The 144,179-nt window shown below is 41.2% G+C and overlaps 5 protein-coding genes across 13 annotated transcripts; 1 reads left to right on the forward strand and 4 right to left on the reverse strand.

The window, feature by feature from the left end:
- Positions 1–20,219: 20,219 nt before the first annotated feature.
- On the reverse strand, positions 20,220–51,829 carry phf2 (PHD finger protein 2). 3 transcript variants are annotated; one of them, XM_053429673.1, is made up of 22 exons: positions 51,406–51,827; positions 37,544–37,629; positions 37,279–37,393; positions 36,727–36,887; positions 35,116–35,257; positions 34,808–34,994; positions 34,403–34,565; positions 34,038–34,125; positions 33,611–33,717; positions 31,851–31,942; positions 31,673–31,762; positions 30,649–30,993; positions 30,388–30,504; positions 28,568–28,683; positions 28,172–28,350; positions 27,537–27,604; positions 26,308–26,474; positions 25,094–25,386; positions 24,288–24,383; positions 24,094–24,203; positions 23,697–24,012; positions 20,220–22,842 (listed from the first exon to the last, which is right to left on the reverse strand). In XM_053429673.1, exons 1-22 carry the CDS (start codon positions 51,501–51,503, stop codon positions 22,754–22,756), a joined length of 3,225 nt encoding a protein of 1,074 aa, XP_053285648.1. In that variant the 5' UTR covers positions 51,504–51,827; the 3' UTR covers positions 20,220–22,753. The 3 variants fall into 3 exon arrangements, with proteins under 3 accessions (XP_053285648.1, XP_053285647.1, XP_053285649.1); XM_053429672.1 differs by having other exon boundaries at positions 25,094–25,407; XM_053429674.1 differs by lacking the exon at positions 20,220–22,842 and adding an exon at positions 22,862–23,567 and having other exon boundaries at positions 25,094–25,407; positions 51,406–51,829.
- A 1,815-nt stretch (positions 51,830–53,644) lies between these two features.
- Positions 53,645–78,811, reverse strand: LOC128447101 (constitutive coactivator of PPAR-gamma-like protein 1 homolog). 2 transcript variants are annotated; one of them, XM_053429676.1, is made up of 17 exons: positions 78,056–78,811; positions 76,176–76,422; positions 76,007–76,089; positions 71,095–71,223; positions 69,659–69,749; positions 67,140–67,228; positions 66,795–67,045; positions 66,266–66,359; positions 65,946–66,167; positions 65,628–65,799; positions 64,825–65,074; positions 64,532–64,646; positions 62,802–63,011; positions 60,973–61,156; positions 58,120–58,258; positions 57,924–58,020; positions 53,645–55,269 (listed from the first exon to the last, which is right to left on the reverse strand). In XM_053429676.1, the coding sequence occupies exons 1-17, from the start codon at positions 78,527–78,529 to the stop codon at positions 54,958–54,960; spliced, it is 3,159 nt and encodes a 1,052-aa protein (XP_053285651.1). In that variant the 5' UTR covers positions 78,530–78,811; the 3' UTR covers positions 53,645–54,957. The 2 variants fall into 2 exon arrangements, with proteins under 2 accessions (XP_053285651.1, XP_053285650.1); XM_053429675.1 differs by having other exon boundaries at positions 60,958–61,156.
- A 6,187-nt stretch (positions 78,812–84,998) lies between these two features.
- Positions 84,999–97,508, reverse strand: cass4 (Cas scaffold protein family member 4). Its single transcript, XM_053429679.1, has 7 exons — positions 97,323–97,508; positions 89,685–90,101; positions 88,932–89,015; positions 88,704–88,814; positions 86,385–87,698; positions 86,204–86,287; positions 84,999–86,030 (listed from the first exon to the last, which is right to left on the reverse strand). The coding sequence occupies exons 1-7, from the start codon at positions 97,371–97,373 to the stop codon at positions 85,614–85,616; spliced, it is 2,478 nt and encodes an 825-aa protein (XP_053285654.1). The 5' UTR covers positions 97,374–97,508; the 3' UTR covers positions 84,999–85,613.
- Positions 97,509–98,259: 751 nt separating this feature from the next.
- Positions 98,260–109,052, reverse strand: cstf1 (cleavage stimulation factor, 3' pre-RNA, subunit 1). 4 transcript variants are annotated; one of them, XM_053429683.1, is made up of 8 exons: positions 108,956–109,052; positions 106,681–106,729; positions 106,237–106,288; positions 103,754–103,972; positions 102,771–103,048; positions 102,491–102,688; positions 101,948–102,338; positions 98,260–99,939 (listed from the first exon to the last, which is right to left on the reverse strand). In XM_053429683.1, exons 4-8 carry the CDS (start codon positions 103,920–103,922, stop codon positions 99,680–99,682), a joined length of 1,296 nt encoding a protein of 431 aa, XP_053285658.1. In that variant the 5' UTR covers positions 103,923–103,972; positions 106,237–106,288; positions 106,681–106,729; positions 108,956–109,052; the 3' UTR covers positions 98,260–99,679. The 4 variants fall into 4 exon arrangements, with proteins under 4 accessions (XP_053285658.1, XP_053285660.1, XP_053285656.1 ...); XM_053429685.1 differs by lacking the exons at positions 106,237–106,288; positions 106,681–106,729; XM_053429681.1 differs by lacking the exons at positions 106,237–106,288; positions 106,681–106,729; positions 108,956–109,052 and adding an exon at positions 104,328–104,457.
- On the forward strand, positions 107,953–124,923 carry znf831 (zinc finger protein 831). 3 transcript variants are annotated; one of them, XR_008339637.1, is made up of 6 exons: positions 107,953–108,112; positions 108,422–108,597; positions 110,091–114,342; positions 115,711–115,994; positions 116,507–116,712; positions 121,354–121,487. XR_008339637.1 is itself a non-coding variant. In XM_053429669.1 (5 exons), the coding sequence occupies exons 3-5, from the start codon at positions 110,139–110,141 to the stop codon at positions 122,239–122,241; spliced, it is 5,376 nt and encodes a 1,791-aa protein (XP_053285644.1). In that variant the 5' UTR covers positions 107,953–108,112; positions 108,422–108,597; positions 110,091–110,138; the 3' UTR covers positions 122,242–124,923. The 3 variants fall into 3 exon arrangements, 2 of the variants coding, with proteins under 2 accessions (XP_053285644.1, XP_053285645.1); XM_053429669.1 differs by lacking the exon at positions 116,507–116,712 and having other exon boundaries at positions 121,354–124,923; XM_053429670.1 differs by lacking the exon at positions 121,354–121,487 and having other exon boundaries at positions 116,507–117,075.
- Positions 124,924–144,179: the final 19,256 nt, after the last annotated feature.

Below are 144,179 nucleotides of genomic sequence, written 5' to 3' on the forward strand. Positions count from 1 at the left end.
GTGTGCACACACATATCTTCCTGTTTATATCAGCACGCCCATAACCAGTTAACATAATTGATATGTGATATGTGTTTTCAGACTTGTTATGGACAGGGATTAAAACTGATATGGAGCCAAAACACTTGTGTGGACGGATCGATGCAGATGTCAAATGTTAAAAACATAGCAGCATGGATGTAGCCTGAGAAGGTGTGCTGGAAGACAGATTGCTCAGCGTGTCAACAGGAAAGCAGAGAGACAAAGAGGGCCATGCCATCGAGAGTGGACCAGAGGGAAAAAATAGTTTGGCTAGTGGGTGGTTGGTAGTGGATGGGTTGGGGGAGCGTGGTGGGTGAGTGGGGGCGGGGGTAAGCATCTGAGAGCAATCGCAGTGTGTGACAAAATGCAGACATAACAGTCTGCTCTGACACTTGTTACCAGCACATAAACACTTGCCTCGGCAAGATAGAGGGCTACGGCGGCGGAGGGCTTGTGTCGATCTGACATTTATCAACTGCTAATTAACTGTTAATTTGCCAACCTTTGGGTTCAAGCATGCAGTCAATTTATCACGCCAGACAAACAGCGGGGTCCAGAGGGGTGGTCCTGCTGTCGGCTCACAACATCCATCTGACGCCTTCATCAAGCCCGGCTCTGTCTGCATGAATCATCCGCTCCCTTTGTTCCACCGGGATCTTTCTAAAGATGGAGGTGACCCTTCTAACCGTCGGACGTAAAGCCTGTTATTCTCGTGTTTGTTGATTGTTGCTACTCAACACATATAGTGCACTGACATTTTTCTTCAAAGCATTTAGGATAAAACATAACATAAAGTATATACAAGAGGTTAGACTGATGTATGACTTTGCTGATGTATAGCGAAATAGGTTTATACCATTTAGATTCAATTGATTGTTAATGTTTGTATGGCTGCATAGTAGTAGTAGTAGTAGTATTGGTAGTAGTAGTGTCTTTAATCATATCTGCACTGTTCACTAGGTAGACATAAATATTCATTGATATAAACACTGACTAAAATCTACATTAAAAGTTTTGCACGTTGCAATTCAGACATAATTAATGGCTGGAAACTGAGTTTTTGGCAAAACCTAATCCCATTAGTTTGGAATTATAGAATTATTGAGTGGGAAATGTTGGTTTTAATAAAAGCTGCCATGATAGAAACTGAATATATACAGTATGTTAAGAGGCTAACAGTTGTCTTGTTAATCGATCTACATGCTAATATGCAGATGTTTAGTGTGCAACTTTTAAACAGGCAAATAATCACGTTAAATGTATATTCATCATCATTAGCTTGTTTGGATAATTAATTGTAATTCTGTTACTATATAAGTAATTATACTTAAATGTGAAATTACCATCATGGTTGAATGCACTTATTTTATGCCGCTGGGTACAAAAGCCTCAGCTAATTGATATGTAATGTAATGTAATAAAATGATATACAGTTAGTATTATACGCTATTAAGTGGTCATGTTTATTTGAATGTTTTTAACATACATGGTTTTAAGCTGTTTTGTCTTTACGCTTTTCTTCTGACTTTTTGTCGGATTTATTCGCTTTTTTTCATTGAAATGACAAATGAACTCTTAACTTGGCATGTTGAACTGTGTTAGCTCATATTCAACATGTTTGCTGGCTATCTTTGCATTAACCTCTTCGAATCCTTTATTAGGAGTTCACTTCTAGAGATTGTTGTTTGGATATGTTGGAACACTGTGGGTGTTTCAATGCATATCTTATGAGCATGTGATTATAACATTGAAGGTCATATTCTTGCTATGCCTGACATTCAAGTGGTTATAACATACTGCAGGGAGTACAAAGCCACAACCTCAGAAAGAAAAGCTGAGGCTGTCTGGAATATCAACATTTTTCTCTGGCGAATTATTAAATCACAAAGTCCTTACAATGAAAAGGATCTATTGGCAGAAATTGAATATAAAAAAATCCTAGTGATGTTTTCACTACTGTTTTTCATCTAGATTGTATAAATGGTGTTTTCTTTAACATTAAATGGGTCCTTTATATTTAAATACTTCATATTTACACAGGGAGCGGGTCCTCTCTGTGGAGGCCGCCATGTTTTTTATAGTCGTCCAAACTGGACAAACTAAACACCTTTTGAGTTTTTATGACAGATGAAGCTTACCACAGATTCTCTTTCATGTTATGAAGGGGACGGTGAGGTGAGGGGTATTCAGCTGCAACGTGAAACTCCACCACTAGATGTCACTTAATTCTACACAGTGAACCTTTAAGCCATTTTTTGAAAACCTGCACACAAGTCACATCTAAACGACAGGGTGATCATATGGACTCTTCTTGAAAACATGTCTCCATTTGAAGTTGTCAAACCTACAGCCACCATGCTAACACAGCTAATATTATTATTATACTTTGTTTTCAGACAAGGATATTGTGTCCCATAATGACCAAGGGCTGCTTTTGTATTTTCCTATTTTAAAATGAACAGAAGTAATCAAGAAAACTTGTCTACTTGGATTTTCACGGTGTACATCCTCATGTATAAAGACATTGGAAGATCAGCGAATAGCAACTTTGCTCAAATCGCACTGCACGGCCCACAGATACCTCATTCAGCAGACGCCAAATATACTGTGCATGGTAAAGTAATGATAACACATACTGTACCTAACAATCGTATGTGTTGAAAAATGCCTCAGACTTCAGAGACAAGTTTTCAAGTTATTCTGATGAAAAGCTGTCAGCAGCTGAAATATTTCTAATCCAGAGCATCCTGATCGTTTTCCTGGCAGGAAACAGGGGTGTGTGTCTGGGATATCTGATAGTGTGTGAATGTGTGAGCGTGTGTGTGTGACAGAGTTGAACAAACATGCATATGCCTGAGTGTGTGTTCTAACTACAACGGCTGTTAGCGGGCAGATGGAAGTGTCTACCACTCTGAGGTGACAGCACATGTCAGGGCAGCGGAGGAAATGCCCCCATAAAGCATCGCTGTTGACAGCTACGGCTCGGTCCGCATGACACCTGAAGGAAAGCTCTGTGGCTGGCCGGGTCACGTCTGCTAGCGCACACACACACAAACAGAGACGCCTCTCACAGATCAAACCCCTCCACAGTCACAAGAGCTGCCAGCCGTACCAACACATTGCAAAGTGGTAACACAAAGGCTTGGGGCTCGCTGTGTGTACAGTGAGGTTGGTATTATCTGCAGCTCATACATCATACTTGACAGCGGGCCAATGGTAACATCCTCATTTTCTCCTGTGACAACAAGAAGAGGGAGATTACACTCCTGCTTGTTGTGCAAATGGCAAATAATTCCAATAATGAAACCAATTTTCCGAGCCAATCTGTTGCCCTGTATTCTCCACTTAAGCACAATTGCTCTGAAACCGAATGCGTGGGGCTAATCCTTTTAAAATGAAACACTTAAAAAATGTAATGATAGATCTCAAGCTGACGTAAATAGCGCAGCTCAATTAGGGCTGTTTGAAATCCTAACTTCTCCGGGCTAATCACCTCTCGGTGAAAACATAGAGGGGGTTTGATTTCACTGGCACTTGTTATTAGGGTAAGGTATGCCCAGAGATAGCAACCCCCCCACACCCACCCACCTCTTCACCAATTGCGCTCACTCAAGCATACGAGCCGGAGTCCGGTGCCAAATGAGGCTGCTTTGCAGCAATTTGACTTCCTTGAGGAAATCTCTGAGGCACTTTTGAGAAAGGACAGACTGTTTACTAACAGTCTCTGATTGCATGTGTTAGTCTATGGGGGGAGAGGAGCGGCACACCTGTCACGCAGCTCTCTCTCTCTCTCTCTTTCTCTCTCTCACACACACACACACATTGATCTTAAATGAGTTTAATAAATTCTCTTTTATCATCTGGATGACAGGAACTCTACCTGTGTGAGAGGGACTCAAAAGCAGCCACAGAGAACTTCCAAGAAACTCATAAATAGTCAACTTTATCCACTCTGTCAGCTCCTGGATGAAGGCGCTCAGTCTTTTCCGCACCTTATTTTCTCCTGCCTCACATTGCTTTTTGATGATTAACGTCTGCATATTAAATTGAATTTTGCACACTTTATATGACCGAGGATTAATCAATCCTCATGACTCAGAGTATTTTTGAAATAGGTAAACAAGGCCCTTTTTCCAATTTGGCTAACATATTTATATTAGGCTTTAAGCGGCAGCGTTTAGCGGCAGCTGAAATACTGCCTCAGTGTGCTCTGCCTGCAGCTGTGTGTGCCAGGGCCGGGGCCTGCTCAGTCTAATGTGCTCTGATAGTCCCACCAGAGGATTTCCTTACACCAACTCCCGGCCGCCGCTCGCTTGATCAGGCCCAGGCCTCAGTGCACTCATTCATCCTGCGGCCCCCCGAGCATGTGTGTGTTTCAGTGTGTGTGTGGGTCAGCGTGTGAGAGCTCACCTCGGCGGTAATGACAGCCCACTGAAAGGAGACCTGTGGTGAGCCTGAGCTCGCCAGATCTTTTCAAGATGCCTGCAATCAGGCGCTCAGGACCGTGTCATTGCTCTGCCCTTCGCGCTTGCACACACACAGTTTGAGGAAGAACGAGGTTTCCTAAGAGTCGAGCTGTGGCACGGTGAAAATACATGAGAGTGTGTTGCCTCGCTGATCAGGATTCAAAGTGAAAATGTCCTTATTCTACTCCTGGATGTGTTTTGGCCTCAGAACTCCCACTCTGCATACCGGTCACATTCAGTTTGCTCATAACTGAGAGCTCCAGGATATTACAACTTTTGAGGGTTTCAAATGCTAACAGTGGTAAACACCGAACCCATTAAACCTGCTTTACATAATCCAACTCAGCGCAACAGAGAGGCGTAGCTCTCTGAAGTTTGTTTCCTGTAGCACATCATTTAGGACCCAGCAGGTCATTACAATCCCTATAAAAGGATAAAACTGAAAATGTTTGTGTTGCCGGCTGGAAAAATAGCATTCAATCAAAGCACTTTAATTTAATCATACTTGTTCCCTCTGCAGTTTGGTGCCCACAGTTTGAAACCGAAGAAACAAAAAATAAACACGGTACTCCTGGTAAAGAAAACATGGATGAATTTACCCCGCTTTGTCTTTCTGTCTGGGTTTGTCCCACGGTTTTCCCCTGCAGGAACACACCACTCACCCACCCACGCGCACAAGTCAGGTATGGGGAGAAAACAGCCAACTGTGTGAACATGTGTTTTACCAAATTTGCTTATGTAGAAAATGTCACATAAAAGTGAAGACATACATAATGTAGCCACTCTTTTCTCTCCATATTCAGGTCTGCCATGTGAGGTGTTGCTGTGAGACTCTGGCCATGTGTGGACACTCTGCAGGCCAGCCTGCAGCCCGGCCACTCTGCAGCCCTCTCTCTATTATTACAGCTGTAAGTGTGCCAGCCAGGGGAAATTTGTTTGCAATTCACCTGAATTAGAAGCGCTAACCCAGCTCCCCACGGCAAGCGTAATGGTTTGTTTATTTTCCTTATCTGTCATTTGCTTATTGTCCCATTGAGTCGCTTCAAAAAGAGTCTGTGGAGAGGAGGTCACCGCCACACGGCTCTGGAAAGTCCCACTTTTACACTCTTTAGTTAAACAGTCCAGCTTTGTGCCGCAGCTAACGCATCTCTCCAAGGGCCTGCGTGATGAGGAGTTCTCCACCCGGCTCACTTTGGCCTTTTGTTTATCTCTCTTGTCTAAAATTTCCAGTGAAGAGAGACTTTGAATAAATGCCACAGTCACTCCAAATGAAAAGATGCAAACAGACTAAAAATAGATAAAGAGTGTGTCTCTGCCCAGGCTGACTGTGACTTGCGTTGTTTCAGGAGCACAAGTCTGTAATCAGCGAGGGCCGATCTGCAAGTCGTCCTCAGTCAGCCACAAGAATGAGGCCATCAAGATGTGAATGATCGTCTATAAACCATGTCATATGGTGAACAAATATGGTAATGTGGTGAACATCTTGAGTCTCCCAAATAAAACATTTTCTCCAGACCTCTGAGGAGAATAACCATGGGATTAGGGTATGCTTATCAATTTTCCATTACGCGTTTTATTTTTTTTCTTGTCAATGAGAATTTGCGTGTTTCTGTAAACAACTTACAGCTTCTCGAAGAATTCAGCGGAGATGAAGACGAAGACAAATCGGGCTGACAATGTTTAAAACCACCCAGTGGGGAAGAGATAATTAACAGACAAACAAAAAGCCATTTGGAAGAAGTTTAACAGGAGTGGCACAGCGGCCAAGTGCTCCTTGGTGTGCGGCTAAGTGTGTGTAATGGCCCCACAGATGTCTGTAGTGTTCTTCCTCATTGAGATGTGGTCAGTGTGGGACGTGGAGCAGGCTTTGTTGTTGCTGGGGTTGAGGGTTTACACAGAGCCGGGCAGCCTCAGCGTTCTAAATCAGCCCGTCACACACCACTGCCTCCCTGTCAGAGACCTATCTGCTACCACTTACTCAGAAATGCAACAAATTTACTTATAATTACTTAGAATTTTGTCGTGCTTGTAAATACTTGCGCTCTGACAGTTCATTTATTTTGTTTGATTGCTGCCGACTATTTATAGAGGAAGCCGGCCTGAATGCAGATTCCATGTGTCATCTAGATTCTGCAGCGGGACAAAAGTGGCTGGGATGATTATCGACTGGTTTCAGGGTGTTTATGTACTCACTGAGGTCAAGGAGAATATGGCTGTAATTGACATGCATTCGATCTTAGGGTGGCATTCCTCCAGCTCCGCATGGGAGTGTCTGACAGCAGCAAACACGACTCATTATCTCAGAAACCTGTGTTCTGTGCAGAGTAATTGCTTACCATTGTTCTCTGTTGTAGACTGATGTCTAATGTGCGCAGATTTTCTAGGTGCTGTTGCATGTACTCACACCAATGGAACATTTCAGACATGAACACAGTCAAGACGAATTAACTCAAATAACAGGCAATAGGATGTTGACCCTTTAAAGTGGTGTTTGTACTTGTAAATCAACATATGTAAAGCCTGTCAAATAAATCTGCATGAGAAGTTTTTACAAATTATATCTTGTGTGACGTTACACAAAGACAGAGGAAAAGGAAGTCAATAGATCATTTAAATTGTACTTGTATAGCCCTTATTCACGAATCCTAATTTGTCTCATAGGTCTTAAGAAGGTGTGACATCCTCTGCCATTAACCTTCAAAAAGAGTGAGGAAAAACTAGCCAAAAATCTTAAACATAGAAACCTCGGCAAGCACATCAATAGATGCAATAGAACATCAACAAAATAGCACTATTCACAACATTCATGAGAAAAGGCCGTGTCTAACATAAATGGAGTGGTGTATCAAAGTTTAAGGTATATAAACATAAGAAAAGTCTGACAGAGATGAAGGGAACAGCAACAAAAGTGTAATCTCTGCAGATCTGACTGCTGCACATTCATGCTGTCAATCTCCTGCTGTACCACATCACAAAGATGTTCTACTGGATTCACACCTGGTGACTGGAGGTCACTGAGGCTCACTGAACTCACTGTCGTGTTCATGAAACCAGTTTGAGCCTGCTGGAAGAATCCATTACAAGATTGTAAACTGTGGCCATAACATGGTGAGCAACGATACTAGATAGACTGTGACATTTAAACTATGAATGATTGCTCAAATCGAGCAATCAATTAAAAGTCCAATGTGTAAAATTTAGGTGAAAGCGATCTATTGGCAGAAATTGAACATAAAATAATCCTACTAATGTTTTAACTAGTGTGTTTCATCTAAACGTCATTAAATGTTGTTCTCTGCGCAAGAATGAGCCCTTCATATTTAAATACTTTATATTTACATCAGAGGGGTCCTCTCTACGCCCATATTCACAAATCACTATTTGCGTCACATTAAGAAGGTGTGACTTCCTCTGTCCTTAACCCTCAGTAATAGTAAGGAAAAACGACCACAAAAAAACGTTCAGCAAAGTGAAAAGAAAAATATCTCCACACCGTCACACCAAAAGCAGCGTGGACTGTTGAGCATTGCAGCCTCAGCAGAAATCCAGATTCATGTTTGTGGAGCCTGAATGATCTTCTGCTGTTGTGCACCATTCACCTTAAGGTCGGACATGAGAGATCACTTTTCACAGCGCTCATCAACCTCATATCCAGCCACAGCTGTTTTGCATGAAAAGGTTTGAATATACCGACTGTACATTACCTACCCAGGATCAAACAACTGGGGCGGCTGTGGCTGAGGGGTAGAGTGGTCGTCCTCCCACCTGACGGTTGGCAGTTCGATCCCTAGTCTTCCCCATCTGCATGCCGAGGTGTCCTTGGGCAAGATGCTGAACCCTGAATTTCCCCTCACAGAACAGCAAAGTGCTGCTAATAGATGCACTATATGAATGTGTGTGTGAATGAGTGAATGTAAAATGGTAATGTAAAGAGCTTTGAGTTGTAATCAAGACTAGAAAAGTGCTATATAAATATAAATCCAACAAAATCAACTACTGTAGTGGAGCATTTAACAGGTCAATAGCCAATGTCTCACTCATGAGTTGGTGGAGACCAAAAACAGAGCTAAAAGCAGAAAATAACATTTACAAGGTGACCAGAAATATGACTCCAAGCTGCTTTAGAATCAGAATCAGAAAGTATTTATTAACCAGTAGGTTTACACCTACCAGGAATTTGCTCTGGTTATTGGTGCATACAATGAACATAGAATCATAAAAACACAATAAATACAACACACATAAAAAAAGCAATAAAAAAGAAAAAATATATATATTTACTCACTATTTATTTCTTATTTACTCACTTTAAATAATATAATATAATTAGTGCTGTCAAACGATTAAAATATTTAATCGCGATTAATCGCATTTATTTCATAGTTAACTCGCGATTAATTGCAATTAATCGCAAATTTGTATCTATTCTAAATGTTCCTTCATTTTTTTTTTTTCCATCATTTTTTTTTTCGTTTTAATGCTCTTATGAACATGGAAAAGTGAATTGGCTTCCTTTATGCAAATGGTTTATTTTATTGAAAAACAACATTGCCAAACAGGGCGATACAAAACAAAATTATGAAGTGCACATTTCAGGTAAACAAGGACTCAGCCTATAGTATAAAACCATGGCTTAATATTTTCTTTTTTTCAAGTTTGCTGTGAATATAGCAGTCAGCCCTCTTATTTCATTTTTGAGTCCTCCCCATATTTGTGGAAAATGTATGAAATAAGAAGTCCAGAGACCAGAGAAACACTGTGTTTTCACTGTTTCCATAGTTAAGAGGCAGTCAGTCAATGAGCGTGACCGACTACACGTGAACGAGCTCTGATCTCACTGTGTCTCTCTGAGCGAGTGCGTGGTGGCGGTGGGCGGAGCCGCCGGACCGGTGCGCTATCTGGGAGGACACACACACACACACACGTGTGAGAGTTGGCAGCTCTGCCTTAATCTCGCGATAAAAAAATTAACGGCGTTAAAATGGGTTTGACTGACAGCACTAAATATAATATAATGTGTTGATTTAACACATCCTTGAGGTGTGGGGGCGGAATAAAGTCAGGTGGGGGTCCCGGGCCTTGTTGATAAGGCCAACTGCAGCCGGGAAGAAGCTGGTCTTGTGGCGGGCGGTTTTGGTCCTGATGGACCGCAGCCTCCTGCCCGAGGGAAGAACCTCAAAGAGTGACCCGGGTGGGAGGGATCAGACACAATCTTACCTGCCCGCCTCAGGGTCCTAGAGGCAAACAGGTCCTGTAGAGATGGCAGATATTAGCCGATCACCTTCTCAGCAGAACGGATGATCCGCTGCAGCCTCCTTTTGTCGTTTGCGGTGGCAGCAGCGAACCAGATGGTGATGGAGGAGGTGAGGATGGACTCGATGATGCAGGTGTAGAAGTGCACCATCATTGTCTTTGGCAGGTTGAACTTCTTCAGCTGCTGCAGGAAGTACATACTCTGTTGACCTCTTTTGGTGATGGAGCTGATGTTCAGCTCCCATTTGAGGTCCTGGCAGATGATGGTGCCCAGGAAGCGGAAGGACTCCGCAGTGACGACTGGGGCGTCTCTCAGGGTGATGGGGGTGGGTGGGGCTGGGTTCCTTCTGAAGTCCACGACCATCTCCACTGTTTTCAGAGCGTTGAGCTCCAGGTTGTTCCGGTCACACCAGGTCACTAGATGGTCAATCTCCCACCTGTAGGCGGACTCATCCCCACCAGAGATGAGCCCAATGAGGGTGGAGTCATCCGCAAACTTAAGGAGTTTGACGGACTGGTGACTTTAGGTGCAGCTGTTGGTATACAGAAACATACACTGAACCCTGCAGTTTCCACCAGAGTAGGTGCGTATATGACACAAATGTCCAAGTGAGATGCTTCACAGTTCCTGTGGACTTTGTTCTCCTAGTATAAAGTCAGTATAAATCCAGAAGTCGATTTGAGAACACAGCAGGGGATCCCAGCTTCCCAGATTCACCGCGAGCGAGTAAAGGCCAATGTATGCTTCTGCGTTTTGACGGACACGGACAGATAGGACCGCCCTCTCCAACGTGGAACGCCCTCTCCGTGCCTCTCCGAGGCTCCTCGGGGAGCTTTTCGTGCCGCGCTCATTTTTCTAACTATACGTCGAAATGACGGACAGCCCACGGATAGCACTTGGCTGTGATTGGTCCGCTAACGCCAGCATTTCGGAATGGAAACTTCCTGTTCCATTCCCTACATCACAATAAACCAAAATCACAACTACGACTCTATGATTAATGTGACAAGTGTGTTAAGCCAGCGGCGTTGTCCGGCTGACGGTGGCTGGTTAGAGCACTTACAGCATGTGTGTACGGTCACATACGGTTATAACGAACTTTGATAACGGGGCTAGCGGGCTAGCCACCATGCTAACTGCGGTGGGAACAGCGCACAAACCCGCTGACTTTAATCCCACGGCTGTCATGACACTGTTTCTCAAACACCGTCAGGTTAGAAGCAAACACTTGGTAGTAGCTAGTATCGGGTGTCCGTGCTGACTGTGTGTGGAAGCTGGGGGGAAGCTAGCTGCCTCCGTGTAGCTTCAAGCTGTTGCAGCTGTTGAATTAGCAACGCAGTTTGGAAACAAGACCGGGGAACCGCTGCGCTAAGACACGATAACAAAAGCCTTTTGACCCGCTGGGTGTCACTTTATTCAGCAAAAACTGTCGCGTCATCAACAGCCTTTTTCTGTTAGTTGCCATCGTTCACTGTGTGTGAGGAGCCGGGAGGACGTAAATAAACCAGCGTGGACTTCTTCTTTATACCTCATGAGGTAGGCTTGTCTAAGCTCGACTTCCGTTTCGCCATCTACTGTTCTGGCGGTGAATTGTTTTCACAAGAAAAAGGCTCGTAGAACTATAAATCAAAAAGGGTCCGTCCGATCCGTCCGTCCGTCATTCCGAAACGGACTCGGAGAAGCATACTGAGGCCTTAAGGGGGGGTTTGATGATGTTTATAATGTGCGACAAATGGGAACATTTAAAAAATATATCTCCAACAACGTCCAGCAGTCCCCTTAAATTCAATCAAGCTGCACCAAATCACACAGACTCATAGATATTAGTTCCCTAAATGTGTCTGATTCTTAATCAAGATCCATGAATTATTTCCTGAGAAAATGTTGATATAGAAAGTGAAAACAATTCCTGAATCCACCTCCTGGATAGTTTCAGTATCCAAACTAAAATGTATTGGATTCTTCCCTGACCCCCATCATATCCTTTCACTAAGTTTCCTGGTAATCTGTCCTGGAGTTTCATGTGAAATCTTGCTTGTAAACAAACAAACATACAAATCATTCAACAAATGAAAGGACTGAGGTGAAAACAGAACCTCCTTGGTGGCGGTCTTTCAAACTACTATCAACTCAGAGTTAAAAAAAAGAAGAAAAAAAGTGGCATAATTCTGTTTTCCTGTGTATACTTTCATTTTGATCATGACCCCTGATAAGGTCAGATGCACACACACACACACACACACGTATGTGTACGTATAGGTAACACAAGTCTTTTCACTCTCTATAATATATAAAATATATAAAACAGCAGGAACTCCACTGGAACCACCTTTGACATTTTTTAAATCCACAGCCACTGATCATGATTAACTTCAGCAAAGCAATTCTAAGGTGTTGCATACTTTAAAAGAAGAAACTCTTGACTCTTTGTCCGCCCTCTCATGCTGTTTGCACAGCAGTAGGCTGCACCCCCATCCCTGACACCTATGCTCCTCCAGTACACGGACAATTCAGCACAAAGGGGTGACAATGTGGCTGCCGTCCATCTCCTGAGAGCCGCCAGCATCTGCCACGCTCCGTTTCAGATCCACAAACACTGACTGAAGACCTGATAACGTGGCTGCGGATGAACAGTGTCAGCTTGGCAGCCTAACTGCGTCACTGACACTGTCATACGGCGAGATGAGGCCAAACGATCCTCCAGCTAAATAACTTCCAGAGTAATTGCCAGAATCAAGTATAATCATGGACTCTTCAGTGATTTCTTTTTACTGCGATTTCAAAGATGCAGTTTTCTTTTTGTCAAAGAGATTCAACAGCAGGATAGTTGTGAGTAGTGATGAGGGATTTTGGTACGTACCCCAGTTTGGATCATTGCAGCTCAAGGCTCACATGGGACCAATACACAATGGCTACAAAATTTGAGGATGATAAAATACACAGATTTGAAGTAAGGCAGAGTCTCACACCACAATCTAATCATTTCCAGGTCCAAGTCAGTGGGTTCGTGCAAACCTTCCTTGACAGCCATTTGAATATTTTATCACTGATGATTCAGATCACCATCATGAGCAGAGGATGTATGGTAAATGTTTCTCTTACCATGGCCTTTCAACTCTCCCCTGTATTCAAGTTTAGTGTCTGCAAGATAACTGCAAAACTTTTATTTTCATAATCGAGCCTGGTTGGATTTGTCCCCCATAAGGAGCCCAACTTAGCTGGGTTAAAGGAAAGCATTACAGCCAGCAGGCATGTGACCGCGTAATTTCAGCCAGAGGCCTACGCTTCCTCTGCTAGCTGTCATTATGCCCTCAGTAAGCCACAAAAAGGCCCCAGCCATCCTGTGGAGATCACTGCACTCCTCGCCGCTCCGCCTGATTGGCTATTATCTAAATGAACCAATGTTCTATATCAGGGCTTTTGACTACATAACTACCCTGTTAATATTCGGAGGAAGTGCTGGAGGTCAGGGAGCTCTTAGCCGCTTGACCTCAGGGTCGCAGGAACCTGAGCCGCAGAGTGGCACATGGCAATGAATGAGCCCTAATGATTTAGATGGTATCTGTTACACAGCCCGGAGAAAGCCAATCTCTCTGGGCAATCTGGCTGTGGAGAAAAAGCAGAGGTTCGAAAATAAACCCCACTTGTTTCAGAGAGGGGCAAAGCCGCCTCACCAGCGCAGCACGTCATCGGAATCTACAACGATGAATAATTACACACAGATGACCACACGGACACTCTGGATGCGCTGCCGCTGGACGCATGTTGTGCATGGAGCTGTGTGGAGAGCCGAGTCCAGGAAATGCAGCGAGTGATTGGAATTGTTTGTTTGCTCTGCGCTTAAGTGACTTCAGCACCTTGTTAAAGAGGCCCCACACAGTCTTTGACGGCGGGGCCCGTCACAGGGGCCTCTTCGGAGGATTAGCTGAGCAATTGCTTTAGTTGGGCTAAAAACAGGCCCTTTGTGCAGCCATTTAAGACGCTTGTTGATGCGTGGCGTGGCTCTGAGTTTCCTCCAAATACTCTGGTAAACATTGGCCTTATGCACAGCAGCAAAACCATGACCTTAAAGAACGCTTTCAAGAGCAATTCTCCTCCTCTAGCGCTGCATGTAAACAGTGTAATTGCACTTGGGAGACTCCCAGTGCCAGCTGAGTGTACTTTATTTCCATGTCATCCACAATGAAATCAGAGCCAGTGTGATATGAGCTGAAAACAAAGCTACATTTCTCCATAGTAATTTATTACTACCAAGACATCGCATCATGCTGTTATCATCCCAGCTCAGCTAATACTGCCTGTATGAGGCTAATGACCATCAATCAATCAAATTTTTATTGTTTAGCCCATATTCACAATCACACTTGGACTCATAGGTCTTAACAATCTGTACAAGGTGGGACATCATCTTTCTTTATCCATCGACTACAGTGAGGAAAAACTACCGCTCCCCCCCCCCCCCCCCCCAAAAAAAAAACCTTTACAGGGGAGAAGAGGCAGAAACCTGACAGATACTTGTAAGTGTGGGATCCATCTTTCAGGACAGAGAGAAGTTAAAAGTCTATAAAACTAAGATTATAATACATTTTTATAAACACTTTTGATAAGAATGTATATAATTTGTCAATTTATTCATGGCATGTTGGAGACAAAAATGGATAATGGAATCCTCTCTCCAGAGGGTCACGACAAATATATATATATTAAAAAAACTAGTTAAACATATTTAAACATACTCATATTCAAATTGGTTCGGATCTATTTTGTTTGTGTGGTAACAATCATAACATACATTGTCTCAAGGCACTTTAAATCAGAAAATACAGTGTGCCTTAATAAAATAAATGCAATGTTTAACTACAGTACTTTAAAGCTACACATACATTAATGCACCAGCACAATAATACATTACAGTAAAACACTGGCAAAAGTAATTTTTTAATATTATGGTAAATTTCACTTTCAATAGGCGTCCACACTAATCCAGCGTTTTCCATCCCATAAAACTGAGAAGTTTGGCAAAGCTGCTGGTCCCATTATAGTTTAAACATTCAGGGGTTGTGTTTTAGTCTGGATGGGCAGGAAGTGACAGTTTTAGAAACATCCACATTCACCTCCTGATTGGGTGTTATCAGTCACGACTCAAGTGTGCTAACACTTACTGTCAGTAGCAGTTCCAACTCGTTGTTGGTCCGAGAAAAGAAATCCCTGCTCTTACTTTTCACCATTGCTATTTGTAGTTTGTAGAATTTTCTGTAACTAAGCCACCAACTGTATAGTGGACAGTCTTCTTCCTCTTTACATGACACATGTGTGACCAGTATGTCGCTGCTTTCAGACATGCACTTATCTCCTGACATTATCCGGTGGGGCTGCATGTGAGAGCAGAAATGCCCCAGTCAGTTGCTGCGGACACTCTCCGGAGTTTCTCCTGCCAGCCACCAAGTAAAAACTCCAGATAAGGAGTGTGAAAGAAAAGGTTATGAAGCATTGCTGGATCCAAGCCTTTTTCTGGATCCATTCTAAAATAGTTTTTGAGTTACACACAGTAATGGAAGCATTACTTCCTTGGCAGGGCAATAACGACCTCAACTGGATAACTCACCTACGTTATGTTAGTGGGCACGATAATCACTAGACAAGAGGCATCCTTGAAAGCCAGTGGTGACTTTTCTACTTCTCCACCCAACATTTAACAATTAAATCATCTGAAAAATGATTCAAGAATCAAAATTAATATAAATTATGCTGCCAAAAAAAACAACGCTTAAAAAAAAGAAAATTATATACAAAGTATTTATTTGGTCATCGCTTGTCGTAATTTAGTAAAGCGGCCTTGGGTACTAAAGTCCACCACTGAGGAGGAGGATAATGTCAGTATTAATGAATGTTCTGTTACCAGTCTAACGTATGCAGCTACGTCCTCTACAAACAAAAGTCCTCTAAAAATAACTTCTCAGCTATGTGAACAGATGTTTGCCTGTGGGTTTGCAGCGTGGCTGAATATGTTGCATCTGTTGTTTGGCTTCTCTGTTTACAAGGACCAATCACACAGTACACATCCTAGATGTTTAGAAGTTAAAAGGCATTGATGAAATGACAGTGTTCAACACTTCACTCCCTTATTTCCTCCCTCTCTGTGTAATACTCTCAGAAACTGTGTTCACCTCTGAAACTATTGGATTCATTTAGCACCTGCAGCTTTGTGTTTCCTGAGGATGAGTCAGCGGTTAAAGGTGGAAACTAAGAAATTAAATAGAAAAGAAAATGATGTAGGAGGTCTGCTCATTATAAAGTCAAGTGATAAGAAAACCACAGAAAGACTCATTTATCCAAGTTTCTGTGCAACTATAAAAAATGTGTAACAAAACATACCGGAAAATCTGACTGTCTAATGCCACAATGTTGTTAATATTGATTGAGTCTATCTCTGTCTCTCCCATTTCTAATAACTATGTTGAATTAGATAAATTATTACCTAAGTTAATATATTTATCATGTGACTTTCATTTTTAAATAAAAATGAGAGCACAGCTGTAATGTTACTGCTTCTGCTACTTGCTAACGAGAAGGAGCTGGGTTTATTCTCTTCCTCATGATTCATTTTAATCTCTCTTTTAACGTCAATTCAAACACAAAGAAACAAGCTTAAAAAAATATGGTAACTAACTTCAGTTGAAGTTAGTTGTATATATTTTATCTTGCTGACCAGTTGGCTGCCTCTTAATTGGTGGGGTTTATATTTGTACAATCTGACGGATGTGTTTCCAAGTAATCAGGAATGCAACAGCTGAAGTGTTAATAAATAAAGATACAACATTAATTGCTCCATTAACTCTACTTCAGTCAGTTCAGCAACTGCAGCTAATTGACAATTTAAGTTGTTGCTATGAAAATATGTGAATGAGTGTTAAAAATAAAAGCACTCTAATGGAGATTGCCTATGAGAGCAGTCCTGTTGTGTGTCTGATGTTGTGTGAGTGATAGCAGTAATTTAGGTGGGACCGTCTCTGCTCTTAACCTTCGACCAGTGAGCATTCTTTCCTAAATACAAATCATTTAGGCCAATATGGTGACTTAAGGGTGTTTGTCATGTGTTGTTTCTAATGCTGAAAGAAATCTTCTATGTTATTGCTTGTTGTCTATGTCTGTAGGAAATAGAAAAGTATAATACAACTCTTTTTTATAATGTAGTATAATGTTAAATGTATTTTTTTTATTTGCCTAATGTCTTTTTTTAATGGATGAATATTTTTTCGGAGCAGTTTGGTGAGTGTTTTTCAATTTTGTCAATTAGGTATATTTTTGGGTCATGTTTTGCATTTGGTAGTGCATTATTATTTTTGTGTTTATTTTATTTCATCATATTTTCAAATGATGATAATACAGCTAATTTAGTGATGTATGCAGAGCAGCAGTTGGTGTAATCATGGAATAATGTTAAGTGCATGTGGGAATAACATTACAGAGCCCGAATGCACTATTTTCCATAGTGTATTTATGGAAATGATACATCTCTAAAGTATAATAATATTTATATGGTAAAACTAATATCAATGAGTCAGATCTAGTATTTAACTTGAGGAGATATATAGAGTGTGTTTGGGTAAAATGGTATTTTTCTTCATCATGGTGAACTTTAAACTTTTAATAATTACAAAACAAAACTTGAATGTGCTTACAAATGAAGCAAAACATGTAAAGAAAACAACCAAGTGAAAGCAACCTGAACACATGCACGTCTGTCCTGCTGTGACTGTCACTGAGACAGGCAGCAGGTAGTGAATGAAACAAGCTTTCCACCAGGCCTTGATCACGCTCACATTAATAACACTCTCATTTGGGTGGGCTCTCCCTTCACTCGTGACAGTCATTTCCTTGATGGGTGTCAGAAATTAACGATGAAGTGTTGTCTTCCAGTTCCAACATTTTAAGCCTGCCAAAGGTTAAGGAAACACGGCACCATAACACAGAGGCTCGGTGTTTGTCTTGAAACCAGGCAGCGCTCGCATCTGCACTCCTACTCTGAGCTGTCGGACACTCGTTCCTACGCTGAGCGAACACTGTGTTTTGTCTCACAACTGTTCATACTTCATTAGTGAAGGATCTTTAAAACCGCAAATAGAAATCTAGAAGAATATGAACTCTTTTTACATTTGGCAGAGCATTCGTCCTGAAAGTTAAACAGATGTGGCCAAAATGACTCAGTCAATAGCGACAGTGAAATGCTATTTATAACAACAACCATAATAATAATGATAATAATAATAATAATAATAATAATAATAATAATAATAATAATAATAATAATGATACAAATAATAATAATAATACATCTTTTAAAAAATAAGTACATTAAAACTGTGTGGGAAGCAAAATAAGAAACATTAAGAAAGTGTGTGTGTGTGTGTGTGTGTGTGTGTGTGTGTGTGTGTGTGTGTGTGTGTGTCAAAAATCACTCTGCACTTGTGTGTGAGACACCAGCAGATAGTTCCTGTTGTCTGACAGAACACTTAATCCACACAGTGGGGAGCGATGGCGAAATGCAGAGAAACACAGGTCTAGGAGTCGTCAGCCCCTTTTCATCACCGCCACAAAAACAGGCAACTTAGGACTCTTTGTGAGGAGATGGCTGCAGGGCCCGGACACAGTTGCTGCTCCCCATAGCTTTACCAATCTGTTGGCAGGGGAATCACTGCTTACGATCACTAATGACAGGCCTGAACTCAGAGGAATGGGAAGAATAAAAGGCAGAGTAATGGGGGGGCAGGGGGGGTATTTTAACAACTTGCATCATTGCACAGCCACACAAAGGCAAAGCTTAACCTGACATTCCTGCGTAATTAAGACATCTCTCACATGGCACGTTTCTCCTGACCACTGGGGACTCCCATACAGAACGGGAGGGCTTTCAAAGCAGGCGAGGGTGGCCCATTCACATCTGTGATCACTAAGCATGTGCAGCGTGGCCATGAATGCAGTTAGACTGTAACACTCTGCAGGCGATGTTTTTAATACACTGACATTTAAATTGTGATCCCACTTGCCCTTTAGTGGGGACCAACAGCACCGGTGAAACGACCAGAGAAAATGTTCAGCCAGTGAAACTTTGATAAGGAAATTAAATTATGTAGAGCAGTTTTTTTTTTATTATTATAATAGGATGATATTTTATTTTATTTTAGTTTCCTATGCAATCCATTTTCACAATGTGACTCATTAACATTTATTCTGGACAAACTAATTTTTTATATTTACTACTCTTACTGCACTGAGCTTATTAAAAAAAACAGATTTTAGGCCTCAGTTATAGATAAAAGAAATATGACATGATTGATGATTTGCACTAAATTGACTTTGATTGTAAATGTCACATTCACACTTATATTAGGATAACAAATATACAAAAGCAGGTTGAACATTTAAATGTAATTTTTTTAATGTTTTGCCTGTAGTTTATCTGCAGCCACATTTCAGTTTTTTATTCAACTGCAAACAATGCAGCAGTGAATCTCTGAGTCTGTGTGTGTGTGTGTGTGTGTGTAAGCCTCCACTTTCATCCCAGTGTAAACCTTCTTTCATGTCAGTGTGTGAAAATGATCCTGAGCGGACAAATTATGTGATTGCTTCGTGCGCTGATGTCGGCACACTTCACAATCTTGTGTTAACAATTAGCCAACAATAACAACTCACTTTGATGCTTGCCAGGGTGGAAACGGGGCCACGACCTCAATGCAGCCCCTCCCCCACCACCACCCGGATCTCATTCACACACTCGCACATCTGATTGAGAAATTTAATAAAACACTGGTGCAGGAGGAAATGCAAGTTCCCATGAAGCCCACTGCTCACGTTTTATTCTTGTGTGAAATCAATTGTGTCCAGATGTGTTATTAGGCCTGGATTGACACAGTGGAGCAGAACGTATGAAGGCATCACATCATTTATCAGTTGATGTAATCAGGCTTTAATTGCACAGAGTGAGACTTGTTTTTGTTGGAGACGCTGATTTGAAACGTCCGGTAAATAAAAATGTGTTGATCTCGTTCTTTCCCCAAAAATTAGTTTCCCTTTCTTTTCTCTAGTTATAATAGTACAGCTGGGAAAATTTTATAAAATCAGATAGAATAGAAAGCATCAGAATGTGTATTAAAATCAAAAAATTCAGCTCAACAAGGCATCCTGCATTTTCACTCTACTCCAACAGCACTGTGTGTACTTAAAAACATGCACATACACTTTATGACTCCATCTAGTGGCGTAGACTAATAATAATACTGGCTGCCACAGACTGGAGAACACAATCAAACCTTGTGAAGATATTAATGTGAAAATCGGTATTTATTTCTATGAATTGTTTTGAACTGATAGATCCTGTATGGATTTCTGTGTAGCTACATGATATTTAAACTTTGCAACACCTGCTCAGGACAGTGAAAGTCCCTGAATAAAAAAAGAGTCTGACTACTGGAGAGCACTTTCACGTTAATACAGTTTTAATGGTGTTGACTTTGGCTTGGTTTTAATTAATGACTTGGCTAAAATAGCTGCTACAGCTTTGGGAGACAAGATCCCGAACCGAGACCAGGGGCTGAAGCTCGGCCTGAAAAAAAACAAGGGAGCCGGATCAGTGTGTGATCAGTGTGCACTGGTGCAGGGTATGATGCAACTTGAAATATGACAATGTGAAGCAGGAAAAACATTTTTAGTCGACACCACAGAAGCCGTCACATTGCAAGTGGGAGAGGAACACATTACAAAGGAGGTTTTCCACAGTAACTGTATTGCAAAAGTAAACAAGGCGGACAATCATATCATTCAACAACAATATGTTTGCTCCTCGGAGTTTGCCATTTCTCTATGTCTTAAAAAAGTGAGCCATGATCTCAAACAGAATTGTCTAAATACAGAAAAATATAGATTCAGGTCAAAAAGGATTGTAAATACTTACTAGTACTGTAAATAACAGTGAGGGAAGACAGCTACAACAGGTATCATTCACTGTCCTGGCACAGTGGATGCATTTAATAGGTCGGACATAAAAAAATAAACCACATCAACGCAACACACAAATTATACAAATGAAAACCTGAAAATATGTCCCACTGGCAGAGTTTGATCGGAGCGCATCTCATGTGTGAGGAGTGGACTTGTGGTTTACATCTGTGACTAAAACACTGCTGCTATAGAGTGCAGCACATGAAACCAGGTTTAAATATGTCCTGACCCAAATGAAACGGCGTGACGGAGGCGAGGACGCGTCTGCTCGGACCTAGAATATTAACAATAATAACATGTCACATTGGAAATGGTTACCATGGCATCATGATAACATCGACAATGAGTGAAGATGGGATGGGGATGGGGAAAAAAGTTTTCTTAAGAAGATTCTGGTGTGTTAAATGTCTGCGATGCGCCAAAACACACACAAACACACCCACACGCACACACACACACACACACACGTCCAAAACAAAAAAGGAAAAAAGAAAAACTCAAATTTTCTGCTGGGGGAAATTTCACAAGTTGATGAAATATTCAAAACAATAACTCTTAAGAATTGTACAGGTATAAAAAAGCTACAAACATTAATAAATTACATCACTGACACATAAACACTTCACAAGGTGCTAGTAAAATAATTCCGAAACCCTTCAGGATACTAGAACTCGAACAAGAGGCTGGTCATAGAAACTTTAAGTATTTTTTTTTTTTTTTTTTATATCATTTTTCCTCAAAGCTTCGTGTCTTGTTCAAACAGAATAACAATACAATTAGCTTTGTGTATGTAAGGCCATATGACAATAAAATGTATTATTTCTTCAGTTGTTTTCCAGGCAACACCTTTCAATCTAAGGGGAGGGGGGGGAACAAGGTTAAAATGAATCTCTGCTGATTGAAAGAAAAAGCAAAATAACAAAATAAAGTTCAAATATTAGGACTATTATGTATATCCATATATATATATTTGTATTCATTATTCATAATTAGCAAAACCGGTAAAAATGTAGGATAAGCCTTAAGGAGAAAAGATAAAAAAAAGTAGTAATTTAAAAGGCTATGTACAAGCTACATTCTATATACTGTACTGTGTGAAGCCGTATAAATGCAGAGAGGAGCCTAAGTTGTCGGTGCTGCCTGCGAAAGCAAAAGAAGAGAGAAAGTATCCCCATGCAACTGCAGACCTGACATGGATGAGGCTTATCATTAGCCACAGGTCCCGCGTGGTGTGAGCAGTCCTATGCTTCTCATGTCCAAACACACAAATCCTCAGAGGCCTCCATGGCCATTTAGTCGTACGCTTTTCCTATGTTTAACTGCAGGAAACATCCGGATGCCGCCGCCTCCTGGTGCACAGTGCTACTCGTGATTCACTTTGTGCTTTACAGGTGTTCCGTGAACTCTCATTTCCTATCTACGACACGAATAAATAAATATCAGGGCTGATAGTGCTCTGCAAACGTCAGTGTTAACATAAAGGGATAAATGCTCGAGTTGACTCCAATCAAAACTGTGCTCGACAGCAACACACGGGGAATCCGCGCTCCTGGGAGAGGCCGATCCATCCATCATCAGTGTTGCAATGATAAGCTGCATCCATACAGAAGGAATTAACAAGTCCAATCCCCAGACCCTGGCCAAAGCACACATGCAACTGAATACATGCAAGGGATACTTTCAAAATCTTGGAATGACTGCAATGTAATTCTACTTCATGTTTTAGCAACCCCTGATAAACTAACAGCTGTAGTAAAATGACATGTTCTCTTAAAAAATATTTATAGTAGGTTCTGTACACTTTAATATCTGAAAGTTATAAAGTATAAGTAGAGGCAAAAACCTATTTGAGTGATGTTCTTCTTAGAAATTGAAAAATGCATGATTTTCTTCTTCTCCCATCTTGTTGCAGTTATTGTTTTTTTCCATTGTTGGCTTTAATCAGTGAACAGGGAGGGAGGTTGGGATGGGACCCAGCTCATGAGTTCCCAGTCCTACAACAGTCCGCTGCATACTACAGGAGGAGCTTTCCATTTCGATGGATCTTTAAAATCTTTCCAAGTCTTTGTTTGGCTGTTGCCATGCCTTTCTTTAGCCGCTTCGCTGTAAAAAGAACAAGAGGAGACAGGAGGTAAGACAGGGTGTCCAGCTACAGTGTGAGCGCTAATAACACAAGATATACTCTGTCTTCATCCATGTTTGCGAGCTGGGAGTCTTCTTCTTCCCCTTTACGCTGGAGCATTGATATGCTGCTTCCTAGTAGAAGGGACGTGTATTGTTCCTCTCTCCTCCATCGCAGCAGGAGATTCCCCGCTTAGACACGTTCACAACAACACAGACATCTCTGGCATGTTCCGGTGAGGGACGGAGCAGCAGGTAGAGGCATGTGTAGTTTACAGGACATGGATATAGCGTCAGCCCTTATCACCAAAAACTCTCTTGACATCTTCGTCTGTGTCTTCTATGCTTAAGGGCCTGCTTTTTCATCCTGAGATATTTGTATTCTCAGGATTCATTTTTGCACCCATCACGTGTTATAAACGTCACCAACACGCCCACTCGCTTGTGTTCTATCATGGGTTCAATCAGGCATTCGGACACTCTCCAGAGGTTTTACCACGAGCTGGCAGGAGAAACTCTGGAGAAAGTGTGCAGCCTCTCACTTCTCACTCAGACATTTGTATTCTCTCATGCAGCCCCTCCAGAGATTCTCTGGAGTTCAATGCATGTCTGAAAGCAGCTTCATTTACTTATTTGAGGAGGTCAGAGGTCATCCATCTCCAGTTTATAGACCCTTTCCTCATAAGAATATTAACTCAGAGAGTTTCCTGGAAAGATGTTTGATGATAACACATGTTACGTGTCATGCTGCTAGCGTGGCTAAAAAATACTACACACAGGAATCTTTAGACATGACTCTGTAACATGGTGAATAAGGGTCTCTGATTACAGCCCACCTTTGGCATCTGCTGCTCCCACACGATCCCCCTTCGCCGTGCTGCTGCTGTTGGTGCTCGTGGAGTTGGTGCTGTTGTTGGGAGAAGACATGGACGGTCGCCTCTGACTGAGGAAGACCCCAGGAGCCATGGGCTGCGGCCCCCCCGGCGACTTGACCGTTCCAGTGTTGAACTCGTGGTCTGTCAGGCTGCCATCTTGGGAGTCTGGATTGTGCTCTGGCGAGCTACTGTCCTGAGAGATTTTTGGGGGCTCCTCAATTACTATTGCCTTCTTTTTGGTGCTTTTCTTCTTCTTCTTGGTTTTTTGTTGCTCCTCCTGTTGACACATATAGGTTTTTGAGCACCAATTTCATCAATACCTATTAATATTGTGTAAAAGTATTGTTAATTAACAAACCTGATGAGAAAGCTTTGCTGCGGCTGCGGCCAGCCCTGTCTCTATGGACGCCACTCGGGCTCCTTCTCTTGCCGGCCTCTCTTGTCGGGGAACTGAGGGTCCTACACGGGCTGCAATCAGATTGGTTTAGAGGTTAAACCCCACTCAATCCATAAAATACAGTTAACGTCCTTCAATAATATGCCTGTAATTACCTGTCGGGCTGTATGGCGTGTCATCACTGCTTTTCCGTTTTTTCGATCTCGATTTGAAAACAGGGTTATCCTCTTCGGACTCCAACGAGGGGTAAACTACACAAGTTGTAAAAGATTACTAACATGTGCTTCGTTGTCGAAGAGAATATAATATACTGGACAAGAATTGTCATATATAAAAGAACAGAGGAATAAATGTGTGTACTTGTCTCTGCTTCCCAACCAACTAGAATGGTGGAAGTTGCAGGACAGCTGTGAGACAGCTGCTGAACGCTTCCTGCTCAGCACAACCATCACAATCTAGATCTTTAATAACTGATAATTGGATGATCAAGATAAAAAATGACCTGTTTACAAAAGAGGAAAACGAGAGCCAGCATGTGAGAAACACTTCACGCTGTACAGAGGATTTCAGAAGAGAACGTTCGTGCTTTGAAAAACTAATTAGACCATAATTAGAAGTTGAAAAAGGATGTAAAATAACAATTGATAATGCGTGTTAATGGCTTATTAAAGAGAATCTGGGCTTTTTTTCACAAATTGGAGCAACACGAAAGGGAGGCATTGGAAAGAATGCATGAAAAATAAACATTCAAACGTTCAAATGAAAAGGCCAAATCTAGAGTTAAAGAGCCACATGTTGATCCACTGGGGTCAAACAGTTTTTAACAGCACCTGTTGTGGAGCACTGAGAATCATGGCAGATCATTATTTTCTCATTCATTGCTTACAAAATAACCGTGTGACACTGGGCCGACCCCCGTGAGGGGATCAAATGGCACAGGAACAAGAGAAATTAGTCTCACCATAATCGGAGTCCTTGAAACACGCGTCTATGTGATCCCGGTCGTCATCGTAATCCAGACTCTCAATGCTGCTGCTTTTCCTGGGTTTCTTGGGGAGCCGTTTGGTGGGCCGCTTGCTGCTGTTGCTGCCTCCGCCGGTGCCTCCGCCGCCCTTCTTGCTGGCCTGCGAGCTGTGTGAGTTGCTCTTCGACTGGCTATTGTTTTTGGACTGGCTGTTGCTCCACGGCTGCTGCAAGCTGTCGGAAGACGACAGGTTGGCCATGGACAGCATGCCCTGAATGGCCTCCTGTGTGCTGGGAGATGCAGGTGGCTGACTGTAAGTACGTCAATAAGAAATACACAACAACGCAGCCATTACACAGCGGTCAACATGCAGGAAGAGGAGAAGAGCGACTGAGAAAATAAATTGAAGTCGGCTTTGAAGTCCACGTCAATGTCACCAGGTGTGCTATTAAGCATCATATCGTTTGACATCTGCAAAATGTTTTTAAAAAACCTCACAGAATCTGGAAAAGCAAAGTAAAACTGTCAAATCTAAATATTCTACACAGACGTGCGATTGCTTTTAGAAGCAGCAATGAAAATAATTTCCCACACTTATTAGGGTTATTAGCTGCAGCAGTGAGCAAAGTGACCATCAAACTCCCACAACGAGCTGTAGGTGGGCTGCTTTCCATGCTTTCACAAAGTTTCCTCCTCAAAGAATTTAGATGAATTGAGAAATTAACATATTTCAGTCGACGTTTGGCTCATTTGTAGCTTTCAGTGCGGTGGAAACAGACCATCAAGGGCTGAACAAAACAGCAAACAACAAAAGGCGAAACGGAAGAGCCTGGAGCCACGCAGCGCTTGATAGATTAACACAGGATGAAACAAACATCGACTTAACGCTAACTGCTGACAGATTCTGTGTAAATTGTTGCCCCAGTCACTAGTTGATTTTTCAACTCCGAGCAAAGTTATAAAATTCAGCTTTTTCATCCACTTATATCCGCGCTGACTGTGCCGTCAGTTTGTCAGCGTGTCACCCCATTAAGTGGAGTAAGACCTACATTTCATTTACGCAGGGGAGAATGGTCCATTGGGAGCCATTTACAGGGTAAGACCGTCCACGTGCTGCAACTTGAGTGTGTTTAGACGTGAGCGTTTCATTGGTGTTGAAGGAAATGGAGTGAAAAAGTAGAAAGTAATGATGCGAGGAGAAGTCAGTCTACCTGTTGGTGCTGTAGTCAATCCCTCCCACTTGTTTGCTCGCCTGCAGCAGGTCAAGAATCCCTGCGGCGCTGCCAGCCTTTTTCTTGACCTTAGAGTTGCGACCTTTGACCTCAGGCTTGGTCTCTGTGTCTATGTGCAGAGTCTCCTCATCTGAAGAGTCGGCGCTCTGATTTTGGAGAAAGCGGACAGAGTGGAAACAGACATGAGAGACAAAGAAACAGTTTAAGGCTCGGACATTCTGCAGGACATTTTCTTGATTTGAATGTGATTTATAGGAGATATTTTATTGGAGCTGTTTTGTTTCCTGAGTCTTAACCATTTATTTCTAGTTTAGTTTAGAGGGTATGTTTTCAACCAAGTTCATTAGTTGGTTGGTCGGTTGTTTGTTTGTTTGTTTGTAAGCAACATTACACAAAAACTACTTGAGTGATGAAACTTGATGGAGGCATCAGGTATTAGTCAGGAAATAACATATTCTTAAACATTTTGAGATTCACTATAACTATGTGAAATTTGGTGCAGCTTGACTGAAGTTAAGGGAACTCTTGGGCCTTGGCGGAGGTATGCACTCTATTGAGTGAAATTCTAGTTTATTAAGGATTTCTGCCAGAATAACCCACTAGGGGGCACTGTAAAAATGAGCTCTTTTTTTTTATTATTCATATGCCTATTTTGTAAACAATTTTTTTTATAATACAGGACCAGTTTATTTGGTGTGGAATTTGATTTTTATAGTTTGGAACATGTGCTTATATGGATGGGGCTTGGTTTATGGGTTTGACTGCAGCCAGCCAGCAGGGAGAGATTCAGATGTTTTGGTTTACCTTTTGGGGGCTGTCCTAAAGTCCATCTTTATTATACAAATTTTGCTTTGAACATAATCGTAAAGTAACTTGAAAGGAAATTCCCACAAACTAAGTGACACAAAGTAAATCTGGTATTTCTGCCACCTCTGAGGATGTGGATCCACTGGGAGAGTTTCCTGTTTTTGAAATTAATTATGAGTCTTCTGCCTGGTTGGAAGTGGAGAGGAAGCTTAGTGAAAATCAAGGTTAGGATATGGTTTGCATTCATGTGAAGTTTCAGTGTAAATGATACTGTAGGTACAAGTTACAGCATACTGTACAAAGTGTATAATGAAATCACAAACTGGTGAACAGCAGCTACTTTAGAGGAAAGGCACAACGTTTGGTTAATGTTTAGAACATTAGTCACATTTGACACGTACCTTAGTCACCAAGGGTTGCAACTTTGTTTTTTTGGCTGCCTGAATGGGCTCTCTGATATCTGACAGAACTGGAAAATACAGGAATTATAAATTGTGAGAATTACAAAAACAACTTTCCAGAATGAAAAAACACAACGTATAGCTAAATAATTTCTCATATTTACACCTAAAAATAATGCAACAAAAGAAGCCTTTTATATATGAACTCTGGAGGATGTCTGGACAGATGGGTCCGGACTTGCTCCAGAGTTTACCTTCACACCTGAACAACGCAATAGATTCTCCACTCGAGCACATTCACAGCAACACACTTATCGCTAGATTTTGAATTTTTTTTCTTTTTAGTTTTATACGAGGGTGCAAGGAGAAGAAACTCCGGAAAAAGTCCAGAGTCTCTCACTCGGTCAATTGCGTTGTCACATGCAGCCGCTCCAAAGAATGTCCGGATATTATTCAGAGTTCAGTACATGTAAGTAACCAAAAGTAATAATATGACCCAGCATTCAATGCCATATTTCACACTTAACAATACTCAATGCTGTGTATACTGAGACTTTAGAAGTGTTGAGGTTTGATAGTTGATTGTCCAAATCAACTGAAACCCAACAGTTTCCAATAAGTCCAAAAATACTCACAGGAAAGATCTCTCTTAACGGTGTTCTTTTTCCGTCTGATGGGGAATTCATCAATCTTCAGCTCTCCCTCATCTGAGACGTACTCATACTCGTCTCTCACTGGCTTGCTTTTGTCCTCTTTTAGGTTTTGTAATGAACCAAAAACACTTGAGTTGGTCTGAGGTTTCAGCGTCTTGGAGCTGGAGAGGAAACCACAGGACAATAAAGGGGTGATGTGAGGCTCAGCCAGGCAACTGGCAGCGAGAAGTCCTTGAATTAGCTCTAATGGACATAGTGCTGATAGCCACATAGCTCTGTAATCACTGTTATATGCCACATGAGAAGGTTGACATGCTCTTCCCTCAAAAGACCTTTTATGAAACATTTATGTGGCAATCACAGATATTCCATACATACCCAAGCATTTTCTTGTGAGACACAGTAAAGCTGAATTTGTCTTTATTGCTTGACAGTGGTGTTCTGTCGAATTTGCCCTCCTCTTCCATTTTCAGCAGGGAGTCAGGTTTACTGTTCTGTAAAGTTCAAAAGAAATCAAGTTTAGGACATGATGTTATATGACAGACAGTGATCAGCAACTGTAACTTAGAACAGTGTTTACATTTGAGGTGAAAAATATCACACTTTGAAAATTGATTTACAGCTGCACTGATCACTATTCTTAATATTAGACAAACTGAAATGATTATGTCTAATAATAATGAAAACGTGTTGATGAATGACAGAGAATTGTCATCCAGCTGCCTTCAGGTCTCCAGAGCTTTTCAGCCTCTTTTAGCTCATTGTTTTGTCTTTTCAGTCAACAAACCAATCCACATCATAAATCTTTCAACCCGCTGCACACCTCATTACCGACTAGCTGCTGAACAGAGAGGAGCCTGTAGCTACTTCATTTTTCTCAAGCGTTGGTGGAGACCAAAATCTGAGCTAAAAGCACAGAGAATATTGAACTTCCATTAGTCAAACTTCAGATTAATGCTTATATTGCTCTGGTTCTGTTATTTGTCTTTAATGAGGTGAAATCCCGTTAATGTTAATCTGCTGCTGCAGCAAATAGCCAATAACTAAATAAAATAAATGGATGAATTAATAAAACTAATACAGGCATGTCTTTTAATACATTTTCATTCATCCATCTTTATTAAAGCTAGGTTACATATTTATAAAAAAAAGGTTGTAGCCCATTTCAACTTTGACTGAAGTGTACTTTAATTACTACTCAATCAAGTAGCGTCCCATCTTAAGTGCCATACGTGAGTAACACAAAACTGTTCTGTATAAAGTAGCAGGGAGTCGTTCTTTGATAATGAAAACATTAGCGTTTAAAATCCTGAAATCATCACGGTGTTTATCTCCATGGATCATTTTCAGTTTAAACTGAACCAAGACAAATGGCAAACAGCTGCCGTAAACTGCAATTAAGTGAAATCCAAGAATATACATTTTCAAATATTCACTCCTTAGCCATTTTGTCTCCTAAATTAAAGGCACATGAAAACACGTGTGTAACGTGAAACTTAGACGTCACATTGTCTCATTCATGTTTCAACCTGACACTAACATGCGCACTGTACACGGAGGAGCTGTGATAATGAGTGAAGATGAGGTCCACAGTGACCTTGGTAAACATCTAACAGCGTCTCTGCTCCATCTGCAAGTGTTTGGCCTGATGTGACGGAGCAGTGGGCCGGGGATCGTTGGAGGGACTACAAACATTCAGCACAAGTTTGACATTGAATTTTCCACTAAACTAAAGCACTTTAATATTTTCCTCTTGACAAAATTACAATTTACCTGTGAAAAAGCTGCCCCGTGTTGGTAAGTAATAAGGATACACAAAGCTTTTATAAAAGATGAGTGCGTGTTTGATGGTGGATATGGAAATAATGTAGTTTTCCTCTATAAACTCTGGGCTGGTGAAGGTCCCTGGAGCAGCTGTGATGAGCTGCAGACCTAAAATGTGCGACTAAGGCCACATCATTATTTCTGCTGATTGCTTTGAAGTGAAGTGTGCAAATCTCTTTTGGACAATCACACTTTTAAAAAATGTTCTCTTCAGCCGCTCAGCTTGTAACCTTCAAAAGTGCTACAAAATTTTTTTCCCTAAATGACAACAAAACTTCACTTTGTTTTAACTTTTAAAAGATTTTAATACTATTTACTTTGGCCTGTAACAGGCAGCCATTAGTTTTGAATGATGACGGCTGAAACGATCTTACCTTATACTTCCATTTTGCTTCAGTCTTGTTTTTATTCTGCTCTCTGATTTCAAACTTCTCCACGTTGTTCTGCTTCGATATTTCCTTCTCTGACATACTCAGGACATTTTTAACAGCCTGAGAAAATGGAAATATTTGAAAAGGCCCACGATTAATAACAGAAACATATTTAAGAATCCTATTAATTTACAAAAGGATAAGAACCAAAATTTCACAACAAAACTTCAGTTTTACTTTATGCTAACATTACCAACTGCTCACCTTCATCTTTTTCGGCTGGTCCATTTTACTCAATATGTCCTTTGCATGGGACTCGAGAGCTGCGAAGCTGGAGGGTTTAGGAGGCGGCGACGGCTCTTTTGCCTTCTTCGCTTTCTTCTTTCCTCCTTCCTTGACCTTCGGCACCTTCGGAGGTTTGGGGGCCTTGGGTACCTTTGGGGGTTTGGGAGGCTTGGGAGGTTTGGAAGCCTTCTTTCTAGCCTTCTCTCTGCTGGGTGAGGGGACATGTGCCGGTGACACAGGCTCCTCAGGCTCAGAGTGGGTGGATGGCGACTCCTCCACTGGCACCTTAATGGTGGGCTCACTCTTAATGGCTTTTGTTGCATTCTACAAGTGGAGGCGGGGAATGGAGAAAGGCCAATATAATTTTGCAATAAGTAATAAAGTGTCACCCTGACGACTGAAGATGTATTGAATATGATATAAGTCAAACATATTAAAATAAATAGTAAAAAGTTGATGATCAAGTATAGGGCTGAGCCACATGCTTCAAAGCTTCAACCCTAGCAAAATCATAATAACAATAGTAAGATGTTAGAAAAGCCACGACTCTGCAATGACTAACTAACTAACAAACTTAGGAATTTGGCAAAGCAGTTGAAGTGTGAATTTTGAAAAATAACCTTAAAAAAGTTGGAAGTTACATTTGCCTTAGTAAGTCTTGAATGTTCTGCTTCTATTACTACAATACAGGATTTGTATCATACTTAATTTTATTTTCAGAAGTTACTGTTTCAAAGTGAGTCTCTTGAGTTCAAATCAGCTGCAAAGGAAGTAGTTCGCCTTAACACATCCTTTCTTCCCACTGAACAGAGCCAAGGCCATCAATTGACTTTGCAAATTCAAATATAAAAAACTTAAGTTAAAGTCTGTGGGGGGCAGTAGAGGAAGGTTAAGTGTCATCAAATTAAAAAAGCTTCATCCTACAGAGCTCATTAATGCTCTTGTAAATGTAACTCTATATATCACATCATATTGTATTTAAACTTAAATCAATTGAAAATACCTCTGACAGTCTGATCTCTTTGGCAAGATCCTTTATGAGCTGGGATGGCTTCATGTTCTCTGGAAGCTCATCTTCATGTTCTAAGAGCGCCTGTCAGAAGGTAAACAGACCACAGCGTCAATCCTGTGACAACATCAGACACTTACTGTACAGTAAATCCTCTTAAGTAAATCTGTACCTGTTTCTTTGTCCAAGCTCTGAAAGCTCCATTGATGATTTTGGCACCATGTATCAGATATGGAGCTGGTTGTTTATTTGCTTTATGTAAACCTACGGGAGAAGAAGCCCAGATGTTATCTTTAAATCGACTGTGACCTTTAAAACTTGAGAAGTCGAGGCCATTAACTTAAAAGAGAAAGTCAAACTATAGCGTACAGCTGAGATTTACAGGATGTAACCGAACAGACGATTATTGCTCTCGTCAGTGAACAGGAGAAGAACTCTGTCAACAGTGTAACTGTGTGTTTAGACGAACCAGAGATCAGTCCCAAAACAGTGGAGTGGCGAGTTTGAGTCGTTGAGGAACAAAATCAACATCATCCTGCTCTCTCAGGGCATCAGCCACACTCTCACACGATTTATAACAAAAAGTTCCTTTTCAGTTTTAGCTGTGACCAGTATAATTTAATAAAGCACAGTCAAATGACTGTACAGTAAATTCTATACACAGCTACTGGGTTTAATCATATTTACTACAAAGAACATTTACTTTCTATCACAGGAAAACTATTCTGAAAGTGTGTTTGATTCATTTAATTTTTTTCTACAGTTCCTGATAAGTTTCAATTTACGTTTGGTCAAATTTAAAGTATCTTTATCTGAACGAACTTCATTTCCCATGTCTACTTGCAGCACCATAGGTTGGTTTAAAAAATCTTTTCATATGACCTCTAAATAGAATTTTAACAGTGTATGAAAATATAATGTAGATCAAATTAATTTGTTACCTGGAAAAATATATATAGAAAAACAGCCAAAGTTTTTGTCAGATGAGTATCCTGAATATTTAACATACATTTTTTTTTTCAGTTTAGTCTGAATTTTGTTGTGGTATTGTGTGTTTTTAATGTATATTTGACTTGTGCCAAGCGAAAAGTGTTTAGATCATCTTTTACAGTTTATTTGTTTTATTCTTCTGTATTGTTGTGAGCTCCTGCAGTGTGAGTTCACCAAGGTGAAGACTTGTTCAAGAAAACTGGCATTAATGTTTCTAAGTGACCTTAAACATATGCACCGTGATATTTTGTTATTTTCTAGTTGACATGAGCAGATACTGATACATCTACAAAAAGCTATTGCTGTCTCACTGATTTGGTCTTTTAAATAAACTAAAAACAAACTCATTGAATTAGCGTTAGTGATTAGGTTTAGGATAAAATAGATAATTATTAGGAGGACAAAATATCAGCAGCAACGAACTGAATCACTTTCCTGCTCTGACCATGAAGTTAAAAAGAATAATGGTATATTAATGGCAAAGCCTGGTGAGTTAGAAATAGTCTGCACAGCCCACAATACACACACACACACACACACACACACACACACGCACACACACACACACACACATAGAAAATGGTGGAAACATAAACAATTGGCCCAGGCCAGCTGAGTGGAGTTTAAACACAGGCTTGTAATGGAGCAAATGATTCTAGCTGGGCCAAATCTTTTGAAGCTAATCATCTGTGAACTCAGCGATTCACCGATTTAATGACTGAAACAATATTAGAGCATCCAGCTCCTCATCTGTGCTGCAGACCTGCAGCGTTACGCCTGTGCCGCTTGGAAAAAAGACATTTCTGACAGTGTTTGTATATTCTCTCGTGCATTCTTCTGGAGAGATGGCCAGTTGAACAAGGATGCAATTTTACATGAGAAAACTGCACGTGAGAGCGCAAGCTTGGTCTATAAATACATGAAAGTGATTTAAGAGTTCACCTTTGAATCGCTCCAGGAGATGTCGTCCGACATACCAGCACGCTGTCTCAAAGTTGGGGAAGGGGTTGAGAGTTTTGACATTGAGCCGCTTCTCAATTTCATACGCTCTGAGGAGAATAAACCAAGAATGCTCAGCTAAACACTGTCATGTATTAACAACATTAACAAGTTTATTGCATCAAACTATGTAATTCTCAAGGTTTTTCCAAACGTGGAGAGTTCATAAACACACACATAATATTTAGAGCTAACAACAAGTCTTGAATGATGGAAACTAATGAGTCAGATCAGCCAAGACCTTAGAGTCACATTAAATCCCTCAAAAGTAGGACATGGTCATGAAAATAACAACAAGCCAGTTACCAAACACAACAACAACAACACAGCATAAAGAATGAATGTGTGTGTGATGAATCCGTGAACAAACCTCATCTGCATCTCCACACTCAGGTTGTGGACAAAGTGTCCAGAGAACGCCAGGCAGTCGACTGGGGTCAGTACTGCATTGATCCAACCTGCGGTGACATCATATATCATAAAATAGAAAAGTCAGTATATGTAATTAAAACATTCTATTATTAGCAATCAAGTATTTTGATGACTTTGAATCTCTGTAATGAAGCACTTTAGATTTGTCATTCATTTGCTGTATAAAGAGTAATAAAAATGTATTTCATTCATGTCTGATTTTTGGGAATAATTGTTCCCAAGTAAAAGTACAAAACCCCAAGTTATTTAATGAGGGCAAAAACACACACACACACACACACACACACACACACACACACTGACCTGACGGGATGAACAGAGTCTGGCCTTGCTTCAGAGTGCATTTGTAACACTTGTCCACTTGGTCAGCGAAGAACATTTCGCTGTGATTGGACGATGATCTCCAACGCTCGTACAGAGACAGGTTGGCAGACATGGGTTTGATGAGGAAGAAGATCTTCTCCCCCTGCAAATACAAATGCAATCAGAATTTCTGGCATCATCTCCATCATCAGCATCATCATAATCATGTGAGAGACATAATGTCTTCCACATTGTCTTCCGACGGCCTCCTAAGAATCCTTTCAGAATAGAAGGAAATCAGTGCAGTGTAAACACTGATCTCCTCATATTAGAGGCAGATGACACTGTCTGTGTGATACATGCGTTTTATTGCAGCATCCTGCTCTAAGCAAAAGAGTGACAGACCTTGAGGATATGGTACCAGACTGAGGCGCCGCCGCACTCGATGTGGAAGTCTGTGTAGCTGTCTTTGACACAGATCAGACAGTATTTGGTGACTTTTGGCTTCCCAAGCAGAGCATCGTCAGGCCAGTAGTTTTCTACCCAAGACAACCGTCGCACAATCTGCGGACTCTCCACTATACTGTCCATCCTGTCCCAGGAAAACAGAGAGAGAAATCAACACCAGGATTTTTCCAGACTTTGGCCCCCTTCACCAGTCAGATTTCATTTTAGAAACGTGACCGTCAGACATACAGAGCCACAGTATGTACCTTGTGTCCGAGAACTCCAAGTTGATGACGTTTAACACTTTCTTTCGGTTTGTGCTATAGTAATAGTCGACAAACTCTTTGAGCTTCATCTTGCTGTCCGTCTGTTTGGGGACGTCAACGACGTCCACGCCAACATCGGGACCTGAGAGGGGACACAAACGACACAATAAGACAATCTGCAGAAACACTAACCTTTAGGCTTTACACCTTCTTTAGGCTGGAAACATGTCTGCTGCAGTGGACTGTTGAAATCTAACAAGTGATCTCATCACTGAGCACCAGGAGACAAGGGGAACAAAGAGCAGCAGCGCCCCCTACTGAAAAGCAAAATGGTACATTGGTCTTGTGATTCATGTGAGGGTGGATATTATTATTGTTTGCATCTTACTATATATTATTGTTCCCTCACAAATTTAGGAGAGTTAGTTCTTACTACTCTTACTCTTAGTACTTTTTACAACACAAAATATATTTTATGTATAAAATCTTAATTTGAAAGGTTAAAAGTAACTACAGCTGTCACACAAATGTGTGTTGAAAAAGACATTTCCCTGAGAAAAGATGTATAACGTGTTAATAAATGGAAATAATCAAGTAAAATACCTCATATTCCTACTTTACTATAATTCCATAGGCAAATGTACTTAGTTACATTTCAACATTGCTGGAGTGGTAGTGAAAGTCATACAGGTTATTGTAGTGATACAAGGGTAATATTATTACTACTGCATGTAACACTATTGGTGCAGTAGAAATAACAGTCATATTTTTTTCTAGTGATATTAAAGGTATCATTAGTCATCCTAAATCAAACCACTAACACCAGTAAAATGTACAGTTACAGCCACAAAAGCTTTGATAGTGTTAGTGAAAGTATTAAAATGGGAGGTTGCTTGTAGTATTAAAACTGTAGTTAAATACAACCAGTAGCACCAGCACTACTACTATTGTATATGATATTATTATTGGTATAGTAACATAAATTACAGTAGTATTTATAGCAATAGTAGTAATAGCAATTTAAAACTGTTGTAGTCATAATTGCAGTAATAGTAGTAGTGTTAGTAGTGGAAACAGTAGTTTATTCTATCTATTAGATGAGTGAATGCAATAGTAATTACTGCATTGATATATTAATAGTTGGTTGTAGTTGAAGAGATAGTTGCAACAACAATAACAACAGCAGCACTGATATTGGTAGCAGCAGTGGTAATAATTATAATATTAAAACTAGTAGCAATGGTAATACAAATTATTAGTAGTATTAACTGTGGTTGTAATAGGAGTAGTAAGTTCAGTAGTAGTATAACTAAAGTGTTAACTGCAGTAGGGTTTCAACAATTGTACCTCAATTAGTAGGAATAGTTGTACAAGTACTACTATGGGTGCAGAAGTGTAGAAGCTGTAGAAACAGCTCTTGAAGTAGCACAAGAAGTACTGGTAGTAACAGAGAGTATCAGATGAACTATCAGCTGCAGTGGGAGTAGTTTTAGTAGTAAAACTAGTGGCAGAGTGATTGAGGTAGTAGCAGTAGTACTAATAGTATTAGCAGACAGTATCAGATGAACTGTCAGCAGCAGCGGCAGTAGTTACAGTCAGTGCCAGCCTTACCAACATAGTTCTCCACATCACTGATGTAGAAGGTGGGAGCAGGCATGGATATGCCCAGACCGTCTTTCTTCTGAACCAGGATTGGTTCATTGAAGCCGTTCTCCTCCAGGTAATCCATGTTGAGCTGACTGCCGCTCAGCTTCACCACCACATCCTCAGCACTGCAAACCACAAGCAAGCAGCATGAAGCAGAGAGCAACATGACAGATGTGTGATGGAGGGTTCCACTGACTTTGAAGAAATTCAATGAGATGTGAAAACTATGTCAACAACATGTGAAACTATCTGAGGGCAGATATCTTAAAAGTTGTGAAACAGTGCCCCCTTTTGGGGTAATTAGTAAAAGACAAGAGGAGAATATTTACATAAAATGAATGAAATTGAAGGAGGGATAATCATTGTGAGGAATCATTTTATTTTACTGTATTTTTATTTCATCTAATCCCAATATCCCTTTGCTTACTTGAATATTTCAAGTAAACACCACAGTTTGTTGTGATGAGTTCATGAGGAGGGGAGGAAAAAAATCGAATGTGTCTAAATTGTCTTTACCTTGGGAAAGTCCGACTGCGAAGCTCCTTGATGAAAACCTGACTGCCGTTCTGAACAGCCTTGATATCTGTGTTTTGCCCCGTGTCATGTTTGCTCCAGTTCTTTTTCTTTTTCACTGAAGAGCAGAGAAAAAAGAAGAAAGAAAAGTGTATTACACAAGAAAATAATACGGCAATTGATTGAATATAAATCTGATGAGTGAAATAGTCACATCAGCTGCTAAGGACAGGACATTTAGTGACGCCACCTGAAGGTTGCCACTTACATGTGGATTTACCAAGGGCCTTCGCGCAGTTTGGACAGTGATATATATCAATATCGGGAGCGTCATCTTCATCCACTCCAACACAGCTGAAACAAGAAAAGAATACATTTTACTGTCAAGTTAATGTGACCTTAAAGGACCAGTTTCTATTTCTTTCTTTTACCGCTGTACCGATTAAGTCAACTTGATGGAAACTTGAAACATTCAGAATTAGTGTCTGTGAAATCACGTCTGCTCTTATTTTTGTTCATTCCTTAGACAGCAGTACTGCAACTAGCTGCTATTTTAAGAGGACAAAACACTGGAATGGTCCTTCACAATGACTCCTAGTTTAAAGTGAAAGACAGTGAGAGGACGATGAGTCTCACATACAGTCCAGTCCCATGCAGGACAGAGAGGCAGGACAGGCGAGGACAGTACAATAGACAGGGGGCTATAAATATCTGTCTACACTCTGCATATGAGCATTGTATATCACTGTGGCTGCTGAGCAAAAGGACACAATTATCACGAGGCAGTTTGTCTTTGATGCAATGATCATTTCTTTATTTCATAATTTTCCAGAAATGAGAAATATTTAAAAAATACTTTACTGCTGTTTATATCCAATGATACTTTAGTAACTTGTGTTTAATTATCACAAATAAAAACGGTAATTGAGTGAGCTATGTAAGCTCAAACTCAAAATTTTGTAATAAAATCCTCAGCAGTGATGAAAATAAGCCATCACCAATGTAGATAAATGATAAAAAGACAAAAAGATGCCCAGACAATTGAAGCCGATGCATTTGTCTGGTTTGATAACAGTGAAACACGTCCTCCCACTATTTCAAGCAGCAGCGGTCACTGTGTCTTATGCAAGCACATTCCTCTCATTTGCCGCCGCTGCTCCAAAACTCATTGAGCTGGGAGTTTCCCAGAATGCTTTCCGTTTTCCCCAGGGAACTCCACAGCTTTACTGTAAGGCCTGCTCACTTTCAAAGAAGGCAGTGGATTTGGTGGCAGTGCAGACATGGTGGAACAGCCTGTTTATGACATCCTTGACTTGGTGGCTTGTAGGAGAACTCCTAAACTAAAATAGTGCAAGCAAACTCAGATGTTCAGACACTCTTGCTCAAGAATGTATTTAATGCAGTCAGTCTGGCAGTGTGTTGACTTCAGTTTGAGATTTATATAAACTAGTGCTGTCAGTTAAACGCGTTATTAAAGGCGTTAAACGCAAACCCATTTTAACAACGTCAATTTTTTTCTCGCAAGGTTAACGCAGAGCTGCCAACTCTCTTTCGCCATGTGACATACGCTTTTGGTTGGTGGTTGACTAAGTCACAATCATTTTTAAAACATCATCCTATCAGGCCGTCATTAAGTACCAGCTGCGGGGCAAGTCTGCGAGTCTGTGTGTCTGTGTCTGTGTGTGTGTGTGTCCTCCCAGATAGCGCACCGGTCCGGGGGCTCTGCCCACCGCCCCCGCTCACTCGCTCAGACAGACACAGTGAGATCAGAGCTCGTTCACGTGAAGCAGCCGCTCAGTGACTGACTGCTTCTTAACTATTGAAACAGTGAAAACACAGAGTTTCTCTGGTCTCAGCTGATCAGAGATCAGCGCCTTAGCTTCTTGATCAGAGTGGAAGCTGCAGTCGGTTTCTGTCGAGCTTCAGCATCTGTGTTCGCGTTATATTACATTATATATGTTTTATTTTTAATGTCATAAACATTAAAGTGCAGACGCTGAGGTCAAGCAAGGAAAGAAGTGCTTAAGAAAAGCTGGAAGGGATAGAAATATTGACAAGACAACCCTCAAAAGATTCATAAAGAAAAAAGAGAAAGGAAAGTAAAATCAGTAGCCTGGGGTGCAGTAGCTGAGGCAAAGAGAATATTCACAGATGAGATGGAGGAGGAGCTTGCCAAACACTTGAAACAACTAGCTGACCAGTTCCATGGCCTTGCTCCAGTTAAGTGCCGTGAACTGGCATTTGAATACGCAGAGAAAAACAATATCCCTGTCCCTGCCAATTGGACAGAGAAACAATGTGCAGGTAAGCTATGGTGTGCAAGAGATCACATTAATCATGTGCTTAATTGACCAATCCCCATGATTCTGTTACTAGTCCTGTATTAGTGGTTGTCAATCTAGCTGTCGGGATTTTAACTATTACAACATGTGTTGTTATGGTAGTTTTAAAGTGGAAAAAGTAAGTGGACCACTTTACCCCGTAACTGGGGTAAAGTGGGACACAAGACCAATTTTTTTAAAACAATCATATTTTCACTGCCCTTTGTCCTGAAGACATTCTGATCATTTCCATTGCTAGAAAACATCCTGAATTAATGGGAAATGTGTAAATTGTACTGATATATCATTTAAGCTCGCCTAGAGGGGAGCAAATGTAAAAAATGTCCCACATTATCCCACTCTCCCCTACTTCTTATTTCATACATTTTCCACAAATATGGGGAGAGGTCAAATAGCCCTACAAAGTTCTGTGTTTAATTTGTTTCAAAGTAGGCACTTGCCTGTGTATTTTGTATGTTTGTTATTTTGTTGCTTGTCTGTTTGAGTAGCTGGCTGAAAGCAAAGAAGTATTAGGCTTACCTTTTATTGGTAACCTAACTGTTACATTCATGGTTTCTGAAATAAGAGATCTGAATGCTATGTTCACAGCAAACTTGAAAAAAATAAAATATTAAGCCATGGTTTAACTACATTATGGTCCTGAAATGTGCACTTTATAATTTTATTTTCTACCGCCCTGTTTGGCAATGTTGTTTTTCAATAAAATAAAACATTTGCATAAAGAAAGCCAATCCACTTTTCCATGTTGATAAGAGCATTAAAACGAAAAAAAAATTATGAAAAAAAATAAATAAATGAAGGGACATTTAGAATAGATAAAAATTTGCGATAACTATGAACTAAATGCGCTTAATTTGGATTAAATATTTAAATAGTTTGACAACATTTCCCCTTGACTCCAGGCTGCTGATAAGCTAAAACGCACAACATGGGGTCAGATTACCTCGACTTTACCTTCTCTGCTTCAGTTTCGAAATTGATTTTATGAGAACAGGATTTATTTTTAAACCTGGACCAGGTCTGAACTACATCTGAATCTGTCATCACCTAATGAGTTGCAGAGCAGCGTCGACTTTGAACGCTTCAGAAACTGACTGAGACCATTTACCTTCCTGTGTGGGGCACAAGAGAAATGACTGCTTCTCTACAAAGACTGACGTATCATACAACATGTCAGAACTTTTACGTTTTTATGTTAACGTTTTCAAAGATCAAATACACGTAATGAAACCTAGGTAATCTAGAGTACACTCTTCAATTTATGTTTATGAGCGTTTAAGACAATATTACTTAGAGGTAGGAGGCCAGTACAGAGTGAATTTATGCTGCTCAATCCAAAATCCTTCCCTACATTATTCAGGGTTTTCTTGTTATGGTTGTTTATTCAACAACACTCTTTGGTTTTCTAATGTTATTTTGCATGTTCTGCTTTCAAGAACATATGAAAACAGTGGGTTGGATGACAAGTGGACAAACTTTTTAGAGATACACCCAGTGGAATAAATGCACTTACAGTTTTGGTTTTCGACTAATGTTTACAAATACTATGCAACATTATTTTAGGTTTCCACTGAAGTGTTGATTTCAAATAATAAATTGTAGTTTTGTTCAATATTATTACAGCAGCTATGACAGTGTACTAAGCATCTGGCATAGTGACTGTAAATAAAGATGGACGACATAGCTCTGCTTTCTCTCACTGTTCAAAAGTGATGCTTCATATCTCGTATAATGTCATGTTGCACTGCTGACGTCATGAGGAGCTAGAGTCTGCACAGAAGTGATCGGGAGTGAAGACGTTGTATCGAGCTGCCAATCATTTCACCCTGTTTTAATAGCATTATATAATTATTGTACAGCTACCGACATAGCTTGAATTACTTTTGTTTGAAACACTGCAAGGAAAGTGAAAAAAAATCTGTGATCTGTCAATGTATCCCCTCCAAAATTCAATGGTGTTTTCCTTGTGTATGTCCCACCCCCTTCACAACATTTCATGGAAATTGGTTCTCAAGTAGTTTTGCAGAATCCATGTAACTAACAAACTAGCAAAACACAGACAAAAACAAAATCTCCCTGGCAGAGGCCATCGAAGCCAAACTTCTAAGAAACTTGAACATATATCAATGTTTTAATGACAGAGACGATCTTTGGAAAGAGAATTTGGCGAGTACATTGACCTTTTAGTTTGGCCCTTGTACCATCTTCTAACATGGTGGTGGCGATGATTAGGGGGCAGCCAGCCACCAGGGGGCAATTCAGAGTTGCATGCCTCACTGGTCATTCTGGTCTCACTGAAGATTAAGAGTATCAAACTGCCCCCATTCTGTCTAAATAACAAAATGTTGATTACATTTTTATAAATATATTATTTTCATTTTAACCCTTCAACTGTGGGGTGTTCCACAAACTACTTTTCTAAGTTTTTATAATGTTTTTGCTGCTACTAACCTGGTGTGTGCAGGAGTCTTAATTTATTTTAAAGGGATATTGCATACAAGTTTTAACAGGTAATTTTGTAATTTCCAGTTGGACCTGAGGGTGGCACAGTAGTCCCATAGTTATTATAAATAGAGATAGACACAATGATGTCACAGAAACATGCTGGCACAGAACCTGGGTTACGCAAATCAGCACTTTCCTGATATCAGAGGGTTTAGATGACAGCGACTCTGCCAATTCAAAAGCCTAAACATGAGGCTTTAGGAAAATCATCATTTTTTTCAGATGTATTTATAAATTACAAATAAAAAACTCAATACAACAAAAATGTCAATACATAAACTGGCCACCCAAGGAAGAAGGAATATCCGTATGGCTTCAGGCATTTCCTAAAATGTCAGCAAACACATAGCAAGTCGGAAACTCTGAGCTTTCAGAAGCTTTCAGAAAGACATGAGGTGGTGAATACAGAGGGGGGGGGGGGGGGGGGGGGGGCGCGTTCATATGTCCACTCCATTTAAAGGCAGCACAGCTTCAGCCCACCAGTGCTACAGTATCCTCGGTCAGCCGCATAACCTTCGACACAAAGTATCCTACACCAGCTAAGTACCAGGGGGTTCTCTAAGTGCCATTTTGGAGGTTGATTGCTGGTGTTGGCTAAATGCTTACTTAAAGCGCTTAACATAAAATAAAATACTTAAAAAGATAAGTGTCCTGGTTGCATATCCGTTTAGTTATGTTTTACTTAATTTCGTAGTGAATGAAGCAATGAAGGAGTTTTTGTTTCAAATGAACAATCTCAGGAGTCAGCTATTAGTGCTAGCAAGTAGCTGGTTCATTCATTAGCGAGCAATATATACAAAATAAGTGAAAGAAGCTTTTATTTGAGTCACACCAGATCAACTGCTATGCAAACTAATGCAAACTGACTTACAAACATTAGCTGACATGGAACAAGCCATGGTCTGAACATGATATAATTTAGGGATGTCAGGCAGGTCATTTGATTTTGATGATAAAAAAACATCCATTACTCAATACAAGGTTAGGATCAATACTATTAGTTAAATCCTCAATACTCCTCTCTTCAGTCACTAGGTCCTGTGATGTGCAATATGGCTAAGGTGGAGCATGTTACATCTACTGACACATTTCTTTCATTCTGGAAGTGGTGGGGAGGCGCAGGCACTTGCACTAAGTTCGCTCTCAGGCACCCAGACTACAGTGAGAGAGATGTTCTAACTAGAGAGAGAGATCGAAGCTAAAACTATGAGGTCTGACTGACTGTGTGGATAGAAAGAAATGTATGGATAATAGCGCGGCCAGTTGGGCTGCATACAAGAATGGGGCTTACTATTACACCTGTGATACCTGGGCTATCGAAGCTAACATGGACAACTGAAATTAAACAGATTTACAATTGTTAGGCTTTGAAATTCATGTGAACTACAGTAAATGGTACATAACTGATATTATACATAATAAATTTCACTTTTTTATATTATATTATATTATTGATCAGTTAAATCTGAATTTCACAGACACAAGTTGTTTAAATTGCATGAGGAAAGAATTGCAGGAACAGAGAACCTCTTTTATAGGTTCCAAAAGCCTGTTATTGCAGTATTTCCTGAATTTTTTTGTTTTTGAGGAATTCTTTGTAGAGTTGTAAAACAACTGGCAACTTTTGTATGCAATCAGGAGCTACAATTTAAAAACATGAAAAATTAGTTAAACTTTGCAATAGTAGCCTAGAAAGACATAGGAAATTGTACGTAAAGTCACACTTTAGGTCTCCTTGAGCAGAGTGCTGTTACAGTACTTAACAAACCTGAGCAAACTCAAGGTGCATTAATCTATTCCATCGAACCAAAATCAGGAGAAGAATAACGCCAATTGGTTTGAATAACATATATATTTTGATGGATCAAACTATGATAAAAAAAAAAAAAAATCAAAAGAATCTTATTAGTGAGATTCAATTTGAATGTGTTTTTTTTTATTTTCAGGGCCAACTTTATATTGGTTCTTCCTGGACTTATGGATGATACCACTCATCCGTGGAGAGTTGTTCTGTCATTTTTCAGATTCACATTTTCAGCTGCTCTTTAGAGGAGGGTTTTTCTATCTGATTCATTTCCATGGATGTACTCATCCAGGTCATTCATTTAAATTTTTCTTCTTTACAAACTATTTTTGCTGTATGTAATCAAAAATCGATGAAAAACAATTGTCGCCGACGATTTTACTCGTCGATGATTCGTTAGTTACGTCATAGCGCGTGTTTTTCGTGCCGTGCAGCTGAACTTAACGTCGTTTTACCGTAGGTGCTGATGGAAATAGCTGAGGAGTGAGTCATCTCGCTTCCTTCCTATCTCTGAAAGTCAGGCATATGCAAAAGCAACAAAACATAGACCAATGGCGAGGTCCGTTGCAACCGCATAGCGTACCAAGAAGTCAATAGTTCGGGAGAATTTCACCCTTAACATGGCCCGATAAAAAACTACGTGCAATATCTGTACGGCGGATCCGCTGTACGCTGGTCTGCTCGCATTTGAGGAGGAGGCACGTTTGACATCGTAACGTAAACGATGCAGAATCGCCTCGGTAAGATAGCCTGTTAGCTAGCTTGCTATATAAACATATATACCTGTGCGCAGGATTCTAGAATCAATTACAAAAATATGGTTTAAACTTTTTGAACGAGTTTAAAAGCGTAATGTTATCCTATTGCCTGATAAATGTCTTTTTTGATTACAATTATGCAGTCCGAAGAAGACTGTAGTTTCGTTTGTTGATGTTTTTATTGCTGATACTTTTCCCGTTCTTGGTTCACAGGAAAAAGAGAAACTTGAATTTAAATAATTTTTTTATATATTAGGACTTTGCCTGTTTTTGGTTGTAAATGGACAAAAACTAGATTTTTCGTTTCTTTAGTATTAATAGTACGGGAGAGCGGGGTAATGTGTGAAATTTTTTACATTTGCTCCCCTCTAGGCGAGCTAAAATGATATATCAGTAAAATTTACACATTTCCCATTAATTCAGGATGTTTTCTAGCAATGGAAATGATCAGAATGTCTTCAGGACAAAGGGCAGTGAAAATAAGATTATTTAAAAAAAAGTGGTCTTGTGTCCCACTTTACCCCGGCTACGGGGTAAAGTGATCCACTTACTATTTCCACTTTAAAACTACCATAACAACACATGTTGTAATAGTTAAAATCCAGACAGCTAGATTGACAACCACTAATATCGGACTAGTAACAGAATCATGGGGATTGGTCAATTAAGCACATTTATGATTATTATGATTCATGTGATCTCTTGCACACCCTAGCTTACCTGCTCATTGTTTCTCTGTCCAATTGACAGGGACAGGGATATTGTTTTCTCTGCGTATTCAAATGCCAGTTCACGGCACTTAACTGGAGCAAGGCCATGGAACTGGTCAGCTAGTTGTTTCAAGTGTTTGGCAAGCTCCTCCTCCATCTCATCTGTGAATATTCTCTTTACCTCAGCTACTGCACCCCAGGCTACTGATTTTACTTTCCCTTTCTCTTTTTTCTTTATGAATCTTTTGAGTGTTGTCTTATCAATATTTCTATCCCTAGCCTTTCTTAAGGACTTCTTTCCTTACATGACCTCAGCGGCTGCACTCTCCATCTCTGCGAGGGGTGCTTGGCCCCAGGTTGTCTTCCTGGTGTAGTTTCTTGGCATGATGGCTTTTCTACAATGCTTATGACATTAAAAATAAAACATATATAATGTAATATAACACAAAAATATGTTTAAGACTAAACTTAACTTGTGCTTCATTCGTCTCACTTTACCCCACAGCATTTGTCTCACTTTACCCCACAGCCATCTTTTTAGAAAAAACATCTCTTAGCAATTCAGGCTAATCTTCAGCTAGCATCATTCACATGGATTTATATGTTTGAAGTTCACCAACATGTATGATATAAGTTTTTCTACCTGATTCAATTTGTTTTGACACAACAGTTGATTAAGTTCAAAGCAAGAAAATTTACTTTTACATGCAAAAAACACATTTTTGAGAAAAAACATACTTTCCACAGCACCAGCACCAACTTCTCCTTCATGGCAAGGGGGGAATGGGAGGGGCTTGGAAACATAATGGCCACATGACCACAAATGTGTTCCGTTGCCTAGATACAGGGGGTATCTCACATTACCCGATGTCCCACATTACCCCGCTCTCCCCTACCCTAATACGCAGCCAAGTTGATTAAAAAAAATTTTTTTTTTAAATGAAGTATCGACCTTTATTGTCTTTATTTTCATTCATCACATGCCTCGAACAACCTCAAGCTAAATTTAAAAGCTGTTGGCTAAATAAGAGAAATTGATAATTTGTTCATAATCAGATTAGTCAATTAATCGTTTAAATAGTCGATGACTAATCGACTATCAGAATAGTCGTTAGTTGCAGCCCTAATGTTTGGATGATTGCCCTGGTGGAAAATTCTCTCCTGCCAAACTTCTTAAGACTGGGAGTCATTTTCTCTTTCAGTATTGGAAACTAACTTATGTCCATAGTGCTGCCTATAAATGTCACCTCACATGTCAGCTCTGCAGTCACTGTGGTGGCCCTGGCCTGGTCCACAAAAAAACAGGCTGGACCCCATATGATCCAAATACATTTATTTTAATATATTTCATGACCAAAGAATATGGTGCCAATATTAATCAGGTTTCTTTGGCAAAGTATAGTCTTCTAATTTCTCACATTTTCTTGAGCAATGATTTTCTTCTTGGACAGGTGACATAGAGTCTGACTGCATGCAATGTCCTTCTCACTCCCTGATCAGTCACTGAAACAACAATTTCTACAGATAATCCTTCTGCCAAATCAGAAGCACTTATCCGTCTGTTTTTCTATCCAAGGTTGCTTTAATAGTGAATTGTGTGTAGCGTAATTTGTCAAGGGCGAGCCACTGTGCCTGTGTGTTATTGATAGTATGACTCTTCCTGTACATCCTACCACCGCTGTGCTTCAGCTCATGTTCAGTAATCTACCGATGCTTTCCTATCCTCTCCATCTTAATGAACTGCCTCCCAGTTTGGTTTCTTACTTGGTCAAGCACAGTTCCTCACAGTGTGGAGCCATGATGCAGTAGACACAACGCAGGCCAAAACTGAACCTGTTGTTTCATAACCTTGTTGATACAGTTATGCCTCAAGAGACATTAAAGGTGTACTCATGTTTGCTGCATTGAGGTTGTACTTTAGATTCAGGGCCTGTATTGTCAAGGTAGGAACCTGTTTTTTTAACTATACAAAGAATTAACTAAATACAACAAATCAAATCAAAAAGCACTTCAACTTATAAAAATAGGCCTATGATTGTTGGAGGAAAGTACACATTTTAGTCATTTAACATTTTAGTGATACTTTACAAAGGTGAACTCTTTTTTGTTGTATAGTGTAATTAATGTGATTTTGATTATGAACAAGTTATAAGGAATGACTGGTCCTGCATTCAGCCACTGTTTGTGGATCAGCTCCTCTATTCTGTGCCAGCAGGGCTGCGATGACGTCTCAACGTCTAACCTCTGCAAACCCAGCCTCTCCGGGAGTTCCTTCCCAAGTCAACCACTGGAAGGCTTTTGTTGTGAATGAGCTGCAGGAGATACTAGACTTAGATTATGGTGTGTAGCTAAACACTAAACACAAATTATTCCCTATAATAGTGAAAGCTGCCTCACAGAGAGCAGGCTGCTGTAGGACAGGAAACATTTTTAAAGAAGATATATCTTAAGGGGTTGTTAGACCCTCTTTAACTCCAGGTTTGAAGGTGGTCTGTGACGTGTCAGGTGTGTTATAGTGGAGGTGAAATGATTTGTTATGTAGTCAGAAATTATGTAAAGTAATTATCAGGTACTTGCATGGAGGTGTTTAGTGGGCGCCTTCCTCAGCCAAGGCTAACACACTATCCAGCCATGTTAAAGAAGTGAAAAAAGATCCTGGATCCTTCCACTAATCTGGGTCCACTCCAAAATTGAATGTTTTTATCCTAGAAGGTCATGCACCACGCCTCCACACAATTTTAGTAGTGTGGAGTAGTTTTGGAGTAATCCAAACAAGCAAACACTGACATCAATTCCTTGGCAGAGTTAATAAGGTTACACGTACTGACATCATCAAAGGTGCGACTGACCCTCTCCACTGCAGTAGTGTTCACTGGTTCAATATGTGTATATGTCTGCACAATAATGGTAAATAATAACATTCATATATAAACTGTGCAGGAACTGAGCTCGCTGCAGTGACTGGCAAAAAGGAGCTACTCCAGTCAGTTCGGAATTTTAACTGCCATGAAAATATTTGTTGTGGTTCCTCTATTTCAGAAACGATGCGCTAGACTGCGCATCAAAACAGGTCAATCTGAGGAGGGCTGTTTTAGACAGGGTAAAAATGTGCTTTTTTAAATGATCATCGTGGTATTTTGACAAAAGTATGTTACAGACATTTCATTAAGACCCCAGGGAACCATATCAACTTGTGGTAAAATGGGCATACGATGAGTCCTTTAAGTAAAAAGCTGAGTGAGGCTGCAGAGTGAGAGAACAACCCTCAGGGTTTGTCCTTATGAGCGACCCTTTTCACAATAAACACATTAATTTAATGCTATATTGATGTTTAAAAAAAGCTATTTTAGAATTCCAGCCATTCCATAACGGTCTCATGAAAACACTGGGCCTCGCTCATTTAACATGGGAAACAGAAATGTACAGTAAAAACCAGACACTGTGGTTTTTTGAGCGGTTAGAGTTGGAACTATTTCCTGATCAACAACAGCTGGGCCCAATAAATGCATGCAGCATCTTAGAGGAACCTCCTCTGAACACAGATGTGACTCAAACGTGGACAAAGACGAATGTAAAAACAAGTGTCGTTTTTCAGTTTGACTGGAGGTGGGCTCCTCGGTGCTTCCTGCTGTGGGTGTCTGTGAAGCTGAGCTGATCACACCTCTGTACTGATGCACAGAGACTGACCCCAGTCTCCTCATCTGAGAAATGTGACTGCAAATAGACATACAGCTTTTCTTTGAATGAAATCAACATCACTACTACATTGTTACTGCTACATACATGCGATGTTATTACATCTTCTTGCAACTAGTGTAATCATACTCCCAAGACACATGTAATACTGTAGTTTTAGTTTGACAATGTAATTACCGGTAATTACTTCCTCTCGCCACGCAAACGTGAGCATGTCAGATAACAGCACACAATAAACTGCTCCCCCATGCCACCTCCAATGTAAACACTGAATCTGGTCCCCGTCATAAACAGACTATTTAGATGTGTGAGGATGGCTCAGCTGAGAGATCCCCTGTGGTTCCTGGTTCACTGCTTTTTCATTTTGTGCCTGCTTCCACTCGGCCACGTCACCTGGTGTCAGCACCTATCATATAATTATGGTGGTGACACACAGGACAAATTCTACAAATCACATAAATGTACCTCTGCTATGAGTTGCCACAGATCCACACCATGGAACGTCGGCACGTTCAACTTTGGATGTTTCACTCGGAAATTGCACAGCTGTTATAATATTGTAACTCATCCGCTCCATGTCGAACTAATCTGACCCTGCGGCCACATAGGGGATCGTGGTGGATTATGATACAACTAGATTGCTGAGATGTACAATATGACTACTCACATATACTACTACAACTGGCCATTGCACTATCATTACTGTTGTCAATACTTTTGTATAAATACTTTGATACGCTTCTCCGTGAATGTTGTAAGTATGTGCTCTGTTACATGTGGATCTATTGCACTTCCGTCCACCCTGGGAGAGGGATCCCTCACATGTGACTCTCTGAGGTCACTACATGTTGTTTTGTCCCTGTTAAGAGTCAGTTTTCCTCACTCTTATTGAGGATCAAGGGCAGAGGATGTCGCTGATGCATGTGCATATAGGCTAACAAATACTATTTGATTGATTGAAGTCACACGTATCTTAACACTTGGTCCAGTAATGAGTGGAAATCATTGTTTTGAGTTTTGTGGCCGGGTTTAGTCATAAACTGGTATGTACACTAGTTATTAAACATTATGTTTGCAAGATACAGCTTCTCATTTTCAACATAAGACATTTACGAAGCATTGTAACTGTATTTCTGATTCTGTCTGTTCACTGATCTGGTGTAAGTTATACGAGCATGTGAAGAGTATTTAAACATGATGCTTTACTATCATAAACATGAATCAGTGGTCGTGTGGGTGGTAGTCTGGAGGTCAGAGGCTGATGTCCAGTGTTTAAGTCCAGGACATGATGTGTAGCAGACGGGTTGCAGAGCTCCATGCTGGCAGAGGCAGCCAGGGGGAGCAGCAAAGGGTTAACGTTCAGGCGCGTAAATACTGTCCCTGGCTCCAAAGCCTTGTTCGCCCAACGAAACACGGTTAACAAACGACCCACTCCCCTCGCGGACTCCCGGAGAGCGGCCAAACGGCCTGCAGCGAGCCAAGAGAAAGGACGGCAGCGGGGACGGGGTTGTGTAACAAGGCGAGCAGCGGCAGGAGGGAAAGGAGACATGATGAGCACAGGGATTTGTGCAGCGTATGTTCCGCGGTATGGACAGCGATGATCCGCCACTGTACGACACGTCTAATCACACTGAAATCGAACAGAAGCCCCCACACTCATGAACCAGCTCGCTGGGGGTCACACATTTAGTCCATTTCCCCCGCCACAGCCGAGAGAAGACATCCACCACGGGCTATTGTCAGCCATCGCTGCTGCCGCCTGCTGCCAGGAAGGCTGCGCGGGGCTGAGCTGCCCTCTCTCCGGTCGTGATTTCCAGCCGCGCTCCGTCTCTGGAGCCGGTGAAAGCCCGGGGAGCGGTTTCAATATGGCAGCGTTAATGTGTAATAACGGGCGTAGCGTCAGCCCGAGAGAAGCCGGGGAGTCGGAGGCGAACACACGGCGAGTGGAGCCGAGGCTTCCCCCGCTGCCTCCGCTCGGTACGGCTGCTCAGTCCTGGGCGAAGCGGGGAGGTTGAAAACCCATCAAGAGTGATCAATACACCCAGCCCGCACCGAAATATCTCCATTAACCCCCGTATTCAATGTATAACATTCATTTACTTTGTGTTATTTGCGATAAAATGTCACAACCCTGCTCGGCTACATGAAACTCCGCCTTCTTCTTCTCCGAGCGGCCTGTCCTCAGATGCAGACGGGCGCCTCGGAGCCACAAAGCTGTCAAACGCACCGAGCAGCTCGCCATTTTTGTTTGTTTTCCACAAATGCAAAGCGCCAGAAACACACAACACGGCACGGCGAACAAAGTGGGCCCTTACCTGCCGTGGAACCAGTCCTTGCAGCCGTCGCACTCGATCATAAACTGGGTCACGTCGTAAGGCAATCTGCAGACGCAATACACTGGTACAGTCGCCATGTTCAATTCACAGCTACGTCGGGATAGACTTGGGGGGCTGCGGGAGGAACCGCGTCCTGCAAACAATATGATCCAGTATGATCTTCCCCAGAAAAAAAAGCCAGGGGCAGTCCCGCCGGACACATGCGGCTACACGCACGTCTCCACCACGCCGCGGCCGTGTTCGCGATCGTGCGGAGCGCTGGGAATGATGGAGCCCCGTCGTGGCGAAGCTATCCTGAAACGCATCATTATTATTATCACTATTATTGTTGTTATTACTGTGTGCGTGCCCCCTGGTGCCCGCGCGCCACCGTCATGTCAGCAGCCGGAGCCAAAGCGTCGATGTCGCTGCGAAATGAGAAAATAAATAAATAAGCAACGTGAAAGTTACGTCAGGGAGCAGGTTAATCGGCGGAGCTCAAATCAGATGAATGAACGTCCGGGGATCAATCAGCATTAAGCGCTTTCATTCGGAGGCAGAAACCTGCTTATTGACAGCCATACAAAGGAAGATGTCACATGTTGAGGACACAAAATCACCATTTACTTATTATTTCAAGTCGGATACGCGCGATGAAAACAATATAATCATTTATTAATAATAAATTTGTTTAATGTTAAATTTAATTATTTTACACATTGTACCTCGGGGCAAGCTTTTCAGGTCGATGATTACATCTGATACTATACATAAGCGTTAATAGATTCTGAAGATAAGGATATTAGATTCAATTAAATAAATAAATGCAACATCAAGAATAACAATGCATTTTAGTACATGGATTATTCTCCACCCATATATAGCATTGGCCGAGAGACGAAGGCTTTGAAATGTTGACCCTGAGACAAATCATAAAAAAAATATAGCTCATTTTAAATATTTTATATTATATTTTACTTACTTAGTTAAATTTAATGATTTATATAACTATTATTGGTATTTTGCATTTCATTTACAAGAAAGATCCACTGAAGATAGAAACTTGAATGCATTAAAGGTTAAAAGCCTGTTCAAATAAGTTGAGTATTGCAAGTGATTATTCAAATTGTAAAATAAAATTTAACACTTTGATATCATTTTAATCAATGAAAGCTTGCCAACATGGTTTAGCATTTAATAAGAACTAGAGCTTGATTGTTCATTCAAAGTCCCCTCTAATTGCTGCATTTACTTAGAGGCACAAGCATATTATAAAAATAATTTGACTGTCAATTCATAAATGGAAGTGTATAATTGGTCACGCTCTCAAAAACTATCCTTGAAATAATAACAAAACTAAATATTGAAGTATGAGCTGGGTTTAAAGAACCATCAGCCAACGGTTGCACAGAAGTATATTTATTTATCGATCACAGGTCATAGCTCATAATGCTGCTGAAGGCCAAAGTAAAGTTTTATTATTTAATATGATCTTTTATAGGATGGTGAACTGCTTTATCAGAGAGCAATCGCTGTGTGATGTATAACTCAACAATTATTCATGTCATAAAATAGTTAGATAATGTGCCTGATTACCATGTACAGTATACAGCATATTTACTAGACACATGACTTATTATTTTATTCATTACTTTCACCTACAATTAACATCTTTAAGTTGTAAACTACTTTTCCCTTGGTATAAATGTCATATTTGGTTGAATGTTGCAATTACCGTTAATTACGCACTACTATATAAGCTGAATACGTCTGTAATAGATTTGTATTAGGAATTGAAACACTTTATTTGCCTCTGTAATCTTTCATTGTCACTTCATCAGCAGATCAAGTTTATTCAGTCATCATAGGGAGGAGCTGTTGCCAAGTGATGTCAGGGACCTTTGTGATGTCATCCCTGGCGACCAAACCCCACCAAATCAAACTCCACCCACTAAAGAAGACTGTCAATCAGTTGAAAGGCTCCCAACAAACCAGTATTAGCTACATTTGTAGAACATTTGTATTAGTCTGAAAAATATATGATAAAATCATAGGAATTAAATGTTGACCTTGGTGTATTTTTACATCTTCATTTTTGTGTGTATTTTAAGATCAGATGTTAATATTGGGAGCAGATTTGCTCACTGTCCTGCATTAGAAAATGGAAGAAGTATAAAGAATCATTGTGTTCCTTCTGCTTCAGTATGAAGAGCAATAAATAAATCAAACAAACAACAGCTTGTACTAAAAGAATATAGTTTTATTAAGCACTGTAGCTAAGTTTCCTTCAAATACACCATCCCCATGATCCAACATCCAATCCAATCTTTCACAATCCATGAGTTAGGAAGAAACTGTGATCAGCTCACATAGAAGGTAACCTATTCAGCTCTTGCAGAGGGACTTGGGGGGGGGGTACAGTACACCATCTCTGTGATCACTAATGGACAATGAGAAGCTTTAGGAGAATGAAGTGGACATGATAAATGATGATCCTGGTGTAGAGGTGGTGTGAGGGTAAAAACAACACTAAATCAATTACTGGCTGATGGCTAAAGTTTTCATTAGAAGGTCGAGTACGTTGCTTTGAGCTACAAAAGGGTTGATTTTGATCCAAGCTATGAATAAATTTTCTTAGTTATTTGACTAATGCAGAACAGCAACAGAGAACAATACAGTATGAATACACTAGTTCAAAGTAGCTACATAATATTGTTTTTTAGTTTTTTAACTAAATGCAACAGAGGTCAGTATCACAGGGGAAATAAACAAGGTCAGAACAAATCTGTTACTAACAGTTAACATCATTTATGGGATATCAGTATTTATGGGATATCAGTGTTATTAGTCGTTTCTTCAATTTGCAAATGGGCACGGTGCTTGTAAAGATGGAAGAAAAAGGTAGACATGCATAATAACTACACACCTCTTTGATGTGTGAACCATGCAAAAGGTTTGTGTTAAAGCGGAGCTGCTACAGCTCCACTCGTGAGGAAACCTAGCAGGGTATGAAGACATCTTTTGTGTCTGATTTTTGAAAAAAAAACAAAAAAAAACGTTACAGCTAAGTGGCAGAAACCTCAGAGAGCTGCTGCTTCAGTGGGAATCAAACACAAAAGGGGTTGACCAAAGGGGGACATGTTGCATTTTGCTTTTCTGTTACTACGTGTAGTTTTCAACGTGCAGTTATCATGACAACACAAAACTGATTAAACTGTACTGTCACATGTACATGGTGCCAAGTACTGGTAGATTATTAACCTATAAGAACAAAAATATTCCCAATCAAAGCTTCTTAAAGCTTTTAGTATTAAAAGAAAAGGAAAAGCGTAATTCTCTTAAACATGTTGAAACGATGGTGACGCTGGGATGTCACCAGGGACTCCTTCATATCGCGGTGTGTCATATATTGTGTGTTTACTGAGAGGGATCTGAAATTCATCTCTATTCTTTGAGAGGAAACATGTACATTTGACTGTAGGCTTTTCAAATTATCAGGTATTCCTAACGCTGCTCCATCTTTCATCCATCACCCTCTCTAGAAAAATAGGCTTACACTTCTCTTTTTGAGACGGCGGCCTCCAGGCCGTCATCTCTATGGCAGCCCCCATCTACATTTAGTGCATTTAAGTGAGGATTAGTATTGCACGTCTTGGAGTCATTGCTAAAGGCACTTTCGACGATGAGCGCCCTGCAATCCTCTTTATCTCCATTCATCTGCTCCTGCTCTTTGTCTGTACCGTTCTCCGTGGCCGAGCAGTCGCACGGTGCAGAGGAAGATGCCTTCTCCTCCGGCTTGGGATCCTTCTTCTCCTTCACTGCATCGTGTCCGGATGTATGAGGCGGCTTATAAGCAGACTTACTCTGGTACAGATGTCATACAATAAAGGATGTTAGAAAATGATGCAGTTACAAAGCAGCAGTGACTGTGAAAGATCATGTTAGACCCAGAACAAACAAAACACAGACGTGGGCTGACGGTTCTGGTTAAACAGAAAGACTGGAGAGTAAGAAGTAGAAGTCAATTAAGGATAAAATCAAGGGGGTTTAAACAGCACAAAGACCTGCAGAGAGGCTCTTTAGTTCCCACACATCACATCCTGAAAGCCCACACAATGGTTGTTTACTTTGTTGTTGCACTGTAATTAAAATGTGAAAAGCGAAACAGTGTTTTGATCTTTGTGAATCAACTATGGTGAAGCTTAACAACTGGCAGAATTATACTTCATTATTGAAAAACAGATCGTAGAGGCCGTTCTTCCAGGTTTTCAGTAATATTTATTTGACCTGCCGTATGGTGCCCCGACCCATCACCATAGCTGCCTTCAGAAATGCACTGAACTCCAGATATTCTCCTGAAATGACGTGGAGGGACTGTATGCGAGTGTAAATGTGTAAGTCAGAGACTCTCCAGAGTTTTTCCAGCCACTGCCCAGGTAAATATTCTGAATAAGCCCATTTGAGAAAGCAGTAGATTCCTCTGAGGAAATTGGGTGTGAAGATGAAGTGTCTGGATGGACACAAAATAGAAAAATAATAAGGATGAATCAGGATGAGAAGACTAAAAGAGGTGTCACGCCAACTTGGAAAGATGAGGTTAAACAGTTTTTGGTGATTAGGGCTGATGCTGGTGTAGATGTGGTGTAAACAAAACACATGATCTCAGTAGCGTTATTTAGACATTACATCGTGACTCTGCATCACCCCGCACTCGAACTCCTGAGATTTCTGTGTCATGGATGCGTTTGAGCGGAGATTCTCCTGCTACATTTGGTCCAGACACTTTAACTCCTACTGGTGGGACTACCATGAATTCTGAATTAAACATTCACCATTTGCATAAGATTCAGAAGATTTCCTCCACAAAAGCCAAAATTCAGATACCCACGAACTTTGCAATGGATATTCATAGTCGGTAGAGCCTTATGTTTTATTTTATTTATTCATTTTGACCCACATTAAAAAGAATTATATTGGTATTAGAAATGCCGAGCACATTCCTTCTTTTCAGAAGATGGTTCCTTTCTTTAGTGGACACTTCCATGAGCTTTTCAAACAAACACTGAGGCATAAATACACCACTTACAGTAGCACTAGACTAACATGTTACAAATGTCTTGAATTGTTTTAGAAGCCACTTTCCAACATGGAATCTGAATTATTTCTGTTGTACAGCAGAAAGAGCTGCAATGCTTGAGTAACATTAGATCCCTGGTACACTAGAGTGGTACTGCCTAATACCAGGGGTTAAGCATATATGACATGTTCTAAGGTCAATCTGCATTTAGTTTTGCTATTGACTTCTTGAAGAATCCTATGAAGAACCATAGTGAGAGAATGGGATGCTTGATTCCTTTCTCATGGTGAATCCCCTCATACAGTGGATCAGTTTTAGTTGGGACTTCCATGCTGTATATTCAGCATTTCACCGGACATTGACATTTATTTCCACCAGGAGGTTTTGTTTTTCCCCCTGTTAGTTTGTTTGCTGGTTGGTTACAAAACTACAAAAAGGATTTCCATGAAACTTGAAGGAAAGATGGGACATGGGCAGAGAAAGAACCGATTCAATTCAGGCTGATCCAGACAAAGGGGCAGATGCAGGACTTTTATTCACTTACTTTAAAATTTCAAAAAAGGACATTTTACATTTGAACAATTTCAAACAGAAATAATATATACAAAAGAGTAATTGGTATATTTAGAGGAATGATATCATTGATGTGTCCAATTATGTGCAACCATTCTAGTTCATCCATGCAATTATGAATATCAATTTCACACTTTCAAAATTTATAATTTCTCTCCCGTACTTTGATCCTGTTAGTTTAAATGTCAAGGTAACGACAGTTGCTCTGACTTCGATATCAAAGGAGGACTTGCAAGTTCAATATGAGGAACAGGCAACAAAATCCGAAGAGCTCTTCTATCATTTTACTAATATTAAGTGTCCCTTTGGGTTTCCTTTATGAGCTGCAGTGGAAGGACTGTGAAAAAGTGGCGACAAACACAGAAGACACAGACAAAGATGTCAAGAGAGTTTGTGGTGATAAGAGATGACGACGGTGTTGGCGCTATAAAAAACAGATTCACGTTATCGCAGCAGCAGAGTGAATAGTCACTTCCTACCTCTGTCTGCTGCACCCGACGGCTCCATCTCTCGCCTGAATAACACACAGGATTGGTTGCTGATGCGAATGCGTCTGTGCAGAAAACCTCCTGCTGTGTTGTGCATGTGTGAAAAGGAGACTCTGGCAATTCTCCGGATATTACCCGGACGTCATGTCTGAAAACTGCTCTGCTGAGTTCACACATAAGCTCATTCAGAGATTCTTTAGAGTTTATACTAGGGTGCCAGCCAGAGAAACTCAGGAGAAAGTCTAGAGGCTCTCACTCCGACATTTGAGTTCTCACATACAGCCCCTCCAGAGGATGTCCAGAGATTATCCGGTGGTCAGTGCATGTCTGAAAGCAGCTGTACTCTTGTGTGTGTGAATAATGATACATCACTGACTTACCAGGTACGCTCCATGACTCTGTAAGGCTTGAGTGTGGTACCTGCCTCCTCGACCAAATGCCCTTATGACAGGTGTGGAAATCACACCTCGCAGACGACTACAGAAGACAGACGGATGAAAGAATCAACGTAGTTTACAATTAATGAAAATTTGCAAAAATACATGAGGCTGCATCTTAACTTCCTTCTGCTCTTACCCTCTGTTTGCTCCCCCAACAGACACCACCTGAATAGGGAAGCCCCCTCTTCCTCTGCTGCGTCGACTTCCGGCCCACTGACCCACAACAGTACCAGCGATCTCCAGCTTCCCACCCTGAGACGCAATTCCTTGAAGGCCTGATTAGAAAAGGAAAAGCAAGTTATTGAATAGCAGACAGATGCAAATATCAAAAAATAAGAAGAAAACAAATATTTCCTGGTGAAAAAGCATTGTCATACACATAGAAGACACAAACGAAGATGTCAGGAGAGTTTGTGGGGATAAGAGCAGACGATGGTGTCGGGGTGTTGTAGACAAAATCTCAATCTCTGCAGCAGAGTTAAATCTTGCTTCCTGTCTCTGTCTGCTGCACCCGGCTGCTCCTCTTGCCTGAATAATACGGAGGATTTGTTGCTGTTGTTAACGTGTCTGTGCAGAGAACCTCCTGCTGTGCTGTGCATCTGTGAAAGGCAGACTCGGAGGTCAGGCCTGAAAACGGCTAGTGATAAGAAAAGTTGGTTTTAAGAGGGAATATTCTAAGATTTACCGTATTTTCCGCACTATTAGGCGCACTTAAAAGCCTTTAATTTTCTCAAAAAACAACAGTGCGCTTTATAATCCGGAGCGCCTTACATATGGATTAATTCTGGTTGTGCATACTGACCTCTAAGTGATTTTGTGGGGTACACGGCGCTCTGTCAAAATGTTTTAGTACGACTTTGGTAAACTACAAAGCCACACCGCTTGCAGCATTACGGCTACCGTAGTCAGGAGCGTCGCGGAGTAATACATACTGTGCTTCACCATAATATTACAGTGCAGTGTTAATTTTGGTAGCTATTTTTGATTTAGTCTTAGTCTTTTGTCGAAAATGAAAATTAGTTTGTCACATTTAGTCATTTTTATCCTTCTTAGTTTTAGTCGACGAAAACGAATTACATTTTGGTCTAGTTTTAGTCACATTTAATAGCCACATTAAACTCCTTTTCTATAAAAACATATAGCTGCAGCCTAATAGCTTAAAAATATATATTTAGTTTTAAATGTGAAAACAAAAAGTGAGAGCAGGTCAGGCTGGAGGCGAACACAGAAACTGCAGCTCGGTTCAAACCAACTTCAGCTTCTGCTCTGATCAAGAAGCTGCGGCGCTGATCTCTGAGCAGCTGAGACCAGAGAAACTCTGTGTTTTCACTGTTTCCATTGTTAAGAAGCAGTCAGTCACTGAGCGGCTGCTCCACGAGAACGAGCTCTGCTTTCACTGTGTCTCCCTGAGCGAGTGCGAGGGGCGGGGGGCGGAGCTACAGACTGGTGCGCTATCTGGGAGCGCACAGGCACACACACACACACACACACACACACACACACACACACACACACACACACACACACACACACACACACACACACACACACACACACACACACACACACACACACACACACACACACACACACACACACACACACACACACACAGACTCACTCGCCCGCTACTAATACTTCATGACGACCTGATACGATGATGTTTTAAAAATTATTGTGACTTAGTCAACCACCAACATTTTCGTCTCGTCTCGTCAACGAAAGTTAAGATAGATTTAGTCATAGTTTTTATTTTCAAAGATCCGTTTTCCTTACGTCTTCGTCTCGTCTTCGTCATGGGAAAAGGGTCGTTAACGAATATTTTTCGTTATAGTTTTCGTCAACGAAATTAACACTGTTACAGTGTGTCTGTATAAGGACCCCAAAATGGCACCTGTCAAGAGACACGCTTACGACGCAGACTTCAAACTCAAGGCTATCAGTCACGAAGTAGAACATGGGAATAGAGCAGCTGCGAGAGAATTCAACATTAATGAATAAATGGTACGGAAGTGGAGGAAGCAAGAAGATGACCTGCGCCAAGTAAAGAAGACCACACAGAGTTTCCGAGGGAACAAAGCGAGATGGCCACAGTTAGAGGACAAAATTGAACAGTAGGTTATTGAACAGAGAGCAGCAGGTAGAAGCGTCTCTACAGTCTCTATTCCACTGAAGGCAACAGCGTTAGCACGGGACATGAATATCAATGACTTTCGAGGCGTTCCTTCTTGGTGCTTTCGTTTTATGAAAAGACGTAATCTCTCCATCCGCACACGAACTACCGTCTCGCAGCAACTGCCAAAAGATTGGATCGTGGATGCCTGGGCTAAGGTATCAGTCTCAACTGTGGTCCGAGCTTTCACGAAGGCCGGTATCATCACTGGACTGTCAGGTAACAGCAACGACACTGACTCTGACTCAGATAATGACGAGAGGGATCCTGGAATGCTGGATGCCGTAATCGCCCAACTGTTAAACTCGGACACTGAAGATGAAGAATTTGAGGGATTTGTGGACGAGGAATTAACTGAAAAAGTGAGTGTATTGTGTTGGGTTTTACGTGTTATAACTGAACAATTTTGAGAGTTATTGTGAATACGCTAACTTGATTTAGTGGTACCAGACTGTTTTTTTACGTGTTACAACTGAACAAGGTTGGGAGTTATTGTGAATACGCTCATTAACGTTTGAACAATGTTGAGTTATTGTGAACACGTTTAATAAAGTTTGACTGACTGACTGTTTTGTTTCGCTTAATGCGCCTTATAGTCTGGTGCGCTTTATATATGAAAAAAGATAGAAAATAGACCATTCATTGACAGTGCGCCTTATAATCCAGTGCGCCCTATAGTGCGGAAAATACGGTACTTTAAATCTTAGAAAAATGACTGATACATGAAATAACTTCAGGATCAACACTTTTAGGGCCGAATCCAAAACTACATGGCATCTTACTGTTTGTGGCTGTACTCACCAGGCATCCCCCTACCTCTTCCCTGAGGAGGCATCACAGTGGGTGGGGGGTAGAAGGAACCGCTGGGGGCGTAGAAAGGCATCCCGTGAGGATTTGGTGGCGGCGGCGGGGGGAAGACAGGAGGGTGAGGTGGACGAGTGAAGCTGAGACCTTCCAAGATACTCTGACGCATCCTCTCCACCTTGGAAACCAGCTCAGACTTAAGAAAAAAAACCACGAATCACAACCACCGAAAAACACCTGCCTCCCGTTCAACGAACTTTACATCATCACCTTAAAAAAAACAGCTAAATATTTATAATGAGAACAAATGGGTGCAGTCTTTCATTCTAAGATTAATTCGAAGAGGACCTGTAGAGGCTTGCATTTATTAGGTGTGCCTGAGTCTCGAGGATTGTCAGCTTCGTCTTAAAGGTTCAATGTGTAAAATGTTGTGACATCTAGTGGTGAAGGTTGAGTCGCACTGTCAGCAATCCGCTCCAGGACAGGGGGGCGTGGCAGCGTGAGTGGCCCAGTCCTTCGTATTTTTTCTGTATGTGAACCCTCGGGACAAAAAGTTTGGACACCCCTGGTCTACAGTGTTGATGCATCATCAACTTTAATACATAGCACAAGTACATTCACCTAAATATTTTAGTTAGTGCATATTCTGAAAAAGAAAAGCCAGCAAAGTTGTCTGTGGTCTTTTATTTCTGAATAGCACTTGTGCTTACTTGCTTCGATGAGGCTTTGATGTAATTCACTTTTCTAATATTGATTCAAATCATACAAATTTTCTTCCCAGTTAAGTGAGTGCAGTTATCAGCCTCTCACATCTGAAGCTATGACATCATAGCTTCAGACCCTGATCAATATCAGAGTGTTATTTAACAGACTGCTACATTAGCTCAAGCTGTGGCGCTTCCACTGAAGGTGGTGGACAAGTACACATTCCAGCACAGCTTTTTGATCAGCTTGTTACTGATCCACCGTTTCACTGAACTGCAGCCTCTTAACTGAATGAACGTTAACCACAATAACACAGAGTTCTCCACCGCTCTGAGAAAGGAAACTGTGTTTGCTTTAGTACAAGATGATTTCATTGTTCTAACTTCTTAAGTTTAAATATCTAGACAACATAATTTGTGGTCATTCATTACAACATATACTTTTGTTAAATGGAGAGAGTACCAGTCTAACTAGAGTGCATTATGGGATGTTTGTAGCCTTATCATTTTAATAGTGTTAAAAGTTTTTTCAAGTCCATCCACAGTGAGTCTTTCAAAGATAATCAGCCCCTAAAGAGTTTGGTATAGTGACACTGATTCAGACACGACCCGACTCACTGCAGTAAGTCAGTCAGATGTTCACAATGCACTGAGCCCACACTCCTCCACCGACATAACCTCTACAACCTCACAACCACCACAGCATCTAAGTAGTCCAGTTAGCCTGCTTTTCAATTTTATATAAGTAATACAGTGATCACTATCACATCTGGAAGCTCATCAGGGTAATGAATAGAAGAGGAAAATTATAGTCATCCATTAATTGCAATCGAGGTAAATATTTGAAATAATCCTGATATTGATTTTATGTCATATTGCCTAGCCTAGAGTGTAGGGTATGGAGTGAAAGCATTACAAAATCTGAACATGAAATCAATGAAACCCTGCTCTCACACTGAAAGACCATGCTCTTGATTAAAGATGGGGAAAAAACCCACACTATGATGGAAAGCTTATTATCCCATGTCCATTCAGAACATGATTTTGCATTTAGATGTTGTTCAGCTAAAGTGAATCACACTGAGGCCTGAAGTGGAAGCATGTTTTGCTGACATGTGGGTAGTGTGAACAAGCTACCTGACCATCACAGAGGTCAATGAGCTGGGCCTTCTCCCTGTTGGCCCTGATGAGTTTACTCTGCAGCAGTTTGCCGTCAAAGTACATCCACGGACAGCAGTGCTCCCAGGGAATAGGCTGTCCGCAGGCGTCGTTGGCAAACAGAGCCATTTCCACGCCGCTCAAGAACAGAGCGGCCAGCTGGACTCCTCGTGGGTCCAGGTGGTCGATCTGTGGGGGGGGGGGGAGAAAACCAACAGGGTTAGGGTAAAACTTTTGCTGAAATGAAAAGAAAAGAGAGTATGTCCCTCTATTTGACCCCTCAACACCCAGAGCATTCAGATTAGGGTTGCAAAGGGGCGGAACATTTTCGGTAAATTTCCAGAAACTTTCCATGGGAATATTCAGCTCGGGAATTTTGGGAATTTAAAAAAAATATATATTACGCAAATTATACGCTGATCAATAAAAACATTCAAAACTCTATTTTAAAGATGTTTGGAATGCAGCACACGCTGCACGTTGAATTTCAAACCTCCATTGTGCATTTCTCCATCACATGCACAGATAATTCCAGCATCCTGCACACTACAGCAGGGCTATTGAGGCCTGCTGTAGTGTGCAGGACTAGTCAAGTAAGTTTTGATGATATTACTGGGGGAAATATATTAATATTCTGATTAAGGATTGTTCATCTGTCCATCTAGCCTTTTTCTATTCATTTATCCATCAATTGTAAAATATTTTTAAAGACGATTCAAATTGTTTGGCCAACTATTTATATCTCTGGCATTGCATTAGTGTTTTTTTACAAGCTTTTTTTGTCATCTTATTCTACAGAACAATTGCACGTGCACCATCTCATGTGTGGAGACATTTCACCCCAGCCAATGTAGAAGGAAAGGCTGTGTACATTTGCAAATACGATGCAAAGACCTATGTTAAGAATGACAAAGATCCAGAAGCATATAGTCAAGCATATAGTCAAGTGCCCAAAGCTTCCTCAGGGCTCAAATCAGCAATGTAAAAACAAATGTTTATATTTATGTCTGTATATGACAAGGTAAATACAGTTAGTATAAATTACCCACAAAATTTCCCCTTAATTCACGTTAATTCCTATATATTCCCATAGAAAGTTTCCAACTTTGAATATTCCCGGAATTTTGCAACCCTAATTCAGATTAATCAACAGCGAAGCAAAGCACAGAGCAAGCGTAAGCAGCCCATTCACCCCGATCTGCAAAAAACACATCATTGGACGACCAGATCCAGCCAACACAGAAAGCCAGCAGACACAACCTACATGTTCTGACAGAGCTACACACAGACAGAACACAAGCACACAGCGGGTGTGGATGGTTTACACTAACAAAGGCCGAATGGAAACAGAGCTCCGACTTCTTTACAACTCTGTGTGAGGCATGGAGTTGATAAACCATCCACACGGAACACGAGCACGCCTCAAAAGCTCGACAAATACATGTCTCAGAGCAAAGCTACAGAACAACATGCTTGTAACCAAACAGGGTTTCACACAAGCATGTTGCTTTGTCTGCAGAATATGAGGAGTATGAGAGAAACACATACAACATGAAGTCCAACAGGAGACACCAATCAATTCACTCGTCAGTCCCCGGCTCTCTGAGCAGGAGAGTACATGCAACGCTCGGGAGCGATTGACAACCGGCCATTCATGATGTGTGCATGTTTCTCAGACACTCCCCATATCGTGAACACTACAAAATCACCTTCAGTTCCTGCAGCTGGTCAGGCTCATAAAGTTTAGGAGAAAGTGCTTGGGCTAGGAAAGCATCAAGTTCGTTACGACGCAATATTCTTACTCCTGGCCAATGTAACATAAACCTGAAGCAAAACACAGAAGGTTAACAGTGTTACAAATAACAGGAACTGATCAGCATCGTCTCAATAAATCCTCACTCTCCTTCACACGGGTCTCCCTCCTTACATCGACAGTGAAAATCGACATACTGTAACTGTTTGTAAAACTACACCTGGTTCTGGATATTAGCAGCCTACTAACCGTAAAACACAACAGAGCACCAAGAGGGGTGTGGGGATGTTGGCAGGGTTTAGCATAGCTGGAGTGTCGGAGCGGAAGCAGGCCAGGAACGCCCTCATCCTGCGCTTCTTGTCCTCGACGGCCTTCCCCAACCACAGCTTCTTCAGGTTGGGACAGGTCCACTCCCTGAAGGGCAGTGCCTCCACCAGCTCTGGAGTGTGGGGAGACTTGCCTTTATAGGCAGCCCACTCTTTGACCATCACATATGTGTCTGAGGGAGGAAACAAAGGGATTTAAAGATATCGTGTCGTATTCACAGTTACAATTGACTAAAATAAATACAAATCACTCTATCTATCTTCAGATAGATAGATGAGAGCTCATCAGTGACTCTGCTGCACGTCAGAGAGAGCTAGACTGATAAATCGGCCTTACATGTAAACTGGCAGATATTAGCTGACTGCAGTTAAATCTGTCAGTAAACTTTACCCTGAGACTTCAGAAAGAATTCAGACCTCTTGAAGCTCTCTTTATTATTGTGTAGATTTGATTTTAAATGGATAAAGTTGTCATTTAAAAAAGTATTTAGCCGTTTTTTTCTGGCTCCACATTTCAGTCAGGAGCATCCTATTTTCTTTAATTACCCATAAGAGTTATCTGACATGAGTCCATCTGTGGCGAACTGAATTGAATGGACATAGCTTAGGAACTAGTTTCTGTGTATGTAAGGTCCCACAATTCAGGCTACATGTCAGAAATAATACAAAACCACTACTTCCACAGAATAAAGTAATCAAGAAAGTAAGAGCCACTGTCGGACTCACATTCAGGGAGGCAATTATTCCTCATGGCGAGTCTCTCTGCCTTCTTCCTGGTCTCTGCCAGGCTGAAGAGCACTCCGTAAACATATTGACGTACAGGACGAAACAGCTGCACTGCTGTAGGCAGGTCTTTGTTGGCTTCATCTTCAATGGTGACAGACAGCTTAATCTCCCCCTGCACAGACACACAGTTACATTAATGCTGCACAATGACACAGATGACTGACTACACACAAATACGGTGTGTATATGCATTGCATCAGATCTGAATAGACGCGTGAATATCTGTCCATTCAGTCTTGATGGCCCAGACCTCCTAACCTTGGTGAGAACATGGTAGACGTAAGGGAACATCAGGCCCTTCTTGTGTCTGTGCTCGGCCACCCTCAGAACCTCGGGGGTCACATCAGGGAGAGGTGGGATGGTTATATCCATGTGGTTCCTAGTGGGCATGGAGAGCAGAGAGGGGATCTGGGCATTCAGGCTGTGGAGACCTGCAGCCTTCAACCCGGGGCTCACAGCAGAGGTCACAGAGAGGTCGGTCTGGGGATAGATGAGACACAAGTTAAAGTATAGTTAACTGGTGAGATAGTTACCTGGTGTTATCACCGGGTCCGATGTGTTTCTGATGTTCAACTTACCTTTGTTTGGTCTCCCAGTTGTCCGTCTCTTGAGTTCTCAGAGTGAGGAGGATGTCCATTCTTCTCCCAACCTTCCTTATGGTCGCTTACATGACTAAATATGAAGCAACATACACGTGAATCATGTAGCAGTTAAAAGATGAACTGTTGAACATCTGACAGGTGGTTTATCATTATGGAAAAGGCTGGTATGTAGAGGACAATAAAAACTGTAGCTGTTGGCTGATGACTTCCCTGGATATGAAGGCAGCAGAGAGCTGCCACATAAGAGTGAAACACATGAAGGAGATTGACACATAGAGAAGAGACTGGAGAGGACACAGAGCAGATACACGCTGCCTGAAAAGGTTCTGTGTAGGACAATTTGTGTTGATTAAAGAATTTTCTGGGAAATTAAAGGATGTTACGAAGTCAATGGCGGATGTCTGGCTGTTGTTGGGAGATCCCAGTGGGAAAGTCCCTTGCCACGACCCTTCTCCTGGAAAGAGGACAGTCACACAGAGAGAGAGCTGGTTTGTGCTGAACTCACTTGGCAGTTGAGCCTGAGCTCTCATCGTTCTCCGAGGAGGAGGAAGTGGAGGAGGCATTAAAGAAAGCAGCCTCTGTGTGGTTGGGGCTCCCGGCCTGGCCTCGGGTGATGGGAGAAGACCTCTCATACAGTGGTGTGTGCTTCCCTTCAGGAGGAATGTGGCTGAAGCTGTTCGGCTCTTGGAGGCCTTTGTTCAACGTGTCCAGAGCTAGGCTGCGCTCCAACAGAGGCTCCGGGTACGAGTGCTGGACCTGAGGATGACAGAGGGGGAAACATGAACATGTGGTGTCTGGTGAAGACGAGCCACCTGCAGTACTGGTGCATCAGTCTCCTCGAAAGCCTTACCCCTGGTTTTAAAGGCAGCTGCGCCTGCGGAATGTTGAGCATTTTGGGAGATGGCACTGCAGCAGGCACTCCCATGAGTTTTGGTGTGACTGTAAAAGACACACAAAGCTTCAGTTTATAGACTTGATAAAGGCTGGAGCTGCTGCACAGAGCCACAGATAACACAGAGCTAATGTCCGTATTCGTATGTGGGAACATGGAAGTGGGGAGGTTTTATAGATATACTAATATACTAATTAGTTAAATCTATAATTACAATACATATTAACTGACAACGTGAAAATAATGTGACAATGTGAAAAATCATTCCTGGTGCTGGGGAACATATAGATAATTATCAACTGGATCTGCAGCTCCCTTCACCTCGACTAGAGCGGCTACCTTCACCTCGACTAGAGCGGCTTCCTTCACCTCGACTAGAGCGGCTTCCTTCACCTCGACTGGAGCGGCTCCCTTCACCTCGTCTAGAGCGTCTCCCTTCACCTCGTCTAGAGCGGCTCCCTTCACCTCGTCTAGAGCGGCTCCCCTCACCTCGACTAGAGCGGCTCCCCTCACCTCGACTAGAGCGGCTCCCCTCACCTCGACTAGAGCGGCTCCCCTCACCTCGACTGGAGCGGCTACCTTCACCTCGACTGGAGCGGCTTCCTTCACCTCGACTGGAGCGGCTCCCTTCACCTCGTCTAGAGCGTCTCCCTTCACCTCGTCTAGAGCGGCTCCCTTCACCTCGTCTAGAGCGGCTCCCCTCACCTCGACTAGAGCGGCTCCCCTCACCTCGACTAGAGCGGCTCCCCTCACCTCGACTAGAGCGGCTCCCCTCACCTCGACTAGAGCGGCTCCCCTCACCTCGACTAGAGCGGCTCCCCTCACCTCGACTAGAGCAGCTCCCCTCACCTCGACTAGAGCAGCTCCCCTCACCTCGACTAGAGCACTTTCAGAAATAAACATGTCTGCACAAGACCGGAAAAATGTTTCCTAGTCTGTTTCTTCTATGTGTATGGCTTCTCTTTTTTATCCCGAGATATTTGTTTTTAGTTTGAATCCGTTTGGCATCTGTTGCATGTTAGACATCAACATACCCACTGGCTTGCAGTGAATCTCCAGCTATGTTCTCAGGTTTTGCTTTAATAGTTTTAACTAGGGGGCGGGCTGGAAAAACTCAGAAGATACAGTCCTTCTGGATAATTTCTAGCGATAACGTGGAGTTCAGTGCATATAAGCAATAGTTTCAGCTCAGTTGAGCTGCGTTGTCCCTTGATATACTGTTCTTGTTCATTGTCACTGCTCTGTTTTTTTTCAAAGAATTAAACAATGTACAAATCCACTGCGCACTTCCTGCTCAGCAGCAGACACACACAGTTAGAAAACAGCTGGTGAACTAACTATGTTCTAGGGACACAGATCTTTTCAAACATGGTGTTAACATCCGTCTCTAGGGCGAACAAGTTCATCAGATCACACCTGATGAACATGAAATTATGTCAATATGAAACATGTGTGAGCAGAAGGGGGAGAACAGGAGGGCCTGTGTGAGAAACAAAATTTAATTTCAATTATTTGAAATAGAAAAAAAAAATCTATATGTAGTGGTCAATGTTAATATTGTAGTAGTGGCCACAAATGATTTATTGTCAGTGAAACATTGAAAAGTGTAGAAATACGTCTAATTTGAAAACTTTCAGAGGACGTCAGCTGAGTAGCTGGTCATCAATGTAGCACAGGACACATTTGCGTTCACATAAGAATGTGGCCACATGCGTCTTGAGATTTAATATTAGCTCATGAAAATAACTTTTACACAGAATATGGAACATGTTCTCAGATAAAAAAACTTCATTACGTGTTGTTATTCTTGTGGTTACAACCTAGTAAGGCCCACATTGAGAAAAGCAGGACTGGAATTCACCAAAACGTCCTTACTTTATGTCAACAGTCAAAGGATGTAACTGAGGGAAAACCTTAGTGGATGTAGAATATGGCTATGCAAAATAACAACTGACTTATTAACAACATAAATAATATCTTTTTAATTACTAATGAAGAACCAATATGCTAATAACCAGCTAGTTAATGGTGAATAAGTACAGCTCTGTTTAGTATGTTGCCCTTATTAATTACTACAGTTGTAAATATTCTCTAAATCCCTAGTTTGGATTCGCTCTTTGTTTGCGTTTTCTCGGAGGGGGACACTCAGTGATGATTAATAGTCACATGATACATGTAGTCAGAGGACAATAAAATAGGTGTGATATGTAATATTTACTATATACAGGTCCATAATCCTCTATCACAAAACAAGATTGTGAACATTCATGTAATGGTCTCAGTCTTGGTTTCAAATTGTTGTATCTTTATTAATTACCCCTGTGTTTACTAAAATGGCAAAACTTCTACACCTCATTGTGTAGTTAATTTGCTTAAGTGTGTAGTTCTCTAAATAATTTGGAGGACAACAATGTAAGTGTACTGAACTATACTGCAGCACCCGATACACAAAGACAAGAGATCATTTAAAAACCCACCAAATTGTGGAGGGAAATGAGGCACTTTGCTGGCCATTGAGTAGTACTCCACTGCCTTCCTGAAGCGGATGACTTTGTCATCAGTGCACGACTGAAAAGAAAAGACATCAAGAAATCACACACTGTACACAAGCAGAGGATAGAAAAGATTTTCGGTTTAACTGGATAATATAATTTGGTGAATGGTATAGTGTGAAAAATGCAGCCAGATTTCCTGTTCGCCAAAAATTAATGGTGGCCAGATTCATATCTTTTGAATAACGCAGCACAGTCAGAATGACAGTATGTTCAACCGACATCTCACATAACTAGCAATTAAAAATTATTTATTCAGTTTCGCATCTTGTGTGACTGTTGCTTTTCTATTTGGTCCCAAACTGAATCATTGTGAAAATGATTTGGCCTCCAGCTTTGTTATGGGTCATAACTCCCCCTTTGACATTACATTACATTTAGCTGACGCTTTTGTCCAAAGCGACTTACATTTTTAGAACACTCAGCATTTATGAGGGGCCATTTAGGGGTTCGGTATCTTGCCAAGGACACTTAGGCATGCAGATGGGATAGAGTGGGATTCGAACCAGCAACCTTCTTGTTGCAGAACACCCGCTCTATCCCCAAGCCACGCTCTCACTTCAGCTTTGAAGTGCACATATTTGTATCTATAGCAGTTCTTTGTGCGGCCCAGGTCAACATGTTTGCTTTTCCAAACAAGATGTATTAAAAAAACTTGACAGCTGATGGGAATTAAAAGTGCCCTAATTCAGTTTCGGTAAAATATTTTCTTGACATGTAAATAAATGTTCTAGAAGTTCTATGTCCTATAATTATGACCAAGCAAGCAATGATTCAATTAATTGGAAAATTTCACTCTGCTGTGGTTCACTACAACAGTAATGTTGATGTACAATAAATCATCCTGTTGACATAGGAGCACCTGCTGTCAAACGCTGGCGTCAAGCTAACTGTCTCACTCAACTGTAACTGCTGCTTTTCAAAAAGATCACTGAATATTTTGTTTATTCAGCCTTTAGTCTGCTGAATAATTAAGTGCTGCAAAACTGTTATTAATTTAGTTCATTCCAATTTGAATGTAATAAAACTTTGTAATAGTTTTAAGGTTCTACCTCGGATCTTTGATGTGTCATCGTTTAACAAGGGTTTGTCATTTTCTGTCCAAAAGTTAAAACCACATTTAACTGTGGTAACTTCAAATTTCATTCCTGAGGAAAAACCGTCTTAAAAGTTGAAGGAAGTAATGAGTTGATATTTTACTGTAATGGTTATCAACAGACTGATATGACTTTCTTTATTGCGATAACATTTTGGCCTGATCTCTATTATGTATTTTGACAAAAGAAAACTGTTCATGGATTTAAAAATAATTTTCAGACCACGGCAGTAAACAGCCAGTCAGGATCTACCACTTCTCCTACCTGTGAAAGTTTGAAGATGTCTTTAGCGATGGCCTCCAGGTCAGTGATGTCTGGGATATTGCGGACGTAGTCGGCCACAGCCTTGATTACGACATCGCAGGGCGGGAGCACAAGCTGGTGGGCACGCACCTGAGGATCGACCACACATGGTGGTCACAACAGGTCAGCCAATCATGTTTGAGTTTACAGTTGTAATAACGTCTGCTTTGAATCCAGCTCTATATATCTTACAATAAATCTGGGGATTCAGAGATTAAAGCAGGTCTGTACAGCTTGAATTGTACATCAGTGTGTACAGCAAGGTCCTGTTACTGTATTTTAACAGGAGTTTGGGCCCAACAGCCAACACACTAACTGGTTCATCATATACATGAACAAATTAACATCTGTAAATCTCCAGTGCAGTTCAGTTGTGATCACTTGTCTCAATGCTAATTCGATGGTGAGAAAATATTTTTAACGCTGATCACCATAATAATCATATTAAATCCATTTGAATGATTGTCCTTCAATATGTTCCGCCCTTTGTTTTCACCATGCATCTGTAACTCATTGGACAGTTTAATCTACCTGCCACCTCTGTCACACATGCCCAGCCTCTCAACAGGCTGGTAGAGCTTTTGGAAGTTGGGTCTTAATACTGTGACACCACGAGCTGTCCTCAGCCACTGCAGCCCTGGCAAATAAGCTATTGGGGCAGCTGTGGCTCAGAAGTAGAGGGTCGTCCACTAACTAGAATATGGGTGGCTCGATCCCCGGCTTCTCCAGTCTATCCAATGTGCACTTGGACAAGATGCTGAGCCCTGAACTCCTCCTGACAGTTGTGCAGAGAGTGTATGAATGGTGTGGTAGAAAAAAAGGGCTGTGTTGTCTAAATGTGAGTTGTGAATGTGTGTGAATGGGTGAATGCGACTTGTACTGTAAAGCATCTTCTTCTGCAGTTGTTGACCTTTTATTTGAATGTGGGGGAAATGAAGGAGCAATTTCTGTCAAAACCAGGGAGACCAAAAACTGCATTTCCCAATGTGCAACTCAGTGTATTGGTTAGAAATGGTCAATGGCTGCATTTTTAAATCAGATGGTTTTACAATGTTGCCCTTCATTCAACGACTCCATGCAAGGTTCTAGTCCAACCATTTAGAGAAACTCTGTGTTCTGTGTCTTTATTTATTGAAGGCTATTGGGTTGTAAGAGGATTTCAACAAATAAGAAAAAAGTTTTTTCAGAAACAAATTATCATCCCTGCCTTTAATTTGATCTGATCATTTTAAGATGATTAATAGAAATGTTGGTTGTTTCACGTTCGGCAACAAAAAAACAAAATGGGGTGGTGACAAGAGCAACAAGAAAATTCCTCCTGCCGAGAAATTTCGAATGGGTTCCTGCTGCTTGATGCCGGCTCTTTTTAAAGCTGCATGTTAATAACACAGAATGGCTGGTTCAATAGAGAGACAGACTGGATACGTAGGTGGCGCTTTCACTATCACTGCATACACACTAATAGATCTGTTCAGGTTCGGACTCTGATGAAGTGTGAGTAATTTGGGACCAATTGCTCACACTTCATTTTCACACTGATCAGTAGGTGGGGCTGTAACGTGAGTCAATATTGAAGTTTGAGGGTCAATACATCAAGCAAAAATATATTTATTGCTTCAGTTGGTTTTGAGCTCACAACCAAAGGATCACTGAGTCAGCGTTTCAATCTATTGAGCCAATCACATTGTTGTTCAAAATCTTTGAAAATTAAAAAAAACGTTCTGCCCTCACAAACAACCAAATTGTGTCTTTGTTATTGGTGAGATTTTAGAAATGGGACCTGTGGAGCGAGTTAGAAAAGTTTCTCAGATTTTCTCCTCCAAAATTAACATTAGACCAAATGGAGAGGTTTGTGAAAATAATTTCTCAATAAATTGTAACAGCCAGAAAATTTGCTCTGAGAGATTTCAGAGTAACATGTCTGCGAAGGAAGCCATTTATCCTACTTTTTAAATCAAAAATCATGTCTGACCTTAAGTCCCATTTGTCCTTTTCTGAAGTTTTATCGCGATCTTTGAACGAACCGTTTAAAGAAATTCTTACAAAAGACATAGCACACCATACGACGTAATCCATATCTCGTGTATGTATGACAAAATTTGCGAGAGGAGAAGCGTGCCATTTATGGAAGAAGAATAATAAGAATATACAGCACAGAATAATAACATGTAATGCATTTCCTAGTGGTGCCCTTACAGTTTCCATGTAGATAATTCTATTCTTTACTTTATGAGAAACTCTTAGCCCCAAGTGACAACTGATCAAAAGTTGAAGAAATTCCCTCAAGCAGTCTTGAGATTTCACATTCAAGAGCCCAAAAACGTGTTTTATGGGGCCACTATGACCTTGACCTTTGACCCCAGGCGCCAAAATCGAATCAGTTCATCCTTGAGTCCAAGTGATTATTATTACAACATTTTAAGAAATTCCCTGAAGGCATTCTTAAAATATCCCGCTCATGGGAATGGGAGGAACGGACGGACGGATGGACAGACGACCCGAAAACATAATGCTTAGGCCACTGGCTGTAGCCGGTATGAAGAAAAGAGCAAACAGAGAGGATTAGACACCAATAAAGACATTTGGGTAGTGTGTGTGTGTGTGTGTGTGTGTGTGTGTGTGTGTGTGTGTGTGTGTGTGTGTGTGTGTGTGTGTGTGTGTGTCATAGAGTGCGTTTGTCTGCAACATGTGAACCAGATGGCTTTCGGTTTAATCACAGCTCATCGCAAACTAGCAGCTGAACCATTCACACAGTGTGCCCTCGAACTGTCGGGCACTGTTGTCATGCAACTGTCTCACTCAACCCTTCACCAATCCAATAAAGATGTACCATCCATTCATATCCAGCTTGGTGGCAGCTGGTGGTGGAGCTCAGTCTTCTACTCATTTACATCTTCGGTTTATTCGGTGGCGTGAATATTCAACCTCATATTCAAAAGCATTTATTATCAAGCAGCAGTGTTCCCAAACACACTATGAACTGGATGACAGTGACAGGTAATGTCACTGTCATCCAGTTAAAACAGCCACTATGAGCTGGTCCACCTCTGGTCATCAAGGCTAAGCTCAGCAGGAGTTTACAAACATAACAAAATAAATGAGTTATTATTATGGATGACAGCGATTACATGTTCATGCCCAGACAGGGCTGTTTTGGTAAAAATATGATTTTTTGAATGGCCCTTAAAAGCCATTCAAGCTTGTTAAAATGAAGTAAGATGGGCAATAAAGCTAAAATGTATCGAAACCAACATGTATAACATCTAACCGACCTCATTTTGCATCATGTCAGTTAATTCGGTTAAAACTCCCCAAGGCGTGCTTTCACAAACTGTCGGGTTTCCCCTACGTTTCGGGCTTTATCACCCTGCTGCGTGTCCTCACTCCCCCTGACTTGCACTCACATTACTCTAATAACAATAAACACCAACATTAATCAGAAGTTATGAGGACGCGTAGGCTACAGGACTTGAAGTTAACTTTGTGTTTGTTTGATTTGCTCTAAAGTTTAGGAGACACATAATCAAATACATTGAAAACAATTCCAACATTTTGCGCGCACTCAGTTCACACACAACACAAGAAGTAACCTGACACACACAGCCGGAACATCAGGGTTACAGTGGTGCTCTGACATCATCGAATAATGACTAAATAAATGTGATCGGGAGAAAAGGAACAAACCCCAAAAAATAATAAAATAATCGTTCATTAATAGTAATGGAGATGGGCGTTTGAAATAATTGCGATATTGATATGAAGTCATATTGCCCAGCCATACTTTGAAGTATGGGGTCCAAAATATAAACACATTTTTTGCGATTTGTGCATTTATCTCTTTGCCCTGTGTCAAGTAGGCAGTGCTCCGTTGGAAATGGCCACGCACATCCATAGCTGCTTAAAGACATTCACTAAAACTCCAAATTATCTTCGGAAATTCTCCAGTTTCTCCTGCCGGCCCCCCAGTCAAAACTCTGGATAAGATCCATATGAGTTAATGTGAAACACAGCAAAGATTCGCGGCAAGATTTACAGCAAGTGAGTTGGGTTAATGTGACAACGGTGTGATGAATGCAAAAATAAAAAATGTATTTAAAAAGGAGAGATTACATTTATCTCAGTATAATAAAGCGGATTTCTGTGTTGTTGTAAACGTGTCTTTCTGGAGTTGACTATGAAAATGGCTCATGTTATGTGCCTGAATCAAACTGTATAGCATGTGTGGCTGTCTAAATCCTGAAATATGTTAAAACACACTTGTAGTGTCCTCACTAGAACACCAAATGCATATTAAAAAGCTAAAATACATTCCCTATCCAAAAACTAGGGAACCCTCTAGTTCTGAATCACATTTGCTGAAAACTAATGAAAAAACTGCTTTAGTTTGTCATGTGTTTAATAAGAATCTGTCCATCTTCAGCAGAAACTCTCAGGTCAGCGGATGAGAGTCACAGACACGAAGGGGAAGGGCTATCCTTACTATTCTGATGTGCTGATGCAAATGTTCTGTGGTAAGTGCAACATTATCCTTGCACTGCGTCTAACTCCCAATAGACGATTAAATATACACTGAAGCAACAGTGTCCGAGATATCTTCAATATTTCCAAAATCACCAAATCTTATATTACCCATCATGCAACTCAATGGCATCTCAACATGTGAGTGAGAGCGGTGACTTTCTTAGAAATGCCTCGACTACTTAGTTCCACTGGAAGAACAATTCACTGACCGGTCACAACAGGTCAATGTGCTGAACCACAGCTCCAGTCATACACCAAGCTTCACCTCTCCCCACTCTTATTATTATTATTATTATTATTATTATTATTATTACACTGGACTGTAAGACATAAGAGAGAGAACACAGTTTACCTTCAAAGATGCTAATGGATGCTCTGGACCAAGTAAGCTCCAGTGAAAGGCAGCCAAGTCTTCATCAGGCAGTATGTGGTTTCCTGTAAAACACCATCAAGCACACCTTTTAGTCGGCCTCTTCTGAACCATCATCAGCCCAATCTGTGAGCGGCAGAGTCGTGCTGACCTAGGAGCGACGCGAAAATGACAAAATGGCTCGGGTTGAGCTCGAGCTGCCGCGCCACTTCGTGCATCAGGTACTGGCTGGTCGTGAGGCTTTTTCCGTTGCGGCTCAGCTTGAGGGCGTGGGCGCTGAAGTAGTGTGGCACGTTGCACAGGGCGTAATCGGAGTCGTGGGCCACCAGGCCGTGGAAGCCGTTCTCCTTGCATAAGGTTATCACTTCCAGATGGTGGTCGTCCATGGTCTGGACAACCTGAGGAGGGGCCGAGATGACAATTAGGCCTGAGCTGGGACAACCTCAAAATAAACCTCTCACACAGACATGATGAGTCAGGCACTCGACTGAAGGAAAACAAAGCAACGTAAAGCAGGTGCAGGTTTGAAGGAGCAGCTCGAAGTGTGTTAAGCTCTACACATCTGAAAGCTACACAAACAACTAAAAAGGCTACATATTTAAAATGTTATCAAGACTCTGTGTGATAACTGCTCTAAAAATAAAATCATCATATGATTGCTGAGAGCAGGAAGTAGAAGTCACCACTCACAGCGTCATCACGAGAGTCTGATCGATTTGTTGACTGGCTGATAGTAAGTGCATCTTTTTTTTAAATGCAACATCTATATATATCGGGTTGTATTTCTCTTTCTATTTATTGGTTGCCTAAAAGACTTTCATCGTTAAACTGCAAAATATCGACTCTCAATGATAATGCTAATCATTGAAATAAAAATTGTTTTTTAACTATATCTCAGTCAATATCTTGGTATTAGGATTTTTTAACTCTGACAATATCAGTATCGGCACCAGTCCCCCCCCCAAAAAAATATCCATACCGGATCTGATCAGGATAGCATCAGGTTCACATCAGTGCTAGGGATGCACCCAATTAACTTCTGTTATCTGTCCTGACACCTCAACTCTGACAATCCAAAGAGTTATTATTCAAACTCAATCTGTAACATGACAGGTGAACAGCCGGACACAAGCTAATGCATTTAACTGACAGCAGAAAAAAAGGTTTAGCTCAAATTTGACACACTAACTGTATTTAATGTGGATCAGTATCCATTTGTGGACCCACTTAGTGGTGATTCCTGCACAGCCTTAATGTATACATGCAAATGGCAAGAATAAAGAAATCTATATGAACTATAATGCTGTAAATCACTTCATAAATGATAACGACTCTGCTGCAAGCTACAGAAAGAACAACGTGCAAAATTAGATGAATTGTTGGGTTTTTGCATCACTAAAATATTAGTACATTTCTGCTCAGGTAATATTTGAGGCTACAGATAACAAATACTGTCATTACATGGTAGGTTTTCTTCCATACTTTTTTGGGGCTATAAATGATGAGAAAATTACAGTTATGATTTCTCAGAGCTACGTGTGATGTATTCATTTGTCGTCAACATCATATGAGACAGACAGAGTGAAATACTACATGATTATCAATTATCCACATGTCTTCAATCAAACCCCCTCTGGTAATAATGTGTGTGTGTTCTGGTGTCAGCAGTCAGTTTCTGTCTGTGGCCTCTAAGACCCGCAGGTGAGTCAGTTGTCTTTGCACAACTGGATCAGACCAACTCAATATGTGGCCTTTAATCAAATGAATGGAACGATCAGAAACTGTTGTGGTAGTATTCGTCCCATGCATCCTCACATACGTTAGGTCACAAGATCAGAAGGACTGTGGTGTTAGAGCAGGTCGCTGACACCACTGCCAACCCCGCTCCGCTCGGAGTGTGGAAGCAGATTGGTGTCATGGGTGAAGTTGGCAGTGGTGTCATGGTGGGCAGGCTAGCAGGCTAACCACAGAGCCTGCTAACGCTGGTGGTGCACCGCTCAACAGGCAGCACCAGGCCGGGCATTCACTCACTCCGACGCGGAACCTGAGGAGCGCCAGTCGGATGCAGTGGGCCATGCACACGGGAGGGAGGAACCAGACTTTGGGCGGAGGGGTGCCCTTGTTCTGGACGTGGCTGATGATCTGCTGGGCGGTCTGCCTCTCGTTCACCTGCCGCTTGACCCACTCGTGAAGGCGGCCTTTCTCCAGGGCGCCATTGAAGCACACCAGGAGCTCAATGTTGCCGCTGAAGCAGGCCTTGGAGAGGGCGGCCAGGTAGCCCAGCATGTGGTTCCACTGGCCCCCGCTCACCCAGTCGGTGTAGAAGCCTCCGTAGAGCCGGTGGAGGCAGTTCTCGGCGTCGACCAGCAGTCGCAGCGGGCTCTGAGGGCGTCTCTGCCGGCCACCTCCGACCATACTCCCCTGGGCCAGCTTCTGGAGCTCCACCGGCACCACGGCGCTGGGGCAGTGCTTTTCTATGTACTCGAGGAAGCCGTGAACACCCATAATGAGCTGAGCTGGAGTGGAAACTTAAACTGTAAAAAACTGAACTAGCAGTAAGATGAAGCCGGTGCAGGCTGCGGTGCCTCGGCCGGTGACAGGCGCTGACAGACGGCTGGCTGCTGCTGAGGGTACCGAAGGAGAGGGGGTATTTTCCAAATAAAAGAACCGAGGCTGTTATTTGAGCATCGTCAGTCTGTGGTGGGTAGTTGTTGGGTCATGGCTGCGCGCCGCCATGTGTCCTCTCACGGAGCCATGAGGGTGTGAGAGTCTGACCAGAGCGAGAGGGGCGGGCAGGCGGCAGCACGGGACGCGATGACGCACAGGCACGAACAGAGACACGCAAAGGGAAGCAAGAGGGTGCCGACTCTGTACTTCCGCGTTTGATACATTTCATCCAGTTAAAACGAGGAGATTGAGAGAAACATTTACATATTTACATATATCCATACCTCCATATATACATCCAGCTATTCATCTATCAATATATCCATCTATCTATCCATCAATCCATATCTCCATTTTCATCTATCCATGTATCTAGCAATCTATTTATCCATCTACCTATCTATCATCCATCCATCCAGCTATCTATCTATCTATCCATCTATATAGCAATCTATCTATCCATGTATCCATCCACCCATTTATCCATCTATCCAGCAATCTATCTATCAATCTATCCATCTATCTGTCATCTATCCATCCATCCTTCCATCCATCTATCGATACATCCATCTATCGATCTATCTATAGACTATATTCGCATTGTTTGTGAAGTGTTTATAATAAATCATATTGTACATAAATGAATTGCATTAAGTAGAGACATTTTAAAGACTTGTTGAATCAACTTTATATTGGCTCATTAAAAAAATTATCGGTATAAATGAGAGAGTACCGAATGCAAATATCTCAACGTAAAACGTTGTATGCAGCCTTTATAAGTGTCAGTTGACTTTTAAAATACATTTCTAACCAATAACATTTATATATCTAGATACCTTTGTGCGTTACTCTTGGGATAAATCCCTGCAAGTGTTCACATCACGGGGGAGAAAACCACAGAAAACGTTCTGGGATCATATTATTTCCTGTCAAATGTCTGTTGCGCTGTTATCAGTTCACTCTCCTTATTTCCCCAATCCACTGGAACTGCTTTAGCTAATGAAACATATGGTAATCTGAACCAGTGTTGCCAACTCCTCAGTGAGGAAAGTAGCTATTGGCTGTCCTAAAAGTCGCTAGATGTCGCTAAACGACGTCATAGCCTAATTTGCATAATGTAATGGTCGATATAGGACGTACAGAAAGTGAGAAAAATCACCCTAAATATTTTTAGAACTTAAAATAAGCTTTCTTCTAGTGAAGAGTATTACATTCACTTCACAAAAAAATTATTCTGTTTTTCTGGGATAATTATCTCGGAAATTCTGAGACAAATGCCCCAAAAACAAAACAAAAAAACAGTGAATGCAATACGCTTCCGTATTCTCCTGTTGATTCTTTTTTTTATCTTGCCATTGAAATAGGCCATCACTTCTCAAAATAACTTCATGACTTTAATGCTGTATCTAGACCCACATACATAAATCGATTTTGTCCTGTATTGTTAAATGTTAGAATATCAAATTTAATCAAAAGGCTGTTATGTTGGGTGCAACTTCTAGCTCTAGTTCCAACCCTCCTCCTTTGATGTGTGCCACAGGATGATGTGCGCCGCACAATGTGCGGTGATGATGTGCGCCGCAGGATGAGGTGTGCTGCACGATGATGTACAGTGATTATGTGCGCCAAAGGACGATGTGCGCCGCAGGACGTGTGCCGCACTGTGATGTGCGCTGCAGGATGATGTCCGCTTCAGGATGATGTGCGGTGATGATGTGCGCAGCAGGATGAGGTGCACTGCAGGACGATGTGCGCCGTAGGACGATGTGCGCCGCACGACGAGGTGCGCCCGCAGGACGATGTGGGCCACAGGTCGATGTGCGGTGGACGATTATGTGCGCAGCAGGATGATATGCGCCGATGTGCGCCCCAGGATGATGTAGGCTGCAGGATGAAGTGAGCCGCACGATGATGTGCGCCACAGGACAATGTGCGCGGCAGGATGATGTGCGGTGATGATGTGCGCTGCAGGATGATGTGCACCACACGACGATGTGCGCAGCAGGATGATGTGCCCCGCAAGATGATGTGCACCGCAGGATGAGGTGCGCTGCAGGACGATGTACGCCGCAGGAGGATATCCTGGCTTGGGACCAGCAATATGAGCCGAAAGAGACACTCTGGCAGAGCAAGGTGTTTTTTTCTTTTTTCTTAAGTTTTGGTTTAGTTTTGGTTTAATTTTTCTAACTATACGACAAAACAACGCTAGCCTCACGCAGCCCGCAAGGCTTGTGATTGGTCGGCTTACTACATCCCGTCCGGAGTCTAGTTTCCGGTTTCATGCCCCACAATACGTGGAAATCACGGAAGATTTAGAAGAATGAATATGGACCAAATAGATGAGCACTTGGCAGGGGATCCGAAAGTATGACCACTTGTATAACCCGTCACTGACTGGCCGATTTGTCCGCCAGAAATGGGCTATGAGGAGCCGGAGTGGCAATGTAAATAAACAGTCGACGAAGAAGAAGACGTCTCTTCTTTGTGTGTTTTGTCTTTGACAAACAACGTTACTCCGCCTAGTGTTCTGGCGGTGAATTGCGTTGCAACACACGCAACACGTTGGTGAAGCATAAAGGTCGAATTATACTCGTGTTGCACGGACGCACGCATGCACGCAAGACACGCAACACGCCCCTTTCGTGCCCTCTGCAGGCTTGCGTGCGTCCGCCAATTTTTCTAACTATACGACAAAACGACGCGAGCCTCACGCAGCCCGCAAGGCTTGTGATTGGTCTGCTTACTACATCCCGTGCGGAGTCTAGCTTCCGGTTTCATGCCCCACAATACGCGGAAATCACGGAAGATTTAGAAGAACGAATATGGAACAAATAGAAGAGCACTTGGCAGAAGAGATCCGAAAGTATGACCACTTGTATAACCCGTCACTGACTGGCCGATTTGTCCGCCAGAAATAGGCTATGAGGAGCCGGAGTGGCGATGTAAATAAAGATTCGACGAAGAAGAAGACGTCTCTTCTTTGTGTGTTTTGTTTTCGAAACAAAACGTTACTCCGCCTAGTGTTCTGGCGGTGAATTGCGTTGCAACATGCGCAACACGTGAGTGAAGCATAAACCAAAACGAGTCCGTCGATGCAGCTGCGTGGCCTTCCGCGGTTGCAGTCGCAGGACTATAATTCAGCCTTCAAGGCCGAATTATAGTCGGGTTGCACGCACGCACGCATGCACGCAAGACACGCAACACGCCCCTTTCGTGCCCTCTGCGGGCTTGCGTGCGTCCACCAATTTTTCTAACTACACGACAAAGCGACGCGAGCCTCTCGCAGCCCGCAAGGCTTGTGATTGGTCGGCTTACTACATCCCGTGCGGAGTCTAGTTTCCGGTTTCATGCCCCACAATACGCGGAAATCACGGAAGATTTAGAAGAATGAATATGGACCAAATAGAAGAGCACTTGGCAGAAGAGATCCGAAAGTATGACCACTTGTATAACCCGTCACTGACTGGCCGATTTGTCCATAGATTTGTCCGCCAGAAATGGGCTATGAGGAGCCGGAGTGGCAAAGTAAATAAACAGTCAACGAAGAAGAAGACGTCTCTTCTTTGTGTGTTTTGTCTTTGAAAAAAAAACGTTACTCCGCCTAGGGTTCTGGCGGTGAATTGCGTTGCAACACGCGCAGCACGTTAGAGAAGTATAAACCAAAACGAGTCCGTCGATGCAGCTGCGTAGCAGAACGATACGTGCTTTCACATCAGTCTCCAAAACACCAAAAAGTCTCCAATATCACCAGAAAAAGTCGCTAGATTTGTCGCTAGTAGCTTTTGACAAAAAAAGTCGCCATGAGGGTTTGGAAAGTCGCCAGATATAGTGACAAACTCGCTAAGTTGGCAACACTAATCTGAACCAGGGCTTTACAAGGCGAGACGTGAACCATTTTGACAAGCTAAAATCTATTTTTGTTACTTTTTTGTTGTGCTGAGGTCAAAGTGGACTCACAGTTTTACCTTCACACTCAACCAACCAATGAGCGACTTGCCGCTTCCCCATCTGATGCAGTAAAAGAGTATAACACAAGAGTAATATCACCGTTAACAACAGATTTAAAAAAGACACTTTCACTATGCCAGGAGTGATAATGAGGGCTGCCTAACCACAGCAACAAGTACCACTGCAGTGTGGTATCACATGAGTCCTCTCTTTGGCCTACTGGTCCCCTAGATTTTCTCCTTCTAATATTTCAGTTAGGAGCTTGGAATTTATACCTATAGAATTATCAAATTATATATATTGTTAAATAACATGAGCAAATGTGAAAGTATGCACATATACTTTTCATCCAATTATCTATCAAGTAAATTCCCAATGTTCTGTGTATATCAGATCAGAATAGTCTTGACTGAAGAAGCAAAAAATGTGAATGCAGCAATGTCAATTCCGTTCAGCTAGAGGGCAGCATACTATAACTATAAGAACTGAATGTGTGCGCAGCAGTCACACGGAAGTTATGGTTCATTGATTGATTGATTTATTAATATGTTTATTTGTTTGTTTGTTCCTCTGCAGATTTTATTTTCATAAATACTTCAGCATTTAGAAACTTTAAACCTAGGAGTCAGTCTCTTTAACTGGGTCCTGCTTTGTGCACTCACCTATAGAATGACTGACATTTGCGTTGTGTGATTCTCTCACTACATTTTTGTGTAGCTTTGTATAATCATGTTTGAAACATTGTAAAAATCCTGCCTCACTTTCACTGAACCACTCACTATCTCAAGGTAAAACCAATCAGGGTTCTTTTGTGGTCAGACCAAGTTGTGTTCTCTCTTTGGGAAAGACAATGGAACTGTTGTTCCGCCCCCCACTCTGTGCACCATTTTTTGTAAATTTTGTGATGATTTGATTGACTCAAAATCATTAATATGCACATTTTTTAAACATGGCCCAACTTCAGGACAGGATCTGGTCTCAAGGTGCGGCAAAAGACCCACCTGAAGGTTAATGTGAAAAAAACATCTATGCCCAAAGGCCATGGCGTTAAATAAGGATTCTTCATCAGAGGGTGAAAATAGAAAAAGTATAATTTATAGTAGTTGTATATTTTCTTTTTCAGAAAAAAATGTCATAATTTTTTATGTTCTAATTATAATACAACCTTTTTTGGGGGGTCTGCCTAAACTGCAGCAAATGTGGGAACACATTTTCAAGGATTTATTACACTGTTAGACTACTGTATGGGTAATGACGTTTGTTTGTATTTTTAGTTGTCATTTTACTTTCACATTTTTTATTTTATATAGATATTTTAATACTGTATAACACATATTCAAAGTCACATAATCTAAATGTCCTGCAGTGTGGATGTGAACATTACATACATAGATGCTGTCCTCCCATGAACAGAACAGTGGGTGGTAAAAGAGTGAACTAACAACTAAAAAATGCAGGGTGAAGACAGTCACTGAAGCTCCAGCATCTGTGGGGTTCCTGTTCTGTAATGACACTGAACTCTGACTTCCCTGCAGAAGAGAAGCAGTTAAACCCCAGCAATCTATTGTTACACTTTTACAGTCTGGGAATTTACTGGATTTTATTAAACAATGGGTAGCAGCACATGCTGAGATATCGTGCTGAGGACAACTTTCCAGGAGCTGCAGACGTTACTGTGTCCAACCTGACTTTCTGTCATCTGTTGGAGTAATATTGATGAAGACCATCTGATACTACTCAAAGCTTAAGAGGAAGGTAGTAAATGGATTTGAGTGGGGATTTTTTTTTTTTTTTTTCAAGGTCAAGACTATTCTTTCATTCTGATTTGAATTAATTTGGATTATATTGTGCTCATAAAGAGCTAAATCCTAATTTAATCTGGGGCGAGATGTACTAGGCAAAGAGAAATAGTCCACTTGAAAAAAAAAATGCATACACAAATCTCTTTTCACTCTGTACAAAATAAATCACTACAAAGCCCCAGAGTTTCATCATTGGATAGAGATTTAATATCAATAATTTGTGACTATCTTACATCTGGTTCTTGCAAAACCTCTGAGTTGTGCCTGGAAGCCTTGGATCTTAATGAAAAAATGTCCATTGGAGATTGAAGGAAAATATTTGTTCACACTCAGATGCCAATTAATGCGTCTGCTTCACTTCAAACAGATGGGTCAAACTTTTGTAACTAATATAATCCAAATAGTTCTGATATTTTTGTTTTGAATGTAAAGATTTTACTTATTTTTTTAAGTTTAGGAGGGAGGTTATGAATATGATTTCAAATATCATATTTAGAAATATTTTTTAAATTATATTTTTATAGTATGCTTCTTAGTGACATTAACAAAACAACATATTTCAGTTTTTCATTTTATTATCAATAAAATCCAACAGTGCTGTTCTCTGTCTTTTGTCCATGAAAAGTTTGGGAATGCATAACATATCTTTTAGAATATTTACAAAGATATTCACAAAACATAGACTCTATCAAACGACTACTCTGGAGACTATGCCTGTTGCACTAAAAAGTAATTAAAGGTAGTTCTTATGCATCAATATAACAAACAACGTTCAAATAATATAATTTTTTTGTAAATTAAACAAAACAAATTCTATTCATATTTAATTTACATATTAAAATAGGCTTGAATACAATATTCATTTATTTTAGTATATACAGCTCCATATTTGAATTCTTCAGTTTGTACCGGACACTTTTTATAACACCATTAACATTTTTAACCTGCACCAGCATCCATCATGATAACAACGTTTGGCTAAAAGTATGAACCTTTGGCAGGTGAAACATCATAACAGTTATAAAATGATTGAGAAAAAAAGTAGATAGCTTGATAACAGATGTATAAACCAATGTGCTTTGCTGTAGGAATCAATAAGCTTCATATGTGTCTGTGGAGATTCTTAGTCATCCAGGTCATGGTATATCCAGGTATCCTTCATATGTCCGCTCTCAGAGGTCAAGGGATATCCGAAAGTGCTGCGCTCTTTGGGCCAGCTCCTTTGCAAACTCTTGAGCCTCTTGCAGAGCTTGCTTTTCTGGGAAGTGCAGCGCCGCCTTCTTTGTGGCCACAGCAAGCTGCTTCAGGAGAGCACACAGGTGGTTGCTCTTACACAGGAGGCTCTGGCTTGAGCCTCCACGTTGAGCCTCCCTACACAGAGTGTCCACCAGTCTCTGGCCCACCATGATCACCAGTTTGCTTTGTGAGATGAATTTCTCTGGGGGTTGGCCATCCTGAAGGCTACCAACAAATCCACTGATGGCCTTATGGAGTGCGCCAAAGTAAAGCCGACAGTGCTCCGACATGGAGGGTGATTGATGTTCCTCTGTGCCAGCGCTGGGCTCGGAGGAATTACGCTTGTTGTCAGCCTGAGTAGGGGAGAAAAGGAGAAAAGGACAACATATCAAGTCTTCTGCTGACTACAAGGAAAGTCTTAAATCAGGGGTAGATATATTATGTATGGAAAGACGTTTAGTTGTCTTGGTGTTGGTCATGCTCTTTGAGTAAGAACAAATCTTTTGTGTTAATAGGAGATACTGACCCTTATCCTGTTAGAGACTGGTGTGACATTTTCTTTAGGACCTCTCTGGATTTTATTTTGCAGTTTTTCATATTCATTCTTAGTCTGGGGAAAAGCAAATACATTACAGTACAAATTAGTCTTTGTTTTTTCTTAGTTAGAAGTTTAATCAGTTACCATAGAAAGGATTAAAAGTCTTTACCTGTAGCTCCACGTAGTCATTGTCATCCTCCAATACGACTACTCCCTGTTCATCTCTGTTAGGACTTGTATCTGTCTCTGGTTGACCTGTGGTATTGAGAGGCTCTGAATCTTTCTGGGAAACTCTGAACAGAAGCTTCCCATTGGCAATGATGATGGACACAAGGCGCTTGACATCCTCTGGAATTGTACGTGCCACCATGACAAAGCGATCCAATTGGTCAGGTGTTTGGACCTGACTGGGGTCCTGGCACAGTGTGTTGAGGGGCCAGCCTGCCATGTTCAGAGCACTCACGGTTTGTTGTAAGATCACACCTGAGTCCTCTATGATGGACAGCTGTTTATAAAGCCTTGTCTGAAGGTTGGTATCAGTCAAACGACGGGCATTACCCTTAACGTCCAGGGCAAAGTTCAGGAAGCAGGTCAGAGAACTGGCAATCCCCTCTGCGGCTTCTTTGATCTCCTTCAGATGTTTCTGAAGATGTTCCTTGCTCCTCCAGTGACTGCTGACAAAGTCCATAAGCCGGGGCACAGCCCTGATAATGGACTCCTGCAGGTCAAGAACTCTGCGGCAGGCTTCGTCCTGGCTGAGTGTGACTTCTCGCAAGGGTTCTGGAGAGGAAGAGCTCAGAGCCAGAGAGTCACAGGAGCTGGTGGAAGAGCTGGAGGCCGTGCTGATTCTTTGACTGTCTGCTGCTGAGAGATGTAAGATTCTACCCTTTTCACTGTCGTCCTGCACCAGTGACTCCCCACTTCCTGGAAGGGCTTGGAAAGATGTACAAGCCAGAAAGTTCCTCATACGCTGCAGGCGTGCCTTATTGGGTTCATGAGCATTGCTTGAGTCCCCCCTGCACTCTAGGGGTATATGATCAAAGGGGGAGTTACTAAGAACTTGATTGAAGCGTTCCTCTTTGGGTGGTACAGCATATAATGACTCCTCTGTAAGTGTCTGAGTTGGGGGCTTGTCATAAATTGGAAGGACTGGCACAACTTTGGGTGAGGTCGAGATTTCAAGAGAACTGGGTCTTGGTATATCATAAACTGAGGGAGTTGGACTGCCTCTTTGCGTGGGCCAAGCAGGTACTGGAAGAGTGTCATAGAGCTGCCTACAAACACCTTTGCAGTGCGTGTTGTCATAGGAGCTTTGGAGTTGGCTTGGTTTCTCAGGACCAACTGGTACATCATAGATCCACTCAGGCTTGCGGAAGTTTGGAAGGGTGTTGTATCCAATCATTTTCTGTTGCTCTTCTGTTGTTGAGGGAACAGGGATGTCATAGTTGGGGTCCTGAGGCGGTGGTGGTGGAACTGCATACACCTGTGCACAATAACAAGGTTGTCAAAATCAGTTACGCAGGGTAAAAACTACTTCAGGAATTAAGCAGCAATTTTTCTTGCTCAAGCAAATGTTCTTTGTTGATCTTCACACGACTTTTCCCTCAGTATGCTACGAATGCCTTCAAGCAGAGACTGTCCAGAAGCATGAATTGCTATCTCCATTTGTAAGATCCATTGTAGCGACAGTACAAAGCAGAGACAGAGGAAGGAAGGAGGAGGAAGCTACAGCCCATATTAAACAGATATCCCTCTATATTGCTTCTATTAGTACCCTTGTTATGCTGCTTTTGCTTATGATAACCTGCAGTCGTCGCGAATCAAAGGTGTAGCGGGTAACACAACAGCATCAGTGTTTGTCCCACCATGCCAGCCCTCCATTTCAAACATCAATCCAGCTCTGTGACTAACTCTGCTGCAGACAACACAACAATGACCCCATTCCATGTTTACATTTTATACAAAACGCCTAGGAGACTCAGCATTCCTTCCTGCAGAATGCCAGGCTGTGTAAAACAGGCTTATGATGGCAGGCTCTTCACCCCACGTTCAATAGTGGACTAATGGAACAGATTTAAACACTTCTGTGTTTTTACATGGTCAGGCAATGCTTTGCGTGCATTACAAAAGGCAACAGAAAATTAGTTTTAGATGCGTCTATTCAGCTATCCACCTCATGCAGTGTCTGAACAGATAGGCTGCCTTTATTTATCGGTCCAGCGGTTGACAGGCCAAGCGATACCTCATGAGCTACTTATACTATATGCATGTAAATGAGGCACTTCACTTCTCTTTTCTTCAGTTTAAAGCACAGTGATAATGACTCTGAGTGCTGCAGACACATTAGTTAGTTTCAAGCCTACTGGACCTTTAACACAATGGAATACAGAATAATAAATCAAATGAAAACAAACAATATTAAAGGAAACATTGCATTTAGTCAGAAAATGGAAGGTTCCTTGTTTTGTTAATCCCTTTAAAAACTTACATAAGAGTCTCCTAGACTGTTGCACCTGAAATTCTCGGTTGAGTCAAATCTCGGTCCCAGCTCTGAAATCAGACAGGGTTTTCGAGACATATCTCTTGGCGATGTTGAGGCCTGAAAACCGAACATCACAGAAATCAGTGAACATATCAGACCGTTACCCAACTCAAGTACATCGACAAATAGTCTTCCATTTCTTTCTTTCAGTTGTGTATATTTTCAGGAGCTCACAGTGAAGGCAGAAGCTCGTCTTGCTTGGTTCGGGACATCGTAAACCTCCCCTCTTGGACTGGACAGAGTATTGAAGCCAGAATGCTGTGGACAAAGCAGACAGACTTTGAGATTGGGATTGACTGGCCACACTTGCATTGCTTTGATCAAAGCAGCATCTACCTCACTGACCTCTGCATCAATGTGTTTATGGGGACAGTGTTTGGTCTGAAGCCTGCTGCGAGTGCCAGAGAACCCCATTATGCATGCACTCTGCCAATTAAAACAGCTCTCTAATAGAAACCCTGCTGCTCATTGAATATTAGGTGGCTCCTGCAGAAGGGAAGAGGGCTCCCCTGCAGCAGGAGAGGAAATGGTGAACATCTGGGTGAGTTTCTCCCCATTCTGCCTCATAGTCACCCGTACAGAAACTTCAGTCTTGCTGGGGTCTCTGGTGGCATGGGCTGCTGTTTGCAGTTAAAAGTGTCTGAAGTCTGTGTCTGTTTGCTTTTTACAGGCCCATAAAGTCCCTGGTGCTGCATGCCTGTCCCCATTGAGAGGCCCCTGGTCCCCATCTGTAAGCTCTTTTGTCAGCAGGGGTTTCACAGCATTGCATTTCTGCTACAGTCTACCTCTCTTAACCTGAGAGTGAACACTTCCCAAGAAAAGAACCAACTCTGACCTTAGCCACATAGATTGACTAACATCGACACTTTTTTAATTCTCTTTTCTACATAAACATAGACTTGTGTTTGTAGAAAAAATATTTTGTACCTTGTCTCCCTTGGGTCCCTCTGAGCTGTGCTTAAGTGCTGACGGATTCGAAGAGGATAAAGGAGTGGATGGAACCTTGTATATCATGTCCATGTGTTCATAAGATGGACTGCTGCAGGGTCGAGGGACAATCGGGATCTGGTAGATATTTTGCACGCTGTCATCAGTTTTAGCATCACTTGATTTGTTTGTTTTTTCTGTGACATGGCGTGAAGGGCCTGTGCTGCTTTCGGTCTGTGGTAGGAGCTGCAGTCTGTTGGCAGGGGCCAGACCATGACGTCCATATAGAGAGCACATCCACCATCCACTGGTGCCGGCAACGTGTTGATCCACCACCATGACTATGTCACCTTTTCTGAAGGCCAGTTCATCTGCACACTCTGCGGTGTTGTCATACAGAGCTTTGGCCAGTTTGTTCTGAAAGAGAGAACAGTGAAGAGGGAAATAAAGATAAGGAAGTAAAATAGGTGTAGTGAGATACTGTTTGTAACTTTTACACCTCAAAGTAAGATACTTGATGTGATACAGTCTATTCTGCAGAACTCTGAAGTGCATTTCTAAATATGGTATGTTTTTTTTTGCTTACGCATCTCCAATGACATTATATCCTCTTGCACAATGTTGCAACATGTTGCACGTCTGAGTCTTTGTCATATTCACCAGGAAACACTACGAAATCATAATTTATTCAAGTCGTTGATGCACATGCTACAATTGTTAGAGTGACCGTGAAACTAAATAAAGTCTATGTTTTTTAATGAAATCCTTTTTTTGTGCTCTTTATTCTCACTTCCTATTTGTGCTTCCTACTAAATGGAAAACATGTTTCTTCAAAGCTTCCTCTTGCAGGCTTGCGAGCATCCTCTCTCATCACTCCATAAATACGTCGACTTGTTTAAATGAAACCTTGTTTCACTCCACATACCATTTACCCTGCAGTAGAAGAATGATAATGAACCGTATGTTGATTTACTGCTTGTGGGACCTGTGTTGCATTCTAAACCTTGGTCTCTCTCTCAAACATTTCCTGTCTCTGTCTCTAGTTTAAAAAAAACAAAAAAGTATATTCACTTTAAACATACATTTTTACCAGCTGGAGTGGATTGAATCACTTACAGGGGAACAAGTCATATTTTACATATCTGTTATTCACCTAATTCCACAAATGTTTGTATGTGGAATGCATATCTTGTTCATATTATCAGCTTCACATTTGGCATGTGTATTCTTAGTGGACGAGGAAGTGCAGTGTCAAATCTGGTGTTATTTAGAGCAAGCAATATGTTCAGTGTAGATAACAATTGAATAAACAGGTTGACCGATATGAACATGCAATCAACATGCAATGTAAGAATAAGTAACAGCAGCTCAGTAAATCCTTTAAACATATATATATAAGCAACACACAATTAAAATTTTAAGAAAAACAGTAACTATATAAACACAAAGTTTTCTAACTTCACTCTGCACCAGGGACTGTATATAAAAAGCTCCACACACAAACAATATAAAGTGTCAGTATATTGTAGAACTGTTGGAGGAGCACTCACTAAAGACAAGGAATCATTCTGAAGTAGCTCTGAAGTATCAACACAGACCAAAGAACAGATCATTCAAAACAGGCAGGAAGCATGAGATTGTGCTAATGGTGTACGTAATGCCTTTTTTTGTTCAGTCGTACATATTGTAACATACACATACACTGTGAATATATAAAGTGACCAGGGACATTTTTGGAGAGCAATGTTTCATAGAAACTATTTCAATATGTTGGTCCACATACTTTTGTAAGTGTCTTCTGACATATTTATACACCCAACCAAAGGAACACAGCAGGGACGCAGTCAGACAGAAACCAAACACACACGACCCACAGCTGATAAGCCTATGAGTGCGTGTGTGTGTGTGTGTGCGTGTGTGTGTGTGTGTGTGTGTGTGTGTGTTGTCAAGGGAGCTCTGCCTTGTCTCAGAGGGTGAAAGCTCTGCAACAAAGAAACCATTCACCATCAAATCCTCAAAATGCTCAGCACCTGTTGGGATGCAGGCCTGTGGAGCGCACCCCTGACTGACGCAGACCTTACTCCCCCCGACACACACACACACGGCAAGCCTCGACAAACTCCCTGCCTAATCCTCTGGGTCATGCTACAGACATGCAGGCAAAATACACAGGCTCAGATGACAGTCAGCCAACACACCACCCAGATTTATGTTGTTGTTGCACTTTCTTCTTTGAATCCTCACTGAGCACTATCCTAAGATGACATTGGCAACTGACGATGTTTCACGCTGGTCACCACAGACTTTGTCACACTGAGATGTGCGTGTTAAAAGCCTGTAGAGTTTCAGTGCCTTTACTTGCAATGGGGCCACAGATGCCATTAAAACCACATATAGCGTTTGACCTGATTATTGGTTCCACTTAAATTTGACCAAACTCTATAAATAAATGTCCTCTGCTTTAACCAAAGTTGAACCAACAAACTTAACTGTTGGAATTGAAGTTGCTTGTCCTGGGAAGCTTTCCCCTGCCTCACCTCGCACTGTTTTCACTCGTGTCCCCGTGTTGATCACCAAGTACAGTAACCGAGTCAGATTCAGCTGTGACTCTTTTGGATTCCTGCACACGCCTGCTTGTGCTGATCAGCGCCTCGGACAGCTGGCCTGCAGGACTTTAACTGCACAGCTGTCTCCGCCCCGCCTCTCCCGTCTCTCCGCTCCATCCTGTTCACAAATTAACATCGGCCCGGCACACGCAGCGCAAGAAAGGCTTTTAAAACTCCGGGACAGGAGCTTCTGTTCCGCCGCTGAGCATCATTAGGCCAATTCAGCTACTTGGGATGTGTTGTTTTCATGACACGTATCTACTGAAAGAGGCAAATTATTTTGTGTTGATTGTGTTAATAGTATGTGATGCCTTTTTGACAAACATTGTTACATGTACATACACTCTGAAGGGGGGTGGGGGGGGGGGGACATTCAAACAGACATGCACTTTTCTGTGGGAAGGAATTGTTAGATGATCCAATAAGTGATGCACTCACTAATGCTCTTATGTTATAAGCTACAGAAGTGGTGATTTATCCTCAGTGCAATTCTATTCAAACTGATGATTGTGGATGTTCATTTCTACACAGTATATTTCATCTAACTATACTGCAGCCATAGACAGTTATACATCAGGTATTTCATGACTTTGCTATGGAATAAATATCTCAATTTTTTAAAAGAGTGATGTAGTTTAGATAATTGCACTATTTTCCCCATATTGTGTCTTTATAATGAGAGTGTCATGTCCCAGAGAACCACTGGAACACAAGGAAGCAGTTCTCAGTGTGGGAATTAAACCCTCTTGGTTCACAAAGACCTTTCGCCCCCTACAGCCAGGTCATGACCCTGGGGTCAGGTCAGCACCTCATCCATTAAACATGCCATGTCCAGCACACTGGACTAAAACTTAAATAAAGTTTAGAGAAATCTTTTTTACAGAGCAGTGGCAGCAGGATACTCAAGATGAGTAAGAGCTCATATTGAGATAATCTATTTTTATATTTTTTATTTGGACAGGAAGTCTGCCCATAAATATGACTTATTAGACATTCCCACAATTTTTTAGATGCAAAGACAGGGGCAGCAGGGGAGACAAGGAGGAGAGATAAGGACAGACAAACAGAGAGAAAAACACTGAACGAGACATTTGGTATTCCAGTAATTTATCTTTTCCCATGTTGGGAATTCGTTCCTGATCAATCAATTGTATCATCTGAAAACGATCCTCTGAAGTGCGCCATGGAAAATCACCTTTGTCAACCTTCTGTCCAACACGAATCAATTTAAAAGAGACTGTGGAGCCTGATTCGGGCTCTGTGGCAGTGACACTGACTCACTGGAGCTGCCTTGGTATTTCCTGTATTGGAACTGGTGAGAACTATGTCAAAATCTCCAACACAAACACACAACTGATGAGAACCTCCAAGGACCCTTCAGTGGCCAATCAACATTCCACATAAACAGCGCAGCAATGTAAGGCTATGGAAACAGTGAGAAGACTTCATATATTTCATTATTAACGAAACAAAAAAGGCTCCTTAGGTTTAGACTACAAAACTAGGAGATTGGGTTTAGGCTCCAAAACCACTGGTTTAGGTTTAGGCTACAAAACGACATGATTAGGTTTAGGCTACAAAACTATAAGATTAGGTTGAGGCTAAAAAAACTACATGATTAGGTTTAGGCTAAAAAACTACAAGATTCAATTTAGGCTTCAAAGCTACAAGATTAGGTTCAGGCTACAAAACCACTGGATTAGGTTTAGGTAATAAAACCACTGGATTAGGATGCATGTCCATGGCATCTATCTCACAGGTGTCAATGAAAATGGAAATATATATACCCTCTGTACAATGAGTCCTATTATTGTCTTTTTGTATACTAGTAACTTGTACTCACCAACCATAGCTCCTTACAATGGAAACTGGTATTACTTAGTCATTTTCTGACTCTTCTCTACTTGTTGTACTTCTACTGCAGATGGCAAATACAACAGTGTAGGAGACAAGATTGGCGGTGCAGCTATATGAAGATTGTAAATGAAACAAACAGCTTATTCCGCTTCATTTGGATGTCTGATTATCTTTGTCTGTGAGCAATAGTTTCTAATACAACTAACAGATTTTAATTAAAGTAATAGACACTGGAGTGAACGGTTTCATTTCTCTGCAGGACAGGGTTAGGGTTAGGGTTTGTTTCCCAGAGGTGTAACAGTGAGTGTGGTTGAGGGACAATATGAGGAGCAGTAGATAACAGGCTCACTGCTCTGCGGCACAAACTTATCTCACTGCTCACACTTTATTTATACCCGCACTTCCTCAATCTTGTCCTCTGCATTTTGTCAGTTAGTATATGCTCTACGGGGTCACTCCATGGCTTAACTTGTGGCTGTTACACTTTAATAGAGTATATTTATAAGTCGAGTGGTTAGGGTTAGGGGTTAAGATTGAGTTGAAGTTTTGAATAATTATCCGATTTTATTTACGGTTTCTTTGTCTGTACAAAAATGAGTGATTTAAGGGTGCCGAAAAAAACATTTGAAGAAAAAACGATCTTCAATCTGAATAGATTTAATTGTCGCTATTCTTGCCTTTAAAAGACAGACGTGATGAAATTGAAATAGGACACAGTAAATGGTCCAGCCGGCTGGAAGTCCAATCAGGGACCTGCTGCTTAAGGCTTATTGCCTGTGTATCTAAACCCAACATATGCTTGGTTTGACCCTTACCCTAACCCTTTTTTAATACTGTGGGCTGTTGGATGGATTATTCAAACTGAGACTATGCAGTTTTTTAACACTACTTTTTTTACTTTAGTGTCGATAAAGCAAATGCACATGATGACTCCCAAGCCACTTCCAGAGTAATTTGCAATTGCTGATTTTTTTTAAGTCTGTCAAACTATTGTTGTTGAAGGACTAAAACCTTAGCTCTCAAAATATGCAAAGTTCTCAACTGCTTTTCAGGAAGGAAATGCATTCAACATGTTTGTCAGGCCTCTATGACCCAGTTTGGTGTGAACAACTGAAAGTAAGCAGAACTGTTTAAAAAGCCAACTCAACAAAAACAGCCCCAAAAAACTGGTTTTATGGGATATGCATTGTTAGTGTCATCTGCACAAAAAATACCACGGTAAAAGCTACTATAAAAATAGGTAATTGTATTTTTTAAGTATTCACAATTACTTTGGGCCACTTGAGGGTATCAGAATAAGCTGCAAACACTACATTTACATTTTAACATATTTAAAACAAGTTAGCCCTCTGCGTGATTGGTGCTCAGCCGGTAACAGTGGCTGAAAGGCCTGTTCTGCAGGAGAACAAAGCTGATGAGAGAGGTGAGGACGGACAAAAACATTAAAGTTGCAGGTCTTCGAAAACCAATGAGCTGAAAAATCCTGCTCTTCTGCACTCGAGGGAAACTCTTGGCGCCACCTGATAATTCTCCCTGGCTTTGTTGCTACGAGCAACACATAACATTGTAAAAAAAATATATATATTTTGAATAAAGCTGCAGATTTAAAATACAGGTCTGCTTTTCAGCTAATCTTCCAAACAAACCAAACATCTTAATCTTCTAAATGAGAATTCACAGAAATGGTTGTGGGAAGTCCTACAGCTGCTGCCACCCATTTTTTCATTATATCTATTTCTTCATCGATCAATAACTTACAATTTGATCCATGTCTCAGATGTACTGCCACGGACTCTAATTTCAGTTTCGTACTCTCTTTAGGCTCATGAACTATGATGGCCGCCGTGTCATGACACGGAATGATAACACAAATGACAGAAGGTGAATTAGACCCCCCCCAGCTTGCAGTATTGGGATTTGAAGAGGATGCTGCCACTTCTCCATGCTGTCTGTGGCCTCATGACTGTCTGAGTTCTGCTCTCAGATGACAAAAGCAGACACATCAACAGCACACGAGGAATCCCAAAATAGCTCTATGAATGAGATAGATTCCTTTAGAGAATAACCTAATAGAGCAGAAGTGAGATTGCTTTATCTGACTGTTAGTCCAAAATAACTAGTTCCTTACCCTTAAAGAAGCAATGAATAGGATGAGCTCACTGAGTTGTTTGTATGGGAAAATGTCAGGATGATGCATATCCTTTTCCTTTCGCTCTACAGACAGGTCCTGGGAAGATTAGCCTTTACTTTTACATGAACCACTTTTATGCAAGACCCCCAAACCAAATATTGACTTGTCTGGTAGGCCCCACTCTGAGAGATAACTCTAATGCTTTCCCCATCCGCTGCTGCTGGCTGCCAGTGAACTCCCATTAAGTTATTGTGGGAGTCCTGTGACCAACACTGACTTACAAAGATGAAATGGTGCACAAACATCCCACTTCTAATGTCTTAGTCAAGCTGCAAAACAGATTTAGGTGCAGAAGCTTGAAGTTGTACCAACTCAAAATTCCAGAGTCTTTTTGCAGCATCCAGCCTGGTTAGAGCTGAGGTTACAGAGTCGTCCAGTTGGAGGGTGAGTGCAACAGGAGAGTGCAGGAGCCAGAGCGGAGTCAAACAAAAGGTACACATGGATCAATGCAACAGATGTGCACTAGGTATTAAAGATTAAAAACAAACATGAACGCATTTTCCTCAGCCGTGTTTTAATGTCAGAATCTTCTTAATATGAAGAAAAACCCAAATATTGAAGACATACTTGCAACATTTAAGAAGTGAAACTAACCACTAATGTCTCAATTATTTGTTTCTGAGCGGACTGAGATGTTAAATTCACTTCTGAAGGTTTTTGTGTTAACGAGGCTCATAAAGTTTCCCTCTCAGCTCTGTGTCAGGATCAGGCCTCTCAGGTTACAGCCTACAGTAGAGCGGGTCACAGGGGCTGTGTGTAGAAATAGGTGGTAGCTGACACCGCAAGTTAAAGTGAAATCCAAGCAGGTGGTCTATACAAGGACATTCCTCTGTATGGGCAACAGCCCGACAGCAGAGCACATACAAAAGACCTCAAGGTATAAATTCAAAAACTGCATTATCACTCATTCTAAATAAAATGAAAAGAGCATTTTGAGGTGAAACTGTTTGAAGTCTGAGCTGATGGAGTGGCAGCAGCACTCACCATGTTTGCTGAGTGGCTTTGTTTAGTCTCCACACAGAGAAATGTGTACATCCACAGAAGGTCCGTTTTCAGTGAGCCATCTCCAGTGGCAGTGTGTGTGAGAACTCTCGGGGATTTACTCCTTCTGTGCGTTTCTCATAATGTCTGAGCTGTCACTGAGAGGCAGACTCTTTTACTCCCTGGGCGGGGAAACCGGGGTCCATGCCATTCACTGAGCAGCTTTCTGCAGCCCCATTGGCCAGAGATACCCCCCCCTTCTCTGCAGCTGCCCCACCCCAATAATGTTTTTGCCCCCCCCCCCATTTCCATGCCATTTTACACTGTCATACCACTTCATCTTTCTAGTAAAGGAGAAATGTGCAAATGAGTGCCCAACTACTTAATTTTCCAACTAACTGAGGGGATTTCTGTGACTAAACTTTGCTTCCTCTTTGCTTTTAACTCACTGACACATTCCTTCATATGAGTGACGGGTTTATAAAGCAGGTTGGGGAGGGAGGTGGAGGTTTGTTTGAGGTAGAAATTCTTGTTGACGTCCTCGTTGTTGTCTGGGCGACACAGACAGTGGCGTCTGGTAGAGTCTTGTTGGGGGTTGGGAACAGCAGAGGGGGCGACAGGGTCAGGGTGAAACTTCAGTCGGAGGATGCAAAGGACCGAAAATGAGGAGCTTCAATACATTTTACATTCTTTTTTAACTAGTTACTAAACTAATGACTGAGAGTGTGTGTGTATAAATAAATAAATCCAGTAAGTTTGGACTTATTTTAATAAAACTGTCCTGAGTGGAACTGGCTTATGAATTTTAGTTCTTAGACACAAGCTGCTTCCTGCAGGTTCCTCTCTTTGTGCAACAACAACTGTGGTCTTAAAATATCTACAGGATATTACCATAGCTGCAGTTACTTGTGTGATGTCTGAAGCCAACTTCACTGTCAAATTCACAGAAGGGGCTTCTTGTTTTAATAGTTTAATAAAAAGAAAAATCAAGGACATTGTATAAAAGTGGAAAAGATAACAACCCAGCTCTGTGGTCAAAATGACAACATAAACGTTTGAGATGTAAGGGTTACACATATAGTTTCGAGAAAGTGAAGCCAGGCTAAAGTTCAGTGGATCATTCACAAGGTGTTTCCATTCACTTACCCACTCAAATTTGACTTAAAACAGTCAGGTCCCCATGTGGACACAGAAACAGGTATTTCTTGTTCTAATCATTATTCATCTTCCTGTCGGCCTTCAAGTCACAGGGAAAAGCATCAGCAGGTCATGTACATTGTGATTCTTATGGAGGGTTTTTCCTCTTAACTCATGAGTGCGGTCTTACAGTTTGAGAGCACTGATTTCACATTTAGCTTTTGTAATGCTTTCACTCTAAACCCTGCACATGCACTCAAATATACCCTGTCTGTGCTTAGATTTCCTGTGTTCGAGATTCAGCTCTTCTCATGCTCACCTTGGTTCTGTGTGCTCAAACTTCTAAGATTTCTCCTCTGCTCTGTGATTTTTAATGCGTCGAAATTTCCCTACCAATGGAATACTGGGTGTAGTGGTGATGAGTGAAATTGTCTCACCCTCATTATGGATGTGTTAGCTTTACGTCATTGAGAGTCCTGTACAGGTAGTAACGTAACCCAAGTTAATGAACTCACGCCTTCCACAGCTTTAATAGAATACTCGCTTCCCATCAGTGTGATTGAAGAAAAATTACCAGTCCAGCAGATCTCTGGTCAGTGAGGAGTGGCAAAAACAAGAAGCTTGAGTCTTATATTATGGGAAACCTGCTGCTGCCAACTACGAAATCAGAAGAGATGCTGCCCTGTTTCTGTCCCTCTGTATTTCATGGGAACAGCACCAACAAACATCAATTCATCACTTGAAGCTTGAGTGCATGAAATCTAATCACAAGCCAGGTATATTCGAGTGCTAATGAGTGGTTTTGAGTGAGAGCAATACAAAATGTCATTGATAAGACCTGCTCTCAAAATGAAAGGTCACGCTCTTTAATAAAAATAGGAAATATACCAATAGATTCTTAAAAATTATATTCCAAAGTCTCCATGGATTCATCAAATCAAGTGGGTGTGCTCTTTTTAGTGTAGAGTTTATGAAAGCAAATCCTGTCTCAGTGCACATCCAGGCAACTGACTATAGCTTCAGAAGAACATGACAACTGTTTTATAAAGATCGGTCCCCAAAACTCCACTGCACAGTTTTAAATGAAATCAAAATGTAAGATGACAAAGATCAACAGAAAGTTGTTATGAGTTCAGCAGAAGAGTCCAACATTCTGATTGGGTCTCTGTTCGGGTTAAAGTATGAACTGGGGAGGAACATGATAAAGTGGAAACATGGAAGTCTCAGTCTGTGGTGGTGCGGCGGTACCAGAAACGAGCCCTGAAGTCATCGCTACAGGTCATGAAGCCGGGATTGGTGGGTGAGTGGACGATACAGCGCACGATGTTGTTGTGTCCCAGAGCCAACAGGTTTTTCCTCTCAGCTGTGCGTGAGTCCCAGCAGCACAGGCTGATGGTGCGCTCGTCAGGCAGCAACACGTAGTCCTCCGTGTGGTTGAACACACCCTGCGTGCGATGCATCTGACGTCCGCTCAAACCTGCACCTATAACAGCAGAAAGACAGACAACACGTCACTTCACCACTACAAGGAGGGTTTTGCTTTTTATTACGACTGTGTGATCATGATAGAGCATCTCTAAGATAGCAGTGGCGGTTTTCTGAGATGGTATCTGACAACACGGCGTCTGGTAAGAGGTTAGCGCATTCAACCGTCAGTCTTCCACAACTCAGGTGCTGACTGCAGGTCCAGAGGGAAAACATCCATCATCAAATCAGTAACTCCATCCATCGTCTGTCTTCTGACAGTGATAGCATTGAGGATTCCTAAAGCCTTGCATAGTTCCATCTTAAATGGTTTGAGTAAAACCGCAACTTTACTACCCTACGTATTTCCCTTATACTTTCTATTTATGTTGTACATGATTAACTTTTGAGTGTCTCTATAGTTATCATTGAGTGGAACACCACACATTTTGGAATACAAGATAGAAAAGTCGATTCATTACTAAGCAATGACTGGATAACTGCTTCTCAGAGTTAAACAGTCTGTTATCTTTTGGGTAATTAACCAGTAGGCTTAGTAGGTACAGGACAGCTGAGTTCAGGTACTTTAACCCAAACCCACATCAACCAAATTAGCTGCGGCTTCTAGAGGAAACATGAGCATTTTGTTCCATCTCTGAAATGCTGCTATGTCATAAATCATGACAATAGCAGTAAAAAGTACCTACAGGAAATAACACATGCAGTGTAACAAAACCTGTGGTAATTCTAAAATGCACCACATCCGCACTGCTATGTTCTAACGAAAACTGAAATACTGAAGCTAATAATAATTATTATTATTATTATGAATTACTTATCCATATTAAGCTTAATAATATGTTATAAGTTGCAGGCAATGCTACTAACTAGAAACATTTCTTCACTAACTGGCTAGGGGGCACTGCTTTCTACCTTTGTCTACCAGAGTTAATGAACATCCACAGCATCAACACTGAATGTCAGTTTGGTGAGAACGGGTCAGTATAAAGGAAACTGATGATAAAAATGGGGTTCAGCAAAGGTTTTGAGATCGAAAAGGTCAGCTTATATGTTGCATGATGTTGAATGATTCTTTACTAACATGTTATAAACAGGCTTATATATTTTGAGGTTTTCAGACACTGTTTTCTGTGCTACAGGTGGAACAGTTGAGCTCTGTGCTGCCAATACTACTGTCTGCAGACACGACAAATCAGATTCTGTTGCCTTTAAATGTTTTTTGACTTCAGTTGCATTTTTTAACGTCTCCTCAATTGTGATTATTGTCTCAACATTATACATTTACCATTTGTGTGTGTGTTTATACACAGTAATCCATTTTTACAGTTATTCTTCAGTTTGTGTACAGTAGATACTCACAATGTGGTAAGTTTTCAGATATAAGGGATCTCTACTATACATCTGTTTTCGTGCTTCTTTTAGGTCAATGATTTTCCTGCATGGGACTAATAGTTTCTTCTCATCATTTTGTTTTAAAACAACAACATAGTGTTTTCTTGTTAAAGGCAGGAGCCGTGAGTCCATGTATGGATAGCATTGGGAGCAGATATAATATATTCTGACTGCTCCAAGCTATGTTTTTAGATACCCTTTTGATTGGTATCATATCATAGCTAATTTTCTATAATACAGTAACTGATCTATTTATAATTTGCATCTCCCAGATGCTCTGTGAAAAAAAAATGGGATGAAGAATCATCCTATTTAACTGCCCAAAAAGTTACTCTGTCTGCCCATAATGGTATCACTTTTGTTGTGACAATTCAATTTTCTCTATATTCTGTATTCAGTTTTTGACTGAAAAGAAATGAAAATATTTGTCTAAATAATTTTTTAAAAACGTAGTGGTAAATGAAAAAGCATTAAAGAAGTATTGAATTGAAGTTTAACTCAACATTAAACTGAGCCATACTGAATCATATCAAACCAGCCATGAATCACTCACTAATAAAAAAGGAACTGTGAGGGTTGTAACAGTAACATTGTTAAACAGAAGTCGTCTGTACCTGTGTACTTGACCAGCGTCCGGCCTGCAGAGATCTCCCACAGCTTCACCACGGAGTCTTTGCCACTGGACAGGATGTATTTGGAATTCTTGGAGAAGACAGCGGAGCAAACCTCTGCGCCATCGTGGGCCTTGTCGAAGGTGGTCACGCAGCGGTTGGAGACACCATCCCAGAGCTTGATGCTGCCATCCTTGCTGCAGGAGACGTAAGTGTTGGCCGAGGGGTTGTAGCTGACACCGCTGATGGTGTCTGTGTGCTGGTCCAGCGGGTTACAGGACACAAAGCACTGGAAGGTGTTGACATCATAAAGGCGGAGGGTGGGGTGCTGCGTTCCCACCAGCAGGAAGTCACCTGATGGGTGGAAGGAGATTGAGCGCAACATTTCTGCTTCCTATAGCGAGACAGATTGAGGACAGGATTAGATTTGAACATGATTCAAGCAAAATAAATAGTTTTAGGTTACCAGTTAAAATATTTAAATGTTCTCAAATTCAGACCTGCAATGAAGCATCTTCATATCATATGTATTAGAGCAGTTCTGACCTGTATATATTTAAACGCTCTTTTTGCTGAGGGCTTGGAGTAGTCAAACAGTTTGAGGGTGTAATCTCTTGAGCCGGAAGCCAGAATCTGTTCACTCGGATGGAAGGCGAGACAGGTGACTTCATCAACGTGGTCGTACAGTGTCCGAATCACGGGGTGATTCTCCATGTTTTGCTGAGCTGTCTCATTCATCATCACCTGACATAGAAAGAGACAAAGGGAATAGTAAGGGTGAGCTCAGAATAGGGCACCCTGACCCACCGATTACAACTCGCCTCACCTCAATGGGCATGGCACTCTTGGCCAGCATGCGCTCGGTATCCAGGATCTTGATGGAGGCATCAGCAGAGCCCGTGGCAATCAGCTGGCCATCACGGCTGTAGGTGGCGACCCGGCAGGGACCCTTATGAGATGTTACATAGCAGGTCTCATACTCTGATGCCTCCGGAGACATTGACTGCATGTCAGCATCGAATTCCATATCGATACCTACTCCAGGTGCCACCGTATCTGAGCGCCCGATGGCATACTGAACCGCACTGTCGTCATTCTCCATCCCTGAAAGAGTTTGCAACAGCATTTAGGGTAGGGCTGGGTAATATGGCCAAAAATGTATCGAGATAACAATGATCAAATTACTCTAGATATCGATAATTATCATTATTAGGAATGGTGTGACCACACCGGACATTCAACAAGATGTGCATTAGATGTAATCTGTATGAGTCTGAACACTGTGCAACACGATTACAGTGACTACCATGCCAACACTTATGATAAATGTGAAATGATTTTTTCTTGCCATTTCAATTGTATATGTGTCAAATCACAACATGCAATAGATTTGACATAATTATAGAGAACAGTTCCCACAACGAGCAAACACTGGCGACTGCGAGGAGAAAGAAGTCCCTTATCAAGAGGAAGAAACCTCTGGCAGAAGTGGTTGGGGGGAACGGAGAAAATAAGGAAGAGAGGAAAAGTGAGTGACAAAAAGGGGAGAGAAGAGGGAGGGAGAGAGGAGAGGGAGACCAGGGGGAAGTTTTGTAACCATCATGTTAAAGCTCTGTCAGACTGGTTGTTACAATGAAAATAGAGGTTTATACATGTAATGATGTTATTAATGATACACTGCTTTCCAGTAAAAGCCGCTGATGTATTGCTATTAATGAGCTTCCTATGGCAGTGTTTACTGTTGTTGTTTAGTCGCCCAGCCTTGACCTAAGGCCACCAGCAGCCTCAGCCCCTGAAGAGCCCTCTCACCTGTCTTCGCCAGCTGCATCAGCTGCTCAGAGGGCGACACGACGGCCGGTGGCTTCACCTCGTTGATGAGACTGTTGGCGATGCTGGTGTAGCCATCGTAGAGAAGCTGGCTGATGATGAGCTTGTACAGGTGCTGCCGGTCCTTCAGAGTCGGCTTGGGACGATACATGTTGGGTCACCGGGACCAGGACCACACCGTCAGTGCGGACAACTCAGCTGCTACGAGAAAACACAGTCACAAATAAGCTTCTGCATGTTTTCAAGTGCGAATTCGTTATCAGCGTTAGCTACAGTTAGCTGCTACCATATCAAGCATACGCTCCTCACACACCCCGTTAGCTACTTAGCTCTGACTGTACAGCAAATGAATGGAACTTTTGCTTAGCAGAGATGCTAACAGCGCTAGCTCTGTTGCTACAGTTGAGACGGAGTTAACACAGCTTAAATTAGACGCAGGTGAAACCCGGAAGTGGCGCAGTGTGCTCGCTCTGCACAAACAACACACTGAGCTAGTTCCCCGCAGAGGAGGAACGTTATTCTTCTGCATTCACATGAAAGCATTAAACATATCTACCTCTGTTCTAGGATTCAATGGCGCTCCTGGACTCAACCAAAACGTGCGTCCCTCTGTACGTAACGTGCGTCCCTCTGTACGTAACGTGCGTCCCTCTGTACGTAACGTGCGTCCCTCTGTACGTAACGTGCGTCCCGCTGTACGTAGCGTGCGTCCGACGTCACCACGCTATGAAAGGACGCTCCCTCGTGGTGAACAGGGTTTTCATTCTAGGACAGGGGTCTTCAACGTTTTTCAGGCCAAGGCCCCCAAACTGGTGGAGAGATGGAGCAGATACCCCCTACTATATATATATTGTATAAAATTGGGTTTTATATTAAACTGGGACTAGTGCCATCTATAAACATAGCTACCCTGTTATTGTGCATTCAATACTAAGCTATTCAAATATTACACGGGTTCATATATTCATGTTTTTAATTTAAACATGTGCAAGGTACAGGATGGTCATGCCTCTGCCATTTATAAACATACATCTTGCATACAACACTGAGCTATTAAATTAATTCACAGATTCATGTTTTTATTTTAAAGATACATGTAGAAGAGACAGTGGATCCTCAAGCCACCTGTGGATGCCACACATACTCCCACATTAGTGAGATGTCGGACCCTGATGGGTAGCACATAACTTATCTAACCTTGGATGGATGGAGGTTGTTAGGCAGAGGGTCATATCAGCCTCACAATAGTCGATGCATGTTAATGTGTATTTAAACACGTATTTATTATTAAACGTTCTACATGTTAATATAAGTGTGCAATAATAACAATATTATTAATATTATAATGGAAAATGTATCGATGAGAGGAAAGAAACATTGAAACATAATCAGTTTTGTCGTCTTTGTGAAAATATATTTTCTCTAGGATAGAGAAAGAAATGCCTGATGCCGCATGTTATAAATGCAGAACACAATTCTCTTCTCTCATGGTTAACAGGACTTTCAATTTTAGTTTGTAATACTTGAAATTTTAATGAAACAATATCTTCTTTCTTACTCTCCTAGTGAATGCAAAACCTATTGCCTCAATAAAAGTCTATAGTTATTGCAAGTATAAATCTGTAAGAAATATTAAATAGGTGATTCATGGTTAAATCAGGCTGATATTTTTCAAACAAAATGTTAAATATGTTTTGTCTCTGGGTATTAAACTGAGAGGTTTGGCTGCTTCACAATAAATAAAAAAAGAGGGCCTAGTGTGAGTGTGTCAGATCTTGAATGATAAATAATTTGTGTTTATAAAATGAATGTGAGTCAGGCTTATTTTACCCCTGTAATGGCGGCCAGTACTAATGACCCAGCAGAGGGCGCACAAGTACAGCATCTCAAAGACATGAAAAGGGAAAACACACTCAGCTTCTGCTCAGGTTTTAATCTCTGCTCTGTCAAAGTAATAGCACTCTCAGCTTGAAGTTGTCAACTGTAAAATACCCTTAACCAAGCTACACTCTGACATTATCAGCTAAGAGAGTTAAACGTGAAAAATAATATAATAATAATATTTATGGTTCTTAACGCTGATGGGTAAATGCACAGTGTTTGGCAGCAGGTAGCAGTGATGAGATTAGTATTGGTGTTGAAGGCAAAAGTGGGGCACGAAACCGCTGTTCTTCAACCACTAAAAGGTAAAAGGGAACATGTAAATGATTATAGGCCTCCAGCGATTCAACACCCACCCACACACTCAGTTGTCACTTCCTGAAATGTGGCCAAAAAGAGACGGAAATGAAGTGTTATACATTCAGATGGATAACGGTAGCTCAGCCTGCTTTGGAGATGAGCCTGCTCAAATAATACATATATAATTTTCCATCCAACCTGCAAAAATACTCATCCAGACTCTAATAAAGTAAGCTGGATATTTCCCTTGGGCTCTTTCAGTCCTCTGACATATGTTGAATTACCTGGTCCATGGCAGTGTGAAGAGGCAGTGAACTTCGTAGTCCTCAGAGAATGCTGAAATAAGTGTTGTTTAGGATTGTATTAAGATACGTGACCACTGAGCTCCAAATCTGTAGTGTGTCTGACAATCAATCAGCTGTACCCAAATGGATAAAATATCCAAATAATGTTTTGTAACTACAACATTGCTGAACTGTGAGGGTTGTAACAGTAACATTGTTAAACAGAAGTCGTCTTCACTTGTCTTCAGTGAAGACATTTGTGCAAACTGGCATTAACTACACACATACTTCAATTTGCAAACATTCAATCGGACTCTGCCTTAACAAATGTGAATATGCCTGAAATATGCACTCCTGCCGTGCGTCCCTTCTGCAGGAGTGCAGCTATGTAAAGACAGAAAACATGTATGGTAGGAGGTGTCTCGTTACCATGTCAACACTAACCATGCTCTCAGCAGATCAGCCTGCAGTTGCCTTGGAGACCAGCAAGAGTCTGTAGCAGTGAAAAGAAATAAAAACTATTTGTTTTCTTTCAGCAGAGGTCATCTGAGAATTGCACAGCCGATCCCACACGATGACATATTGTTCAAAAATGACTGTAGAGCTATGAAACATCACTTACATCATGTGGTGTCGAGGGTAAGATTATGCTGCTTTATTAATTTGTTTAGAAAAAAATAAAACCCAGATAAGAGTTAAAGCAACTTTATTAACTATATATTTTATGATCCATTGCAACATTCAAATGTTGGCTTGAAGCAACAAAACCACAAAATTGCCATTCAATTGTGCAGTTTCATGTAAGTCTGTGGAGCAGTTGAGGGACTTTCGCCCATTTGTCTTTTACAGGCTGAAAGCCATAGTCTCACCATACACTATGGAATTAAGAGAAAATAAAAATATTACGTTAAAGACATTTATCTCAGGAGCAGATGGAGACTAAAAGAAAAGTGATTATTGGTCTGAGATACAACTTCATATGAAAGCTTAGTCTGTATCTGCAGGGAATCTAAAGTTGATAACGCAAGGTGTTAGCAAACAATTTCAATTTCATGAAATAAGGTAATATCACTTTTGTATGTGCATGATCAAGATATGTGTCATATCAAATATGAAATATCTGATCAATATCAAAAGGTTTAACTACACCCACAATGTGCATTTTAGGAATCATCCTGTAACAGGCCTTTTGAGGCCCCATGCAATCTTATAATCTGCAGCTTTCCTCACACAGAACGATGCCCTAACTATGGTGGTGCTTGCACTGTCAGGACAAATGTGTGTGTAAAAAGTATGTGTATGTCTTTTTATAAATAATAGTAATGATCCTGAAGAATAGAATCCGAATCAAACTATAAAGATGAATGTTCGATTGGGTTTTATCTTATGGTCAATAATACATCTCATTGTACTGTTCAAGAGAAACTGATCATATGTTTTGTTTATTGGCTGAATGTATACTGTGTATGAAATCAATAGTTTTTCTCATCAAATACAGCAACAGTAAATGCAGCCAAATTGTGAAAAGAAATGAGACATAATAAAAAAAAAGCAACTGTATGAGTGTAAGCATGTGCAGTGTGAACTGGTGTACACCCGCTGAATGCAATGGGGGCTGTGGTTGGAGCTGGGAAATTCATCCCAGCCACTCACAGTTCTCGTTCTCTAAAAGAGAGAGTGAGAGCCTTGCACATGCAGCCAAGCGGCCACATCAACATTGGCATTGCTGCGCCCTGGTCTATGTGGGTGTATGAAATACAGTGTGTGGGAGGAAGTAGGTGGATGGGGGAGCGAGTATTTAAGTGAGCCAGAAGACAGGTACTGGCTCAAACTGTTGATGGTAAAGTCAGTAATTCATCCAACGTGACTGTTGAAGGTAAGCCTGCCTCTGTCACTGCACTTCCTCAAACAACAACCACTTTAACTTCTGCACAGCACCGTGTATGTGTCTGTGTGTGTGTGTGTCTGTGTTTGTGTGTCTTCAGTCCTTTCATCTGTGCTCAGGGCCTCTGGTCTCTTCCACTCCTCCAGATCACTCTGTGTTTTCAACTTGTCCTCCGGAAGTCTTTGTCTCACAGCCACCCCCCCCTCAGCCACCCAGCCAGCCCTTCTCCTTCCCTCACTCTCCTCCTCTTTGCCTCGACACTTTCATAGTGCATCTTTTCTCTCATTTGCATTTGTTCAGCTTCCTTGTGACAGTTCATGTCAAAAGAGCTGTGTGAGAATATCAGATGGGAGAGAGCCGTGCGGCCTGGATGAGGGAACAGATTAAACACAGCAGGAACTCTGAAGATGGGGCTGCTCAGTTACAATACTGTCTAAGCTGGATAATTGTAACTGATTCCAGTCAAAAGCAAGACGGTAAGTGATTTTAATATCTATTTAAACATCTACCCTTGACTTTCGACCTAGTTACAGCATGTTTTGGTTTCTTGTAATGTTAATCATAACAACACTTTGTGATGGCAACAGATTATTTCCTCTTTTCAAAGGCACCCTTAAAAAGTCTGAGCAACTAATGGAAATGAGTTGAATAGAGTAGATCAAATAAAAAAAGACAGAGATTTTAATTTGAGACAGTGCTGCAAGAAATCTGAGAATCTAAAATGTCTTTTTTTTTGTTTACATTTTGATGCTTGTCAATTTTTCATTGTACAATAAGCAGATGTATTCCAGTGCAGTTTAAATTATTTTTGAACCCATTTAATACAAGACTCACCATTTTTAAGTGCTTGTAGGTGAAAAGGTCCCTAAAGCTCTGCATTACACGGTCCATGGCCTCCCATCATGTAAACCAACATGACATATTTACATAGCTATAAGGAAGTGAAAGCACATGACAGTAAGAGGGCGGATCTGGAGAGTAAATAATGTTAAAATAAAGATTGAAATGCTCTGACACAGTGCTTCTCGTTCTCATCGAGAACTGAACTTGAATAGGAGCAAACTTTCCTGGGTATAAGAGCACCACAGACACTGTCTAACGTGGGCGTGCTCATGCTGTACAGCTCACAAAGATTATGCTCCGTGCCATCGGTGACTTTGCGGGTGAATTATGCAAATTCATCATACATGTAGAGGCAGCATCACAGCAAGAGAAAATGAAAATTGCTCACCCTAAGATAAGGTTGTTAATTTGTTGGCTTCACGCTTTGATTCTGCATAAATATGACGATCTGTCACGAGAGAAAGCTGCTACATGCTACGGTGAATCAAGGGTTGTGCTATGTAATTGGTGCAGACTGGTGACAGAGGCAGGAGCTAATGTCAGCAGACACGTTTCATTTGGAAAGATAAAGCCTCTGATATGAGTATCTGATCTCCCTCCCTCAGCCCTCTTCTGGTGTGAGTCACTCTCCTACATCACCCCCTGCTTCTCTCCTCAAATTTCTCTCCCTGTTTTTGTCTCATCTATCTCCACTGCCTGCATACAAAACCTACCCTCATAGTTGTGTCCCTACACCACCTGCTCTTCAAATGAAAAGCAGAGATTCAATTGATGCTACTGGTCTCTTTGCTTGGTAGCCATGGGTATTGTTACTCATCACACCATTATAACTCAGATCTAGATGTGTTTTTGTTTTCGTGCTGTTGTGGAAAAATGCATCCTTCTGGATTTTATCAGCATGCAAAAACCCGACTGGATTAATTCCTTGATTGGCCATCTGACCTAAAAGTACATATCAATATTAGTTATCTGTTTTTCTCTGTTCTAATGGTGCAATAACAAAATATTCTTCAGGAACTAAGTCTAATTTCTCCTTTTAGAATTAAAGCCAAACATCCCTGCTGAAATACACAAATCTACCAGTTCTGAGCAAAACTGAGGTCTAATGAAAACTCTTATTTTACAGGTAATTAGAAACCTGGCACTGCTACATCACGACAGCAGCAGTGTTACCATGGAGACTGGCAAGCCAGTATGCGCTCCAGTGCACATCAGCTCAGCTGCAGCGCAGATAGAGAAAAGGATGGATGTCCAGGCCCCACTGACGGCTGTTTACATCCACACAGTGCCTGCTCTACCAGCGCAGCCTTTCCCACAGCTTCCTGCTGCTGCACGGGAACCAGCCACGCTCCATCTGGCCATGCCGCCGCTCTACTCCAAGGAGAACCCTTGCTTTCTGACACTCCACATTGCCGGTGGGCTGCATTCTTCGCCAGGGCTGAGTCCAGCAGCTGCTGCTCCTACAGCCAGACCCAAATCAGCAGGAAAGCATGTGTGTACTCACTGCGGACGGGACTGTATGAAGCCCAGTGTGCTGGAGAAACATCTCCGCTGCCACACAGGGGAGCGGCCCTACCCCTGCACCACTTGCAGAGTTTCTTTTAAGACTCAGAGCAACCTCTACAAGCATAAACGTACTCAGGCACATGCCCGCCTCTCATCCGAGTCAGAGCAGAGCAGCCTGGGCAGCCAAGACAGCATGTCCAGCTCAAGAGAGACTCATTCCTCCAGTCTGTCTCTGGATGAGCACAGTGAGAAGACGGGCATCATGGAAAAGGATGCCACCCTACCTGTTGCTGATATTACCTGTACAGCCAATACTACAGAGGTCTTCTCTGTAACAACACAGGGCTCCATCTGTGAGCAGAGAGACTTGGACCCTGCAAGTCCTAAAACAGATTCAAATGAAAGTGCAAAGGTAAGAAAAGTAGAGGAGAACCTGAGAGTTGAAAATGAACAATCTCCTTCGACTATTGGTCGACATCTTCCACTTCAGAGACAAAAGGCCACTGTGTTCTCCAAGCAGTGGGAGAGGTCAGTATCAAGAGGGAAATCACAGAACCACGAGAGCACAGACTCAGGTTTCAGTGAGAGCAGTGACCACTACCCAAGCCCTGGTAGTGTTTTACACGGCCACAGTCTGGATTCTCTATCTGAATCTAATAAAGAGCATTTTGAGGAAACAACAAACACTCACACGTCTTCAGAACCAGACCGAGGTGCAAGGGAGCAGGAGCAGAAGACACTGGAGGAGCGCATATCTAAGCTGATTTCGGAGAATACAGCTGTTGTGGAGGACAAACAGCTGGAGAATGTAAGGCCTCGGAAGACTGTTCTTTCAAAGCAGGGTAGCATCGACCTTCCTTTGCCCTACACGTACAAGGACTCCTTTCACTTTGACATGAAGATCAGTAGGACTCAGAATGTTGGGTTGCAAAGAAACAGGAAGCCTGGACTGTACAGCTCTGTGCCCACTCAGCAGTCAACCACCATGGAGCATGGCCCCTTAACCCGCAGCAACTCCCTCCCCTTCAGCGTCACGCTCCTGCAGCCTGAGAGGAGCAGCTCAGCCTCTTCCTATCAGAGCAATTATGAATCACTGATTTGCAGGGGAGGCTCAGGCCAGATCAACCAAGCAGGCTTTGCCATAAAGCCTGTGAACCAACAGTCATCCACCCACCGGCCACTGGTCAGACAAACAGCCGTAGACTGCAACCACGCAACAGACGGCCTATTTATGAATTCCTCTGTGGAGGAGGCGAGCACCGGCAGTCTCAGCTGCGACGGGGACATTTGTGGAGAGCCAAGCAACAGAAAGTTCCGGAGGAAGAAAGCTCAGAAGTTTGCCTACGACAAGTGGTACATGTACGGGGGAGGGACATTTAAGAAGCTCTACTACAACACAGAGAAAGATGGTGATAAGAGTGTTGTCAAAGGTAGGAAATGTATGAAAGCAGAGCATGAGGCTTTTCAGGCACCACAAAAAAAGCTTTCATCAGCTCATAAGGAGACAGTCACGACAGGCTCAGCGATAAACATCCCAAGCAGCAGGGCAACAGTGTGCCATCCAGGCTGCTCTCCTGCCAAGACGTCTCTCAGCTCTACTGTGGATGTTAATGTAAGAACGACCCAGCTTCATTCAGCGTGCAGCTCTGTCAAGACTCCAATCCGGAGAAACCTGTCTTTGTCAATACTGCCATTGCCTTCAGTGGTTAGCCACCAAGCAAACAGCATGAGCAGCACAGGGGCTGGGCTTAAAGAAAAACACACTGATTCCATCTCTGAGCTTTGTGGAGCCCATATTCCCTCTGATAGAAAGAAGCAGAGAACGGCTGATGATTCAATTTGCCAGCTTGAGATGGAGACCGCCCAAAACACACTGAGTTACCTCCCTCCCTCTGTGACTGGCAGTGCACTTCGGCAGGATGCACACTTCAGTTATGTCAACCTCCAAAAAAAACAAAAACACACTCAACTCGAAGGAAATCTCTTCTCACCATGCATAATCAATGCAAATGCACAATCGGCTAGCACCCTGCCTCCCACTTCCCTCCCCTCAGCTCTCAAGACCAGCTTCCTGCCCAAGTACCAGCTCAAGTTGCCTAACGCTGGGGAACATGATTCAAATACTTCACTGCATGTTGTGGATAAACCGACAGTAACTGCTGGCTGCACCTTCACCTCTCCTACATCCTCTTCTAAAACTGAGCAAACCTCACCTTCAGTCACAGCTCCTGAAATCAAATTAAGTGAACCTGTCACGGTAGCGTTGATGCAAACTGGTGATTCCAAAAAGACGAATGCTCTTAATTCCACACAAGCCCAGCTTTTCTTGCCTTGCACAGCTGCAACATTTTGTCAAGCCGAAACATCAAGATTCAATGAGAATATGACATCTAGTCTCCCTGTGGTGCACAGGCAATTTGCAGCAACCACAATAACCACAGCCTGCCTTCATGATTACCATGAAGGATTATGCAGCACATTAATACAGCCATCGAAATCTGCACCTGTGCAGTTACCCTCACCTGTTGCACCTGCTATACCCTCCATAAGCACAGAAAACAGCCAGACATCTGCTACTTCCAGTACAACTATCCCACAGTGTCCAATTAACTCTAACCTTCCTCTGTCACACTTACAGTTCTTGCCTAAATCAGAACAGTCGAACTTTGTAAATAGAGCATTTACTGGCCCGAACACCCCAAAAGTACCATGTCACATCATACCGTTTGACCAGGTACAACCAGCAGGTCAGAATGTGTTTCATGTTCACACAGCAGATCTCCAGATCTGCCTCCAGATCATATCCGACGAGCAGCTGGCTCTCATTGAACCGCAGATTGAGCGTCATGAGGACAGCAGCCTCTCACAGAGACGTGACATGCAAGCACAGGCCGCAAAAGTAATCCAGAATAAAGCTAAAAGCTCTGCAGCCACGGAAAGAAGCAATGAGGGAACGGACCATCGACTGCAGGGATATCAAAAGGAGTTGGACCAAAATGAATCTTCATCCACACTTAATGTGGAGAGAATAAAACCTCCACTGACTGCCCACATGACTGAACACAGGAATTCCAGACAGGCTACACTATCAGCTGAATCTAAGCCCCCTGAAGCTCCAGGCTTGACATTACACCCACACAAATGCAGTCATCTAAACACGGCCACGGAGACTCTGAGCTTTGCGAGTGATGTGATGTCAACTGCTGCTGTACGGTCAGGAAGAAACCAAACTTCAGAGGAGGAACGTGCCCTTTCTCTGAACTCCTTTCCTGAAGAGCAACCTTTCCTGGGCAGCAGGGCCAGTCAAGGTGGACTGGTCTTGCAAACACTCTCTGGTCTTTCTCCCAATTCAGTAAATCAGAATAGAAAAAGTGAACTACTGGTCAAAGACATACACCATAAAACCAAAAATCAAGGAGCCTCTTGTGAAGTAAGCATAATGAAAACCAAGTGGGAAGCCTCTGCATACAGAAGCAACAGGTTAGAAAGTGGAGAAACACCCTGCTCTATGCATGTTAGGTGTGATAAGGCCAGTTCTGATGAACTCTCTGGGTCATTGTTTCCATTTTCTATCAATAATTGCAAATCTCCAAGAAAGTTGAACCCACATACATCCATCTGCTGCAGCAAACCTTCTGATCCTACAATATCAGAGACGGTGGATCCATCTAAACATGAAAACACAGGCTGTGACAGGGTAGGACCTTCAGACAACTCTGTCACTTTACCGGAAAAGACTCTCTGTGATTCACAGGATGTAATCAGCTTAGCCCACTCACAAAAACTGTTTACTTCAGAGTCCTCTAACATCCACGTGGAAAGAACCAAAGACATCCCAGCTGTGCTCTCAAGTATTCAGAGCCCTACTGCAGGTATATGTTACTATTTTAATCATTTAAATCATGTATATTGTTTAGGATCTGAAGGATAAAGATGTCATTGTTTAATTGATTTGACTCTGTATTAACACATTTTAGATTTAAATCGAAATAACACCAATGAGGGTGAAGGGGTTATAGCGTTAGGGAAGGCGATCTCACCTCAGATTAGATTCAACTTTATTGTCATTGTCATGCAGTGTTACATCTAACCAAAAAGTACAAAAAGAAGATGAAGGTGCTGATGAGGCAATATTAGCAGGTGAATGTTTGTCTATACATATGTGTGTGTGTGTGTGTGTGTGTGTAGGTTGAGGAAAATGTTGGTTTCAGTGGGAATTGAATTCAGGTGGATTATTATATATAGTTCCAAATATTCCCTTAATTTTAAGAGAAGGCAGTTTATTTGTACACTTAAATGCGGTGTTGCTATTTCCATCAGAGCAAGATTTCAAGACAGAAACCCAATTCCACCACAAGATGGTGGTAAATGATAACTGGTTTGTAGAGTGAAGCCCTCATCTTAACCTCCGAGTATCACAGCATCACAGTCAAGGTGTTGTTTAAGAACTTAAATTCTCAGGGTTAAAACATAGACAAAATATTTAAAGGCATTTTACTTCCAACCTCACTTTAGTGAAATAAATTAAAAAGTTTCAAGATCCATGTGGCCTTAGCACAATTTTACCCTGATTTTCCTTGTTATGATAACATGTGAGCTGCCTCCCAGGCCTTCACAGAGAAAGGTCCTGCAGCATTTGTAATTGTCATTTGATCCCCATCACGGCACAAAACAGCAGTTCACTCTGTAATTTAAAGGAGCTGGGGATTACTGACAACAACAGAGATAAAAAAGGTCATGTTGGGTAGCACAGGAAAAAAAGACTGCCACTTAAAGACATCAATCTACTGCCTCCTGGCTAAACTGAAACAACAACCTAAGGCGCTGGCATGAAAGAGGGAGACTGTGTGTTCCCATATGTGGCCAAAATCCCTTCTAAATATTGTCGGAGATGTCAGATCTCAATGTGTCTGTCCACCTAATTCAACCAACAACAAGGTATGAACAGTTTCTAGTTGTCCTTTAAAGACTTGTCACTCACACTGGAGATCAGACAAACTCACCGTAAAGTCAAATTTCCTGAATTATCGGATCAGCATATTATCATTAGTTCTGCCAGGTTAGTGCTAAGTTTTGCCACTCAACCATGACAGCATTGTTGAGGTCACTTTTAGAAAACCTTTAGCAAAAGTCCTCTCTCCACTGCTTAAGTTTTCAGGCAAATTAAAACTGACATATAAGATAGTGGACTCACCATCCCAAAGATAACGACTGCTTTTTATTTGTTTTGACTCCCCTAGGGATTCTGGAGGGAGACTGCCTAGGGGAATGTGAAGTCCAGAAGGAGCCACAGAAATGGGGACATGTAGGCATACCTGGACAGTCAGACTGCACAGACCGGAGGCCAAAACTGAGCCAAGAGGCCAGAGAGACAACCCACCAAGGAATAGATGGGCAGAGCGGTGGAGGAGTGATGAGGGAGGATAAGAACGGAAGAATCAAGGCAGACACAGTCCCTGGAGAGTTGGCCAACACAGAGTCAAACTGCAGATACACAGCTTTACCAGACATGACAGAGTTAGAGGTGAGATTGAACTTCTTCATTGTTCTTCATGTTTATTCGACATATCTGTTTACCTGGCTTTTTCACTGTTAAAGTTTAACTGCACTTCTGCTGACTGCCTCTCTTCCAGCATATTAAGAAAATTAAGAGGAAGGTAGCAGTGCGTGCAAGAATGTGTGGCTATGTAAGCTGTGTCACAATTCTGCATTTGAAGACCGTTTGCGTCACAACAACCCGACTAGACTGTCCCATTTGGAATGCCCCTTTAAATGCGCCCATCAAATGGTTCCCGGCCCAATTCTACCCCAAAAGTCATGGCACTCCAGTGACCAACTTTTTTTAAAGAGCTAATGGCACTGAGTAAAGATTAGATGTCCAATGCTTCAGTATCACACTACAACTCAACAGAACAGATAACAGTATAAATGTAAAAAGGGGCATTAAAACTCTCTCGTTGTGTCAAACTTCAGTTTGAGCTTGTGACGGCGATCCCAGAAAGCTGCAGTTGACCAGACTGTCTCATTTCGTTTCAGCCTTTGCAGTCTATGAAGACCATCTTCTTCGTGGGCCAGGTAGACAGTGTCCTCCGAAGGATGCAGTCCCTGAATTGAGACACAGTGGGCTGACTGACCACGGTCCGGTAATATGGACAGTCAGGACAGTCAAGTCCTATGAGAGAGTCACTGTGTGAATACCTGGGTTGAGCTGAGCTAGTGGCTATGCAACGAGAGGCCCTCTGGTGTGTTGTTATGTGCAAGAGAGTGTTATAGCCAACTAATGCTCTTCAGCATCTCTAAAAAAGACCAATAACCTCTGAATATAGTAATATAGTACAGTAATCTGTGGCCCTATGCCCTTCATGCCACTGCAGATACGTATATATATATATATATATATATATATATACAGTATATAAATGACACATGCTCTGTCAGTGGCACTAAATGGTTTAAACTTCCTGTGTGCACTTGTCATTGTTTCGGTATTACAGCCTGCTGCTTGTTCAAACTTGATGAGTTATTGCTTGCCCATGTCAAAATTATACAATAATTCATCACAATGGATACAATAAAAATGTAATCTATTTCCCTGTACAGGATCATGTCAGTTTGATAATAATTGTCTTTTTTTCCCTTGAAAACATTTGAATACATTTTCAGTCAACCGCATTGTAAAGAGTTTAACTGAAAGTTTTATTTCAGTTTTATTTTTTGATTCATAGCCTCTTTACATTTTCTGTTTTTCTGGTTGGAAACATTGTTGGCAGCACTGCAGTGAATCCAGGCCAGAACCTACAGAGAGAAGAGAAAAAAGCATGTGGTCAGATCTTGCAGCGTGTTACTCAGACAGAAAAACTTCTCAAACTGCCTGCGAAATGCTATTTCAGTGTCAGAATATTCAGAAGATTTGTGGCTTGTGAAAAATGGATCTAGTATTTACTATGCACACACGTTGAAGAGTGAACGACTCTGGACCTGCGGTGTGTCAGTGGTGAGACTTTCTGAGCTCTCTCTGTTAACAACATTGCACTACATGTCTGAATTCAACACTGTTTGCCCAGTTTGTCTGTCAGTCAGTAGATGTGTTATTGTAAAGGCAGATGCTTTGAGTCATGGGCAAGTGTCATAGGTTAAAGCCTTAGTGGTCCTGTCTCACAGCACCTGTCAGTGTGCTAATGGTAAGCTGTCATGACAAAAAGACAGTCAGTCTGTTGGTAAGAGCTCCTGGAGGCCTCCTCCTTCCTCCCTAAGGTAAACAGGACACAACGGAGTGTTTATGGCGTCCATGGGGTTCAAATGTGCTAAGAACTGAAATAATTCTCCCCATCCAGATGAAAACATCTACAGCGCATGCAATCAGCATTTATTAACGTGCTGCAGTCAAGGGTCCTGGGTCAGGGGGCTTGAAAATCCGACAGACAAACTGATGCTTTATTCAATGAATTCACAGCAGATTGCACACTGTAAATCATAATGCTGGTCCCTGGAGATAAGGATTTTTAAATATAGTCCGAGTGCAGAAACTCTAACACTGCTCTACCAATGAATACTTGTAGACTTGGAAATCCTAAATCCCCTCTTATCTGTCTTCATGTAAAAACAATTATTTTAATTATCATGACTTTTCAGAGGACTAGACTAACCACTGAGCCTGGGGGTGTTGCATCACTTTCAATAGTTTCAGAAAGAAAAACAACCTTCACCTCATGTGACCTGTGATTAAGGAAATCTTTTATACAGTAAAACATTGTACCATCATGAAGTTTAATAAGCATACACGCGTGCCTCCCTCCACATAGAGACACATATGCTTTTTTTTCCAACCAAAAATAACCATTTTTTACCGCTTCCTTATTGACAACAGCTTTGCTCCTATTCTGGTCTAAAACGGCAATTGGAATCAACAGTACTTCATCCAATTCAGAAAAGGTTTAAGCAATAATTCAACATTAATTCAGTTACCTTTCATATAATATGAATATATATAGAGATTAAGTTTCAAATATCTCTCACCCCCATATATCTCTTATCTCTATTATCTAAATGTTTGAAGAGTTAGCATAATGACACCACTGTCCCAAGTGAGGGGTGGCGGACGTGATTGAATCCACAAAACACTTTTGAAGTTCCAGGTGTAAATGGCGTTGCAGTCAAATCCAAAACAATTGAAGTAACTGGTGATCGCTTATTCAAAAGTAAAACAACAATATTTACTTCAATTGTATTGGCTTTGGCTGCAACACTCCAAAAGTGGTGATTAGATAATGAGTGAATTTTCCTTTTTGAGTGAACTATCCCTTCACGCATTCAAGACACAGTAGCACAGCCGCCACCTGTCTACCTCTGCACAGACATCAATATCCTGGTATGTCAAAATCAAAGCTTGGTTAAACCTGACAACTAATTTCCTAAATTCTTGTCCACTGGCAATAAGACTCCTTGCATTCCAATGAAGGAGGCAATCAACATAATCATCTAAGAATTCACCCTGACTCGTATCCCAACCCCCCTCTCAATGGGGCTTGTCTTTGTTTGACTTATTCTCATACATTCATACACTGATTAAGGGGCATAGTTCTTAAAATGGCAAGAACCTGACTGCTGCTTGAGACACAAATATCGGACCTTGATTTGTTTTATTTTCCCTACTACATGCAACACACCGACTGGAAATGAAAAAAAGGTTTCCTTGTCAGAAACCATTGCCAGATTTTTTTTGTATTGTTGTGAAGCACTTGCAGCATCTTTAATACATGATATCTAAGATGATTCAAACCACACAAGAAATTATATTTCATGAGTCAGATGTAAAATAGAAAAACTGTTTTCCACAGAAAAGTGATGATGAGCCTGCTGGACAAACCATCCCTTTAGATGTTAAGTCATTCAACTAAAGCTTTTAGCATATATAATTGAGTGTAATAATTTATAGGTTAGTTGCAATGTTAAAGTTAAAAGTTGAAGGAAGGGAAAACTAAAAGTGAGTTACGGGAAAAGAGGTTACTCTCCAAGTATGGAAGGAGCCCCCTCAAACAGCTGTTGCAAGAAAATAAGGATTACACTAACAGTTTTGTTTATGTCGGTGAAAAAGAACAGACATAAGCAGCAATGTCTTTGAGCAACATGTTATTTATTGTTATGCATGAAAATATATAAAAGTTTAAAAACATGTGTCTGAGTAGAAAGGTTTCCCCCCTTGGAAATCACTTAGGGACAGACTTCATACATCTGTGGTAGCCGCACAGTCTCGTGGAAGATGGAGGTTGTTTCCAATCCACCAGCTTTTCAGAATGTAACAAATATCGAAACTGCCCTGTGCAAGGAAGAATGTTGCTTGCTTTTGGCAGATTTGTTTGGAAAAGTGGTGGGATTGAACTCAGAACCTTTAGACCCTGATATTGAACCTCGTCCAAGAGAAAATTGCTATATACTTGAGGAGAAATTTGACCCAACAATAATTGTAAAGCTTTTGGCCCATTATTAAAAAAAATATAATCTGCTGTGGTGAGAGTGGAGTATAAATATGTGCTGCTAACTGACCAAATGTAAACAAATTTAGGGTCAAGAAAAGGGAAGGCTACGAACGAGTCACCCTGCACTGTTAACTGTAATGGCAGTGGATAAGGCTTAGAAGTAAAAAAAATTGTGAGAGAGAACGGGCTTGTAGCTATACATCTTTACATATAATCAACACTTGTTAAGTCAATACCATGACATTGTGAGCAGTTTTTTTCTGAAAAAATCACAGCTCCACACTGTAGGTGTTGACATGAAACACTGACAAAGCTTCTCAGTGGCTGTGAAACAGTCATCCAGGTTTAAATAGCCTCAAACTGTGACATTTATTACAACACTGATGAGAGAGTACATAGTTCAATCCTTCTGCTTCCATTGTGAGATTGTGGTTAGGAAGTCACTGTGCTGATACTGCTAAAGTAAAGGCACAACATTCATTTTGTGGCTCTTATGCCTTATATTAAGCTTAATCATAGAATAAAATTGTATTGTGTAGACTGCCTAACAGACCTCTGAAATAGCAGGCATGCAATGTATGAAAAAATACCAGAAGCTCAGTAAATCAGTCAAAAGTATATATATATATATATATATATAGCGAGAGAGAGAGAGAGAGTCGGACAGACAGACAGACAGACAGACAGACAGACAGACAGACAGATAGACAGACAGAGAGAGAGAGAGAGAGATTTTATATATATATATATATATATATATATATATATATATATATATATATATATATATATACATCAAATCTTCACTGCATATAAGCCAGTTAGGATGAACACAAAAGATTTCAAACTTCACTGTGCATCATAGAATGTTTATAAAAATATCTGCACACAACGTCCAGCACACAAACAATAAAAAGTGAGAGTTTATAGCACAACTGTTTGAGGAGGACTCACTAAAGACAATAAACCATTCTGAACAGGCCAAGAAAACAGGCAGGTTTAGAAGGGGCACTGGACTAAAATATACAAATTCAAGTGTAATTGCCCTATAACTAAAGCATTAAACTGTGTCAGCACGACTAGTTGAGCAAGTGAAAATATTACCATAAATTACGATGAATATTCCCATAAGATCGAAGGTTGTAGAGGCTTTAAACCTGTATATTTAAAGGAGCTGCGTAAAACAAACATATCATTTTACATGTGGACTGCTGCGCACACTCACACAATTATGAGGATTTATTAGCTTTTTGATCAGCAAGACCAGTACTACAGGCAGCTGTCAGTACAGTATATGCCAAAGAGGAATGCTTGCTTTCACATGATTTCAAAGTTTAGAGGACAATGACTGTATTATAGTGATGTGTGATGGTAATATTCCTTCTCATATTCTTCTTTTATTAACAGGGACAAGACACAGAGGTCAAGGTGGATTCCTTTAAAAATCCTTGGCTATCTGAGGAGCATCTTCAGCATCTTTCCCAGACGCACTCAGGAATGTCTGAGTATCCTCTACAGAGGCCTCAGCGAGCTCTGAGCACGTCAAATAACCTTAATTTACCAGCCAGCGGCAGTGAGACTAGCCTTCTCAATTCTCCACAGCCCCCACTGGAAGTGAACAACTTGTATCTCTCACAGCAACACTGGGAAAGCAGCATCGCTCGTACCAAACAAACACAGACCTTATGCGAGTCAAATTCAAGTAAACCGATCAAAACACAGGCCCAATTCAAAGAGACGCAAAATGCTGTTTCACAAGTCACTCAGCAAACAACATTTTTACACCAGGAAAAGCAGACCCTATCTGTTCAGCAAGGAAACACTGCAGGTAACAACAGCACAGCAGTAAGCCATTCTACTAAGGTAACATTAGGAAGTAACAAAACCTCAGGTCTCTTGGCAGATATCAAAACCTCATGCGCCACACACCACTGCCAAGTCTCCCAATCCCTGCAAGTCAGTCAAGCCTCAGCTGGATGGACGGGAAACACTCAAACGTCAAACACCAATATGCTGGGTTATAATGCTGAGGCCCGATTAAAGCCTTTTACATACCAGGAGCCTGAGCTGGACCCCGAGGATCAAGCACCAGATGAGTACATAACACACAGCAGTAACTCTGGGAGAACTGACACGACCAGCAAATACCAGTCTTTTTTCTTGGCTGCTCAGCTTCAAGGGTACGAACCAGCCGAGAGTCTGACTGCTGGAGGGAAGCCTGTGCCGAGCTGCCAGGACTCTTCAGAAGACACCAGCAGTAGTGATGATGAAGGGAAGCTTATCATTGAGCTTTAGGGCAGATCTGAACACACACTGATGTCGTTTGAATTTTTATTTGCAGTTGATTTATATGTTTCACAAGAAAATCTGCTGTGGAGGCAGAGATATCCATGGTCGTGTTAAAGGAATAGTTCACCGTAAAATGAAAATTCACTCATTATCTACTCACCAATATGACGATGGAGGGATGAGTGAGGTGTTTGAGTCCACAAAACACTTTTGGAGAATCAGGGGTAAACAGCGTTGCAGCCAAATCCAATACAATTAAAAAAAAATTGGACCACTTCTTCAGACGTAATAAAACTACAGAAAAAAACACATAACAAGTCTTCCATACTGCTCTCGTGCCATCCAAGTGTCTGTAAGACCCTTAAGACTTGAAACGGCTACATTTAGATCTTGTTTTTAGCCTAAATATGTGTAAATTACCTCATTTCGAGTCAAATTTGAATCCAGAGGCTTGTGGACACTTGGATGACACCACAGGAGCAGTATGGAGGAACTTTATGGTTTTTTCCGTCCTGATTTTCTGTTTTACGTTTAAAGAAGTGGTCCCATTACTTCAACTGTATTGGATTTAGCTGAAATGCTGTTCACCCCTGAGAAGAAATATTTTCCTGTTACAAACAGAACATTAAAAGGTCAATGGGTTACTCTGCTGTGTTCATGTCATATTCTACTGAGAGCAGTTAAAACTGGTCAAGAAGGAAAAACTGCTCACATCAGCCTCCTAGTTGAAATTTCAGGTGTCAGGAATGTCCCTCACAACAGCTCCTACGAGTCAAAAGCAACCACAGACGTCAGTGAACAAGTCACAAAACTGCTGCATAATTTCTGACAGAAGCCAAAATTTAATTCAGAATGACTTTCATAAAACAATTAAATGACTAATAGCGGATTATGACACTTAAAAAGTCCCATCAACAAGTAATCATGCTCGATAGGAAGTATGACACGTATGAAAATAAATTAGAAATAAATAAATGATATGTTGTTTTAGCTTATATCTAAATAGCCCACGAGATGACAACTCTTTGTTTGGCAGCATATATGATGCCAAAGTAGAAAACATAGCTGAACAAAGGTTTAATCATAGAAAAGTGTTAATGAAGCGCCACTTCACACGTAACAACGTTTTTTGTCCTGCACTCACTGTTTGTTAACAAACTGATAAATCTCAGCGACAGGTATGAACATTTATCCTGAGTGATCTGATCTCTTGTGGTCAGTGTTAGGTATGTTCACATCTAAAAGTAAAATGCATCCTGAATGTCTCTTCTGTGATACATGTGATCAGATATCATATGTGGCCCAGGAGACACATGCGTTCACACAGCCAAAATGATGTGTCCCAAACCTCGTCCCTGTGGGATCCGATCTGATGCATTTGGGTGCGTTCACACATGTACTTAGCGCTGAACACTTGTGTTCGGATCACTCAGGATAGCTTTTTCTTCCTGTGTGCCACCTCCATCCAGTTTTATCAGGTCTTTGTTGCTTGGCCTCACAAGTGTTGACACAAAATCTGCAGCTCCTTCGGCTATTTCATCCAAACTGCGTGACTTCCGTTCGCCTCACATATGCTTCCAAACATTTGTCATTCGTTGTGTCTGCCTTCCCACACTCACTCTCCCTCAGTAATTGCAGCCTGTAACACTATCCATCCTTCCCTGACAACACCTGTGTGTGTGATTTATGGTCACGTGCAGCCAGATACCATTAGGGTGATCTCTGCTGCCAACCAGATCACTCAGACATTGGCTGGAGAGGCATGACCCCTTTCTCAGTCTGGGTTTAGCGATGAGTCAGCAGCTATGATGAGACACCGGAGCTCACAGGACAGGAAATGGGCGGATGTGAACATTTCTGTACATAAATCCAGAGCTATTGCTCATCCTCAGTCCACATCCCATTAGTGTTCATAAAACCCTTTGGACTTGACAGGTGTATGTGTGTAATAGTGCTGAATGAGGTTTATCTGCAGTGAATCAGTTCAGGCCTGTTGACGTGTTTGATGTATTCATAGACCTGAAAGCCAAGGGCACGCAAATCCCAGCTGTTTACAATGACTGTGTAAAGCTATTTTAATATTATAATGAAAAACATTGTCTTTTCTTATTTTGTTTTCATTTTCTAATGTTACACTCTTGCTACAAATTGTATGTGTAAGAAAAACTGACAAACCAAATGAAATCCTCTCAAATATATCTCTCGTCACATTTTGTTTTCAACTATGTCAACAAAAGAAGAGGTAAATTAAACCCTTTCACTGGTCTGATTGTGTCTGGTTCTACTGTTTCATTTAACACCAACTTTGCTCGTGATGGCTTTTAGATTCAAGGGTCTGAAAATCTTTGCCTGTTGCTTCTATGGAAATCAAGGTAATAACAAACTTGGTAACTAATTACTGATGGCTCATCGTGGAATGTCTGAGCAAAACGGAGAGACAGGGCTGTTGAATTCAGCCAAAGCTTCCCAGATTCCAAGATAACTAACGTAAGCTGTATGTTTTATCGTCACGTTAACTTGATCGTCCACTTGTCATTAATGGTGCAACATGTGACAAAGTTGCAAAGTTTAAGCCCAGTGATTGGATGTTTCTTTAAATAATTCATCTTGGACTTCACAATTAACTTTTCTCCCAATGTCTGTTCAAGCTTTTACCAAATAAACATGTATATATTTTTTCTAACTTTCCTCTTTGGTACAGTTGATTCAATCTGGTTATGCTGATATAAACCAAAGACGTGCTGCACCTGTTAGACATATAAAGCCATTTCCAGGAATGAACTCCAGAGTTTTCCTTTCACACATGAACAACACAACAGGGGAGCTGCTCTGCTGGGACACGTTCTCAACTACAGAGAAATCACTGAAGGGTTCAGTCGAGGAGTGTTGGAAATGTAATCAACACACTCTACATAAACTGAATAACACGGAACAAAGCCCAATGGGACTATCATGTTAATGGTATTTTTGTTTTTTTAAGTCTGATATAGAGTCATAAATTGACAACAAAAGCTACTTGAAAGTTGCTAAAGCTACCAGTTAGTGTTTTTCAATGCTGATGTCTGGAGAGCAGGGTTAACATCCAATAATTAATGCCAATAATATGTTTTTTTGTATCTGATGAAATGTAATTAATACAGGATAATAACAAATGAGACAGAAAATAATTGAACCTAAAAGATATGCACTCCGTACTAAAATAATGTCCACAAATAATAAGAAATCTAAACTCTAACAAAAGAAAACATACAGACACATTTTTTAAATCAGCCTCACGAGTAAAGGCATCAGCCATTGGGGCTGTTGGTGAAGACCTCAACATGCCAGAGTTTTTATTTAATCTTTATTTAATCAGGCAGTCACATTGAAATGAAGATATCTCTTCCAAGAGCGGCCTGAGAAAAACATTCACAATCAGGAAAGTAGTTACACATTTATGGATTATGAAATATTTGAATGAGTGAGACATAAATGCCATTTCATCTTTTGTTATCCTATATATACACTACAAAAATATTTTTGGAAGGTTTGACTGAAATGCTAATTCTAAATTTAAATTATTTGTCCAATGCATTATTTTAATCGACTTAACAATTTATTTTTGTAAGAAATAGCACACAAAATTATCACAGATGCTGTTGTGCTCGCATACCTTAAATACCATGTTCTCCTTTTTCTGCCATCAACATAATCCTTGAATCCAAAGTATATTTATTTTGGAGAAGGATGGTCACATAGCACTAGAAATCGCCCTTCTATGGTTCAAAGATAAAACAAGTCAAAATCACAAATACCAAGTCAAAGTCGACTGGAGTCAAGTTCTAAAGTAACACAAGTCCCTGTTGTGTGACGTTTGGAGTTGGATGAATTTAGATTTTTTTCCCTTATGGTCCTCAACATTATTGGCGTAAATTGGTTGCTGTCCTTGCGAATGTTCCTCGAGTGTTTCCGGTTCAAGCCCCGTTCCTATAGTCTTTTGAATTTTGAATGTTTGTCTGCCTACCTTTTGAGTGGAGCCTCAAAAGGTAGGCAGAATAACCTGTTATTCAGATTTATTCAGATTTAATACTTTTCACTGCACCTACTTGTCATGTCTGGGTATTGAGTCCTGAAGTCCTTCACCCAGAAGCATGTTGAAGAATTTGGTTCAGTTAGAGTGCAATACAGTTTTCTGTGTCATTACACTTGATTATACCAAACTTTATCTCCAGATTGATATGATTTGTTTATCTTTGTGAATTTCTGAGGTCAATACCAATGTCTGGTTGTTGTTGGTTGTGTCAACTTTTGCCCTTTTGTTTTATACCTTAGCTACTTCCATAACCACTGATTTTGTGAGCATAGGTCTAATTGCTCACAAGCATGTAAACATGCAATGTGAAAATGTTATTGTTGTGTGGAGTCAAACAGCTGGAAATGTGTAAAACAATGCAATGTGCAATCTGCATGAATGTAAAAGCATCAGTCATTTGTAAGCTACAATATGGCATTGTCTCCGTTTGTGGTATCTAAAATCAATTGCAGTTCTTCTCCCGAGGTTATATGCTATTTTCTAATGAGTTCCATCCCTCAGAAGGCCCTTCTTTGTATATCAGACCTCCTGTGAGCTAAGTCTTCATGTACACATTCACTCAAAGACAACTAAAAATTGTCTTGCCTTGTCAACAACAGATGTTCATGCCTCAGCATATTATATTCAGCTCAGTTTGTAGAACTATTTGAAGGTTTAAAGGAATACCTTGCGGCTGCATTATCCGACGAGTAGACCCCATGGAGAAATGAGCAGTGAGTTCATTGTACACCTGACCCTACTTAAGGTTCCTATCAACTAGTGAATATTCCCAACCAAAGGTTTACAGACATGGAACCTGAGGTGTCTAGGTCCTCTTTGGGAGCAGTCACAATTTGTATGGAGAGAAGACGTTGTATTATTTATATTCGGAATACTTTCAGATTTCATTTCGAATTTTATTCTTTATAGATGTTGGCTGGGAACAGCTGTTTCTTTGTGTGGATCATTTAAAAAGTAAAAAGTTCACTAAATGTACCTTGTAATTTTTCATGAAAAATGTCATTTCCTCAAATGAAGGGGAAAATGAACAGAATAATTTCTCTTGACTTTTTCTCAATTATGGATCAAAAAGCTTGGGACAGAATTGTTCCATACAAATGGTGTTTAAATAAATTGGTTTCTAGTAATCAGGTAGCCTGGGTGTTCATTTTGGGTCTTTTCATACATGTTTGGGGAGAGAGAGAGAGAGAGAGAGAGAGAGAGAGAGAGAGAGAGAGAGAGAGAGAGAGAGAGAGAGAGAGAGAGAGAGAGAGAGAGAGTGTAAGTAGAGTATTGAACAGCGGAGTCACAGTGTATGTGCGTGTATAACCTTTCCCTCATCTATCTGACTATCTGACTATCATACAGAAGCTACACAATGCAGTTACAATAATCAATAGCTTATAGTGGTCCTTTTAGGCTGGGACAAACGTGATCATTATAAGCGGTTCCCCTGCAATATTAAATACATGACTTTGCAGTAAGCATTCTGTTTCTCGTGCTCACACATGTTCTAATACTCCATGGGTAGGCACAAGCTAGCATTCTGGGCATTGGCCAAAACAGTTACATGACTAAACAGGACTGACCGGCCTCATGTTGAGATGAGGTAACTGTAGGTACTCTGTCATTATAGTTTGACCATAAACTATATTTGAGACTATAGTCTAGACTAAAGTTATACAACCAAGCCCGGGGTCGGTATTGATTCTCAAAATATTTCTAGTTTTTATCTGGCACACGAACAAAAGAGTGAACTCCTGCGTACACTACACTCCAGAGGTAACAATGTGTGATAAGATGACTAGAAACTGGAGAGAAGCGACAAAAACACCAGTGACTAAAGTGTGGGGAATGAGAAATGGTGCTACAGCTTCTGTCTACTGTCGGAATTGTAAAATGGGTGGCATGCTGGTTCAGTGGTTCATGTAACTGCCTTAAGATGAGTCTGGGATTGGATCTGTGAGTTGGTGCTTCAGTTTCCTCCCACACTTAAAAGTCGGGCAAGTCTTTTGAACTGGAAACTCCTGTATGTGTGAGTGCAAAGTTGCCCTACATGTGTTCCCTGTGACAGACAATCTGTCCAAGGTGGCAACTGCCTCTTGCAGTGCGTGCTGTGACAGGCTCCAGCCCGCTGTCACCCTGAATGGGATAAACAGATAGAAAGGTAAAGGACTGGATTATTTGCTAGTCAAACATACAGCACAGCATTGCTGTTAAGTTAAAGACACATCGGTCTGACCAGACCCACTGTGTTTTAAACCAAAATAAATAGCATGCGCCCGACTCGTGAAGTACTATGAAGTGTAATTAACTGTATGCTGAATGTAAAATTGAAATGTAGAGCTGTCACAAGCCTTGCCTGAACACTGTATAGAGGGAGGTCAAGATAGGACAGCTGCTGCTTATGTTTTGGCGCATATTATTATTACAATAGCCAGGCTACCTTTCAGGCTTTTTCCCACACCTATCATGTTGACTTGTTATGGGAGGAAAAGCTCAGGGGTTATTAATAAAATTACACCTAACATCAGTGATTGCTCTGTTTTGACCCCAGTAAGTGAGAGTGAGTCAACATGCACAAACTGCTAATAGGATTTCAGTCATCGTCAATTGTATTATTTTCTGTCTGTGTTTTTGACTGACCAGCGTTAGTACTCATGTGGTTCCTGTCCATATCCATCCAACATTTCCTTTTAGCTCTGTTTTGTTATCCACCAACTCCTGAGAAAAACATGTAGCAACCACACGCTCCACTGTGTTCTCTAGTGCATACAGTTGTCACCTGTTGTTTGGGCAGGTAACAGTGAAAAGAGCAGCCTGATGAAAAATGATGTGAGCACAGGTGACAGGACGGAAAACAGAGCGGCCACATATCAGAAGGAAACAACTACATTTGGAGGTAGCTCAAACCATGTGGCATGTCACCGGTACTTTAATGTAATTTTTAAATCTAAAACATTACAAACTTAGTTTTAATGGTGCATGCTACTTTAGAGCTAGCTAGGCTAACACTAACAAGGTTTTTGCATTTGTCCTGACTGAGCGACTGCCATGATCACATAAAACATAACTACCTGAAATACTGTTCCATTTAAAAAAAAAAAATCATTGTGAAATTCTTATAATGAAGAAACAGAGGCCTCTTATTTAACAGATTATTATCAGCATTAATGGGGATTGGCACACGTTGCTGTTGGTTCCAGACTTGGATTTTTCATGGAACAGATCCATGTGGTATTAATTACTCCTGCTGTCAAAATGTCAACATGTCTGCCTGGTTAAAGTTATACTGTTTAAGCTAACACTAACACCACCAAGGGAGGGGCTTATTATAAATTACAATCTGTTATCAAACACACTGTGTGAAATATGTTTATTATTTTACCTGTATAAGAGCAGATATTTCATGTGGTTGACACAATGTAAGTAACCAAACTCTGTCAAAGTGCTGTGGTCTTTTAGCATTAGCAAGTCAACAAATAACTTTGAATTAAACTTTAACGTTGTTATTTGATTTGACCGAGGCAGTGGAAATATAAGGGAAGCACCATAGTTAAGTTCAAGTTCACAGTGAACATTTCGGAACTACCTCGTTGAACCGATGGTTACAAGCCAAGTTAAACGTTTACTAGTTAATCCTGTTAGACGATGCATTACCATCGTAGCACTGCCTGTGACGTACACAGCTGCGATAGCTGCACATTCCAGATGAATTACTCAGTCTGCATGTATAATTAAACAGATAGTGTCCTTGATGTGCTGAAGTATAGAACATTGAGCACACATTGCGTTGGTTAATTGGCACCTGATACAATCAGGATGTGACTAAAACATTTTTCCATTGGTCATGCATGTTTGTGGGCTCATAATAATCAATTGTGCCTGAGCCCAGTGCTCTTTCTCCTTATTGCTCTCTCATGCTGTCTGTTTAGCAGGTTTGGGAATCTTCAAATAATGGTTTTGATCTTCAAATCAAAATGTGACTCAGTAGTGTATGGCGTGGGGGATCTCCTCCCAAACCTGGATCAGGTCATCAGTGAGCCCCTCGACAGTCTGTAAGAGTGATTTTGACGCTAGCAGATTTTTTTGTAAAAATAAAAATGAAATCAAAGTATTGAGCCCACGTTCTGACACTAATTCTGACACCAACTTTTACTCAGTTCACACAAATCTCAAGCTTCCTGCCTGGAATAAAATTCCCAGTCCAGTCATTTATTTAATAGCTGTTGATAGTGGCCTGAAGTCACAGACTGACTTAATGGCTCAGCTGCATGAACGTCATTCCTCAGAGTGAAAAATCACTGACTGCTGCTCAGCAGAATGAAGATGGATAAAATAACTTATATGTTATTCAGCCCTAGTTGAATGAAGACAGGATCTGATTCACAAGAGTCTGGACGAAACCAATTAGTACATATGGTGCTGAAATGAGTCTGCTCTCTCATTATTCTATTATGTGAGGGAATAATGACAAAATGGATCAAGCGACCGAGTTAAATGTTCATCTTAACTCCCTTACATTTCAAAATACTAGATTCAATAGATTGGATATTCAGAAGAAGTTAAATCTAACTTTTAAAAATAAATTTCCTTTGAGAATGGTTAGGATGTACGTGCATGCAACATGAACACAGTCCGAGTCTGACAGTAAACTGTTGTTTGGTTTAAGTGGCCTTTAGGAAACAGAATTTCTGCTCAATCTGTGAAAACAAAGGTAGAGTGCAGACAGCAGACGGTGGTTGGGCCTATAAAACCAACAGAAGCGTGTGTACATTTTAGCTAAAATGTGGGATAATTACATCAGCATAAGTGAATGTCATGACAATGGTAGGAACCGAGTCACAATGATATAGGAGCATATATTGCTGCATGGATACAATGTCATGGAAACCGTTGTTTTAATTTTTTGAAATGCCAACAAATGAAAATAACTTTGCTAAGATAACAGTGGTTTTGAAATTGAAATTATTATGTTACTAAATTATATTGTTGGGAAATTCTCTGTGGGTTTGTCATCTGATTCCCTTCACAATACACACATTGTGAGGTATTTTGTGTGCAGCTTCTGACTTTTGAAAATCAACATTTAATGCTCTCTGCTCTCATGCCACCTGTGAACTTGAATGCTCCTCCACATGAGCATTTACGCTGCAGTCAGCAGTTCCTTGTCATCGATGATGAGGTTTGAAAAGAAGGGTTTGATTCAGTGAGTCATATGACTCATTTTAAAAGTTGCCGGATCTCCACTTTACACAGCCATCATGTCAAAACCTAAGCAAGACCAATCTTGTGATAAATACCATGACAATTAGTAATCAGTCAGTCTGTGTGAGGCTTGATATAACTCTGTTTTATTTTGAAGTATGATACCCAGTATGCCCCAGTATATAAAGCAGCTGTAAATGGGACCTTATTCTGGGCTATAACCTGGTCCTGTCTGGATCGCTATGGTTGAGACCACACAGGTTCTAGCTTATGACGTCACAGAGCCACAGAACAAGGAACAAGTGCTGGGAAGACTTGGCCTGTTCCGTGCTGTGTTTTGGTAAGATCATAATTCTCCCTATGGATTTAAGTGGAATTCCATGCATTCCAGTGCTTTTCAAGGTAACTTGTGAAACACGTTACCAGCCAAACAGCTCTGCACTCCATTATGCTTGTGTATTTTCTGTCAAAATAGCACCTGGCTCCTGAGTACGTCTGCAGCTGCAAGCAGAAAACAAATGCAAGATAAAATCTGCTAATCAACCATTAGTGAAGGTGCAGCTCTTAATGACAAATTACTTTATAACCTGTCAGTCCTGGTCGGGTTTGGTTTGACGTCCCTAAACTTGATTTCTCACAGGGACCTTTTTTCCGATTGCCAGCTGGAAGCATGAAGCTGTTGAGTTTTCCCTCTGTGTGTTTTTTTTTTTTTTTAAATAATGACAAAAACACATGAAGTAGTTAAGGGGTTTGATACATTAAATGAAGGGGAAATTTGATTCTCTGTGTTTGCTCTGACCTCAAAGGGGGTCAGCTCTTTCACTTGAAATTAAATGTTCATTCTTCCTCGCTGGGTTTGGCGATCTCATGATTTTATATCACAATTGATCTTGAAGACATCCAAAGCCTACTTTAGGCAAGTCTGTGTGGGGGAAATTAACACTCGATATACCTCCACAAGGATCCGTTCGCCAACCAACAGAATGATCGTCTACTGGCTATGCTGATTGTGAAATTATATCACACGGCTCTATCATAGTGTCATATTGTATTTGAAGAACCACTCAGCAGGATCTAACAACATGGTGGATGAGGAGCTGGTGCTTACAAAAGCCCTCGGAAGCAGTGGTGAGGCAGTGGTTCAGCCCTGCACAGTCACATATTTCCCAAAGTTATCTGTAAATTTTGTTAGGCAACGGTTGGCTTCTGGAATCAAATCTATTCAGCTATTTCGAAAGAAAATTCACTCACAAAGTCCTAAAACATAAACCGACTGACACAGTCATAAAAATAAAATGAAAGCAGCAAACGATGGAAAGATGTTCAGGTACGATCACTTACACTACTTCACCTGTCTTTCATCAGCCCTATGCTTCCTGTGGTGACCTTAAAAAACTGTATACCTCTGAGACTCCCAATCACTGTATAGCTGTCCCTGGGTACCCATATTACCATTCTCTCCACTTTGGGCCTCTGTAACCTGATGTCAATCCCTGACTGCCTCTCTGCCAACTCTATCTGTTAAGGCTAGAGGAGATGTGAGTTGTTATAAGCGGTAGTTGTGGTTGGGTTACGGTTACTGTAAGGTAAATAGTTTAAGGGATATGGTTGGGGTTAGGCTGTTCACAATGAAGGGAAGTCAATGTCAGGTCCTCATAAGGATAGCTTTGCAAACCTGTTTGTGTGTGGACCTCATGTTACAGGGACCTAAAGCTGTCACTGTCATATTATGGGGACAAAAAATAACCCCCCACAATGTAAACCACATGTTTCAAGGTCAGGTTTAGGTTTAAATAGGGATTCAAGTTAGGGTTAGTGAGGTAATAACAAATGTTAGAGTAAGTCTCCAGGAAATCAATGTAAGTCAAAGTAATGTGTTCTGAAGTCATGGAGAAACGGCTGTGTGAGTGTGTCTGATTTCCTGCTGATGGGCCAGAATCAGCTCCACTAGCTGCACTTCATCCTGTAAACTAAAACCCACTGTTTCTCAGTCCTGCCACTTCCACTCTGGTAGATCGTTCCCTCAGAACTCAGTTAATATAAACCTCTTAGTTTGTTCCCCTGAATAGATGCAAATGCATTCCTGTCTCTGTTCCTGCACCGTTTTGTGAGGCATCTTTGTGTGTGTCTGAATATGTAATTTACCCAATGCATGTAAGTTTTTGTGAACATATGAAACAGCACATTCTTTTTGATGGACCGATTTGATGTCTAATGCCTATCATTTGACAGGTCAACAGTTAGAAACATCTTTTGCTTTTGTCCCTCCAGTTGTTTAGTTACATTCAGGTCAGAGTTTCTGTCTTCATTAAATAACAGTATGTTTGGCTGAGCTTCTTGTGGACCTTGTGGTCTACTACATGTACTGTATAACACATGGCTTGATAAGGCACTATGGGGCCCAGGAGCAAAAATGAGATGTGGGCCCCTAATGCTCCCCATTCATTTGTCTTTATGTTTTTATGCTTAATGTCTTTTCAAGCACATGTCTAATACAGATCACACAGCAGACACAGAGAAACCTCATTTTGCTGGAGCCACAAACTAACCAGTATACACACACATTATTTAGTTATTGTTGTTTTAAACACAAAATTGTACATGAAAATTAAGAAGAATATCAACTGCAATAGAAAGGTGTTTTTACAATTAATAAATTACTGAAGTGAAGGTGAGCCATCGCCATGACAACTGAGCAACACCATCTGCTCATTAGCACAATGAAAAGCAAGCTTGAATAAAGACTTGAGTTTCTTTTTAACCAGATAACTCTAGGACCTGCTGTTAAACCTTGGGGTTGTATTGTGAATAATGTTGTCCATATTCACGAACGCTTGGTACCATGAAAATGCAACAATTCGCTTTTTTACAAACAAGAAGGGCACTCAGTATGGTGTATACTTCTGCCAAGACCCCCACAGTCCCCTCATAAAACCACATTCAATTCACTAGAGCTAAATTTGGAGATGCACCAAATTCGGCACCCTCATAAATATCCGTTGTTTTAATATGTTTGATTTCTTTCCTCAAGATCCTTAAATTATTCCCCGGGAAATGGGGGGAAATATCACAATGAAGATGTGTTATGAATGGGATCTTTTCGTGGAAATCTGTTCAGTGTTTACATTAACCAACTAACAAACAAACAAATGGATAGGGGTGAAAACCACATCTGAGTCAGGCTTAATTACGCAGTGAACCTGAGACCTTTTGGCCCCTCATCGACAAGTACGTACGATGCCTTGGTTGGTAAACTAACATTGAAATCACTTGTTTATTAATTAAAAAAACAAAAAAACGAATTCTCCAATTCCAGCCATAGACTGCTCTATGAAGACCTTTTGATCTGCTAAGTTCAGATGAGAGAGAAATGATGCTGGCCTGTTTGTCATTTTGGTGAGAACCCTACAGGCGTCTCTCCTGTGTGTACCCTGCAGATCCCTGAACCACAGACCAGGAACCACTGTCATTGACTGCATCCTATGAGTGTCGCTGCCCTCAGCCCTCTGGCACCACTGAGTCCCTGCATCCAGCGGGCGGTGCTCTGCAGGTTCAGCTGCCTCAATCCAAACCACTGACAGAGGAGCTGAGCAAAAGTAGAAGTGGGAGGGTTTCCCTTTCAAAATAAGAGAAGGAGGAGGAAAACGTGAAAATTGCTCTGAGAGATGATTGCCTTTCACATACATTAACCTAACAGGACAATAAAAGTAGTGAGCAACCATTTCCACATGACTAACCAAATGACAAATTGTTTATCATTCTGTAATCTCAGGTTTACAAAAGTTTTTAAGTAGACAAGTAATTCTTGGAAATAAGTTCTAAATCAGGCACAGGTTAGAAACCTGTGTTTTTGATGGAAAATTCACCAGTTGATTATCTGTATGTGTGGAAAGTAAGTGTGTTTTGGTCTGTGATTTGTTACTGAGCTGTAGCTAAACTAAAGTTTTGTAATCAGTTTAAAAGAGAGGGTTGTTTTGTACCAGTTGGTTTTTCCACCAAATAGAAAAATAAACAAAACAAAAAAGAACAGTCTTTACCTACATAATAGCTTAAACAATATAGAGGGATTTGGGGGCTATCATGATCTAAATGAATATCTCAAGTAAGTCTACATTCTAAAGTCCTCCCTAGTGTTCGATGGTAGGACTTTTACTTTGAACGGTGCAGCAGGAAGCATGCTGTGTATTACAGTCAACTTGTCACTGAGCTCAGTTTATAATGAAGCAGAGTCTGAGTGAGGGGAGAAAAAGCTGAGTGGCAACAGTGCAGCCTGTCAGCAGGTATCAGTGGAATCATACATGTGAAGTCTGCATCGGGACTTTCACTGCACTGAGGTCAACGGAAGAAGACACGTTGGACTTTAGGAGGCTTTATCGATGCTGTTTGTGAATTATCTTTTTTTAACATTTTTTATTTCTCATGCTTTGTGTGTGATGGCTTATGTTTCATCAGTTGATGTGGGAGTTTTGTTTCTTATCGTGGTGACAGCATCTTTGGCAAACGGTGAGTAGCAGCTACTGTTAAACTAGTGGGTGGTCTTTTCTTACTGACGAGGCATTCAAAGATAAATAATGCTCTGACAAACAACTTTATGATGCCACACAGATTTTATGACTCACTGAAAAAAATGTGATAAAGAAAATTGTTAGTCAATAGTGGGAATTGTGCAATGAAAACTGTCATTGCATTTCTATATGTTAACAAATTGCAGCTGGACACTGTGCAAAATCACTTTTACATGCTCAAAACATTATAGAAAATGAAGTGAGTATTATTGCCATTTTTCATTATATTGATATCATTTATTTATCCAGCAATTTTAAATAATCGAGGATTGTTGTGTAGTTGTGACGTGTTTACATTACAAAAAATAATGAATCCATATGCCCGGGATAATGAATTGTCATTCAATTTGAGAACTAATACATTTTACTTTATCGCAATCTCTGCTCGATTTACATTCGCAAACTTAAGATTACCTGTAATAATCAAGTATTTTTTAAGTTTATCTATTGAAAGTTGTTATTATTAGTACTAATACCAATTATAATAATGATAACAACAATTACATCAATAGTACTACTATTAATAATTATGATTACTATTATCATAGTAACAATATTAATAAAAAAATGATAATAGCAATAACACCGATAATATTGCTAATAATTATATTATTATTTTTAAAGTAACAATATTAATATCGAAGACAGTTATATTAATAATTGCATAAAATAACATTAACAATGTTTACAAATAATAATTGTAGACAATAATAATAATTATTGTTATTATTATGATTGTATACCAATGCCCCCCCCCCCCCGCAGGTTCTTCATCGAGCAACGATGTGAGCCAGAGGAATGAGGTGGAGTCAGCCAAGCTGGACGAGCTTGTGCCCGGTGGTGTGGACCACCTCGCCAGTGTTCCCTCTCCCAGTGATATGAAGCCGTGCCCTGCCTGTGAGCCGCCCAGGCCCAGGAAACGGGCGAAGAGATGCACATGTTACACCTACAAAGACAAGGAGTGCGTGTATTACTGCCACCTAGACATCATCTGGATCAACACGCCAGAGTAAGAGTCCTTCTCTCCAAATGTCTTCTCTTTAAAAGGCTACTTTGATGAGCCCACAGAGACTTTCTATCTGTGTTATGCTGATGAGTATAATGTGACATGCTTTGCAACACGGCATCGGTCTATCACATATGTAGCTACCTCCGTATCACAAGATAAGAAAAAATAAGTAAACTTATTTTGTGGTTTCACTTTCACACAAATTCCCCAACATTAAAAGCAGTTAACAGTTTTCATGCAGGGTAGTGCCTCGTCATAAGCGCTCATTTGTTCACTGTAGTCTCTACTCTTAGTCTTAAGACAGACCTTCCCGCTGAGACTCTTATTTGCATGTTGTGTGTGCTGGAGCGATAATCACATTAGTACAGGTGTACTGCAGGAGACCAAAATATGTGAATTATGTAGAAAACAAAGTGCGAAGAAGATTCTCTGCATTTTCGAATCCATGAAAGGATTTGTGGCAAAGTGAGGAGCCAAACACACCAGGCGTTTTCTCATATGTCAGTATTTCCTGTGGCTTTGTGAACTGTGAAAACCTGATGTAATCCGAGATGGTTTAGACCCTGAGCTCTCAGGTATTTTAATTCCACGGAGGATTTCTGACAGTGGCCAACAGGCAGCAGGGAGGGGTCCACCTGGTTGTTATTGAAACTGTTTGTTAATGAGGCTTTGAAATTCAGAAAGAATAGACTGAAATCTACACAAATCCACACAATTCCTGTTGCTGCCAGTTTAAAATTGAAACAAGATAACAGCAATGGCTCCTCATAATATTTGACCAAAGCTCATATCTTATAGAAATAATAGAGGGTTTGACTTGCCAACACCACTATTTTCCTTCATCTGTCATTCACTTATTCAGCATTCTTTCTTGTCTTCCTGTGGTTTTATATCGAATCAGCTTCCCAATCAGCAAATGTAAAAACATCAAAATATTACAGTTGACTGGTACCGGACGGGAAACTAATGTGTTGGTATCTAGCATGAAAATGACAACATTGTAAGATAATCACCCGTATAAGCTGATGTCAACTGACTGCAGCATGGGGAAGATAAGTGTAGTTACTTCTACTGGTTTATTGAGTCCAAACAATGGGCTTCAGGGCGGCTCTGGTTTAATTTGGTGTGCCTTTTTCTCAGACAGGAATATGTGAGAAAAAAGGTTGGATTGGGGCATGGCAGTGAGTCGGGAGGTGGAGTGATACCAGGAGTGATATGAGATCTTCCGTCCTTTGGTTAAAAAGCTTTTGAGAGAAGCACATTCAGAACTTCATTTGAAAAATTTAGAATAAATAAATTTTAAATAATTCAAATATGTTTCTGGCACAGGAGACACGTCTTGGCGTGGATTCGCTCTATAACAACTCATGCAGATTAAAATATTTGTCCAGCAAGAATCAGTGCAATGAGATCAAAGCTGTTGCACTATGAGAGGCCCTGTTCTTCTGCAATAACACCTTACAGATGAAGTTTTAAAACTGGCTGCATGCAGCCTTCTAGATTTATCTTCCTTTTGTACGCAGGATTTACTGTGTGGAGTGAATCAAGCTGCAGCCAGAAGGTCTTTCCTCTCAAGTCGTTGGGTGTGCTAATGTTCTGCAGATATGAACTGCTAATGGTCTGTCTTGTTTGGCAGTGCCTGCGTAGACTGAAGTCAAATCAATACATTTCTTTGTGAAATGTACAAAGTGGGCCCTGTCCATTATGTGATATAATTTCTTAAATATAATTCCATATTTACATTATTGATTGGAATCAACATTTTTGTTACCACATGGGCTAAAAAACTATTATTTGCTTTTTGGATTGAAGCATCATTTTCAAAATTATCATTTGAGATCATGGTTCTGTCTTCAAAGCAGATTTCAGATATTGAGTTTTTGCAATTCAAATAAATAACTGCATAGGTGTGTGTAATATATGAAAATGACACAAATTTATTCAAAATGTACAATATCAAAAACCCTTTTAAAATTGTAAATGTAATATTTTTTTAAGAAAAAGTAGAACCTTGTAATCCTAAGATCTCACTGTGGGCGTGTGTCTTAAGTGTTTCTGTCTGGCAAAAAAACAGTGGCAGCGCGCGGGGCGAACACTTCATCACAGCGCCTCAACAAAAAACTGCTGAGTATGAGTTTTGTTCCTATGACAACAAGATCTCGACAACGTATCACCATTGTTTAGTAGGCCAACTTGCCCCTTTGCTGTCCATCACTATTTGACATTGTTTGGCTCACCATGAGCACCAGCCAAAGGACGCTTGGCCTCGTACTTCGTATGGATGAGCTTGCCGCCACTAAGTCTGAGCCACAGCCCAAAGAATTGTGTTGTTGTCTTGTTTTGTCGCGTTCTGTTGACTACACAGCTATGTGTGCTGTTACGTGTGACATTTTATGCTGCTCGGGACAAACAGAAACAGTCAGAACTATGTCTCACCTTGACGAGTCTCACCTCATCTGATTAATTATATAAAACGCAGCTTCAATTTGGGAATTTCTGAAACGTTCAGGGATTTTCCAACAGAAGCACTTAGAGCAGCTGCGGAAAAAAAGACGCTGGGTGCAGCATTATTTTTTCCTTCAGCCGTCACACAATGCTCCTCATTGGGAACAGTTGAAAAGAAAAGATACTGTTTTTCAAAATGAGAAAAAAAACTAAGACTTTCAAGGAACACAAAGCATAATTTTCCAGTCTTCATTTATTGTAAAGCTGAAATTAGTATTCATACAAACTAACTTTGCGGGCTAAGTGTCAAGATGCTACATGTTTTCATCCAGTGATGAGGTCAGCCATTGTAGGAGCCATTGGTTTAAGTTTCCTTCTGGAGCCTTCTCATTAGCCCGAGACATTTTCTCATCTTCTGTTCTTTGTTCTCTCTGCCATTTGAGCTGCAGCCACCTCTGAACCTCTTGTGTGCATTTAAAGGAGCATTGATCACAACTCTATAGAACTAAGATAGTTTGACTTTGGAGACTGAAACTTGTTGTTTTCCAGATAGTCCCTCAAGTCATACAATAACAAAAAACTCCCCACAATCATTTGTCACAGAATAATAATATGTGGATAAATAATCTCCACAGTCATTCAGACAGAAGCTTACATTTCAAGGGGACATAAACTCGGAGAACAGCTGTCGTGATTGACAGTTCTCATGGGATCATGTGTGTGAAAAGGTGAAATTATTTAGTGTGACTTAAATTAATTACCTTGGGTTTATCCCTGTCAGGGCAGGGGAGTGCTTCAAAGCTGCAGCTGTAACCGAAGTCGACCTTTTGACTTTCCATGCTTCTTTAAAACAAGACCTATCCGTGCAAAAACAGCCCTTCAACACTTTTCAAATCTAATAAAAACACAGGAAGTATTACAGGGCGCTTTATGTCTGAATAAAATGTGATTAGATTTTCACAAATTTGACTTGCACCCATTTTTTCAATACTGCTACTGTGGAAAATCCTTGTAGTAAGAAATCATGAAAGCTATGGGAGTTTGTCACATTCCTATCCGCTGCTTCATGCTGATTTCCTCCGACAGAAGTCATGTCAGAAACAGTTCTAACTTCCATCCTAAGTTACAACGTGAAGATCAATCATCAGGTTCAGATGCGGACATGTTTTCAGATGTGTAGTGTTTCAGCAGATGGTGATAAAAAATTCCCAAATAGGATTGATGCTGCTCTAGAAGACAATGAATTGAAATAGGTTCAGTTTTTGCTGTGTTCAAGACCCTTCGTTGCACAGTAAGTAGTAATTGGTTTCAGGTTTTCACTTCGGACATATGCCTGTCATTTACAATATTAAATCAGGTAACTTGGGCAACTAATGGGGCAGGTCAGTGCATTTTCATAATTTTTCGGCTCAGACAAGCTTTGAAATCATGAAAAATATCTGAAACTATAAATGTTGTCTTTTAAATCACATGCAGAATGAACAAACCAGCATTCAAACATGTAACTGGTGTTTAGGGGTGATGTTTGTACCCCGGGTGCTTTCATGTCATCTCCTCACTTACAGAAATATGTATCTTGAAACGTCTTTGGCAAAGTTGGAACCTGAACCTGGATGAAATATGGCTTGGCATTGAGCCTTGTTAAGCACTGTCTGTATAAGATGAGTCATTTCTACGAAGAAGATATACGAGTAGTTCAGGGAGCAACCGCAACAGGAAAATAACCTTTTTCTCATAGGAGACGGGTTATTGTAGGGTTAAAGCTGCTCTTTAAAAGATTTTAATAAATTAATCCTGATCCTTCTTACCAAACTACTGTTAGTCACGAAGTGAGGCTGCAACAGATTTAAAGCATGTGGATTCCTTAATGTAACCCTGTGCATGTGTGTATTTTGGTCTCGGAAGCAGTTTTTTTGTGCGTGTGTATGTCTTAAATATACTTTACATGCACCTGGCCAAGCTTACTGGGAAATCCTACCACTATTTTCACATCCACCGATTGACAGTTGGCGCTAGTAATGAAAAAAACATGGGGATGTGCCAAGAAAGTGAGTAAAGAAGATGCCTGCGAGCATAATGGAGCTAATATTGCATGTTAGCAAGCTATGGACTGTTAAAACACAACAGACACAAAGCAACAGTAGCATTCATTTAGATTTGTGTTTGTGTCGACCTGTTGGATTTGATTCCAATATTAACTCGTTCAGCTCTACAGCTCCTGAAGGAAACATCACTTTTTAGACACTAAATGTTCCACTGAGTTCCCCAACTAGCTGTTAACATTGTCTCTCTGCTGCAAGTCTGCTACAGTGTAGACTGAAGTTGGCTTATTTTAAGCTTTTCCTTTATAAAACACCTGCCTACTGCATATGGAAACAATAGCCGTTGACATGAACTGCAAGTGAAATCTGGAGAATTGGCTCCGGAATTGTCTTTCACACACGCAAAATAACAGCTTGAGGTTTTCTGCAATTATGATTTCACACAGCAACAAATCCTCCACATTATTCAGGCAAAAGGTGCAACAGGCAGAGGCAGGAAGTTATGAATTAACTCCGCTGAAGAAATCACCTGATTTTCTTGACAGCTTACCGGTGTCGCCTCTTATCGCCTCAAACTGTCTTGACATCCTTCTCTTGTTTTCTTTTTGTATTTTGTCTTTTTGCGTCTGTTGCGTGTTAGAAGCGTCATCAATGCCCCACTCGCTCGCAGTGAAGCGGGGGATCCCCTGCTGTGTTCACACATCGACTTCTCCTGGATTTATAACGATTTTATACTATGAGGGCAGGAAACAGTGGAAGCGCTCACTTGGACCTTTGCGTTCACACAGGCACCTCCTCCGGTGAAGATACAAAGAAGATCTGCGGAGTTCAGTGCATGTCTGAAAGCAGCTAATGCAAAAGCAATGCTGAGGCTGTAAAATCAAAACAATGAGCTGAAAGATACTAGAATGCTTCACAGAGCTGAGAGGAGCTGGCTGATAGTCAAATATTGATTAGTGCGGTTTTAACCATTCTTGAGTTGCAATAAGCGCAACAACCTTCACTTTGAACATGTGTTTTCAATCATGCTTCTTTCTAAAACATATTCAGCTAATGCTAGAGCACTCTCACAATATTCTAAGAATGTTGGTCCCCCAACATTAAAACAGAACTTGAATAAAAAGCTTTTAAATATGCTGCCCCCACCTTCAAGAAGGATTTGAGAGAAGGATTTGAAATGGTCAGATAGACAGATAATACACTGGGAGAGTGTACGCCACCTTTCTGCTCTGATGCATCCCGTTGGTCACAAAGGGAGCATCTCTGCTACCTGAGCTTCCTGTTGTGATCACTGTGTTTTTTCGACAATGAATGCACGGTTATACGTTATAAAATACTAGGACTGTGCGGAATGAAGCGGTGCATCTTCTGGTCCTGCTATAACAATAATGACCTTGTTAAAACAAATTAAGGGATTTAATCAACAGAAGTGCTTTAACTTTTAAACAGGTATAGTAAGTGTTTCAACTATTTGTTTGTGATATACAGTATTCGACAGATGTAGACATTGAAACTGTGAAAAAATATAATTTTCTCATTATCTTTTCTGCTGTGAACAGCATGTGGGGGAAATAGGCAAAACCTGCAATACTACCATACTGCCACAGGGCAACAGAGTGATGCACTGGTTTGCCAACATTTAGCTGGTGTGTCTGTATTTGATCGAGTCTTGTTGCTTCCTCCTCTCATCTCCTCTGCAGAGCTTACACTCGCACACACAGGCCCGTCTCAACAGTACTGAAGTTTACTTTGTGTTTGTTTGATTCGCTGGAGAGTTTATGAGACACATATTTACACCATAGACTATGATTCACACTCATTGGAAATTTGACATTGATTATTGTGTAGGGACCTACCTTAATACTTTTAAGAATGCACAAAGGTTTCCTTGTTCAGTTTACAGCTTTAGTTCTCTGATCATTTATTTCATTCCAGGCAAAGTTATTGAACACTGAATCGGTATTCGAACAAATCAAATTAAGTTCAGAAATTACCGATGCATATGGGAACTGTCTAGAAAATAATTAATAGGTGTATTACTGCGGTGCCAAAGGACGCAGTGAAAACTTTTGGGTGCACCTAAATTATATGCTGTTGCAAAAGTTTATTATATCAGTTATTTTTATGCACACATTTTTTGCACACAGAGTTAAATTATTTATCCTGGCAGCTCTATCCTGATCACCTTGGCACTTGAATGAGATGCAAGACGTTCAGTGATGCACATTCATCCAGCGTGGCTCAGGCTTTATTACAAGTAACTTTAAGTCATTTTGAAAGATAGACATTTTTTTTTTTAAATAGCTTGGATGGTCACTGTCGATTTTTTATCAAAATTGCATTTCACTTGTAAGGTTGTTTGTATGGTTTGCATGTAGTGTATGACAACTGCTTCAGATTGACATGGAGCCGTGGAGAACTGTTGGCCTGCCCCCTCACCTCCATAACCTGCGTTGTTAGCATACGGAGGTTGATGATAACCAAGAAAGTCATAAAGTAGACCTAAACCACACTGTTCTGTGATGATACCACCGATGTTGTAATGAGTCGATGTTGGAATGCCCCATTAAGTTCCAACAGTTTGGTTAAAAAAATAGCATGTGCGCACATGTATAAGGTGAGAA

This window comes from Pleuronectes platessa, chromosome 2, assembly GCF_947347685.1.
Source record: "Pleuronectes platessa chromosome 2, fPlePla1.1, whole genome shotgun sequence".
Classification (NCBI taxonomy): domain Eukaryota; kingdom Metazoa; phylum Chordata; class Actinopteri; order Pleuronectiformes; family Pleuronectidae; genus Pleuronectes; species Pleuronectes platessa.

Coding starts and splice junctions, on each gene's coding strand:
- phf2 (XM_053429672.1), bottom strand. CDS start 51,503: ATGGCGACTGTACCAGTGTATTGCGTCTGCAGATTGCCTTACGACGTG. Junction 34,566..34,807: donor TCTGGTACCATATCCTCAAG/GTCTGTCACTCT, acceptor TTGTATTTGCAG/GGGGAGAAGATCTTCTTCCT. Junction 25,408..26,307: donor ATTGACTACAGCACCAACAG/GTAGACTGACTT, acceptor ACGTACTTACAG/TCAGCCACCTGCATCTCCCA.
- LOC128447101 (XM_053429675.1), bottom strand. CDS start 78,529: ATGGGTGTTCACGGCTTCCTCGAGTACATAGAAAAGCACTGCCCCAGC. Junction 71,224..76,006: donor ATCCATTAGCATCTTTGAAG/GTAAACTGTGTT, acceptor GTCGATCCTCAG/GTGCGTGCCCACCAGCTTGT. Junction 64,647..64,824: donor GTGCTCTGTTGTGTTTTACG/GTTAGTAGGCTG, acceptor GTTTTGCTTCAG/GTTTATGTTACATTGGCCAG.
- cass4 (XM_053429679.1), bottom strand. CDS start 97,373: ATGTACACATTTCTCTGTGTGGAGACTAAACAAAGCCACTCAGCAAAC. Junction 90,102..97,322: donor AAAGCCACTCAGCAAACATG/GTGAGTGCTGCT, acceptor TCTCTCTTTCAG/AACAAACTGGCCAAAGCTCT. Junction 89,016..89,684: donor AGGGACCCAAGGGAGACAAG/GTACAAAATATT, acceptor CTTTGTCCACAG/CATTCTGGCTTCAATACTCT.
- cstf1 (XM_053429685.1), bottom strand. CDS start 103,922: ATGTATCGTCCCAAGCCGACTCTGAAGGACCGGCAGCACCTGTACAAG. Junction 103,049..103,753: donor GATGCAGCTGGCGAAGACAG/GTGAGAGGGCTC, acceptor AAACTCTTTCAG/GGATGGAGAATGACGACAGT. Junction 99,940..101,947: donor GACGCTGGTCAAGTACACAG/GTACAGACGACT, acceptor CTGCTGTTATAG/GTGCAGGTTTGAGCGGACGT.
- znf831 (XM_053429669.1), top strand. CDS start 110,139: ATGGAGACTGGCAAGCCAGTATGCGCTCCAGTGCACATCAGCTCAGCT. Junction 114,343..115,710: donor TATTCAGAGCCCTACTGCAG/GTATATGTTACT, acceptor TGACTCCCCTAG/GGATTCTGGAGGGAGACTGC. Junction 115,995..121,353: donor CAGACATGACAGAGTTAGAG/GTGAGATTGAAC, acceptor TTTTATTAACAG/GGACAAGACACAGAGGTCAA.